Genomic DNA, 144179 nt, shown 5'->3' with positions numbered 1-144179 from the left:
CTGAACCTGTACACCTCCATAACCTCCCTGTCTCACTGGAACGTACCAATGCAGAACTCCACTCAAATATGCCCTGAACCGGTACCCTCCATAACCTCCCTGTCTCACTGGAACGTACCAATGCAGAATTCCACACAAATATGCCCTGAACGTGTACCCGCCCATAACCTCCTTGTCTCACTGGAACGCACCAATGCAGAACTCCACACAAATTTGCCCTGAACCTGTACCCCTCAATAACCTCCCTGTCTCACTGGAACGTACCAATGCAGAACTCCACTCAAATATTCCCTGATCCTGTACCGTGCATAATCTCCCTGTCTCACGGGAACGTACCAATGCAGAATTCCACACAAATATGCCCTGAACGTGTACCCGCCCATAACCTCCTTGTCTCACTGGAACGCACCAATGCAGAACTCCACACAAATGTGCCCTGAACCTGTACTTCTCAATAACCTCCCTGTCTCACTGGAACGTACCATTGCAGAACACCACACAAATATGCCCTGAACGTTTACCCGCCCATAAGATCCTTGTCTCACTGGAACGTACCAACGCAAAACTCCACACAAATATGCCCTGAACCTGTAACCCTCCATAACCTCCCTGTCTCACTTGAACGTACCAATGCAGAACTCCACTCAAATATGCCCAGATCCTGTACCGTGCATAACCTCCCTGTCTCACTGGAATGTACCAATGCAGAATTCCACACAAATATGCCCTGAACGTGTACCCGCCCATAACCTCCTTGTCTCACTGGAACGCACCAATGCAGAACTCCACACAAATTTGCCCTGAACCTGTACCCCTCCATAATCTCCCTGTCTCACTGGAACGTACCAATGCAGAACTCCGCACAAATATGCCCTGAACCTGTACCCTCCATAACCTCCCTGTCTCACTGGAACGTACCAATGCAGAACTCCACACAAATATGCCCTGAACCGGTACCCTCCATAACCTCCCTGTCTCACTGGAACGTACCAATGCAGAATTCCACACAAATATGCCCTGAACGTGTACCAGCCCATAACCTCCCTGTCTCACTGGAACGCACCAATGCAGAACTCCACACAAATTTGCCCTGAACCTGTACTTCTCAATAACCTCCCTGTCTCACTGGAACGTACCATTGCAGAACACCACACAAATATGCCCTGAACGTTTACCCGCCCATCATATCCTTGTCTCACTGGAACGTACCAACGCAAAACTCCATACAAATATGCCCTGAACCTGTACCCTCCATAACCTCCCTGTCTCACTGGAACGTAGCAAAGCAGAACTACGCACAAATATGCCCTGAACCTGTACCCGACCATAACCTCCCTGTCTCACTGGAACGTACCACTGCAGAACTCCACACAAATATGCCCTGAACCTGTACCCTCCATAACCTCCCTGTCTCACTGGAACGTACCAATGCAGAACTACACACAAATATGCCCTGAACCTGTACCCCTCCATAACCTCCCTGTCTCACTGGAACGTACCAATGCAGATCTCCACACAAATATGCCCTGAACCTGTACCCCTCCATAACTTCCCTGTCTCACAGGAAAGTACCACTGCAGAACTCCACACAAATATGCCCTGAACCTGTACCCTCCATAACCCCCCAGTATCACTGGAACGTACCATTGCAGAACACCACAGAAATATGACCTGAACATTTACCCGCCCATAAGATCATTGTCTCACTGGAACGTACCAACGCAGAACTCCACACAAATATGCCCTGAACCTGTACCCTCCATAACCTCCCTGTCTCACTGGAACGTACCAATGCAGAACTCCACACAAATATGCCCTGAACCTGTACCCTCCATAACCTCCCTGTCTCACTGGAATGTACCAATGCAGAACTACACACAAATATGCCCTGAACCTGTAGCCGACCATAATCTCCCTGTCTCACTGGAATGTACAACTGCAGACCTACACTCAAATATGCCCTGAACCTGTACCGCTCCATAACCTCCCAGTCTCACTGGAACGTACCATTGCAGAACACCACACAAATATGCCCTGAACGTTTACCCGCCCATAAGATCCTTGTCTATCTGGAACGTACCAACGCAGAACTCCATACAAATATGCCCTGAACCTGTACCCTCCATAACCTCCCTGTCTCACTGGAACGTAGCAAAGCAGAACTACGCACAAATATGCCCTGAACCTGTACCCGACCATAACCTCCCTGTCTCACTGGAACGTACCACTGCAGAACTCCACACAAATATGCCCTGAACCTGTACCCTCCATAACCTCCCTGTCTCACTGGAACGTACCAATGCAGAACTACACACAAATATGCCCTGAACCTGTACCCCTCCATAATCTCCCTGTCTCACTGGAACGTACCAATGCAGAACTCCACACAAATATGCCCTGAACCTGTACCCCACCATAACTTCCCTGTCTCACAGGAAAGTACCAATGCAGAACTCCACACAAATATGCCCTGAACCTGTACCCTCCATAACCTCCCTGTCTCACTGGAACGTACCATTGCAGAACACCACAGAAATATGCCCTGAACATTTACCCGCCCATAAGATCCTTGTCTCACTGGAACGTACCAACGCAGAACTCCACACAAATATGCCCTGAACCTGTACCCTCCATAACCTCCCTGTCTCACTGGAACGTACCAATGCAGAACTCCACACAAATATGCCCTGAACCTGTACTCTCCATAACCTCCCTGTCTCACTGGAACGTACCAATGCAGAACTACACACAAATATGCCCTGAACCTGTACCCCTCCGTAACATCCCTGTCTCACTGGAACGTACCAATGCAGAACACCACACAAATATGCCCTGAACCTGTACCCCTCCATAACTTCCCTGTCTCACTGGAAAGTACCAATGCAGAACTCCACACAAATATGCCCTGAACCTGTACCCGACCATAACCTCCCTGTCTCACTGGAACGTACCACTGCAGAACTCCACACAAATGTGCCCTGAACCTGTACACCACCATAACCTCCCTGTCTCACTGGAACGTACCAATGCAGAACTCCGCACATATATGCTCTGAACCTGTACCCTCTATAACCTCCCTGTCTCACTGGAACGTACCAATGCAGAACTCCAGACAAATGTGCCCTGAACCTGTACACCTCCATAACCTCCCTGTCTCACTGGAACGTACCAATGCAGAACTCCACACAAATATGCCCTGAACCTGTAACCCTCCATAACCTCCCTGTCTCACTGGAACGTACCAATGCAGAATTCCACACAAATATGCCCTGAACGTGTACCCGCCCATAACCTCCTTGTCTCACTGGAACGCACCATTGCAGAACTCCACACAAATTTGCCCTGAACCTGTACTTCTCAATAACCTCCCTGTCTCACTGGAACGTACCATTGCAGAACACCACACAAATATGCCCTGAACGTTTACCCGCCCATAAGATCCTTGTCTCACTGGAACGTACCAACGCAAAACTCCATACAAATATGCCCTGAACCTGTACCCTCCATAACCTCCCTGTCTCACTGGAACGTAGCAAAGCAGAACTACGCACAAATATGCCCTGAACCTGTACCCGACCATAACCTCCCTGTCTCACTGGAACGTACCACTGCAGAACTCCACACAAATATGCCCTGAACCTGTACCCTCCATAACCTCCCTGTCTCACTGGAACGTACCAATGCAGAACTACACACAAATATGCCCTGAACCTGTACCCCTCCATAATCTCCCTGTCTCACTGGAACGTACAAATGCAGAACTCCACACAAATATGCCCTGAACCTGTACCCCACCATAACTTCCCTGTCTCACAGGAAAGTACCAATGCAGAACTCCACACAAATATGCCCTGAACCTGTACTCTCCATAACCTCCCAGTCTCACTGGAACGTACCATTGCAGAACACCACAGAAATATGCCCTGAACATTTACCCGCCCATAAGATCCTTGTCTCACTGGAACGTACCAACGCAGAACTCCATACAAATATGCCCTGAACCTGTACCCTCCATAACCTCCCTGTCTCACTGGAACGTAGCAAAGCAGAACTACGCACAAATATGCCCTGAACCTGTACCCGACCATAACCTCCCTGTCTCACTGGAACGTACCACTGCAGAACTCCACACAAATATGCCCTGAACCTGTACCCTCCATAACCTCCCTGTCTCACTGGAACGTACCAATGCAGAAATACACACAAATATGCCCTGAACCTGTACCCCTCCATAATCTCCCTGTCTCACTGGAACGTACCAATGCAGAACTCCACACAAATATGCCCTGAACCTGTACCCCACCATAACTTCCCTGTCTCACAGGAAAGTACCAATGCAGTACTCCACACAAATATGCCCTGAACCTGTACCCACCATAACCTCCCAGTCTCACTGGAACGTACCATTGCAGAACACCACAGAAATATGCCCTGAACATTTACCCGCCCATAAGATCCTTGTCTCACTGGAACGTACCAACGCAGAACTCCACACAAATATGCCCTGAACCTGTACCCTCCATAACCTCCCTGTCTCACTGGAACGTACCAATGCAGAACTCCACACAAATATGCCCTGAACCTGTACTCTCCATAACCTCCCTGTCTCACTGGAACGTACCAATGCAGAACTACACACAAATATGCCCTGAACCTGTACTCTCCATAACCTCCCAGTCTCACTGGAACGTACCATTGCAGAACACCACACAAATATGCCCTGAACGTTTACCCGCCCATAAGATCCTTGTCTATCTGGAACGTACCAACGCAGAACTCCATACAAATATGCCCTGAACCTGTACCCTCCATAACCTCCCTGTCTCACTGGAACGTAGCAAAGCAGAACTACGCACAAATATGCCCTGAACCTGTACCCGACCATAACCTCCCTGTCTCACTGGAACGTACCACTGCAGAACTCCACACAAATATGCCCTGAACCTGTACCCTCCATAACCTCCCTGTCTCACTGGAACGTACCAATGCAGAACTACACACAAATATGCCCTGAACCTGTACCCCTCCATAATCTCCCTGTCTCACTGGAACGTACCAATGCAGAACTCCACACAAATATGCCCTGAACCTGTACCCCACCATAACTTCCCTGTCTCACAGGAAAGTACCAATGCAGAACTCCACACAAATATGCCCTGAACCTGTACCCTCCATAACCTCCCTGTCTCACTGGAACGTACCATTGCAGAACACCACAGAAATATGCCCTGAACATTTACCCGCCCATAAGATCCTTGTCTCACTGGAACGTACCAACGCAGAACTCCACACAAATATGCCCTGAACCTGTACCCTCCATAACCTCCCTGTCTCACTGGAACGTACCAATGCAGAACTCCACACAAATATGCCCTGAACCTGTACTCTCCATAACCTCCCTGTCTCACTGGAACGTACCAATGCAGAACTACACACAAATATGCCCTGAACCTGTACCCCTCCGTAACATCCCTGTCTCACTGGAACGTACCAATGCAGAACACCACACAAATATGCCCTGAACCTGTACCCCTCCATAACTTCCCTGTCTCACTGGAAAGTACCAATGCAGAACTCCACACAAATATGCCCTGAACCTGTACCCGACCATAACCTCCCTGTCTCACTGGAACGTACCACTGCAGAACTCCACACAAATGTGCCCTGAACCTGTACACCACCATAACCTCCCTGTCTCACTGGAACGTACCAATGCAGAACTCCGCACATATATGCTCTGAACCTGTACCCTCTATAACCTCCCTGTCTCACTGGAACGTACCAATGCAGAACTCCAGACAAATGTGCCCTGAACCTGTACACCTCCATAACCTCCCTGTCTCACTGGAACGTACCAATGCAGAACTCCACACAAATATGCCCTGAACCTGTAACCCTCCATAACCTCCCTGTCTCACTGGAACGTACCAATGCAGAATTCCACACAAATATGCCCTGAACGTGTACCCGCCCATAACCTCCTTGTCTCACTGGAACGCACCATTGCAGAACTCCACACAAATTTGCCCTGAACCTGTACTTCTCAATAACCTCCCTGTCTCACTGGAACGTACCATTGCAGAACACCACACAAATATGCCCTGAACGTTTACCCGCCCATAAGATCCTTGTCTCACTGGAACGTACCAACGCAAAACTCCATACAAATATGCCCTGAACCTGTACCCTCCATAACCTCCCTGTCTCACTGGAACGTAGCAAAGCAGAACTACGCACAAATATGCCCTGAACCTGTACCCGACCATAACCTCCCTGTCTCACTGGAACGTACCACTGCAGAACTCCACACAAATATGCCCTGAACCTGTACCCTCCATAACCTCCCTGTCTCACTGGAACGTACCAATGCAGAACTACACACAAATATGCCCTGAACCTGTACCCCTCCATAATCTCCCTGTCTCACTGGAACGTACAAATGCAGAACTCCACACAAATATGCCCTGAACCTGTACCCCACCATAACTTCCCTGTCTCACAGGAAAGTACCAATGCAGAACTCCACACAAATATGCCCTGAACCTGTACTCTCCATAACCTCCCAGTCTCACTGGAACGTACCATTGCAGAACACCACAGAAATATGCCCTGAACATTTACCCGCCCATAAGATCCTTGTCTCACTGGAACGTACCAACGCAGAACTCCATACAAATATGCCCTGAACCTGTACCCTCCATAACCTCCCTGTCTCACTGGAACGTAGCAAAGCAGAACTACGCACAAATATGCCCTGAACCTGTACCCGACCATAACCTCCCTGTCTCACTGGAACGTACCACTGCAGAACTCCACACAAATATGCCCTGAACCTGTACCCTCCATAACCTCCCTGTCTCACTGGAACGTACCAATGCAGAAATACACACAAATATGCCCTGAACCTGTACCCCTCCATAATCTCCCTGTCTCACTGGAACGTACCAATGCAGAACTCCACACAAATATGCCCTGAACCTGTACCCCACCATAACTTCCCTGTCTCACAGGAAAGTACCAATGCAGTACTCCACACAAATATGCCCTGAACCTGTACCCACCATAACCTCCCAGTCTCACTGGAACGTACCATTGCAGAACACCACAGAAATATGCCCTGAACATTTACCCGCCCATAAGATCCTTGTCTCACTGGAACGTACCAACGCAGAACTCCACACAAATATGCCCTGAACCTGTACCCTCCATAACCTCCCTGTCTCACTGGAACGTACCAATGCAGAACTCCACACAAATATGCCCTGAACCTGTACTCTCCATAACCTCCCTGTCTCACTGGAACGTACCAATGCAGAACTACACACAAATATGCCCTGAACCTGTACCCCTCCGTAACATCCCTGTCTCACTGGAACGTACCAATGCAGAACACCACACAAATATGCCCTGAACCTGTACCCCTCCATAACTTCCCTGTCTCACTGGAAAGTACCAATGCAGAACTCCACACAAATATGCCCTGAACCTGTACCCGACCATAACCTCCCTGTCTCACTGGAACGTACCACTGCAGAACTCCACACAAATGTGCCCTGAACCTGTACACCACCATAACCTCCCTGTCTCACTGGAACGTACCAATGCAGAACTCCGCACATATATGCTCTGAACCTGTACCCTCTATAACCTCCCTGTCTCACTGGAACGTACCAATGCAGAACTCCAGACAAATGTGCCCTGAACCTGTACACCTCCATAACCTCCCTGTCTCACTGGAACGTACCAATGCAGAACTCCACACAAATATGCCCTGAACCTGTAACCCTCCATATCCACCCTGTCTCACTGGAACGTACCAATGCAGAATTCCACACAAATATGCCCTGAACCTGTACCCTCCATAACCTCCCTGTCTCACTGGAACGTACCAATGCAGAAATACACACAAATATGCCCTGAACCTGTACCCCTCCATAATCTCCCTGTCTCACTGGAACGTACCAATGCAGAACTCCACACAAATATGCCCTGAACCTGTACCCCACCATAACTTCCCTGTCTCACAGGAAAGTACCAATGCAGAACTCCACACAAATATGCCCTGAACCTGTACCCACCATAACCTCCCAGTCTCACTGGAACGTACCATTGCAGAACACCACAGAAATATGCCCTGAACATTTACCCGCCCATAAGATCCTTGTCTCACTGGAACGTACCAACGCAGAACTCCACACAAATATGCCCTGAACCTGTACCCTCCATAACCTCCCTGTCTCACTGGAACGTACCAATGCAGAACTCCACACAAATATGCCCTGAACCTGTACTCTCCATAACCTCCCTGTCTCACTGGAACGTACCAATGCAGAACTACACACAAATATGCCCTGAACCTGTACCCCTCCGTAACATCCCTGTCTCACTGGAACGTACCAATGCAGAACACCACACAAATATGCCCTGAACCTGTACCCCTCCATAACTTCCCTGTCTCACTGGAAAGTACCAATGCAGAACTCCACACAAATATGCCCTGAACCTGTACCCGACCATAACCTCCCTGTCTCACTGGAACGTACCACTGCAGAACTCCACACAAATGTGCCCTGAACCTGTACACCACCATAACCTCCCTGTCTCACTGGAACGTACCAATGCAGAACTCCGCACATATATGCTCTGAACCTGTACCCTCTATAACCTCCCTGTCTCACTGGAACGTACCAATGCAGAACTCCAGACAAATGTGCCCTGAACCTGTACACCTCCATAACCTCCCTGTCTCACTGGAACGTACCAATGCAGAACTCCACACAAATATGCCCTGAACCTGTAACCCTCCATATCCACCCTGTCTCACTGGAACGTACCAATGCAGAATTCCACACAAATATGCCCTGAACGTGTACCCGCCCATAACCTCCTTGTCTCACTGGAACGCACCATTGCAGAACTCCACACAAATTTGCCCTGAACCTGTACCCCTCAATAACCTCCCTGTCTCACTGGAACGTACCAATGCAGAACTCCACTCAAATATTCCCTGATCCTGTACCGTGCATAACCTCCCTGTCTCACTGGAACGTACCAATGCAGAATTCCACACAAATATGCCCTGAACGTGTACCCGCCCATAACATCCTTGTCTCACTGGAACGTACCAACGCAGAACTCCACACAAATATGCCCTGAACCTGTACCCTCCATAAACTCCCTGTCTCACTGGAACGTACCAATGCAGAACTCCACACAAATATGCCCTGAACCTGTACTCTCCATAACCTCCCTGTCTCACTGGAACGTACCAATGCAGAACTACACACAAATATGCCCTGAACCTGTACCCCTCCATAAGCTCCCTGTCTCACTGGAACGTACCAATGCAGAACACCACACAAATATGTCCTGAACCTGTACCCCTCCATAACTTCCCTGTCTCACTGGAAAGTACCAATGCAGAACTCCACACAAATATGCCCTGAACCTGTACCCGACCAGAACATCCCTGTCTCACTGGAACGTACCACTGCAGAACTCCACACAAATGTGCCCTGAACCTGTACACCACCATAACCTCCCTGTCTCACTGGAACGTACCAATGCAGAACTCCGCACAAATATGCTCTGAACCTGTACCCTCCATAACCTCCCTGTCTCACTGGAACGTACCAATGCAGAACTCCAGACAAATGTGCCCTGAACCTGTACACCTCCATAACCTCCCTGTCTCACTGGAACGTACCAATGCAGAACTCCACACAAATATGCCCTGAACCTGTACCCCTCCATAACCTCCCTGTCTCACTGGAACGTACCAATGCAGAATTCCACACAAATATGCCCTGAACGTGTACCCGCCCATAACCTCCTTGTCTCACTGGAACGCACCAATGCAGAACTCCACACAAATTTGCCCTGAACCTGTACCCGACCATAACCTCCCTGTCTCACTGGAACGTACCAATGCAGAACTCCACTCAAATATTCCCTGATCCTGTACCGTGCATAATCTCCCTGTCTCACTGGAACGTACCAATGCAGAATTCCACACAAAGATGCCCTGAACGTGTACCCGCCCATAACCTCCTTGTCTCACTGGAACGCACCAATGCAGAACGCCACACAAATTTGCCCCGAACCTGTACCCCTCCATAACCTCCCTGTCTCACTGGAACGTACCAATGCAGAACTCCACACAAGTATGCCCTGAACCTGTACCTCTCCATAACCTCCCTGTCTCACTGGAACGTACCAATGCAGAACTCCACACAAATATGCCCTGAACCTGTACCCCTCCATAACTTCCCTGTCTCACTGGAACGCACCAATGTCGAACTCCAATCAAATATGCCCTGAACCTGTACCCCTCCATAACCTTCTGTCTCACTGGAACGTACCATTGCAGAACTCCACACAAATTTGCCCTGAACCTGTACCCCTCCATAACCTCCCTGTCTCACTGGAACGTACCAATGCAGAACTATGCACAAATATGCCCTGAACCTGTAGCCGACCATAATCTCCCTGTCTCACTGGAATGTACCACTGCAGAACTCCACACAATTATGCCATGAACCTGTACCCTCCATAACCTCCCTGTCTCACTGGAATGTACCAATGCAGAACTACACACAAATATGCCCTGAACCTGTACCCCTCCATAACTTCCCTGTCTCACTGGAAAGTACCAATGCAGAACTCCACACAAATATGCCCTGAACCTGTACCCGACCATAACCTCCCTGTCTCACTGGAACGTACCACTGCAGAACTGCACACAAATATGCCCTGAACCTGTACCCTCCATAACCTCCCTATCTCACTGGAACGTACCAATGCAGAACTCCAGACAAATGTGCCCTGAACCTGTACACTCCATAACCTCCCTGACTCACTGGAACGTACAAATGCAGAACTACACTCAAATATGCCCTGAACCTGTACCCCTCCATAACCTCCCAGTCTCACTGGAACGTACCATTGCAGAACACCACACAAATATGCCCTGAACGTGTACCCACCCATAAGCTCCTTGTCTCACTGGAACGTACCAATGCAGAATTCCACACAAATATGCCCTGAACGTGTACCCGCCCATAACCTCCTTGTCTCACTGGAACGCACCAATGCAGAACTCCACACAAATTTGCCCTGAACCTGTACCCCTCCATAACCTCCCTGTCTCACTGGAACGCACCAATGCCGAACTCCACTCAAATATGCCCTGATCCTGTACCGTGCATAATCTCCCTGTCTCACTGAAACGTACCATTGCAGAACACCACACAAATATGCCCTGAACCTGTACCCCTCCATAACCTCCCTCTCTCACTGGAACGTACCAAAGCAGAACTCCACACAAATATGCCCTGAAACTGTACCGGTCCATAACCTCCCTGTCTCATTGGATCGTCCCACTGCAGAACTCCACACAAATATGCCATGAACCGGTACCCTCCATAACCTCCCTGTCTCACTGGAAAGTACCAATGCAAAACTCCACACAAATATGCCCTGAACCTGTACCCGACCATAACCTCCCTGTCTCACTGGAACGTACCACTGCAGAACTCCTCACAAATATGCCCTGAACCTGTAACACCCCCCCCCCCCCATAACCTCCCTGTCCAACTGGAACGCACCAATGCCGAACTCCACTCAAATATGCGCTGATCCTGTACCCGACCATAACCTCCGTGTCTCACTGGAACGTACCAATGCAGAATTCCACAGAAATATGCCCTGAACGTGTAACCGCCCATAACCTCCTTGTCTCACTGGAACGCACCAATGCAGAACTCCACACAAATTTGCCCTGAACCTGTACCCCTCAATAACCTCCCTGTCTCACTGGAACGTACCAATGCAGAACTCCACTCAAATATGCCCTGATCCTGTACCGTGCATAACCTCCCTGTCTCACTGGAACGTACCAATGCAGAATTCCACACAAATATGCCCTGAACGTGTACCCGCCCATAACTTCCTTGTCTCACTGGAACGCACCAATGCAGAACTCCACACAAATTTGCCCTGAACCTGTACCCCTCCATAACCTCTCTGTCTCACTGGAACGTACCAATGCAGAACTCCACACTAGTCTGCCCTGAACCTGTACCCCTCCATAACCTCCCTGTCTCACTGGAATGCACCAATGCCGAACTCCACTCAAAAATGCCCTGATCCTGTACCCGACCATAACCTCCCTGACTCACTGGAACGTACCACTGCAGAACTCCACACAAATATGCCCTGAACCTGTACCATCCATAACCTCCCTGTCTCACTGGAACGTACCAATGCAGAACTCCACACAAATATGCCCTGAACCTGTACCCCTCCATAACTTCCCTGTCTCACTGGAACGCACCAATGCCGAACTCCACTCAAATATGCCCTGAACCTGTACCCCTCCATAACCTTCTGTCTCACTGGAACGTACCATTGCAGAACACCACACAAATATGCCCTGAAAGTGTACCCGCCCATAACCTCCTTGCCTCATTGGAACGCACCAATGCCGAACTCCACACAAATTTGCCCTGAACCTGTACCCCTCCATAACCTCCCTGTCTCAGTGGAACGTACCAATGCGGAACTCCACACAAATATGGCCTGAACATGTATCCTCCATAACCTCCCTGTCTCACTGGAACGTACCAATGCAGAACTCCACACAAATATGCCCTGAACCGGTACCCTCCATAACCACCCTGTCTCACTGGAAGGTACCAATGCAGAATTCCACACAAATATGCCCTGAACGTGCACCCGCCCGTAACCTCCTTGTCTCACTGGAACGCACCAATGCAGAAATCCACACAAATTTGCCCTGAACCTGTACCCCTCAATAACCTCCCTGTCTCACTGGAACGTACCAATGCAGAACTCCACTCAAATATGCCCTGATCCTGTACCGTGCATAACTTCCTTGTCTCACTGGAACGCACCAATGCAGAACTCCACACAAATTTGCCCTGAACCTGTACCCCACCATAACCTCACTGTCTCACTGGAACGTACCAATGCAGAACTCCACACTAGTATGCCCTGAACCTGTACCCCTCCATAACCTCCCTGTCTCACTGGAACGCACCAATGCCGAACTCCACTCAAATATGCCCTGATCCTGTACCCGACCATAACCTCCCTGACTCACTGGAACGTACCACTGCAGAACTCCACACAAATATGCCCTGAACCTGTACCATCCATAACCTCCCTGTCTCACTGGAACGTACCAATGCAGAACTACACACAAATATGCCCTGAACCTGTACCCCTCCATAACCTCCCTGTCTCACTGGAACATACCAATGCAGAACTCCACACAAATATGCCCTGAACCTGTACCCCTCCATAACTTCCCTGTCTCACTGGAACGCACCAATGCCGAACTCCACTCAAATATGCCCTGAACCTGTACCCCTCCATAACCTTCTGTCTCACTGGAACGTACCATTGCAGTACACCACACAAATATGCCCTGAAATTGTACCCGCCCATAACCTCCTTGTCTCACTGGTACGCACCAATGCCGAACTCCACACAAATTTGCCCTGAACCTGTACCCTCCATAACCTCCCTGTCTCACTGGAACGTGCCAATGCAGAACTCCACACAAATATGCCCTGAACCGGTACCCTCCATAACCTCCCTGTCTCACTGGAACGTACCAATGCAGAATTCCACACAAATATGCCCTGAACGTGTACCAGCCCATAACCTCCTTGTCTCACTGGAACGCACCAATGCAGACCTCCACACAAATTTGCCCTGAACCTGTACTTCTCAATAACCTCCCTGTCTCACTGGAACGTACCATTGCAGAACACCACACAAATATGCCCTGAACGTTTACCCGCCCATAAGATCCTTGTCTCACTGGAACGTACCAACGCAAAACTCCACACAAATATGCCCTGAACCTGTAACCCTCCATAACCTCCCTGTCTCACTTGAACGTACCAATGCAGAACTCCACACAAATATGCCCTGAACGTGTACCCGCCCATAACCTCCTTGTCTCACTGGAACGCACCAATGCAGAACTCCACACAAATTTGCCCTGAACCTGTACCCCTCCATAATCTCCCTGTCTCACTGGAACGTCCAACTGCAGAACTCCACACAAGTATGCCCTGAACCTGTACCCCTCCATAACCTCCCTGTCTCACTGGAACGCACCAATGCCGAACTCCACTCAAATATGCCCTGATCCTGTACCGTGCATAATCTCCCTGTCACACTGGAACGTACCATTGCAGAACACCACACAAATATGCCCTGAAACTGTACCCCTCCATAACCTCCCAGTCTCACTGGAACGTTCCAATGCAGAACTCCGCACAAATATGCCCTGAACCTGTACCCTCCATAACCTCCCTGTCTCACTGGAACGTACCAATGCAGAACTCCACACAAATATGCCCTGAACCGGTACCCTCCATAACCTCCCTGTCTCACTGGAACGTACCAATGCAGAATTCCACACAAATGTGCCCTGAACGTGTACCAGCCCATAACCTCCCTGTCTCACTGGAACGCACCAATGCAGAACTCCACACAAATTTGCCCTGAACCTGTACTTCTCAATAACCTCCCTGTCTCACTGGAACGTACCATTGCAGAACACCACACAAATATGCCCTGAACGTTTACCCGCCCATAAGATCCTTGTCTCACTGGAACGTACCAACGCAAAACTCCATACAAATATGCCCTGAACCTGTACCCTCCATAACCTCCCTGTCTCAGTGGAACGTAGCAAAGCAGAACTACGCACAAATATGCCCTTAACCTGTACCCGACCATAACCTCCCTGTCTCACTGGACCGTACCACTGCAGAACTCCACACAAATATGCCCTGAACATTTACCCGCCCATAAGATCCTTGTCTCACTCGAACGTACCAACGCAGAACTCCACACAAATATGCCCGGAACCTGTACCCTCCATAACCTCCCTGTCTCACTGGAACGTACCAATGCAGAACTCCACACAAATATGCCCTGAACCTATACCCTCCATAACCTCCCTGTCTCACTGGAATGTACCAATGCAGAACTACACACAAATATGCCCTGAACCTGTACCCTTCCATAACCTCCCTGTCTCACTGGAACGTACCAATGCAGAACACCACACAAAGATTCCCTGAACCTGTACCCCTCCATTACTTCCCTGTCTCACTGGAAAGTACCAATGCAGAACTCCACACAAATATGCCCTGAACCTGTAGCCTACCATATTCTCCCTGTCTCACTGGAATGTACAACTGCAGAACTACACTCAAATATGCCCTGAACCTGTACCCCTCCATAACCTCCCAGTCTCACTGGAACGTACCATTTCAGAACACCACACAAATATGCCCTGAACGTTTATCCGCCCATAAGATCCTTGTCTCACTGGAACGTACCAACGCAGAACTCCATACAAATATGCCCTGAACCTGTACCCTCCATAACCTCCCTGTCTCACTGGAACGTAGCAAAGCAGAACTACGCACAAATATGCCCTGAACCTGTACCCGACCATAACCTCCCTGTCTCACTGGAACGTACCACTGCAGAACTCCACACAAATATGCCCTGAACCTGCACCCTCCATAACCTCCCTGTCTCACTGGAACGTACCAATGCAGAACTACACACAAATATGCCCTGAACCTGTACCCCTCCATAATCTCCCTGTCTCACTGGAACGTACCAATGCAGAACTCCACACAAATATGCCCTGAACCTGTACCCCACCATAACTTCCCTGTCTCACAGGAAAGTACCAATGCAGAACTCCACACAAATATGCCCTGAACCTGTACCCTCCATAACCTCCCAGTCTCACTGGAACGTACCATTGTAGAACACCACAGAAATATGCCCTGAACATTTACCCGCACATAAGATCCTTGTCTCACTGGAACGTACCAACGCAGAACTCCACACAAATATGCCCTGAACCTGTACCCTCCATAACCTCCCTGTCTCACTGGAACGTACCAATGCAGAACTCCACACAAATATGCCCTGAACCTGTACTCTCCATAACCTCCCTGTCTCACTGGAACGTACCAATGCAGAACTGCACACAAATATGCCCTGAACCTGTACTCCTCCGTAACCTCCCTGTCTCACTGGAACGTACCAATGCAGAACACCACACAAATATGCCCTGAACCTGTACCCCTCCATAACTTCCCTGTCTCACTGGAAAGTACCAATGCAGAACTCCACACAAATATGCCCTGAACCTGTACCCGACCATAACCTCCCTGTCTCACTGGAACGTACCACTGCAGAACTCCACACAAATGTGCCCTGAACCTGTACACCACCATAACCTCCCTGTCTCACTGGAACGTACCAATGCAGAACTCCGCACATATATGCTCTGAACCTGTACCCTCTATAACCTCCCTGTCTCACTGGAACGTACCAATGCAGAACTCCAGACAAATGTGCCCTGAACCTGTACACCTCCATAACCTCCCTGTCTCACTGGAACGTACCAATGCAGAACTCCACACAAATATGCCCTGAACCTGTAACCCTCCATAACCTCCCTGTCTCACTGGAACGTACCAATGCAGAATTCCACACAAATATGCCCTGAACGTGTACCCGCCCATAACCTCCTTGTCTCACTGGAACGCACCATTGCAGAACTCCACACAAATTTGCCCTGAACCTGTACCCCTCAATAACCTCCCTGTCTCACTGGAACGTACCAATGCAGAACTCCACTCAAATATTCCCTGATCCTGTACCGTGCATAACCTCCCTGTCTCACTGGAACGTACCAATGCAGAATTCCACACAAATATGCCCTGAACGTGTACCCGCCCATAACCTCCTTGTCTCACAGGAAAGTACCAATGCAGAACTCCACACAAATATGCCCTGAACCTGTACCCTCCATAACCTCCCAGTCTCACTGGAACGTACCATTGCAGAACACCACAGAAATATGTCCTGAACTTTTACCCGCCGATAAGATCCTTGTCTCACTGGAACGTACCAACGCAGAACTCCACACAAATATGCCCTGAACCTGTACCCTCCATAAACTCCCTGTCTCACTGGAACGTACCAATGCAGAACTCCACACAAATATGCCCTGAACCTGTACTCTCCATAACCTCCCTGTCTCACTGGAACGTACCAATGCAGAACTACACACAAATATGCCCTGAACCTGTACCCCTCCATAAGCTCCCTGTCTCACTGGAACGTACCAATGCAGAACACCACACAAATATGCCCTGAACCTGTACCCCTCCATAACTTCCCTGTCTCACTGGAAAGTACCAATGCAGAACTCCACACAAATATGCCCTGAACCTGTACCCGACCAGAACCTCCCTGTCTCACTGGAACGTACCACTGCAGAACTCCACACAAATGTGCCCTGAACCTGTACACCACCATAACCTCCCTGTCTCACTGGAACGTACCAATGCAGAACTCCGCACAAATATGCTCTGAACCTGTACCCTCTAAAACCTCCCTGTCTCACTGGAACGTACCAATGCAGAACTCCAGACAAATGTGCCCTGAACCTGTACACCTCCATAACCTCCCTGTCTCACTGGAACGTACCAATGCAGAACTCCACACAAATATGCCCTGAACCTGTAACCCTCCATAACCTCCCTGTCTCACTGGAACGTACCAATGCAGAACTCCACACAAATATGCCCTGAACCGGTACCCTCCATAACCTCCCTGTCTCACTGGAACGTACCAATGCAGAATTCCACAGAAATATGCCCTGAACGTGTACCCGCCCATAACCTCCTTGTCTCACTGGAACGCACCAATGCAGAACTCCACACAAATTTGCCCTGAACCTGTACCCCTCAATAACCTCCCTGTCTCACTGGAACGTACCAATGCAGAACTCCACTCAAATATTCCCTGATCCTGTACCGTGCATAACCTCCCTGTCTCACTGGAACGTACCAATGCAGAATTCCACACACATATGCCCTGAACGTGTACCCGCCCATAACCTCCTTGTCTCACTGGAACGCACCAATGCAGAACGCCACACAAATTTGCCCCGAACCTGTACCCCACCATAACCTCCCTGTCTCACTGGAACGTACCAATGCAGAACTCCACACAAGTATGCCCTGAACCTGTACCTCTCCATAACCTCCCTGTCTCACTGGAACGTACCAATGCAGAACTCCACACAAATATGCCCTGAACCTGTACCCCTCCATAACTTCCCTGTCTCACTGGAACGCACCAATGTCGAACTCCAATCAAATATGCCCTGAACCTGTACCCCTCCATAACCTTCTGTCTCACTGGAACGTACCATTGCAGAACACCACACAAATATGCCCTGAAAGTGTACCCGCCCATAACCTCCTTGTCTCACTGGAACGCACCAATGCAGAACTCCACACAAATTTGCCCTGAACCTGTACCCCTCCATAACCTCCCTGTCTCACTGGAACGTACCAATGCAGAACTATGCACAAATATGCCCTGAACCTGTAGCCGACCATAATCTCCCTGTCTCACTGGAATGTACCTCTGCAGAACTCCACACAAATATGCCCTGAACCTGTACCCTCCATAACCTCCCTGTCTCACTGGAATGTACCAATGCAGAACTACACACAAATATGCCCTGAACCTGTACCCCTCCATAACTTCCCTGTCTCACTGGAAAGTACCAATGCAGAACTCCACACAAATATGCCCTGAACCTGTACCCGACCATAACCTCCCTGTCTCACTGGAACGTACCACTGCAGAACTGCACACAAATATGCCCTGAACCTGTACCCTCCATAACCTCCCTATCTCACTGGAACGTACCAATGCAGAACTCCAGACAAATGTGCCCTGAACCTGTACACTCCATAACCTCCCTGACTCACTGGAACGTACAAATGCAGAACTACACTCAAATATGCCCTGAACCTGTACCCCTCCATAACCTCCCAGTCTCACTGGAACGTACCATTGCAGAACACCACACAAATATGCCCTGAACGTGTACCCGCCCATAAGCTCCTTGTCTCACTGGAACGTACCAATGCAGAATTCCACACAAATATGCCCTGAACGTGTACCCGCCCATAAACTCCTTGTCTCACTGGAACGCACCAATGCAGAACTCCACACAAATTTGCCCTGAACCTGTACCCCTCCATAACCTCCCTGTCTCACTGGAACGCACCAATGCCGAACTCCACTCAAATATGCCCTGATCCTGTACCGTGCATAACCTCCCTGTCTCACTGAAACGTACCATTGCAGAACACCACACAAATATGCCCTGAACCTGTACCCCTCCATAACCTCCCTGTCTCACTGGAACGTACCAAAGCAGAACTCCACACAAATATGCCCTGAAACTGTACCGGTCCATAACCTCCCTGTCTCATTGGATCGTCCCACTGCAGAGCTCCACACAAATATGCCATGAACCGGTACCCCCCATAACCTCCCTGTCCAACTGGAACGCACCAATGCCGAACTCCACTCAAATATGCCCTGAACCTGTACCGTGCATAACCTCCCTGTCTCACTGGAACGTACCAATGCAGAATTCCACACAAATATGCCCTGAACGTGTACCCGCCCATAACTTCCTTGTCTCACTGGAACGCACCAATGCAGAACTCCACACAAATTTGCCCTGAACCTGTACCCCTCTATAACCTCACTGTCTCACTGGAACGTACCAATGCAGAACTCCACACTAGTCTGCCCTGAACCTGTACCCCTCCATAACCTCCCTGTCTCACTGGAATGCACCAATGCCGAACTCCACTCAAATATCCCCTGATCCTGAACCCGACCATAACCTCCCTGACTCACTGGAACGTACCACTGCAGAACTCCACACAAATATGCCCTGAACCTGTACCATCCATAACCTCCCTGTCTCACTGGAACGTACCAATGCAGAACTACACACAAATATGCCCTGAACCTGTACCCCTCCATAACCTCCCTGTCTCACTGGAACGTACCAATGCAGAACTCCACACAAATATGCCCTGAACCTGTACCCCTCCATAACTTCCCTGTCTCACTGGAACGCACCAATGCCGAACTCCACTCAAATATGCCCTGAACCTGTACCCCTCCATAACCTTCTGTCTCACTGGAACGTACCAATGCAGAACTCCACACAAGTATGCCCTGATCCTGTACCCTCCATAACCTCCCTGTCTCCCTGGAACGTACCAATGCAGAACTACACACAAATATGCCCTGAACCTGTACCCCTCCATAACCTCCCTGTCTCACTGGAACGTACCAATGCAGAACTCCACACAAATATGCCCTGAACCTGTACCCTTCATAACCTCCCTGTCTCACTGGAACGTACCAATGCAGAACTCCACACAAATATGCCCTGCACCTGTACCACTCCATAACCTCCCTGTCTCACTGGAACGTCCCACTGCAGAACTCCACACAAATAGGCCCTGAACCTGTACCCCTCCATAACCTCCCTGTCTCACTGGAAGGTACCAATGCAGAACTCCACACAAATATGCCCTGAAAATTTGCACATTTCTTCCCTACTTTTCACTGAGAAAATCTGTTTCAAGTTTAAGCTTCCAATTTCCTGCCCGATAGCCTCATAATCCCCTTACTCCAATTAAACGCTGTTCTAACTTAACTGTTCCTATCTCTCTCCAATGATATTGTAAAGGAGATAGAATTTTGATCACTATCTCCAAAATGCTCTCCCACTGAGAGTTCTGACACTTGACCTGGTTGATTTCCTAATGCCAGTCGAGTACAGCCTCTCCTCTTGTAGTTTTATCTACATATTGTGTCAGGAAACCTTCCTGAACACACCTAACAAACTCCATCGCGTCCAAACCCTTTGTGAGATACCAATCGATATTTGGGATATTAGAAACTCCAATCACGACAATTCTGTTATTATTACACCTTTACAGGATCTGTTTCCCTGTCTGCTCCTCGATATCGCTGTTACTATTAGGCAGTGTATAAAAACACCCAGTAATGCTATTACCCAGTAACACCCCTTCCTGATCCTGCCGACCACCCACAGAAACTTCACAGACAATCCCTTAATGGCGTCCACCCTTTCTGCAGCAGTAACTCTATCTCCGATCAACAGTGCCACACCACCACCACTTTAACCTTCCTCCCGGACCTTTCTGAAACATCTAAAATCTGAAGTAAACATTCCTGTGCCCTGGCACATCCAAGTCTCTGTAACAGCCAGCACATCATATCTCCAAGTAGTGATCCACGCTGTAAGCTCATCCGCTTTATTCATAACACTCCTTGCGTTAAAATAGACACATCTCAAACCTTCGGTCTGAGAGCGTCCCTTCTCTGTCACCTATTATCCTCACTCTTGCACTATCTGCAAGCTCTCTCTATTTGTGAACCAACCTCCTCTTCTGCAGTCTCTTCAGTTCGGTTCCCAACCCCCAACAATTCTATTTTAATCTCTCCCCAATAGCCTTAGCAAACATTCCTGCCAGGATATTGGTCCCCCTGGGATTCAGAGCAGCCCCTTTTTTTGTGCACGTCATACCTGCCCTTAAAGAGGTCGCAATGATCCAGAAATCAGAATCCCTGCCTATCCCTGGCTATCGGCAGCGAGGGCGGAGGGTGTCGTTGGAGGGCTGATTCACAGCTGGTTCACAGCTCAGTAAATGACAATACTCGGACGGTGCAAGCATGGCCGCCGCAAACAGCAGCCACGGGGTTAGAGCGAAGCTATTACAGGTCAGGGGTGTTCCAGAGTTCAAAGTTCAATTGCGGTGTTGTTCTGCCGGGAAGTCCTCGGCGTGGAATGTTTGGGCTTTCCGGTTTCCTACCACAGTCCAAAAAACTGCCGGGAGGGTTAACTGGAGACCTGGGATGGGAGAAGGGTATTTCCAGCCCGCTCTCACGTTCTGGCAGGATCGGCGATACCGTGGAGCAGGCCCGACAGCAAAGTGGGACCGGGGAAGGACTGAATGGAGATCAAACAGAGAAGCGAATGTTATGGCCTCATGGAACCTGACTTAGACAGAGGGGCATTTCCGTTTTTACTTCTGTCGTCTATATTGTCGTATCTTTTCGGTGTCAAGGCAACCTCTCAGTCTTTTCCCTGTTTAGCACTCCCAGGTTCCGAGCTGACAAGCTGATCCTCCCCGTTTGCCTGGGAGGCGCTGAGCTCCCTGCGTGAATGAGCGGTGCCGTTAGGTGCAGGGCGAGTCTCAGGGCAAACAGTCGCCAGTAGCCCAGGGGAAAAGGAGCTGTCTCTCCTGTGAAAACAAGTCAGTGCGGCTTCATAGTTGCATATGAATATATAAGACCATATGATATGGGAGCAGAAGTAGGCCATTTGGCCCATCGAGTCTGCTCCGTCAATTCATCATGGCGGATCCAATTTTCCCTCTCAGCCCCAATCTCTTGACTTGTTTGGTCGAGTGAACGTTTGCCTTTTCTCCTTCGAGGATGAAAGGTGACCTGAAAAAGGCGTATAAGGTGATCAGGGGCATTAAACGTGTGCATAGACAGAGGCTTTCCCCCGCCCTCCCCAGTGTTGAAATAGCTAACAGAAGGGGAAGGCGATGGTGGGAGGTGTTCCATAGTTATAACGTGCTTGCAGGTAGGTACGGAAGGGATGTCTTTCACACAGAAACTGGTGAGTGAGTGGACTGAACTGCTAGCGACGGTGGAAAAGTCGGATAAAATAGGGTCTTCTAAGAGAGCCTTAGACAGGAACATGGAGCTTAGAAAAAGATAGAAGGCTATTTCGTAGGGAAATTCTAGTCATTTTCCAGAGGCGGTTACCTGGTCGGCTCAGCATTGTGGGCCGAAGGACCTGTAATATGCTGCAGATTTCCATGTTCTCTGTTCTCCGGTATCACTTCATGTCCTAGCCCATCAAGAATTTATCAACATCTGCCTTAAATATAATTAAAGCCTTGGTCTCCACAGCCACCAGTGGCAAAGAATTCCACAGATTCACCACTCTCTGGCGAAAGAAATTCCTTCTCATCTCCATTCAGCACAGCTGCCTTAACCAAAGAGTTCCATTGCCCCCGCTAATGACCACTGGATTTAAATACATGTGAAATGGGGCATGGTCTATCCGCTGGGAATTCGAACGGAAATTTACCTGAGCTACATCAGTCAGCATCCCCGATCTTGCAGGACGTTTCCCGCCAGGAACGATTCTGCAAGCGGGATCTCTGGAAAGGGAGCGTTATTCAAAAAAAAATCCTACCATGAAAGCATTTTGAATAAGCCTTGAGGAGCCTGGCAGTGGATGGGCTACAGCAGCAGAAGACCACGAGCACATACACTCAGTGGCCACTTTATTAGTTGCAGGAGATACCCAATATTGAATACCCATGGAGGCCGGCGAATATTTCAGAGACTCATGCCGCTGAGCAGTTAGAGAGCCAACATCAGGCTCCCGAAACCCGACTGGAAGTGATCCGGCAAGAGGAGCAAATACCGCGAGCCATAAAAGCAACCTTCCCGATTCGTTGTATTGGACAGATCCTCTTTCGTATGACTTATCTTACACGGGGGTGACTTAAGGGGCGGGGGTTCCGCGACCACTTTTACAGCAAAAAAATTCATGCAAAATAACATGAATTTTATTGCCAGACTTCTGTAATTAAACACAACAAGACACAAGGAAATTGATTTACAGATTCGTTTTTGCTGAATTCCCTGCAAATGGAATTGTTTAGCAAAGGGCTTGACATATCTAGTTCACAGTTGAAGTGGGAGGGAGCTGGGGAAGGGCTTTGATTTGATTCCGAATGAGCAGGTGACACTGTGCTGGGACGTTTAAGGTGAAACTCGTCTTGCCCCGGGCAGGACGGGACCTGCTGGGCGGAGCTTCGTATCTCGCAGAGCGTGGGCGGCTCGAATTCACAGCCTGGGACTTGCAGACTTTAACGAGAGGACGTCCGTCCTACGTTCGGGGTCTAGCAAGCTTTCCCGACCGATTAGATGCGATGGACCCTTACCATTATCCGTGGGCGCCAGGTCGGGGACAGCTGGGATTGAATAATAAGGAGAGAACTTGTGAGATCGGCCCAGAAATCAACTGATAAATGTGGACGTGAGGTAAGGTTAACGCAGCTTTTTATATTTCTGCATGTGTTTCACCTTGTTCCCCTCAGGGATTCCCCTGTTCGCTGTACTCCTCCTCCTCAGCCCACGGTCCGACCCGGTCCGGTCGTAGATAAGAAGTAAGAACACAGGTAATAGGAGCAGAAGTCGGCCATCTGCCCCGTCGAGCCGGCTCTGCCATTCAGTAAGTTCATGGCTGATCTGACCATGAACTCATCTCCACCTGCCTGCCTTTTCCCCATCACCCTGAATTCCCCTAGTATGCAAAAATCTATCAAAACCTTGTCTTAAATATACTTACTGAGGTATGCTCAACTGCTTTATCGGGCGGAGAATTCTCCACTCTCTGGGAAAGAAGATCTCCATCCTAAATCTACTCCCCGAATCTTGAGATTATGCATCCTCGTTCTAGTCTTTCCTAACTCTGGGGGAAAAAAAAAACTTTCCTGCCTCTATTTTTCCATCCCTTTCATATTTTTATATGTACCTATCAGATCTCATCTCAATCTTCTGAATTCCAGCGAGTACAGTCCCAGGTGAATCAATAGTTCCCCGTAGTCTAACCACCACCTCCCCCCATCTCAGGAATCAACCCGGTGAACCTCCTCTGCACCGCCACCAAAGCCAGACCCGACAGCTGTGTCAGGTGGGTGGAACCATGGCTGCGGTGTCCACCTCTTCCCCAGGCCCAGGATGTCGGTAGCAGGCTGCCCCGCTCCACGCGCATAATGAACAGCAAGGATCGGCAGAGATCCATACAGTTTGGCACCGGCAGCGTCGCAGGAGTTGCCAGTTAGCGTTGAAATCAATTTAAGAACTGCAGCTCCGGAGTTTTCCCTCTGTGTTTGCGATCGAATCCTCTCTCATGAGTAGATTCAGCCATAAGGTAGCGGAGGTTTGAGAGCAGAGAATTCCTTCCAGACGAACTGTCAACCGCGGCTGACGAGCCATATCTGCCCGAAACGGCAATTATTATGACTCTTGCCCCGACTCCTGTCAGTAGAAACTGTTCCGTCGGGGTCAGTAGCTAAGCGACACGTGCAGGCCAGGAGCCGGACTTGGTTGTCAGAGACTATTTGAGGTGAACGCCATTGGGAACATTTAATAGGCAGAGGGAGCTTGTCCCCATTACCACCCTTGGCTGTAACAACCTGAAGGAATCAGGGCAGTGCAGCGAACACGAAAATAAAGAGAAAATGAAAAGATGATAAACCTTCAGCATTTCGGGCACCAACTCTAACGGGTACGACTTCACTCTGGGATTCAAAATCACATAAATATTATTTTTGTTCGATTTTGCTGCCATACCGTGGAGAAGGAATGGTTAAATAATATATTAAACCAAGTTCCTTCAGTATTGATTGACAGCAAGCTCCCGAGCCGGCTGCTCCGATTTCAGCAGAGAGGCCGCTCCCTCTCCTGAGGAATGTGTGTGTTGGAATTCGCCCTGCGGGCAGGCAGCTGCTTGCACAGAGATTCTGAGGTCTGAGCCCCACAGGATAACAGCCTGCACCGCCCAAGTCAGCCAAAGGCCCCTCAGCTGTTTGGCTGCATGAATCGATTAGGAAAATATATCGAACAAGTGATAGAAATTTTAAGCGGGATCTCGGCGAGAAGAATGCCGCTTCTTATGTTTATTTCACAGTATTCATCCAAGCAACATTTTTGTTAAGGTGTCTTTGTTTTGGAGTCAGGGATCCAGGAGTCACCGGCTCTCTTATGCCGACGATAAGATGTGTTCGGCTGCTGTTTTTTTGTTTGAAATCATTGCCACGGGTAATATTTCCCGTTGGTTTATTCAAGATCAAAGATGCATTGCGGTGTGTAAGGGAGGTTTTAAAATGATCCCGCTGAGAGAGTAGAAGCACAAGTTGTTTGTTGTCTTTGAATGACCGCGTGCAAACCATGAAAAACTTTAAAAACAGTTAAACTTGCAAACAAGAGAAAATCTGTTCCTCCCCCTTTTTCCCGTGGCCTTCTGTCTCTTTCAACAATCAACCTCCCAGCATCTGTACTTCATCCCTCCCCCTTCAGGATCCACCTATCATATGGATCATCCCTCCTTCCCTCACTCCCCCTCCAACTTATAAATCTACTCCTCAGTTCTGTTTTCTCCGAAGAGTCTCTTTCGACTGCATTTTTCCCACAGTTGCTGGCTGGCCTGCTGAGTTCGTCCAGCATTTTGTATGTGAAACAATATACCCATCAATTTAGTGCTTTGGTGAACCCCTTTGGTCGCATCCACTAAAGGAAAGATTCATTTCTTATCAGAAACGCGAGAAAATCTGCAGATGCTGGAAATCTGCATACAGCACGCACAAATTGCAGTCGGAACTCAGGAGGTCAGGCATCACCTATAGAAATTCGTAAACAGCGATTCAACCAGAAAACTTTCATCAGACGCAATTTCTTATGTCTGTTCGCATTCGTAACTTTTTGCTCAAATTTAAAACATGTATTCCTTTGGAAAACAGGTGGATAGATATTAGCCGATTGATAATCCATACCATGAATGACACAACAGGTGTCATAAGGAAATAAATTCCAAAAGCATTAGAAAACTAAATAAGCGAGAAAGAAACGATAACATTTACAACTGTGAGATCAAAACTACAGAACTCCTGAGAGCTGATAAACCCCAGGGACCTAATGGTCATCAGTCCACCTATGTCGTGGACATATATTTTATTCGAAAACTCACTCACTCACTAGGTCTCGGCTGCTTTCCTGGACTGCGTAATCAGGAAAGACACACTCTGGTCCCGCCAAACCCGCGAGACTGATGCGGCGCACCCACCCCAACCCAGGTTTGTGTGAATGCTGTGTAATATGCTACCCTGTTACAGCTCAATGCCCAGAAATAACAGACAGCGCACTGAATACTATTAAAGAAATTATATTTGTGAATCTTAACTGAAAGATTAGTAAAGATAAGAAAGATTTAAAAAAAACTAAGGGCCACTTATAATTAAACAGTCAATGTGCACAAGTTGGAGCTCAGTTCATCGATCCTCCATCGATCTCGGTGCCTGTCTCCATCTAATTACAATTTCCCCAATGCGTCCAGTCCTACCACCGCTTCTCTCCAGCGTCTTCCCTCTTCACCTCTTCAGCTCCCTCAAAACAATGGAGCCAGCTCTCATTCCAAAGCATCTGTTATTTTTCCCCATAACTCAAACACTGCTTCTACAAAGAGAACATTACATTAGTGGTGAAACTTTTCCCGGGGTGTTACACTGTGGAGAGAGAATCTGGACCATAGCCCTTCACAGTCTCAGATCCACACACCTATCGATAAGCCCACAAGACACAGCAGCAGAATTTGGCCATCTGGCCCCATCAACTCTGCTCCGGAATTCAATCCTGGCTGATCTTTCCCTCCTCTGCCTCACCCCCGTAACCTGTGAACAAGGAGAAGGAGATAAGTCCGTGGCCCAAGGTAGAAGGAGATCAGTTATACGGCTCTCGTTACATGCACATGCAGAACAACTCTTTAAATGGTTATGCAGAAATGTTGAAGTTAATAACTCACTTATTTCTACTGTCACGTACCCCGTGACCGGGTTAAAGAACCAGCAGAAATGCAAAACACACTGGAATCTGGTATTGCTATAAATTAGTAATGCTTTTTAGTAAACTACGCAATACGGTAATATAAATGCAAATATATCAACCAGGTTAGCAGTGATACAGATATAGATATCTGTGGGACAAAACTAGGCTCTTGCAAACCCAGGGGTTATTGGATACAAGCTTACGATGATGAAGACAGTTTAGTTCAGTTCGTGGTATTTTGTTGAGTAACATTGGAGAGAGAGGGAGAGAGAGAGAGAGAGAGAGAGAGAGAGAGAGAGAGTGGGGGTCTGAGAGGTGATCCCGTCGATCTTCCCGTTGTCTTCCGATATCCTGTTGTGGTCACCGACTACGACCATGATACTTACGAACTTTCTTCATTGGTCGCAACTCTTCACATTGTCAGCCACTGATCGATTTCCCTGAATCGATCCTCCAAAACCCGACCTTCACATGGGTGCACAAAGTTCGTTCAATGTCCCACACAGTGTGTGTCTCGTGGTGTGTCTGTGTGTGTAACAGTGGATCTGCTTTTTATCTCCACATGCTGGACATCAGCTGTCCATCAAACTGATCCTCCCATCACTTTCTGCAGAAACCGTACAAGCAGGCAAGTAACCTTGTGAAAGGTGAACAATCAGCAGAGGAACCATAACATCAATCTTTCGAGCAGTATCAGTCTCTCTCTCTCCCTCTCTCTCTCTCTCTCTCTCTCTCTCTCTCTCTCTCTCTCTCATTGCTCTGGACGACCCCCCTCCCTCTCTCTTTAAAGCACCACCGTTCATAGAGTCTTTTCTGGACCCCTTTCCATACTAGGATGACACACAACACCCCCTCATTTTAATAAATTCTTACGGAGGGAAATAATTCAGGTTATATGTGCAAAACAATACATGAGTAATCATCAGATAACAGAGTAAAACGAGTACAGTTTCAAACTTAACATCTAGATAAACAATCGGCTATAATGTTGTCAGTACCTTTGACATGTCTAATTTCTATGTCATATTCTAGCAATATGAGACTACAATTCAACAACCTTCTGTTCTTATTTTTTATATTAGCCAGAAATGCAAAAGAATTATGATCTGTGTCAACTATTAGTGGATTCTGGGCAGCATAAATATAAACTTCGAAATGTTGCAAAGACAGAATAAGTGGCAGTAACTCTTTTTCCATAGTGGAATAGTTTTTTCTGGTGTACATTATATTTCTTGGAGAAATAAGCCACTAATTCTTCAATGGCGTCCACACCTTTTTGCAATAATACTGCCCCAGAAGCCAGGTCACTAGTATCTGTTGCTGTAGAGAATGGTTTAGAAAAGTCAGGTGCTCTGAATATGGGATTATAACACAATATAGTTTACAGTTGCTCAAACAATATTCCCACAGCCAGAGAGTGCTCTTTCCATGTGTCACGCCAGACCACTAAAACATAGATATATGTATGCCCCTGTGTTTTCTAAACCTCTAATTAGTGAGTTAATCATCCTTTGAGATGTTCCTAGAACATATTTCGATAGATAGATAGATAGATACTTTATTCATCCCCATGGGGAAATTCAACTTTTTTCCAATGTCCCATACACTTGTTGTAGCAAAACTAATTACATACAATACTTAACTCAGTAAAAAAATATGATATGCATCTAAATCACCATCTCAAAAAGCATTAATAATAGCTTTTAAAAAGTTCTTAAGTCCTGGCGGTAGAATTGTAAAGCCTAATGGCATTGGGGAGTATTGACCTCTTCATCCTGTCTGAGGAGCATTGCTCGGTAGTAACCTGTCACTGAAACTGCTTCTCTGTCTCTGGATGGTGCTATGTAGAGGATGTTCAGAGTTATCCATAATTGACCGTAGCCTACTCAGCGCCCTTCGCTCAGCTACCGATGTTAAACTCTCCAGTACTTTGCCCACGACAGAGCCCGCCTTCCTTACCAGCTTATTAAGACGTGAGGTGTCCCTCTTCTTAATGCTTCCTCCCCAACACGCCACCACAAAGAAGAGGGCGCTCTCCACAACAGACCTATAGAACATCTTCAGCATCTCACTACAGACATTGAATGATGCCAACCTTCTTAGGAAGTACATTTGACTCTGTGCCTTCCTGCACAAGGCATCTGTGTTGGCAGTCCAGTCAAGCTTCTCGTCTAACTGTACTCCCAGATACTTGTAGGTCTTAACCTGCTCCACACGTTCTCCATTAATGATCACTGGCTCCATATGGGGCCTAGATCTCCTAAAGTCCACCACCATCTCCTTGGTCTTGGTGATATTGAGACGCAGGTAGTTTGAGTTGCACCATATCACAAAGTCCTGTATCAGTTTCCTATACTCCTCCTCCTGTCCATTCCTGACACACCCCACTATGGCCGTGTCATCAGCGAATTTCTGCACATGGCAGGACTCTGAGTTATATTGGAAGTCTGATGTGTACAGGGTGAACAGGACCAGAGAGAGTACGGTTCCCTGCGGCGCCCCTGTGCTGCTGACCACCGTGTCAGACCTACAGTCTCCCAACCGCACATACTGAGGTCTATCTGTCAAGTAGTCCACTATCCAATCCACCATGTGAGAGTCTACTCCCAAAACCAGAATTTCATTCTGAAAGGTAAAACATTATATTCATACAGTCCTAAAGGTGAGACAAAGGCTGAGAATTCTCTAGACATTTCAGTAAAAGGAACATAACAATATCCTTTCAGCAAGTAAATTTTCTGTAAGGTACGTATTCGTACCCACTTAATCAATGTAATCATCTACTCGGGATAGGATCAGCATCTGTCTTTGTGTTGGCATTGACTTTCCTGTAGTCAGTACAGAATGTCATGCTACCATCCGATTTCGGTACAAGTATACAAGGCGTTGCCAACTCTGAGGTAGATCACCGAATAATACCAGCTGCTGGCATGTACTCAATTTATTTTTTCACCAGCTTGCTTTTCTCTAAGTTCATTCTGTAGGGATGCTTTTTAAAGCGCTGGGCTTATTTACAGTGATGTCATGCGCGCGTCGTGCATGGCCTTAGAATATCACGGAATAAACCTTTAGGTCAGTTAATTAAAATATTCAGCTTTTTTTTTGCAGCTTTGACTGCAAATGCTGAATTTTCCCATCAATAATTTTCAAAACATCATACTCTCTGAGTCTTCTGAAAACTACAGGGAGTTCAATAAAATGATTTGGTCTGCTGTCTCACTCCCTCTCCCTCCCTCACCCTACCTATCCCTCTCCCACCCATCCCCCTCCCCGGGCTACTCCCCTCTCTCTCCTAATAGCAGCACAATTCATAGGGTCCACTCTGCCCTCCTTTACAAACTAGGGTAACCCCTAACAACTCCTCCTTTTAAGAAATTCTTACGGAGGAGAATTTCAGGTTATATGTGTATTACAGAGTTTAAAAGAATACATGTGTAATTATCAAATAACCAAGTAAAAACGGTAGAGTTTCAAACTTAACTTCTAGATAAACAATCAGCTATAATGTTGTCCATACCATTGACATGTCTAATTTCTAGATCATATTCTTGCAATATCAGACTCCAATTTCAATAACCTTCTGTTCTTATTTTTCATATTAGCCAGAAATACTAACGGATTATGATCTGTGTAAACTAACCGTGGTTTCTGGGCAGGACAAAACTTAACTTCGAAATTTTGCAAAGACAGAATAAGTGACAGTAACTCTTTTTCCACAGTGGAATATATTTTCTGGTGTACATTAAATTTCTTGGTGAAATAAGACACTGTGTGTTCAATGTCATCCGCACCTTCTTGCAATAATACTGCTCCAGCACCCTCGTCACTAGCATCTGTTACTATGGACTATGGTTTGGAAAAGTCAGATGCTCTGCGTATGGGATTATAACACAATATAGTTTACAGTTGCTCTAACAATTTTCCCACAGCCTCCGGGTGGTCATCCCACGTGTCAATCCAGACACGAAATAAGACCCTGTGTTGTCTAACCCTCTTATTAGCGAGTTAATCATCCTTTGAAATGTTCCTGGAGCGTTTTTAATTCCGAAAAGAAAAACATTATTTTCATAAAGCCCTGGAGGTGTGACAAGTGCTGAGATTTCTCTAGCCCTTTCAGTCAAAGGAACACACCAATATCCTTTCAGCAAGTCAATTTTCTGTAAGGTACATAGCCGTCCCCACTTTATCAATGTAAAGTTACTGCCCTGGTCAGATTGGATTTCTTTAGGTAGACCTTCCAGTGTGGAGAATTTGTTAGGTGCTTTTACCTTGATGTTCCAGAGGGGCAGCATTCCATGGAACCGAGACACAGCACATATGATGGTTAACGGATACTCGTAGCCAGTTGCAGTCTTTGGCAATGGGACCACACAGTCCACTATGAACCTGGAAAATAGTTCACCAAAAACAGGTATCAACCTAAATGGTGCTTTTATGATCATCTGATTAGGTTTTCCTGCACGCTGACAGGTATGGCAAGTCCTGCCCTTTCACAACATCTGTAACGTTCTCGCTCGGGTGTGAAGTAACGCCGAGGTAAACGTCGAGATAAACCAGAATCAATGCAAACGAGACCGCAGTAAGATTAACCATTTACTGTTCACTCTTCACATTAACGCATGGTGAAAACTGTTGAAAAACAATACAAGATTGGTACAGTGTTTGTTCCCTTCTAAATATCACATTTACATTGTGAATACTTGCAAAGGTAAAACTACAATAACTACATTACATTAAAGTGCAGCATACAGTCAGAATCTAGCTGCTCCATTGGCTGCTTTAGATACACTTCAATACAAACTATCCCGACTCTTTAACTGACGAAAGGGTAAACCTTACCGACCGTCGTTACTTTTAACAGAATCGGCGTTAACATTTTAACTCAAAATACCGATTATCTAATGACTTACAGCGTTGCTTTCACTGTGTCTTTGGTGCATAGAGAGACCCTAGTCAGCGTTATGGTCGCACATGTGAGTGACCCCCACCCTTGCGCGAATCTCAAACCTGTAATTCCCCACAAGACGCGGCGAACCCGGATGTGACGTCATCGCAGCCGCGATGTATTACAGACAAATCAATTGATTTAAACAATCCTAACTTTAACTGAAAAATGCTAACAAATTACTATGCGAAAATATTATAAACTAAATAACTGCCATAAAGGCAGCACACTCCCCGCTTGACCTTCGTAAGGTCACAATGAACATAATACAAACTTCAGTCTCTAAATTAGTCATTAGGTAGAAGTAGAATGACTTCTGTAACGGGCCTTTGGTAAATTGTCACATTGCCTTGGTCGGTAGTTTTCAATTCAACCTTCCTGACGTGTCCATCCCTACTAGGGAATGTGGCAGTGATCCTGGCCATTGGCCAGCAGTTGCGGGCGATTTGCTTGTCCCGGAGCAGGACTAAATCTCCAACTTGAAGGTTCCTGCGGGTTTCTGACCACTTTTGTCTGTGTTGCAACAAAGGTAGATATTCCTGTCTCCAACGAGACCAGAATCGATTTGCCAGGGCCTGGATCTGTCTCCATTGCTTTGTGTACAGATCCTTCTCGGAGAAGTCCCCCGGTGGAGGGGCAGCTCCTGCCTTCTGCGTAAGGAGCATTGATGGCGAGAGTATGAAGGGGTTTTCCGGGTCAGAAGACACGGGTAGGAGTGGTCGTGCATTCATAATGGCTGTGACCTCTGCCATTAGTGTGCACAGTACCTCGTGGGTCAGTCGGGTGCTTTGCTGCAGAAACATTGAATCAAGAATTCTTCTGGCGATACCAATCATCCGCTCCCATGCGCCTCCCATGTGAGAGGCGTGTGGTGTGTTGAACTCCCAGTTGCATCCCTGCTGACTGAGGTATTGTTGCACCGTTTTATCCATCCCCAGCTCCTTTGATGCTCCAACAAAGTTCGTGCCGCGGTCAGACCTTAACTGTTTTGCAGGGCCTCTTAGTGCGAAGAAGCGCCTGAGAGCGTTAATGCAGCTGGAGGCATCCAAAGATTCGATGACCTCAATGTGTACCGCTCTCGAACTCATGCAGCTAAACATAATGGCCCACCGCTTGCTCTCTGCCTGTCCCCCTCTGGTACGCCTCGTTATGATAGTCCAGGGACCAAACACGTCGAGCCCCGCATATGTAAAAGGAGGACAGACCTCGAGGCGTTCTGGTGGGAGGTCCGCCATACGTTGAACTCTATTATGAACGTACGCGTAGAAGCGTTTTGACTCGTTATAAATATACCCGAGCACTACTTTGCTATCTGTGTAGAACTTGATCTCGTCGAACTCTAGGTCTAGCTCGTCCTGGATAAGATCTGCCATTTCCACGGCCAGGACAGCTGCGCACAGTTCAAGTCTTGGGATTGTCGGCTCGGGCTGGGGAGTGAGCTTCGCCTTACCGGTTACAAATCCTATTTCGACTTGACCACCCTGCTTGACCACCTTCAAGTAAGTCACAGCACCGATGGCCTTGGTAGACGCGTCCGAGAAAACACACAATTCTGTGTACACTGCCGCGGTAGGTGAGGTCACGGTGTACCTACGTTGGATATGAAGCTGTTTTAGGTCTTGAAGTGAATCTCTCCAAGCCTCCCATTTACTGAGCTTGTCTTCTGGTAGGGGAGTATCCCAGTCAGAGAGCCCAGAGGTAAGTTCTCTGAGAAGGACTCTTCCTTGGATTGTAACTGGTGCCAGTAGACCCAAGGGATCGAAAACACTGTTAACAGTGGAGAGAACTCCACGGCGGGTAAATGGCTTGATTGCGGTCGGCACGGAGAAGGTGAAGGAGTCAGTCATAATCTCCCAGAGGAGACCCAAGCTCCTTTGCGTGGGTATGGTTTCTCCGTCTAAATCTAGGTCTTTGATTGCTGGAGCACAGTCGTCGTGTGGAAAGGCCTCCATTACTGCCTGACAGTTTGATGCAAACTTATGCAAGCGGAAGTTTGACTCGGCAAGAGAGGCTTGTGTACGTCGGAGCAGATCGATTGCTTCGTCTTCTTTCTGTAGTGATATCAAGCCGTCGTCGACATAGAAGTGTCTTTCTACAAACCGAACGGTGTCGTCGCCGTGCTCCCGTGCGCCCTCTCTGATGGCTCTTCGCAGCCCGTAGATGGCCACAGCGGGCGATGGACTATTGCCGAAAACGTGGACTTTCATCCGGTACTCGACGACTTCCTTGTTAATGTCGTTGTCCTTGTACCATAAGAAACGGAGGAAATCGCGGTAGTCCTCCTTTACTAAGAAACAATGGAACATCTGCTGGATGTCCGCTAAGATTGCGACCTTCTCCTTCCGGAAGCGTAGCAGGACCCCGAAAAGGGTATTGTTTAAGTCGGGGCCTGTAAGGAGGACGTCGTTAAGGGAGATGCCAGCGCACTGAGCACTGGAGTCGAAGACCACCCTGATCTGATTGGGCTTTTGTGGGTGGTAAACCCCAAACATTGGGAGGTACCAGCGCTCCCCGCCTTCCCTCAGTGGCGGTGCCACTTCGGCATGTCCATTAGCGAAGATCTTCTCCATAAATGCTACGTATTGTTGCTGCATCTCGGGTTTCCTTTTCAGGGTTTTTTGCAAGGATGTGAACCGCTTGACCGCCTGCTCTTTGTTGTTTGGCAAGCGTCGGCGTGGTTCTCTGAAGGGTAGTGGGGCAACCCAATTATTTGCTTCATCCTGGAAGACCTCAGTGTCCATTATTTTTAAGAAAATGGTGTCTTGAGCTGATGGAGTGAGTTTATTATCATGCTCAGTTTGAGCGAAGACTGACTGACCCAGCGTCTTGTCGGTTACTTTACATTTGTTAAAGCCTTGTCGTGCTTCCTTTATACACATGAAACTTGTGCAGGGTTGAAAAATTGAATGGCGGCCACTCTCTAGCACATTGGTCTTGAGTGTATTAACTGTTGGTTTGTGTACGTCGCCGAGGCACACCTCTCCTATCACCACCCAGCCCAGATCCAGGCGTTGCGCAAAGGGGGCGTCGTGTGGTCCATTGACCTGCTGCCTAACCTTGTGCACCTGGAGAACATCTCTTCCTAATAGCAGGAGTATTTCTGCTTCTGGATCCAGCTCTGGGATGTGTTTGGCGATGTGGTGGAGATGGGGCTGGTGTAGCACCGCACTTGGCGTCGGGATCTCGGTGCGGTTGTTCAAGATTTCATTGCACTCTAAGAGCGGAGGGAGACGGATGACGACTTTACCATCCAGGGACTCGATCTGGAAGCCTTCGGCCTTCCTTCCGTAAGTTTCCATGTTGCCTGAGCAAGTTCTAAGGTAGTATGGGAACTGCTCGCTCTCGATGTTGAACAAGTCAAAGAACTCTGGACGGGCTAGCGAGCGATTGCTCTGATCATCCAGAATTACGTAGGCTTTGGTGGCCTTGTCTTTGGCTCCCTTAGGGTACACTTTAGTGAGACAGATCTTTGAACAAGAACGGCTTGCCTGAGCTTGACCGCAAACTTCCATACAGCTCGAGCTGACAACAGGTGTCCTGGAGTGAGCTTCTCCCTCCCCGCCGTCCTGTTGTGGGGGTGAAGGAACTTCGTCGGTTTGCGGTAACGGGCCAGGATGCATGGCCCAGTCGTGATTAGTGCTATCACATTCCAGGCACTTCATGGCGATCGTGCACTCTCTCGCACAGTGAGAGGTCGAGGAACAGCATCTAAAACATATTCCTTTCTCCTTGAGAAGGGCCTTCCTCTCTTCGAGGGGTTTTTCCCTAAACGTTCTGCATCTTTTGAGAGGGTGGGGTTTGTTATGCAATGGACAATTCTTGCTAGGGTCGTTGTTAGTTGTAAGGACTTGGGTCTTAAGCGCTGAGACTGGTTTAGTAATGTTGGAATTATTCGAAGTGGATTTATCTGGCTTGGTGTAAATTGTACTGCTTCCTGGACCTATGAGGCTAGGATCGTTTCGCTTCTTCGCCTCCTTGCACACGAACCTGGTGAAATACTCGAAGGGAGGGAATTGACCTTCGTGTTCTTCCTTGTAATCTGAGGCAACGGACAACCACCTGTCCTGCAGCCCAAATGGAAGTTTGTCCACGAGTTGTCTAATCCCGGTTGGAGTGTCTAGGTATACTAGACCAGCTGAGTGGCCGTCTTCTTTGGCGCCTTGAATCTCCATGAGTAAATCTCCAAATTCTCTTAGCTTGGTGTGGTCCTTGGCTGACACCTTAGGAAAATTTCCCAAACGTTGGCATAGCGCCGCCTCAATAATCTCGGGGGCTCCGTAGCCCTCCTGAAGTCTCTCCCATGCTTTCTTCAATGCTAGCTCGGGTTTGTTGATGTACACTGAACGCATGCGTCTCACCTGTTCACATGATTCTTTTCCCAGCCATTTTGCCATAAGATCCAACTCCTGGGTTGCTCTGAGCTGGACTCCGTCGATAGCGTTGGTGAAAGTGGAGTACCATGCACGGTAATTTTCAGGTTTATCGTCGAACTGGTATAGTCCTGAAGTGACGAGATCCCGTCGTGCGAAATACCGTGCTGCGGATTCGTCTGCAGGTGGCGTGCGGGCTGAGGGAACATGTCCACAGGTACATGACATCTGTTATGGGATTTGCTGGTCTGGACTCAGTCTTTGCCTCTCTTCTCCCCAAATCCGGTAAGTTCGGTGTCGAGAAGTACTTGTCGTGAGCCCTTGCATTCCTAGGTTCATCGCGGAGTTGCGAGGGTAAATTATCTTCCTCGGATGGACGTGATGCCGTCGGGCCTCTCCAAGACTCCTCGTGAAGTGGGACGTTATCGAATAAGTAAGGAGAGGAAGAAAGAGTCTTCCATTCCATTTGAGATTGGACATAGTCCCTTGTACGTTCCAATCCGATCTTTTCTGAGGTAGATTTTCCGTCCTTCGGATCATGCATTTCTTCGGCGTCTTCTATTAACTCTGCTTCCACCTCGGCAGCTGCTGCTTCTCGTTCTAGCTTCAGCGCTTCTAACTGTGCCTCTACCCTTTTCCTTTCCAATTCGTTTTCGGCTTCTCTGGCAGCCGCTTCCTTCTGGTTTTCGGCTTCTCTGGCAGCCGCTTCGGCTTCTCTGGCAGCCTTTTCCTTCTGGTTTTCGGCATCTCTGGCAGCCTTTTCCTTCTGGTTTTCGGCTTCTCTGGCAGCCTTTTCCTTCTGGTTTTCAGCTTCTCTGGCAGCCGCTTTCATCTTTACTTCTAATTCTTCTTTGGCAAAGCGCGCTCGCACCTTGGCGGCTTCTGCTTTCGCTCTTGCTTGGGTGGCCTTACTTGATGCCCTACTGCCCCTATCGCAGGATGACGATGACTTTGACAACGACTTGATGCTGGATCGGGTTGACATGGCTGCACTTTAAACACCTGATAATGCCGCTTTTTCACTGTAACGTTCTCGCTCGGGTGTGAAGTAACGCCGAGGTAAACGTCGAGATAAACCAGAATCAATGCAAACGAGACCGCAGTAAGATTAACCATTTACTGTTCACTCTTCACATTAACGCATGGTGAAAACTGTTGAAAAACAATACAAGATTGGTACAGTGTTTGTTCCCTTCTAAATATCACATTTACATTGTGAATACTTGCAAAGGTAAAACTACAATAACTACATTACATTAAAGTGCAGCATACAGTCAGAATCTAGCTGCTCCATTGGCTGCTTTAGATACACTTCAATACAAACTATCCCGACTCTTTAACTGACGAAAGGGAAAACCTTACCGACCGTCGTTACTTTTAACAGAATCGGCGTTAACATTTTAACTCAAAATACCGATTATCTAATGACTTACAGCGTTGCTTTCACTGTGTCTTTGGTGCATAGAGAGACCCTAGTCAGCGTTATGGTCGCACATGTGAGTGACCCCCACCCTTGCGTGAATCTCAAACCGGTAATTCCCCACAAGACGCGGCGAACCCGGATGTGACGTCATCGCAGCCGCGATGTATTACAGACAAATCAATTGATTTAAACAATCCTAACTTTAACTGAAAAATGCTAACAAATTACTATGCGAAAATATTATAAACTAAATAACTGCCATAAAGGCAGCACAACATCCTTGCTTAAATTAGGTCGGGAGAATTCCTTCACAATTCCATTTACTGCCTTTTCCAATTCAAAGTGTTCACCTGAAGACATACTATGAGCCACGTTTAAAATTTCAGCCCTGTAAACTTCCGGGACCACCACTTGATGTTCAATAGGCCAATAAGAAAGCCCAGATACACACAAGGCGAGAGAGAACCAGTAAATTAAACCAAAGATGGGACGACAGACAAGTCAGTGCTGAGCTCAGGTGCAGTTCTGCTGAATGCCCAGTAAACACTGTCAATTTAACCCATGCAATCCCTGGCATACAGAAACACTCCCAATTTAACCCATGCAATCCCAGGCATACTGATGCCAGGTAATGATGTTTTAAAAATATCATTACCCTCAGAATTACATGCCTCTCATTATCTTGGTCCCTGGGAAAAACACAAGCAGTGTCTAAGTCAGAGACTGTTGGGCCACTTCGGGGAAGTTATATAGTGTTTGAAGGCCGGAAACACCTGACGATCCAAGGATGCATTACTGACGATGTGTCCCAGTGCATCCAGGTTCGTTGAACTAAGTGGTGTCGGACCACGATAATGAAAGGTATGGGCCAGATTAACCTTGCTTCACCATACTAGCCCATCCGCCATAGCACCTCAAACATCACCACTCAAAACTCTGCAGCCTATCATCTCCCAGCCAAACGTATACATCCACCAGCCCAAAACACAAACCTAATCCTAAAGTCCAGAAGGGGTACACACCCCCACAAACCCTAGGCGCACCCCGATTAACCCTGGCTTCAGCCCCACAAACCTAAAGCACACCCTGATTAACCCTTGCTAAACCCCCACAAACCCGATGTCCTATGTCATGAGGGGCAAAATTCAACAAAGGCAAGTGTTGGACCTGGTTAATGAAGGCATGGGCCAGTTCAAAGCGGCAGGGTCGCGTGAAACTGAATCTCAAGTGACGAGATCAAAAAGCACAAGAGGGCTGATTCGCCCGCAGCCCGCATAATCTCAACCTAACCCTATCCCTAACCCTAATTCGAGTGTTCAATTTAATCTTTAGCTTACGAGCAATTCCCATCAGTACATTCCGCTTAGCCTCATCCAAAGCGTCAGGTGTTGGATCCACCATAAACATAATATCTTCAAACGCCATTTCTGCTGTTTTTCCACACAACCAAATCAAAATAAGTGAATGTACGCCAATCAATTCAAGGAATCCCCAAGCAATTTTGTTCAAAGCCCCGAACTTAGGGCCCAATTTTGGACGCATCCACAGGGACGGAGTTAAAGATCCAGCAGAAATGGTAAACACTCTGGAGTGTGCTATCTATCTATCTATCTATCTATCTATCTATCTATCTATCTATCTATCTATCTTTCTATCTATCTATCTATCTATCTATCTAACTATCTATCTCTCTCTCTCTCTCTGCACAGGACGCCTCCCCCTCCCTCTCCTAATAGCAGCACAGTTCATAGGGTCTTTTCTGTACCCCTTTCCAAACTAGCGTGACCCCAAACCCCTCCTCCTTTTAAGAAATGCTTACGGAGGAGAATTTCAGGTTATATGTGTATTACAGAGTTTAAAAGAATACATGAGTAATTATCAAATAATCGAGTAAAATGGGTAGAGTTTCAAACTTAACTTCTAGAGAACCAATCAGCTATAATTTGTTTCCGTACCTTTGACATATCTAACTTCTAGATCATATTCCTGCAATATCAGACTCCAGTTCAACAACCTTCTGTTCTTATTTTTCATATTAACCAGAAATATTAACGATAATCATCTGTGTAAACTATCAGTTGTTTCTGGGCACGACAAATCTTAACTTCGAAATTTTGCAGAGACAGAATAAGTGACAGTAAGTGACAGTAAGTGGAATATATTTTTTGGAGTACATTAAATTACTTGGAGAAATAAGCCACTGGGTGTTCAATGTTATCCGCACCTTTTTGCAATAATACTGCTCCAGCACCCTCGTCACTAGCATCTGTTGCTAGAGAATGTTTTGGAAAAGTCAGATGCTCTGAGTATGGGATTATAACACAATATAGCTTAGAGTTGCTCAAACAATTTTCCCACAGCCTCCGGGTGCTCGTCCCACGTGTCACTCCAGACCAAGAAATCATCGGAATAAGACCCTGTGTTTTCTAACCCTCTTATTAGCGAGTTAATCATCCTTTGAAATGTTCCTGAAGCATTTTTCATTTCGAAAGGTAAATTATTATTTTCATACAGCCCTGGAGGCGTGACAAGTGCTGAGATTTCTCTAGCCCTTTCATTCAAAGGAACACACCAATATCCTTTCAGCAAGTCAATTTTCTGTATGGCACGTAGCCATCCCCACTTTATCAATGCAATTATCTACTCTCGGGATAGGGTCAGCATCGGTCTTTTTCATGGCATTGACTTTCCTGTATTCAGTACAGAATCTCATGCTACCGTCCAATTTCAGTACAAGTATACAAGGCGCTGCCCACTCTGAGGTAGATCGCCGAATAATACCAGCTGCTAGCATGTACTCAATTTCTTTTTCCACCAGCTTGCTTTTCTCTAAGTTCATTCTGTAGGGATGCTTTTTAATGGGCTGGGCTGACTTTACAGTGATGTCATGCAACGCATCTGCACGGTCTTAGAATATCAAGGAATAAACCTTTATGTCGTTTAATTAAAATGTTCAGTTGATTTTGCTGCTTTGACTGCAAATGTTGAATTATACTATCAATATTTTTCAAAACATCAGACTTTCTGAGTCTTCTGGAAACTACAGGGAGTTCAGTAAAATGATTTGGTATTCCTGTACTAGACACGTCAATCTCCTCCGTTGTCATGACAGTGCTCACTGGTGCCAGATCGGAGTCATGATAACACTGATCACATTTACATTCTGACCTGAGATTGCTCTCTGAGTAAGGTCAAAGGTGACACAATACACTTAACTCTGAACTCCTTAATTATCCCCTGGATTGTCCTCGATGTAACGTTTCTACACTGGTCAGATTGGATTTCCTCAGGTAGAAGTAACTGTGTGGAGAATTTGATAAGGGCTATTACCTTGATGTTCCAGAGGGGCACCATCCCATGGAACCTGGACACAGCACATATGATGGTTAAAAGATACTCGTAGCCAGCTGCAGTCTTTGGCAACGGGCCCTCACAATCCACCACAAAACCTGGAAAATAGTTCACCAAAAACAGGTATCAGCCTAAATGATTCTTTTGGGATCACCTGATTAGGTTTTCCTGAATGCTGACAGGTATGGCAAGTCCTGCACAAGTTCACAACATCCTTCCTTAAATTAGTTCGGTAGAATTCCTTCACAATTCCATTTACTGGCTTTTCCACTTCAAAGTGTTCACCTAAAGACATAGTATGAGCCACATTTAAAAGTTCAGCCCTGTAAATTTCCGGGATCACCACTTGATGTTCAATAGCCCGATCCTCATCTGCAAGCACAGTAGTTGGTCTCCATTCCTCATCAACACCCCACCTCTAAGATAATATCCTACTGACTCTCACTGAACCTCCTCTTCTGTTCTGTGAGAGTTGTCTCCTTTAAAGTCACAATTTCCGTATTTTTTATATTGCTCCTCTCTCTGCCTTTCTGCTTCCTCAGCCACCAGTGTTTTTTTTGTTTTGATTTTTCTTTACTCAGAACTCATGTTCATACTGCATTTCACCTGCCTGAAGCCGAGCATCAGTCTCAGTAAGTGCTTTACCCTCAACAGACATCTCCACCCCTCCTCTTTGAATTTCCCCGCGGTTGCATAATGCTGTGTTATTAACATCTGTACCTGAGCCCTCCACGTGCGAGTGGTCAATTTAATCTTTTGCTTACTAGCATTTCCCTTCAGTACATCCCTCTTAGCCTCATCCAAAGCGTCAGGTTTTGGACCCAGCATAAACATAGAAACCCCAATATCCATTTCTGCTCTTTTTCCACAGAACCAAATCAAAATAAGGGAATGTACGCCAATCAATTCAAAGAATCCCCCACACAATTTTGTTCAAAGCCCCGGCCGTAAGACCCAATTTTGGACGTGTCCAAAGGGACGGGGTTAAATAACCTGCTGAAATGGAAACACTCTAGAGTCTGGTATTGCTATAAATTAATAATGTTTATTAATAAACTACGCAGTATAGTAATATAAAAACAAATATATCAAATGGGTTGGCAATGATACAGATATATATATATATATATGTGTGTGTGTGTGTGTGTGTGTGTGTGTGTGTGTGTGTGTGTGTGTGTGTGTGTGTGTGTGTGTGTGTGTGTGTGTGTGTGTGTGTGTGTGTGTGTGTGTGTGTGTGTGTGTGTGTGTGGAATAAAAGCAGGCTCTTTCAAACACAGGGGTAATTGGATATAATCTTACGATGATGAACAGAGTTCAATTCAGTCCGTGGTATTGAGAGAGAGAGAGAGAGAGAGAGAGAGAAAGAGAGACGTCGATTATCCCATTGTCTTGTGAAGTCCTGTTGTGGTCACCGACTATGACCATCATACGTACGACCGTTCTTCAGTGGTTGAATTATCACACAGGCAAGGGTGGACACACAAATAATTCCCCACCACTCGCACTTTTCGCACTGTGAGCCACTGATCGACTTCCCCGAATCGATCCTCCAAAACCCCACCTTCACCTGGGTGCACAAAGCTCGTTCAGTGTCCAACACAGTGTGTGTCTCGTGGTGTGTCTGTCTGTGGCCCAGTGGATCTGCTTCTTATCTCCACATGCTGGACATCACCTGTCCATCAACCTGATCCTCCCCTCACTTTCTGCAGAAACCATACAAGCAGGCAAGTAACCTTGTGAAAGGTGAACAATCAGCAGAGGAACCATAACATCAAACTTTCGAGCACTCTCTCTCTCTCTCTCTCTCTCTCTCTCTCTCTCTCTCTCTCTCTCTCTCTCTCTCTCTCTCTCTCTCTCTCTCTCTCTCTCTCTCTCTCTCTCTCTCTCTCTCTCTCTCTCTGATTGCACTGGACGCCTCCCCCTCTCTCTCCTAATAGCAGCACAGATCATAGGGTCTCTTCTGCATCCCTTTCCAAACTGGGGTGACCCCTAACACCTCCTCCTTTTAAGAAATTTTTACGGAGGAGGATTTCAGGTTATATGTGTATTACGCAGATTAAAACAATACATGATAATTATCAAATAACCGCGTAATACGGGTAGAGTTCCAAACTTAACATCTCGATAAACAATAGCTATAATGTTGTCCGTATCTTTGACATGTCTAATTTCTGGATCATATTCTTGCAATATCAGACTCCAATTTCAATAACCTTCTGTTCTTATTTTTCATATTAGCCAGAAATACTAACGGATTATGATCTGTGTAAACTGTCCATGGTTTCTGGGCAGGACAAATCATAACCTCGAAACTTTGCAGAGACGGAGTAAGTGACAGTAACTCTTTTTCCACAGTGGAATATATTTTCTGGAGTACATTAAATTTCCTGGTGAAATAAGCCACTGGGTGTTCAATGTCATCCGCACCTTTTTGCAATAATACTGCTCCAGCACCCTCGTCACTAGCATCTGTTGCTATGGACTATGGTTTGGAAAAGTCAGGTGCTCTGAGTATGGGATTATAGCACAATATAGTTTACAGTTGTTCTAACATTTTTCCCACAGGTGCTCGTCCCACGTGTCACTCCAGACCGGTAAATCATAGGAATAAGACCCTGTGTTTTCTAACCCTCTAATTAGCGAGTTAATCATCCTTTGAAATGTTCCTGGAGCATTTTTCATTCTGAAAAGTAAAACATTATTTTCATACAGCCCTGGAGGTGTGACAAGTGCTGAGATTTCTCTAGCCCTTTCATTCAAAGGAACACACCAATATCCTTTCAGCAAGTCAATTTTCTGTAAGGTACGTATCCGTCCCGACTTTATCAATGTAATCATCTACTCTCGGGATAGGATCAGCATCTGTCTTTTTCAATGAATTGAATTTCCTGTAGTGAGTACAGAATCTCATGGTACCATCCGATTTCGGTACAAGTATACAAGGCGCTGCCCACTCTGAGGTAGATCGCCGAATAATACCAGCTGCTGGCATGTACTCAATTTCTTTTTCCACCAGCTTGCTTTTCTCAAATTTCATTCTGTAGGGATGCTTTTTAATGGGCTGGGCTGACTTTCCAGTGATGTCATGCACGCGTCGTGCACGGCCTTAGAATATCACGGAATAAACCTTTAGGTCAGTTAATTAAAATATTCAGCTTTTTTTGCTGCTTTGACTGCAAATGCTGAATTTTCACATCACTATTTATCAAAACATTATGTTTCTGAGTCTTCTGAAAACTACAGGGAGCTCATTAAAATGATTTGGTGTTCTAGTACTAGACACGACAATCTCCTCCGTTGTCATGACAGTGCTCACTGGTGCAGGGTCGGTGTCTTGATAACACTTGATCACATTTACTTTCTGACCTGTCCATTGCTCTCTGAGTAAGGTCAAAGGTGACATAATACGCTTAACTCTCAACTCCTTAACTATCCCCTGGAATGTTCTCGATATAAAGTTACTACCCTGGTCAGATTGCATTTCTTATTGTAGACCTACCAGTGTGGAGAATTTGATAAGTGCTTTTACCTTGACGTTCCAGAGGGGCACCATTCCATGGAACCTAGACACTGCACATATGATGGTTAATGGATACTCGTATCCAGCTGCAGTCTTTGGCAATGGGCCCAGACTATCCACTATAACCCTGGAAAATAGTTCACCAAAAACAGGTATCAGCCTAAATTGTGCTTTTGGGATCACCTGGTTAAGTTTTCCCGAATGCTGACAGGTATGGTAAGTCCTGCACAAGTTCACAAATTCCTTCCTCAAATTAGGTCGGGAGAATTCCTTCACAACTCCATTTAATGGCTTTTCCAATTCAATGTGTTCACCTAAAGACATACTATGAGCCACGTTTAAAATTTCAGCCCTGTAAACTTCCGGGACCACCACTTGATGTTCAATAGCCCGATCCTCATCTACAAGCACAGTAGGTGGTCTGCATTCCTCATCAACAACACACCTCTGAGATAATATCCCACTGACTCTCTCTGAATCTCCTCTTCTGTGAGAGCTATCTCCTTTAAAGTCACAATTTCAAGATTTTTATTTTGTCCTCTCTCTTCCTTTTTGCTTCCACAGCCGCCAGTTTTTTTTCTTTACTCAGAACTCCTGTTCCTACTGCATTTTATCTGCCTGAAGCTGAACCTCAGCCACTGTAAGTGCTTTACCCTCAACAAACATCTCCACGCCACCTCTTTGAATTTCCCCTCGGCTGCATAATGCTGTGTTATTAGCAGCTGTACCTGAGCCCTCCTCGTGCGAGTGGTCAATTTAATCGTTTGCTTACGAGCAATTTCCATCAATATATCCCTCTTAGCCTCATCCAAAGCGTCAGGGGTTGGATCCACCATAAACATGGTAACCTCAAACAACATTTCTGCTGTTTTTCCACACAACCAAATCAAAATAAGGGATTGTACGCCAATCACTTCATAGAATACCCCACACAACTTATTTCAAAGCCCCGGACGTAGTCCCCAATTTTGGACGAGTCCACAGGGACGGGGTTAAAGAACCAGCAGAAATGGAAAACACTGGAGAGTGGTATTGCTATAAACTAATAATTTTACTTAGTAAATTAAACATTATAGAAATAAAAAAACAACTATATCAAACGGGTTGGCAATAATACAGATATAGATATATATGTATGAGTGGAACAACACCAGGCTCTTTCAAACCCTGGGGTAATTGGATATAATCTTAAGATGATGATGAGAGTTCAATTCAGTCCGTCGTATTTAGTTGAGTAAAGTTGCTGAGATAGATAGATAGATAGATAGATAGATAGATAGAAAGAGAGGGAGAGACAGATAGAGAGAGAGATAGAGATAGATAGATAGATAGATAGATAGAGAGAGAGGGATAGAGAGAGAGGTGAGAGGTGTTGCCGTCGATTATCCGGTTGTCTTCTGAAGTCCTGTTGTGGTCAACGACAATGACCATCATACGTACGACCGTTCTTCAGTGGTGGAATTATCACCCAGGCAAGGGTGGACACGCAAATAATTCCCCACCAGTCGCACTTTTCACACTGGGAGTCACTGAGCGATTTCCTCGAATCGATCCTCCAAAACCCCACCTTCACGTGGGTGCACAAAGCTCGTACAGTGTCCGACACAGTGTGTGTCTTGTGGTGTGTCTGTCTGTGGCCCAGCGGATCTGCTTCTTATCTCCACATGCTGGACATCAGCTGTCCATCAACCTGCTCCTCACATCACTTTTTGCAGAAACCATACAAGCAGGCAAGTAAACTTGTGAAAGGTGAACAATCAGCAGAGGAACCATAACATCAATCTTTCGAGCAGTTACAGTCTCTCTCTCTCTCTCTCTCTCGAACTCTCGCGCTCTCCTTCTCCCTCTCTTCCTCTCTACCTCTCTGTCTCCCTCTCCCTCTCCCTCACCCTCTTTCTCCTCGCCTCCCCCCCGCTGGACGACTCCCCCTCTCTCTCCTCATTGCAGCAAAATTCATAGGGTCTCTTCTGGACCCCTTTCCAAACTAGAGTGACCCCTAACACCTCCTCCTTTTAAGAAATTCTTACAGAGGAGAATTTCAGGTTATATGTGTATTACAGAGTTTAAAAGAATACATGAGTAATTATCAAAATACCGAGTAAAACGGGTAGAGTTTCAGACTTAACATCCAGATAAACAATCAGTTATAATGTTGTCCGTACCTTTGACATGTCTAATTTCTAGATCATATTCTTGCAATATCAGACTCCAATTCAGCATACTACTGTTCTTATTTTTCATATTAGCCAGAAATACTAACGGATTATGATATGTGTAAACTATCCATGGTTTCTGGGTAGGACAAATCTTAACTGCGAAATTTTGCAGAGACAGAATAAGTGACAGTAACTCTTTTTCCACAGTGGAATATATTTTCTGGTGTACATTAAATTACTTGGAGAAATAAGCCACTGGGTGTTCAATGTCATCCGCACCTTCTTGCAATAATACTGCTCCAGCGCCCTCGTCACTGGCATCTGTTGCTATGGACTATGGTTTGGAAAAGTCAGATGCTCTTAGCATTGCTCGTCCCACGTGTCAATCCAGACCAGTAAATCATCAGAATAAGACCCTGTGTTTTCTAACCCTCTAATTAGCGAGTTAATCATCCTTTGAAATGTTCCTGAAGCATTTTTCATTTCGAAAGGTAAATTATTATTTTCATACAGCCCTGGAGGTGTGACAAGTGCTGAGATTTCTCTAGCCCTTTCAGTCAAAGGAACACACCAATATCCTTACAGCAAGTCAATTTTTGTAAGGTACCTAGCCGTCCCGTCTTTTTCAATGCAATCATTTACTCTCGGGATAGGATCAGCATCTGTCTTTTTGAAGGCTTTGACTTTCCTGTAGTCAGTACAGAATCTCATGGTACCGTCTGATTTCAGTACAAGTATACAAGGCGCTGCCCACTCTGAGGTAGATCGCCGAATAATACCAGCTGCTAGCATGTACTCAATTTCTTTTTCCACCAGCTTGCTTTTCTCCAAGTTCATTCTGTATGGATGCTTTTTAATGGGCTGGGCTGACTTTACAGTGATGTCATGCACCACCCTCGGGAAGCTCTTAGAATATCACGGAATACACCTTTATGCCGGTTAATTAACATCTTCAATTGTTTTTGCTGCTTTGACTTCAAATGTTGAATTTTCCTATCAATATTTTTCAAAACATCAGTCTTTCTGAGTCTTGTGAAAAATACAGGCAGTTCAGTAAAATGATCTGGTCTTCTTGTACTAGACACGGCAATCTCCTCCGTTGTCATGACAGTGCTCACTGGTGCAGGATCGGATTCATGATAACACTTGATCACATTTACATTCTGACCTGCGATTGCTCTCTGAGTAAGGTCAAATGTGACACAATACGCTTAACTCTGAACTCCTTAACTATCCCCTGGATTGTCCTCGATGTAACGTTTCTACCCTGGTCAGATTTGATTTCCTCAAGTAGAAGTAACTGTGTGGAGAATTTGATAAGGGCTATTACCTTGATGTTCCAGAGGGGCACCATCCCATGGAACCTGGACACAGCACATATGATGGTTAAAAGATACTCGTAGCCAGCTGCAGTCTTTGGCAACGGGCCCACACAATCCACCACAAACCCTGTAAAATAGTTCACCAAAAACAGGTATCAGCTTAAATGGTGCTTTTGGGTCAACTGACTCTATTTTCCTGCACGTTGACAGGGATGGCAAGTCCTGCACAAGTTCACAACATCCTTCCTTAAATTAGGCCAGTAGAATTCCTTCACAATTCCATTTATTGGCTTTTCCACTTCAAAGTGTTCACCTGAAGACATACTATGAGCCACATTTAAAAGTTCAGCCCTGTAAATTTCCGGGATCACCACTTGATGTTCAATAGCCCGATCCTCATCTGCAAGCACAGTAGGTAGTCTCCATTCCTCATCAACACCCCACCTCTAAGATAATATCCTACTGACTCTCTCTGAACCTCCTTCTCTGTGTGAGCTGTCCCCTTTAATGTCACAATTTCCGGATTTTTATTTTGCTCCTCACTCTTCCTTTTTGCTTCCTCAGCCGCTAGTTTCTTTTTTTACGCTGAACATAAGTTCATACTTCATTTTTGCTGTCTGAAGCTGAACCTCAGCCTCAGTAAGTACTTTGTTCTCAACAAACATCTCCATGCCTCCTCTTTGAATTTCCCCTCGGCTGCATAATGCTGTGTTATTAACAGCTGTACCTAGCCCTCCACGTGCGAGTGGTCAATTTAATCTTTAGCTTACTAGCAATTCCCATCAGTACATCCCTCTTAGCCTCATCCAACGTGTCAGGTGCTGGCTCCGCCTTACACCTAGTAACCTCAAACTCCATTGCTGCTATTTTTCCACACAAGCAAATCAAAATAAGGGAATGTATTCCAATTAATTCAAACATTCCCCCACACAATTTTGCTCAAAGCCTCGGACGTAGGCCCCAATTTTGGACGTGCCCACAGGGAAGGGGTTGAACAACCAGCAGAAATGGAAAACACACTGGAGTCTGGTATTGCTATAAACTAATAATGTTTATTAGTAAATTACCCAATACAGTAATATAAATGCAAATATATCACACAGGTTAGCAATGCTACAGATATAGATATATATGTATGTATTGAACAAAACTAGGCTCTTTCAAACATAGGGGTAATTGGATATAATCTTATGATGATGAAGAGAGTTCAATTCAGTTCGTGGTATTTAGTTGAGTAACTTTGGAGAGAGAGAGAGAGAGAGAGAGAGAGAGAGAGGTGATGCCTTTGATCTTCCTGTTGTCTTCTGAAGTCCTGTTGTGGTCACCGATACGAACCATGAAACGTATGACCATTCTTCTGTTGTCGCATCTTTTTCACACTGTGAGCCACTGAGCGATTTCCCCGAATCAATCCTCGATACCCCACTTCATGGGTTGCAAAAATCTCGTTCAGTGTCCGGCACTGTGTGTGTCTCCTGGTGTGTCTGTCTGTGTAGCAGTGGATCTGCTCTTTATCTGCACATGCTGGACACCAGCTGTCCATCAACCTGCTCCTCCCACCGCTTTCTGCAGAAACCGTACAAGCGGACTAGTTTGTAAACTAGTTTACCTTTACTAGTTTGTAAAGGTGAACAATCAGCACAGGAACCATAACATGATTCTTTCGAGCAATTTCTGTTGCTCTCTCTCTCTCTCTGAGTTGTCTGGATGCTCCCCCCCCCCCCCCACCCCCATCTCTTAAAAGCAGCACAGTTCATAGAGCCTCTTCTGGACCCCTTTCCAAACTAGGGTGAGCCCTAACACTACATTCAGTAATAAGTATACCATTTTGGATACTGTTGGTGGGGACAGCTTGCCAGGGGCTAGTTGTCGTGGTTTCGTATCTGGCACCGGGACTGGACCCTCAGCTCAGAATGGAAGGAGGGAAAGGAGGAGAGCAATAGTGATAGGGGATTCGACAGTTATGGGACAGATAAGAGGTTTTGTGGAAGAGATTGGTAATCTCGGATCGTCTGTTGCCTCCCTGGTGCCAGGGTCCACGATATCTCAGATCGAGTTCTCAGCATTGTCAAGAGCGAGTGGGTGCAGCCTGATGTCCTGGTCCATGTAGGGACCAATGACGGAAGGGGAAGAAGGAGGAAGTCCTGCAAAGAGAATTCAGGGATTTTGGTGCAACGGTGAAAGACAGGATATCCAGGGTTGCAATCTTCTGTGCCGTGTGCTAGTGAGGCTAGAAATAGGAAGTTAATGCAGATAAATACGTGGCTAAGGAGTTGCTGCAGGAGGGAGGGCTGCATGTTTCTGAGCAATTGGGTCTTGTTCCAGGGAAGGTGGGACCTGTTCCGACGGGATGGGTTGCACCTGATCTGGAGGGGGACTGCCATTTTTGCAGGAAGGTTTGCTCGTGCTACTCAGGGGGGTTTAAACAAGATATGTAGGGGGAGGGGAACCAGAGTGTTAGAGCAGATTGTGAGGTGGAAGAAGATAAAGGTCATGCGAGAGCTGCAAGTATAGTGCATGGAGTAAAGCCAGATCTAACATATAAAGGTACTTTGAGGAAAGAGAAGCAGAATAAAGGGTGTAAAGGTAGTAAGGTAGAAGGGCAAAAGTGCGTGTACTTCAAAGCAAGAAGCAGCAGGAAAAAAGATGATGAACTGAGAGCTTGGATACATCCATGGAATTATGATGTAGTGGCCATTAGAGAGACTTGGCTGGCACCAGAGCAGGAATGGATTCTCATTATTTCTGCATTTCAGTGCTTTAAATGGAGAGGGGGAGGAAAGGATGAGGGGTGGCATTACTGGTCAGGGATACTATTACAGCTGCTGAAAGGGTGGGAAATGTAGCAAGATCCTCCATTGAGTCAGTATGGGTAGAAGTCAGGAACAGCAAGGGAGCATTTACTCTATTGGGATTATTCTATAGACCCTGGCAGCAGCAGAGATACCGAGGAGCAGATTGGGAGGCAGATTTTTGAAAGGTGCGAAAATAACAGGGTTGTTATTATGGGTGACTATAACTTCGCGAATATTGATTGGCACCTGATTAATTCCAATGGTTTATAGAAGATAGAACAACATAGCACAGTACAGGACATTCGGCCCACAATGCTGTGCCAACCCTTAACCCTGCCTCCATATAACCCTCACCTTAAGTTCCTTTATATACCTGCCTAGTGGTCTCTTAAATTTCACTAGTGTAATGGCCTCCACCACTGACTCAGTCAGTCCATTCCACGCACCATCAACTCTCTGAGTAAAAATCTTTCCTCTAATATCCCCCTTGAACTTTCCACCCCTTTCCTTAAATCCATGTCCTCTTGTATTGACCAGGGGTCCCCTGGGGAAGAGGCACTGGTTGTCCTCTCTATCTATTCATCTTAATATCTTGTATACCTCTATCATGTCTTCTCTAATCCTTCGTAGAGTAAAGCCCTAGCTCCCTTAATCTCTGATCATAATGCATACACTCTAAACCAGGCAGCATCCTGGTAAAACACCTCTGTACCCTTTCCAATGCTTCCACATCCTCCCTATAGTCAGGTTGACCAGAGCTGGACACAGTACTCCAAGTGCGCCCAAACTAGAGTTATTTTTTTAGAGCTGCATCATTACCCCGTTATTCTTAAGCTCTATCCCTCGACGTTTGAAGGCTAACACTCCATAAGCTTTCTTAGCTATCTTATCTACCTGTGAGGCAACTTTCAGGGATCTGTGGACATGTACCCCTAGATCCTTCTGCTCCTCCACACTCCCCAGTATCCTGCCATTTACTTTGCCTTGGAGTTTGTCCTTCCAAAGTGTACAGCCTCAGACTTCTCCGGGTTGAACTCCATCTGCCGCTTCTCAGCCCACTTCTGCATCCTATCAATGTCTCTCTGCAACCTTCGACAATCCTCAGCACTATCCACAACACCACCAAGCTTTGAGTCGTCTGCAAACTTTTGTGTCGTCCATCCTTCTACCCCCACATCCAGGACGTTAATTAGAATCTCGAAAAGTAGACGTCCCAGAATCGATCCGTGTGCGACACCATTAGTCACAACCCTTCAATGCGAATCTACTCCCTCCACCACAACTCTCTGCTTTCTGCAGGCAAGCCAATTCTGAATCCACCTGGCCAACCCTCCCTGGATCCCATGCCTTCTGACATTCAGAATAAACCTACCATGAGGGACCTTGTCCAATGCCTTACTAAAACAATATAGATCACATCCATTGCACTACCCTCATCTATGTGCCTGGTCACCTCCTCAAAGAACTCCGTCTGGCTTGTTAGACACGAACTGCCCTTCGCAATGCGATGCTGACTGTTTCTGATCAGAGCATAATTCTCTAAATGCCCATAGTTTGTATCACTAAGAATCTTTTACAGACGTAAGACTCACTGGTCTATAATTACCTTGACTATCCCTACTAACATTTTTGAGCAAAGGGTCAACATTCGCCTCCCTCCAATCCTCCGGTACCATTCCTGTGGACAACGAGGATATAAAGGTCCTAGCCAGAGGCTCAGCATTCTTTTCCCTCGCCTCGTGGAGCTGCCTGGGGAATATTCCGTCAGGCCCCGGAGACTTATCCATCCTAATGTATTTTAGCAACTCCAGCACCTCTTCTCCCTTGATATCAACATGCTCCAGAACATCAACCTCACTCATATCGACCTCACCGTCATCAAGATCCCCCTCATTGGTGAATAACGAAGAGAAGTATTCATTGAGGACCTCGCTCACTTCCACAGCCTCCAGGCACAACTTACCACCTTTACCTCTAATCGGTCCTGTGATCACATAATTGAAGAATGCACTGGGGTTTAGAAGGGGCAGAGTTTGTTAAGTGTGTCCAGAAAGGTTTCCTGTCACAGTATGTTGACAGGCCGACTAGGGGGAATGCCATACCAGATCTAGTATTAGGAAACGGACTGGGTCAGGTCACAGATCTCTCAGTGGAAGACCATCTGGTGGACATTGACCACTGCTCCCTGGACTTTAACATTATCATTTAAAAGGATAGAATCAGACAGGACAGAAACATTTTTAATTGGGGAAGGGCAAATTATGTGGCTATAAGGATAGATCTTGCGGGTGTGAATTGGGATGATGTTTTTGCAGGGAAATGTACTGTGGAAATGTGGTCGAGGGTTAGGGAGCTCTTGCAGGATGTTAGGGATAAATTTGTCCCGGAGAGGAAGTTAAAGAATTGTAGAGTGAAGGAACCATGGGTGACAAGATAGGTGGAAAATCTAGTCAGATGGAAAAAGGCAGCATACACGAGGTTTAGGAAGCAAGGATCAGATGAGTCTATTGAGGAATATAGGGTAGCAAGAAAGGAGCTTAAGAAGGGGCTGAGGAGAGCAAGCAAGGTGTATGAGAAGGCCTTTGGCAAGTAGGGTAAAGGAAAACCCCACGGCATTCTTCAATTATCCGAAGAACAAATGGTTTACAGGAGTGAAGATATGACCGATTAGAGATAAAGTTGGGAAGATGTTCCTGGAGGCTGTGGAAGTGATCGCAGTCCTCAACGAATACTTCTCTTCGGTATTCACCAATGAGAAGAAACTTGATGATGGTGAGGACAATATTACTGAGGTTAATGTTCGGGAGCATGTTTATATTAAGGGGGAAGAACTGTTGGATTTGTTAAAATACATTAGTACCGATAAGTCCCCGAGGCCTGAAGGAATATTTCCCAGGCTGCTCCACGAGGCGAGGGAAGAGATTGCCTAGCCTCTGGCTAGGATCATTATGTCCTCGTTGTCCATGGGAATGGTACCGGAGGATTGGAGGGAGGCTAATGTTGTCCGCTTGTTCAAAAAAGGTAGCAGGGATAGTCCTGATAATTATAGACCAGTGAGCCTTACGTCTGTGGTGGGAAAGCTGTTGGAAAAGATTCTTAGAGATAGGATCTATGGGCATTTACAGAATCATGGTCTGATCAGAGACAGTCAGCATGGCTTTGTGAAGGGCAGATCGTGTCTAACAAGCCTGATAGGGTTCTTTGAGGAGGTGACCAGGCATATAGATGGGGGTAGTGCAGTGGATGTGATCTACATGGATTTTAGTAAGGCATCTGACAAGGTATCACAAGGTAGCCTTATTCAGAAAGTCAGAAGGCATGGGATCCACGGAAGTTTGACCAGGAGGGTTCAGAATTGGCTTGCCTGCAGAAAGCAGAGTGTCGTGGTGGAGGGACTACATTCAGATTGGAGGGTTGTGACTAGTGGTCCCACAACAGATCCCACAAGGATCTGTTCTGGGACCCCTGCATTTCGTGATTTTTATTAACGACCTGGATGTGGGGGTAGAAGTGTTGTTTAGCAAGTTTGCAGACGACACAAAGGTTGGTGGTGTTGCGGATAGTGTAGTGGATTGTTGAATATTGCAGAGAGACATTGACAGGATGCAGAAGTGGGCTGAGAAGTGGCAGATGGAGTTCAAACCGGAGAAGTGTGAGGTGGTACACTTTGGAAGGACAAATTCCAAGTCCAAACTAAATGGCAGGATACTTGGTAGTGTGGAGGAGCAGAGAGATCTGGGGGTGCACGTCCACAAATCCCTGGAAGCTGCCTCACAGGTAAATAGGGTAATTAAGAAAACTTATGCACTGTTACCTTTCATAAGTCGAGGGATAGAGTTTAAGAGTTGCGGGATAATGATGCCACTGTATAAAACTCTAGTTAGGCCACACTTGGAGTACTGTGTCCACTTTTGGTCGACTCACTGTAGGGAGGATGTGGAAGCATTGGAAAGGGTACAGAGGTGATTTACCAAGATGCTGCCTGGTTTAGAGAGCCTGGATTATGATCAGAATTTAAAGGAGCTAGGGCTTTACTCTCTGGAGAGAAGGAGGATGAGAGGAGACATGATAGAGGTATACAAGACATTAAGAGGAATAGATAGAGAGGACAAACAGCGCCTCTTCCCCAGGACACCACTGCTTAATTCAAGAGGACATGGGTTTAAGGAAAAGGGTGGAAAGTTCAAGGGGGATATTAGATGAAGGATTTCTACACAAAGAGTGGTTGGTGCGTGGAATGCCATACATGAGTCAGTGGTGGAGGCAGATACACTGGTGAAATTTCAGAGACTACTAGACAGGTATATGGAGGAATTTAATGTGTGGAGGGGGGTATATGGGAGGCAGGGTTTAAGGGTCGGCACAACATTGTGGCTCGAAGGGCCTGTACTCTGCTATATTGTTCTATGTTTCTTAGGTCACAAACCTATCTATCACACCTGCAGATGACCAAGATCCGTATGCTCCACTGCCGCCGGACAAACTGTGTAAATGCAGGATGGGGCTATGTTGAAAATTAAATGTGCTCGGTTTTCTAAAATTGACTCTTTCTACCTCAGGCCACGAAGTTAGCAATCAACTCCCACCCCCCGCCCCCACCGTACAGCACATCGCCGGATACTGCTGCAGTTTAACTCAATCTGACAATTTACACAGGTACAATTAAGTGGCAATTATCATTCATCAAAATCTTGATCTAAGAAATAACGTCATGTAAGTGTAACACCCTGATTAACATTCTGTCTGCTATACTGTAGGCATTTCATTTTATCAATTTTATGAGAGAAGTCGGTTTTATTATAAGCTTGTAGGGTTTGATCTGAGATAAAGGGATGTAATATACAACTTAGAAATGTAGTGTCAGCCAATCAGGATAGTAGAATTGATAAGGGTTCTACAGAATGCTGTGAGGGCAGCTCTTTGTTGGTGGGAGCTGGGAGAATGCAGGAGGGAAGATGGATGAAGATGCTGCCTCTTCCTCAAGGTGCTTTATGCAAATAAATGTCTTCAGGAGGAAGAACCAATACTCTGGAAGTAGACAACACAAGTGAACCTGCAGATGCTGGAAATAAATAAAAACAAAAAATGCTGGCAGAATTCAGCAGGCCAGAGAGCATCTATGGAAGGAGGTAGTGACGACGTTTCTGGGCGAAATCCTTCATCAAGAGAGTCCTTTTGTTCGACGTGGATTTCAAGCGGAAACAAATGTTTCTCGATGATTTGATCTCCACTGTGCACTGGTGACTGCTTAAGTATAATAGGTCATTTTTTCCCATCCTTGCTTTGGTAACTAGGTGCTCAAGTTAACATTCGTAAATATACTTCTTTATAATTTGTATTCAGTGTAAGAAATGTTATGTCTTGCCAAAGGGCGATTGCCGAGGGTAGAAAATCACACAGCATTCACACAAACCGGCGTGTGGGTGGGCAAACGAGCCATCCCAACCTAATGGATTTTGCGGGTCCACAGTTGTATCACGCTAGATGTATGAAGCCTGACAAAGGTGGGTTTCTCCTCACAGTGTCCAGTGCTTGTTAGCGAGGAACTAACGAGCCGCATTTCCATAGGCTTCCAGTGTAAATTTGTTTTATAAGCCACCATACCTTGCAGAAATACACGCCTGATCCAGTTTACAGTGCGAGTCCTAAAAACTATAATGACAAATCCATTACTAGAGATTGGGGAATCTTAATGACAGACGCAAACTTCCTAAGGCATCGCTCCTTGAAAAGATGCCTTGGATACTACGGAGGCTGGTACCCATGATAGAGTCGACGAATGGTACAAGATTCTGCAACTTACTTCGATCTTGTGCCTTGCCCCGCCCCAATACCAGATCGTGATGCAGCCAGTGACAATTCTCTCCACGATGCATTTTTAGAAATTTTCGAGTATTTTAGTTGACAACCCAAATCTCCTCAAACTAGGAATGTAATAAAGTCGCTGAATTGCATTCTTTACACCTGCACAATATTTTGTGTCCATGTTAGGGTGTCAGAGATATTGACACCCAGGAATTGCTCGCACTTTCCACTCTTGACCTCTCTATGCCGTTTGATTTTGCTCCCTTGTCTTAGCCCTTCCTGAACTCCACAATCAGCTCTTTGGTCTTGCTGAAGTTGAGTGCAAAGTTGTTGTTGCGGGACCACTCAACTAACTGGTATATCTTGCTCCTGTACGCCCTTTCCTCACAGACCTAAATTCTGCCAACAATGATTACATTCACAGCAGTTTACAGTTGATATTTGAGATGCCCCTAGACACATAGTCATGGGCATAGAGAAGGTAGAGCAGTGTTAAGCACACAAAACTGTGCTGTGCCGGCCATTACCCTATATTTTCCATAGGCATAGGGCAATTCACAGGTTGTTGATCAAGCTCCCCTTCGGGCCACCATGCCCATTCTAGTACCCAACACCATGCTATTTACAAACACTTCGTCCGCAGGCGGCAATGCCAATGTTTCTGTATGTTCACCTGGATAATGGGGATGGACAGTCAGAATCACTGCATACATCCACTATCTACGCCCCATGACAGCGTATTCCTAGTTCCAGCACTCCTCACCACCATACCACCACCTCTGGGTGACATTGCTCACAGTCCCTCTGAACCTCTTGCACGGCCACGTCAATCTGTCCTCTGTACTATTGAGAACTGTGCTACGAGGGAGACCGTTCACACTGTGTAACCCATCCATACTCCTCCCCTGCTATCGGTCAGAACACCCCAGTTAGTCTATTCCGGTCCATGAGGGTCAATCCAGCCTGCGCAGTCTGCCTTAAAGAGAAGGGAAATGGACGATCTTGAAAGAGGTTCTGGAGAGGAAGAGGAAGAGTGTGTAATGGGGAGAAGCTGATCGGGAGTAAAGGAGGTGGAGAGGAAAGAGCTGGTGGGAGAGACCATGCAGGAAGGGGACCGTGTTTTGTATGGTGTTCAAAACAAACTTTTCACTCATCCTCCGTACCATGGGAACTGGACATGCGCCCCCTACAGTTCAATGTCTGTCATCGCTGGGAACTGAGCACCACTGCCGTGATTTCCCACTACTCCCAGCCTGTTACCTTTCCAGAAATTAAATTAATCCCAGTGTCTGTTGTGTAATCATTAACCAAGTGCCCGCTTTTAACTTCACCAACATCATCAGCACAGTGTTCTGTCAAATACTGAGTTCCTGTGGGTGACATGAAGGCAATGTAGGAGAGCAAAGAATGCAACAGATATCCATATTAACAGACTAATGCCGAAGGATGTGTCCGCATTCCCTCTGTGTCACCATGCTGTACAAGGTGTGTGCTTGTCCGGTGCCTGTACGTACGAGAGATAACATGGGATATTGATATAAATGAGAAGAAAAACAACTCATGATTTTAGTGTCTCCAGCCGCAGGTTTTGCATCATCCAATGGAGCTACCTAGTGCAAACAGAAGCTCATTAATTCACCGGGAGACACTGCATCAGGAGCACCTATACTAGTGGATCCAGAGAACAGCTGAAGCCACCACCTACTTTGCCTATTGGGAAGACTGTTTCTGAAGCACCTGGCCATTCTGCCCAAAGCTTCCAACTCAGCATGAATCACATATGCAAAGCTGGCAAGGCATCTGCTAACTCGGTGATTCAATCACCCGCCCATTTATGAGATGATGGAGAGCTGCACCTGGCTTTCTGGCAACGAAATGGCAGTCACTGTGTGGTACATTAAGACAGTCCATTCAGCCCATCAAAGCTGCTTCGTCAATCAATTATGTTTAATCCCGCATCACCTTTGATGCCCTGACGAATCAGGAAATTATCTTTTTTTTTGCTTTCAATATTTCCACGGACTTGGCTTGCACACCTGTCCGTGGCCAAGCATTCCGCAGATTCACCACTCTCTGGAAAAACAATATCCTACTTAACTTTGTTCTAAAGTGGTCCCTCTCAAATTTGAGGTTGTGCCTGCAATTTCTGGAGACTTTGTATATGAAACATTGTCTCCACATTCACCTAAACAAGTCTTTTCAACATTTGGTAGGTTTCAATACAATCTACCCACATTCTTCTAAATTCCAGTGCGTACAGGGCCAAAGCTCTTACATCTTAACCCTTCTTTCCAGGAATCATCCTCGTAATCTGGACTCCCCCCCGCCCCCCGATGTGAACGCATGCTTTCTGAGATACGGGGCATAAAACAGTTGACAGTATGCCAAGTGCGGACTGTTGCTTATAAGTACTCAGCTAATCTCGCTGTTTTTATATTATATTCCACTTTGAAATGAATACCAACATCTGCCTTCTTTATGACCAGCTCATTTCTGAACATTGTATTCAACCTGCCAATTTTTTCCCATTCTTCCAATTTTTATATCCTTAGACCAGTGGTGTCAAACTCATTTTAGGTCACGGGCCGGATTGAGCAAAATGCAGCTTCATGCGGGCCGGATCAGTCGGACGCGTGCGAACGCAGCTTTCGTTGCCTCCATTTGTTCAGCCTACTCTCATGTGTCTCAGTCTCTGCTATAACTACAAAGTGTTTCACTTTACAAATTCCGTTTCTTATGAAGAAGACTGCTGAGCAAGACTGCCGAATAAACACTAGAAACCCTGAAAACCTGGTACCTGAATAAACTCAGTATTAGCCATATCATACGCCATAGGCGCTTCGATTACTGGGGCCAGCTTTAATAGTAATTAGATATTATCTCGTGGGCCAAAGATAATTACACCGCGGGCCGGATTTGGCCCGCGGGCCTTGAGTTTGACATATATGCCTTAGACCATAAAACCATTAGACAAAGGAATAGAATTAAGCCATTCAAACCAGTAAGTCCGTCTACAATTTCATAATGGCTGATCCCGGATCGATTCAACCCCATACACCTGCCCTCTCATCATTTCCCTTGATGCCCCACTTTCTTTCTGTAATCCCATTGCTTCTTCAGAGCTACATACCCCTCCAACTATCTTCATAACTTCTGACAACGTTGCTGCAAAGCTATCAATTTCTTTATCTAAATCATTGACAAAAGTATAAAAAGTAGGTTTCTAATACTGGCCTCTGGAGAACACTACTAGTCACTGGCAGACAACCAGGAAATGCCCCCCTTTATTCCAGTCGCTGGTCCCTGTCTGTCAGCCATCCCTCTAACCATGTCAGCAACTTCCCTGTATTCCCATGTGATTTTATCATGTTAAGCGGCCTCATGCGTGGCACCTTGTGAAATGCCTTCTGGAAATACAAGTAAAGGATTGGAGGGTTGTGAATGTTGTTCCTTTATTAAAGAAAGGGAGTAGAGATAGACGAGGAAATTATAGATGTGAGTCTCCATTCAGTGGTTGGCAAGTTGATAGAAAACATCCTTGCAGACAGGATTCATGAATATGTGGAGACGTATAATATGATTAGGAATATTCAGCATGACTTTGTCAAAGGCAGGTCGTGTCTTATGAACCTGACTGAAATTTTTGACCATGTGACATTGATGAAAGCAAGGCAGGACATGTAGTGTATATGGATTTCAGCAAGATACCCCATGCAAGGCTTATTGAGAGAATAAGAATGCATGGGTTCCAAGGGGACATTGCTTTGAGCATCCAGAGTTGGCTTGACCAAGGAAGGTAATGAGTGGTTGCAGGTGGGTCACATTCTACAAGGAGGCCGGTGACCAGTGGTGGGTCTCAGGGATCTGTTGTGGGACCACTACTCTTCATGATATTTGTAGATGATCTGGATGAGGAAGTGGAGGGTTGGATTAGTAAATTTGCTGATAACACAAAGTTTGGTGGTGTTGTGGACAGTTTGGAGGGCCATCAAAGATTACAGTGGGAGATTGATAGTATGCAAAACTGAGCTGCAAAATGACAGATGGAGTTCATCCCAGATAAGTGTGAGGTGGTTCATTTTGGTAGGTCAAGTAGGATGGCAGTATATAGTATTAATCGTAATATTCTTGGCAGTGTGGAGGATCAGAGAGATCTTGGGGTCCGAGTCCATAGGGCACGCAAAGCTGCTGCGCAGGTTTACTCTGTGGTTAAGCAGGCAGACTGTGCATTGGCCTTCACCAATCGTGGGTTTAAGTTTAGGAGCCAAGAGGTAATGCTGCAGCTATATAGGAACCTGTTCAAACTCTACTTGGAGTATTGTGCTCAGCTCTGATAGACTGACTGCAGGAAGGATGTGGAAACCATAGAAAGGGTGCAGAGGAGCTTTACAAGGATGTCACCTGGATTGGAGAGCATGCCTTATGAGAATTGTTTGAGTGAACTTGGCCTTTTCTCCTTGGAGGGACGGAGGATGAGAGGTGATCTGACAGAGGTGTATAAGATGATGAAGGGCATTTATTGTGTGGATAGCCAAGGCTTTATCCCAGGGCTGAAATGCCAGCACGAGAGGGCACAGTTGTAATGTGTTTGGAGGTAGGTACGGAGGAGATGCCAGGTGTACGTTTATTTACACAGTGAAGGTGAGTTCGCGGAATGGGCAATCGACGACGGTCGTGGAGGCGAAAGCGATAGTGTCGTTTAAGAGACTTCTGGATAGGTACATGGAGATTAGAAAATTAGAGGGCTATGGGTAACCCCAGGTAGATTCTAAGGTAAGGACATGTTCAGTGCAGCGTTTTAGGCTGAAGGGCCTGTATTGTGCCATAGGCTTTCTATCTTTCTATGTAATGGCTTCTTTGAAATGTTTCACTGCTAAGGCAAAAGTAATGGCTTCTCAGTAATGTTCCCTGCTGAGATAATTGTTTCTCTGTAGCAGCAATGTTTGGGTTATGCCTGTTAGCCCATCGGAGACTGTTGCTTTGTCTTGTGTATCAGGAAGGACGTTGTCTTCGCGGTTTTTGTCAAGGAGAGATGAAGAGGGAGGACGCGTGTGGAGAGAGCGGGTAGACCACTAGGCGGAGTGGACTGGGATGTGGAAGTTCGAAGTTCGGTGACGCTCGGAGGAGACCGATGGTGGAAGAATGACTACTGAGTGAGCTCAAACGTGACTTTGACTTGACTTGGGCACTTTTTTATTTTCAGTACTATATTCAGATTAAGATTCATAATGTTCTATCATTTAATTGCATATTGTGTACTGTCTGGTATTTTGCGTTGTGGGTTTGTAGCTGGGGGTACATTGCACAACATCCACACAATGTGATTACCCAGTTTGGTGGGGCTGAAGGCCGACTCCCCTAGACGAACAGGAGCCGGGCGAGCCTGAGGGTTACATTTGTACCAAAGACATCCACCTCCCTTCATTTTTTTCATGCTAATTGTTAGTCCTCGAGGAACCCTGTCAGATTTGTCAGGCAGGGTAACCAAACAGGCCTGTAATTTCCTTCTTTATTTGCCTTCCTCCCTTTTTAAAGAGTGCAGAGACATTTGCAATTTGACATTCCTCCGGAACCATAACAGAATCCAGTGATTCTTGGAAAATGATAAACACTGCATCTGCTGTCTCTTCGGCAACCTCTTTCAGAACTGTGGGATGTCAGCCATATGGTCCACTTGTCCTATTTCAGACTTTTGCGTTTCTTTGGCGCTTTTTCCTTTGTAATAGAAAAGGCACTCACTCATGCTCCCTGGCACTCACGGTCTTCAGGAACACTGTTAAAGTCTTTCACAGGGAGAGCTGATGTAAAGTACTCATGAGCTTCATATGCCATTTCATTATCCCCCATTACTACATCACCAGCCTTATTTCCGGTAGTCCAGTTTCAACTCTCACTGCCCTTTTACTCTTTATATAACTGTAAAACAAACTTTTAGCATTCCACTTTATATTATTGGCCAGTTTGCCCTCATGTTTATTCTTTTGAATTTGTATGGCTTTCTTAGTGGCCTTATGTTGGATTAAAAAAAAAATTCTCAAACATGCAAAGACCCTTTCTACAGGCCGAGAGCCAAGTTCCTCGCCCAGAACGTTGACTGTACACTATTTCTAATTTCTGATGTAAAATCATCTAGAAAAATGATGCAAATGTAACCCCTGGGTCGCCTCAGGCATCGCTCAAACTCGTTCTAGTCTAGGGGGAGCAGCCTTCGGCCCCGCCAAACTGGGTAATCAGCTGGTGTGGATGCTGTGTGATGTCCCCGCCTCGCTCAAAAAACAGACAGTACACCTTATGCGATTAAATGAGTACAATTTATAAAGATTACTATAACTAAGCGATTACTAACGATACAGTATATATGAATAAGAGAAAAAAAAAGAAAAGGCGCCAAACTTATCAAAGTCCAAACCACTTCGTGCACAACCGTTGGAGCTCAATTACTGAAGTCTTCTGGTATTCGATCCCCTCCGAATTTCTCGACCCGCCTCCTGGGACCCCCACGGTGGTCGACCAGTCGCTCCACACTCCTCTGTCTCCGTCTCCTCTCATCACCGAAAACCTTGGGCCGGGGACCCCCGCTCGGTGTCCGTACCGTCGCCCAGCTTCCAGCACCCCGTCCTCTCCATCTCACTCCGTCTCACTCCATCGCGCCGACTCCCCAAAACCCCCACCAACAATCAGTTTATAGTCCCAAACAAGCTTCCAGCACTTATCATAACAAAGACGCTAGCATTCCTACTATTAACACAGGCGCCAGCATTCCTACTTTTAACAAAACAAAGACGCCATTTTGATTACATACACAGTAACAAAGAAAAAGAAAAAAACCCCCGTTACACTCTCCCCCCACCAAATAAAAGTCATGTCCTCATGACTATTAGATAACTCGTCACCTTTCCTGCCAACACACCATAACCCAAGCACAAGCAGTGACATCTCCTCCCCACACAGTAAACCTCACGCCCTGTTCCTTAGGCGCTATATAGGCCAACTATCTGGGCGTTCCCAAACCCTTCTGAGACCTCTGTACCCCCCTCACCTAAACCCTTAGGCTAGGACACAGCTGAGGATACCTTGGGTCCACTACCAACTCCTCTTTCAACCTCTCACTCATGCCCCACACTGCACACAGCTAACCCTCCCCACTACACCTGACTCAGTGGAAGAAGGGCCAAAGGTCTCTTCCTCAATCGAGGGAAAGTCAGCAAAAGGCAGCATGTACCACACATCCAGCACATCAGCCTTTGAATCCGTATTCTTCCTCATTTCTTCGATCGGTAGCTGCTGTTTGATCTTCTCCAAACGGAAACACGTGGCCTGCACTGCTCCTGCAGTCTCTTCAGCCTCCTGCAATTGAGATTATCATCTTCTCTGGCCCCTGGCTCAGCAGTTCTGACTCCTGCATCCCGACCATCTCAATCTGGAATGCAGTTACTCCAACAGCTTCTTCCACCCCGACCTGAAAAGCAGCAGTTAAAGATTGGTCACCCTCCAGTTCAGTATTCACTGCACTTCTCTCCAGCTTTTTTTCTCCTCATGACTTCTTCCAGATCAACCTTCAGGTTTTGCACTTCATTTGAACTGTCGATGGTCATCTTCAGGTTCCCTTCAAGCTACCGCTTCCCCCTTCCGAGATTTGTCCGCAATTTCTTCACCTCCGCAAACTCCCTTCTCCAGGCTCTCAGTTTGCTGTGGCCCTTAGTCAAACAACTTTCTTCGTTCTCTCCAACTTGTAAGTCTTTCAAATGGTCCCAGATCACTCTCTCCGGTCTCTCAGTCTTCATTTCAAACTTGATTCCGTAGAGACAGACACTCACGAGCTGCGACCTTCGCCAGCCCTGGCACGTGTCCAGAAAACACTTTAACTCTGTAGTTCTCAGCCGCTCCTGCAACGCCCTCACTTCATATTCTCCTGAGGCAAATCCAAATACCAGGAGATCATCCACATACGTCAAAATTCCAAACGCCTCCACACCCCCATGGTCTTCCACATGCCCTGCAGGAAGGTTGCAAGGGCTCCGGAGATACCCTGTGGTATCTTTTCGGACCGGAAAGACGACTAGGAAACTTTTAACCGCCGTCTTCTCCTTGGCGGCCTCACTCATCGGGATCTGGCAACATCCACTCCTCAGATCCAGCACCTTAAACCTCTTCGCACCACTCAGATAGGCCATCGCCTCTACGGCCCAATATAATCCACACACACGCTGCCTACGTCTGCCACGCTGTAGGGGCCAGTCGCCGCAACCTCTGCCTCACCGAGGTGTCTTCAGCAGTCAACTCCCCTCCCTGGTGGTATTTCGCAGCGTCCACTAAGAGGGTCTCACCCTCAGATACTCCTCCAGGCCATACCACCACCGGCTCTGGTTTGAATTCGGTATCGGCCCAATGCTGCTACACACGTCCGCACAAGCAGCTCGAAACTCTGGGTGCATCGATAATGCCTCCAAACAGCTCTCACCCGCCTCCTCCGGGCAGGCCCCCAAGCGCACCAACAGGATATTGGTTCTCTCCAGAACCGAAACGCTGCCCGTCTCAACAGTGTCCGGACACATCAGCATTAACGATTCACGAACCTCAGTCACCTCCACATTTGCCTCTAAGAACTCCATTTTCACTGACCAACAACCGTCGTCTTTATAATCACCGGCACTGGTACCCCAAATCTCCAGTGCCGTCAATGTCATCAAGGGTAAAGGCTTCCAAAAACGGTTATAAAACAAACTGTACAGCAACTTAACCGGTGCCCCAGTGCCGAGGATGGCTTTAACTTGACTTCCATCCATCCGTAACAACACCTGAGTGCGTGGTCCCTCTAAGCCTTCAGGAATAGAGTCTGTTCCTTGCGGGAGTTCCTTGGTACATTGCTGGGAACGTGCTCCCCCAGAGACCCCAAGCCGTTCCCCCACTGGGCCTCCTCTAAGTTTCCCGACATCTCTCGGATCAACGGAACAACTGATCCCCTTGACAGATCCCCCTGTCTCCGCAAGCAATTTATCTGCCCTCCTAACCAAAAGGGATACCCTAAAAACTTCCCACCAATCTCCTGCCACGGATATGATAAGCCCCCCAGTTGCGGCATTTGACTTCCAGTCGAACCACACGCATTTTCCCACACTTTCCCAGAACTGGCAGCTGTCACTTCGAGGTAATTGCGCCCGACAGTTCTAACAACGCTACCAGCCCGCCTACTCAAACTTTCAACCAATCCCTGTCGCTTTCCCTCAGCCAAGCACTGCCACTCACCCAACAACTGAGAGGTCTGCTCCGCCCCTTTAGGGCTGGACATTATTCCAACAACCGGGCGGAGCCCACCGTAGCTGAAACATCCCAACCTGCCACTCCTCACTCTCCAAACAGTACGGACAACCCATGGTACCACCACCATTTCGTCAGCGCTAGTCAGAACTCGAACAACGACCTCCGGGCTACCAACAGCAGCCACCCCACCCAACACACATACAGAGACAACCGGCAATCGCACACCCACAAAGGCACACCAGCTCTTCGCCGCAGACACAATTCAAAGAGGGTGATCACACAGCTTCCACAGAAATCAAACCCGGACGAACACCCCCACAATGTAACCCCTGGGTCGCCTCAGGCATCGCTCAAACTCGTTCTAGTCTAGGGGGAGCAGCCTTCGGCCCCGCCAAACTGGGTAATCAGCTGGTGTGGATGCTGTGTGATGTCCCCGCCTCGCTCAAAAAACAGACAGTACACCTTATGCGATTAAATGAGTACAATTTATAAAGATTACTATAACTAAGCGATTACTAACGATACAGTATATATGAATAAGAGAAAAAAAAAGAAAAGGCGCCAAACTTATCAAAGTCCAAACCACTTCGTGCACAACCGTTGGAGCTCAATTACTGAAGTCTTCTGGTATTCGATCCCCTCCGAATTTCTCGACCCGCCTCCTGGGACCCCCACGGTGGTCGACCAGTCGCTCCACACTCCTCTGTCTCCGTCTCCTCTCATCACCGAAAACCTTGGGCCGGGGACCCCCGCTCGGGGTCCGTACCATCGCCCAGCTTCCAGCACCCCGTCCTCTCTCTCTCACTCCATCGCGCCGACTCCCCAAAACCCCCACCAACAATCAGTTTATAGTCCCAAACAAGCTTCCAGCACTTATCATAACAAAGACGCTAGCATTCCTACTATTAACACAGGCGCCAGCATTCCTACTTTTAACAAAACAAAGACGCCATTTTGATTACATACACAGTAACAAAGAAAAAGAAAAAAACCCCCGTTACACTAACTACTTGGTTTTATGTATTTATTTGATTGTACAATTTGAGCCTAAGAAGGAAGAGTCATTTTTATCAGACAAAATCCAAATTGTCTAAAGCAGTGTTAACAGTAAAATAAAAATACAATGCGTTTCCATTCCCACTTGACGCACTGATGTCCCCTTCTCCCTTCCGCAAACCTCCTCCTTCGACATATCGATCTGGTTTGCTGCCCTCCTCTGGATGTTTTAATCTGGAATTCCTCCTCAAACCTTACCGACTCTGAACTCCACTTTCTCTGTGCGTACCCCAAATTTACAATCAAACCCCCAGACAAAGGATGTGCTGTTGGACTGTTTCCGAGTGAACTTGTGAAATCCAGCATCTCCTTATCCGTACCACATGAGGAGGACCCCACTCCAGAACTACATAAAACTGTCTCTGACGCCATTAGTGACCTCATCAGTTCTGGAGATCTCCCATCCAATCACAGATCCTTCGCCCACAACAGCTTACCTTGACCCAATACCCAAGATCCACAATCCCGACTGTGCTGGGTAGGCATATTATCTCTGCCTGCTCCTGACCCACTGCACTCTTATGCTCATAGTTCGACTTAATTCTGTCCGCCTTGGTCAGTCCCTTCCAATCTGCATCGGTGAAACTTCTCATGCTCGCGATCTTCTTTCTAGCGTTTAACTCCCTGGCCACGATTACCTCATTTACACCATGAATGATCATTCCGAATACACTTCTACCCCCGATCCACTACCACTTTCCTCTGTCTGTTAGAATTGGTCCTCACCCTCAACAATGTTTCCTTTCGCTCCGTCCGCATTATCCAAGCTCGTGTGTTGGCCATTGGCTACGTCCCTATTCCAAGCCTTTGCCAGAGATGTTCCCTATCTTGTTCCTCCAGCACATTGATGTGTTATGCTCCGGTCCCGAGCCGGCGTTCCGGTTCTTGTTCCGGGCTGCAGACTCCGGGTCTTGTAGCCGTCCGCCTTTCACCCTTGAGCCTAATTAGTCACACCTGTGGATCATCTTGGCTTGTTGGGGCTCAAGGTATGTACACCTGATGCCCATCGGCTGGCGGTGTATAGAGGGGCCTCTGGGACTGAGTGGAGTTGGGGGATTGTCTTGCCTATCCTGCTCACCCCTGGTTGTCCTGCTTATCCTGCTCACCCCTGGTTGTCCTGCTTATCCTGCTCACCCCTGGTTGTCCTGCCTATCCTGCTCACCCCTGGTTGTCCTGCCTATCCTGCTCACCCCTGGTTGTCCTGGCTTGGAGTACCATCGTTAAAGACGAGTTTTTCGAGTAGGTCTGGCAATCACCCTGGACGAAGTTTCCTTTCTATCCCTTGCCTCCGTTGGGCAAGCCTGGCTGGACTGCCGTTGCCCGACGGGGGACTCTGCCTCTTCCTACCCCTTGCTGCCGTGGAGTTGTGCTCCGCAACCTACCCAGGTGCCCTGCAACATGCGTAGGCCCCTGCGTTCCTTCCTCGGAGGTCCGGGCCCTGCCCAGGAGTTATGTGCCTCCCCCAGAGAACTCCAAGATCCTGCCGGAACTCCTAGATCCTGCCGGACCTCCAAGAACCTCCTCAGAACTCCGGGATCCTTCCTTGCCTGAATTCTAAGCCTCTCTTGGAACCCCAGAATCACCATGTCCCTCATGTCCACCACGGTCCCCACATCTTGTCTATCGTTTAGCTGTTCCCATCCTGTCCCTAGTACTTCAGTGTCTGCGTCCTGCACTTGTGTCCAGCCGCCTGTCCCCTTACGACATTGATGACTGCATCGATGCTGTTTCAGGCACCTGCTCTGAGGCTGGAATTTCATCACATTGGCCACCAACTTCCACACTGACCTTAAGTACACTTGGTCTGTTTTAACAACTGCCTTACCTTGCTCGATCTCTTTCTCTCAATCAAAGGAAACAAATTGCCGACCCTTTTCATTAGAAACATACTGGCTCCAACAGTTATTTGGTCCTTACCTCTTCCCTCCCAGTTTCCTGTAAAAATGCTATTCCCTTTTCCCCTTTCCTTTATCTCATCAGCATCTGCTCCAAGAATGTGGCCACCATTCCAGGCGATCAGAGCTGCCTTCTCTCCGCGGCCCTAAACATCGATTGCACTCTTTTCCACAGTTGCTGCTTGATCTTCTGAGTTCTTCCTGCATTTCAATGTATCAAAAATGATTAAAATATGTTCCCTTATTCGTCAATTGATATTGCACTAATCTTCTTCGATGTTAACACATCCCCTCTTAGTGGGACCAAATGGCTCACAGTGCTCCAAAATTGGCCTGCCCAGCGCTTTAAAAAGTTTCATTCAGCCTTGCTTCTTGCTTTTATATTCTATTCCTCTTGAAATGAATGCTAACATTGCATTGACATTTCACAGCACTGACTCAACCTGCCAATAAACGTTTAGGTGAATCTGCAGAGATCGCAAAAGTCACCTTGCACCTCAGATTTTTTTAAATTTTGTTTTCACTCCATTAAGAAAATATGCTGTGCCGTTATTTAATCTAACAAAATGCATCGCCATACAGGGGAAGACACTGCATTCAATTAGCTGCCTCTTTGCCATTCTCCATATCCGTTCAATTCATTATGGAGTCTGTCTACTTTCTAAAAACTATCTACCCATCTATGTATCTTCGCATCATCTGAAGACATTGTCACAAAGCCATCTATTCCAAATTCACAGATAGTTCTTACGTATAACGTAAGCGGACCCAACACAGACCACTGTGGAACACCACTAGTCACCGACAACCTCACAGAAAAGGCTCTCTTTATACTCACTCTTTCCTTCCTGCTAAACAGTCATTGCTTTCTCTATGCTAGCATCGGTCATCCAATACCGTGGATCTTTACTTTTTAAGCAGTCTCATGTCTGATGCCCTATCGGAGGTCTTCTAAAAATCCAAGTGCACACCAGCTACCGATTCTACATTGACTATTCTGCTTGATAATCTCTTAAGGAATTCCAGTAGTTTTGTCAAGCAAAACCGATCCCTGAGAAAAAAAACATGCTGACATTTGTCAGAAATCATGTTGACTCTAATAATCGAGTTAAACATCTTCTTAGACACTGAGCTCAGCCTAATTGTCCTGTCCTTTCTTCTGGCTCTCTTGCTTCATGAAGCTTTGAGTGACGTTTGCAATTTTCCATTTCTCCGGAAGCATGCCGGAATCAAATGACACATGAAAGATGACTAGTGTTGCTTCCACAATCACGTGCTCCACATATTAGGACCCTGGAGGGCATAATATCTTGTCCAGGAGACTTTTCAAAATTCAGACTTCGATATCCAAAGAACATTCTCCCTTCCAATAGCAACTTCACACACATTGTCCTTGACACTCTCGAGTTTCTGAGATATTTCTCGGTTGTTTATACTGTATATTTGATATTTCTGTATTCACCAGGTGGCCCTGTAATGCTACAGGTGACCCCTCTGTTTCTGGGATGAGGTCCCCCGATCTGCGCCAGGCTTTCGAAGATTCCTTGTAGACATCTAGTCTGCTCAGATGACAGGGTATTGTTCCAGAAACGTTCATGTTCCCACATTTGTTAAATTCTTCTCCTGTAGTGATTATTTCTTAAGCTTACTGGGCTGTTCTTTCCTTTAGGTATAACGGCGTGTGCTTCTTGTCAGAATGCATATGCTCACATGGGCTATGAATTCCGCTTTCTTTGATGAAATTATATTATTAGAAGGGTTACCTAACCTCTCAGTATGTAACACCCTGGGAAAGGTTCCACTGCTAGGGTAATGTAGCAGCTTCCTGTAGCAACCTCCTGTAGCAGCTAGGTTTGAATTATGGTTAGCGATAACGGGAGTTTTCTAATGTGAACTGGATCTTTTGTCAGGAGTAACCGTGATTAGATGGAGCAAGGGTTCGTAGGTGATAGAGAATAGGTCAATATGCCTTTTATCTTATGCCGCGTGCGATTATTCCTTGGCACTGACTTTGTAAAGGGTGGCAAAGTGCATAGCATCCACACAAAACGGGGTTTGCGTTGGCAGAGCCCTTTCTATATCATGGGTTAGGCCAGACCAAAGTGTATATTAACCTAGACTTACTCAGCCAGGGAAATCAGCGGGGTTTCATGTTATTGTTTAATGTCTGTTATTCTTCTTCCCCCTTTGGTCCTCGGTAATGTTAATCTAACTGTGCTGGAGTGTATACATTTTTAGGAAGTTTGTCCTGTCACGACTTTTTTTTTTGTAAATTTTCCAGACTGATATCGAGCCAAAATATCTTGTCAAATGAAGACGTTAATTCGGATATAACCATAGAATCATATAGTAATTAGAGCATGGAAACAGGTAATCTCGGCCCTCCTAGTCCATGTCGAAAGCCTACTCTCACCTAGTCCCACCGACTTGCACTCAGCGCACAACCCTCCATTCCTTTCCTGTCCATATACCTATCCATTTTTTTAAGTGACATAATCGAACCTGCCTCTAACACTTCTACAAGAAGCTCGTTCCACACAGCTACCACTCTCTGAGTAAAGAAGTCCCCCCTCGTGTTACCCCTTAACGTTTGCACCCTAACTCTCAAATCATGCCCTCTTGCTTGAATCTCCCCTTCTCTCAATGAAAAAAAGCCTATCCACGTGAACTCTATCTATGTTTACCCCACATAATTTTAAATACCTCTATCAAGTACCCCCTCAACCTTCTACGCTCCAAAGAATAAATAACTAACTTGTTCTTCTCTGTAACTTAGGTGCTGAAACCCAGGTAACATTCTACTAAATCTCCTCTGTACTCTCTCTATTTTGTTGACATTTTTCCTATAGTTCGGTGACCAGAACTGTACACAATACTCCAAATTTGTCCTCACCAATGCCTTGTACAATTTTAACATTACATCCCAAATCCTATACTCAATGCTCTGATTTATAAAGTCCAGCATACCAAACGCTTTCTTCACCACCCTATCCACATGAGATTCCACAGTCAGGGAACTATGCACCATTATTCCTGGATCACTCTACTGCATTCATCAATGCCTTACCATTTGCCATGTATGTCCTATTTTGATTAGACCTACCAAAATGTAACACCTCACACTGATCAACATTAAACTACATGGGCCATCTGTCAGCCCACTCTTCTAACTGGCCTAAATCTCTCTGCAAGCTTTGAAAACCTACTTCACTATCCACAACGCCACATATCTTAGTGTGCATACTTACTAATCCAGTTTTCCACCCCATCATTCAGATCATCAATGTATGTGAAAAACAACATTGGACCCAGTACAGATCCCTGAGGCACAACACTTGTCACTGGCCTCCAACCTAACAAACAGTTATCCACCACTGCTCTCTGAAATCTCCCATCTAGCCACTGTTGAATCCATTTTTACAAATTCAATGTTAATAACTAACGATTGAACCTTCCTAACTATCCTTCCTTGTGGAACCTTGTCAAAGGCCTTACTGAAGTCAATATAGACAACATCCACTGCTTTACCGTCGTCAACTTTCCTAGTAGCCACTTAAAAAATTTCAATAGGATTTGTTAAACATGCCCTTCCTCGCACAAATCCATGTTGACTGTTCTTAATCAGACCCTGTCTATCCAGAGAATTATATATTCCGTTTCCTAGGATACTTTCCATTAATTTACCCAGCACTGCCATCAAACGTACAGGCCGATTATTGCTAGGTTTACGCATAGAACCCTTTTTAAACAATAGGACCACATGAGCAATTCGCCAATAATCCGGCACCATCCCCGTTTCTAATGACATTTGAAATATTTCTGTCCGAGCCCCTGCTGTTTCTACACTAACTTCCTTCAAGATCCTAGGGAATACCCTGTCAGGACCCAGAGATCTATCCACTTTTATATTCTTTAGAAGCACCAGTACTTCCTCTTCTTTAATCATCATAGTTTCCATAACTACCATACTTGTTTCCCTTATCGTACACAATTAAATATCCTTCTCCTTAATGAATACCGAAGAAAAGAAATTGTTCAAAATCATCCCCATCTCTTTTGGCTCCACACATAGCAGTCCACTCTGATTCTCTAAGGGACCACTTTTATCCCTCACTATCCTTTTGCTATTAATATAACTGTAGAAACCCTTTGGATTTATTTTCACCTTACTTGCCAAAGCAACCTCATATCTTTTTTTAGCTTTTCTAATATCTTTCTTAATATTCTTTTTACTTTCTTTATATTCCTCGAGCACCTCATTACTCCATGTTCCCTATATTTATTGTAGATCTTTCTCATTTTCCGAACCAGGTTTCCAATATCCCTTGATAACCATGGCTCTCTCAAAGTCTTAACCTTTCCTTTCAACCTAACAGGAACATAAAGAATCTGTACCCTCAAAATTTTACCTTTAAATGACCTCCATTTCTCTATTACATCCTTCCCATAAAACAAATTGTCCCAATCCACTCCTTCTAAATCCTCAAAGTTAGCCTTTCTCCAATCTAAAATCTCAACCCTGGGTCCAGACCTATCCTTCTCCATAGCTATATTGAAACTAATGGCATTGTGATACACTGGTTATATCGGAAGTCTTCATTGCACGTTTTTTATGTTTACTAAAGAGCATTATTTGGCAGATTTTCTTAGGCATGAATTAAATTATTTGGAATGTTTGCCTTTGTAGAGTCTGATTTGTCTTTGCTTTGACACCTGAAAACCTGTATAGGTCATAGTCATCCATCTGTTGAATCGTATCATGCTATTCGGTTTTAAACTCGACGAACACTATAACATCTTTCTCTCTGCTTAATGCTCTGTACTTATTCGTCTAGATTATATGTTCCTAATTTTCGAAAAGATTACAACTATTGTTATAATTGCTTTAGCTTTATTGGTGAAGTAGCGTTAAATTTCAAATTGGCCAGGAAGGTTTGTTAAGCAATAAATTGTTTGGTTGTTTCTAATCTGAAACCCAATATTTCTCTGATTCAGTCAATTACAGACCGTGTTCAAAGAAAGTCCAAACCCGAGCAAGCATTGAGTGCCGTCGGGAAAAATGCCTTGGTTTAATTTCAAATGCACGGGGAACCGGCACCATCGTCTCTTGTGGGGTCGAACGTGCTCGGGTCATTCTTTACCGTGAGTCTACATGAACACACAGTTTTGAAGTAGTCATTTCTCTAAGGAGGGTTGTAACCTGAGGTCGTTTCCTCACCTCATATCACTGGATCCGACGTGTGGATGGACAGTTCTACCCTGGACTCTACTCCAATAACACTCACTGAGCGTCTTTACCGGAACAACAGAACAGGTGCAGCTCCGTGTAACCGCGGAAAAGCAATGACGACCAACCTAGGACTCTAACGATGCAGATGCCTTCTCTTATTTGCTTAAGTGATTCTAGTTAATTTGGATGCTTTGTGGAGAACGGTGAGGTGTCTCACATCCTGTCCTCACAGTAGGCAAAGTAGGTGGCGGGTTCAGCTGCTGTCTGGATCCACTCATGTTTGTGATATTGATGTTGTATCCTAGTTAAATAATGAGCTTTGGTTTGCACGGGTCGCAACATTCGATGATGCGACACTTGCGGCAGATGTATTTAGAATCATGAGTTGTCTTTGTCCTCCTGCACTGGGGGTTCTGCATAGACATAGCCTCTGTCATTTCTCCGTATATAGAGACTGTGGATAAACGCAGACCCAGTACAGCAAGTCAACACTTAGGTAAACCGTCACACTTAGCGTCTCTGCAGTGGAAGTGTAGTCACAGAATGTCAGAAAGACGTGATTCCTTATTCCTTGCCCTGGTCTGCCCCACCTCACAACTGGCCCTGTCTCCATCACCTCACTTCTCCTGTCCCGTCTTTTTGGACCAGTCTCCTTACCCAAACATGCTTTGTTGCACAAAGTCCCCCTCTCCGATCCACACTTATTATTTCCGTTTTCTCCCTGATAAATATGCCGGGGCAAAATCGCCAAGGGAACAGTCCAATTAAATATTTATACTGATCCACGTTTGTAGAGGGTCATCGGGCTGGTATGCAGTCCCGATGGGTAGCGATGCAGAACTCAATGATGTACGCAAGGCCTGTAAGAAACACGGGACATTGTACATAGAGCAATCGGGAGGAGAGGGTCCTGGAGAGAGAAACGCGGAAGGTGGGCTAGGAGATAAGATTGGTGAGTAGGAATGGAAGGCGTGCTGGATGGTCTCGAGAGTAGGTATGAAAGGGGAGGTGCGCTGGCTGTAGAAAGTTGCTAAGATGGGCTGAGTATCAGCACAGAAATGAGTACGAAGCCAGAAGGAAATGGGCTGGTAAGTGGTGAGACTGGAGAGAGTACTGCATCATATCGATAGTGATGATGTGGTGAGTGCGCATGCGGGTGAAACCAATGCTTTCACGTGTAGGAGTTACACATGTTTTGACTTGGTTTCGAGTGTGAATGTATTTTGTGAAAGCAGCTCGTTTCCGAGCTCTTATATTGGTTGTTGCCGAGTGTCTACCGTTACTGATGTGGCTGAATACATTTGTGTAAACTGACTATTCCGTTGTCGTCCTGGCCCCGGTCTACGTAGCAGGGAGAATCAGGGTTTAAGCGCTGTGTATTGGAGATGCGAGTTGGTGCAGGGAAGCATGGTTGAGGAGGCAGGCTGGTGCAGGAAGACGGAATGGAAGGAGGGAGGCGAGGCAGGCAGGGTCATGTCGGAGGTGGTACAGGGCAGGGAGGCCGGGCTAGGCAGGGATCGGGACTGAGCGGCAGATGTGGGACTGCGGAAGGATGCGATTTCGCACACAGCTTACCTTTCGCTCAAGCCAGCTTCGAAGACCAGTGAGGCCGTAAGCAGAAACACGGGCAGCATAGTCACCCTGTGAAAACAGAAGCAGTCGCTACCCAGTATTTGCCATCAGCATAGGGTCATTGATAGGGTCATACAGCAGGCAGCCCTTCGGCCCGTTGTGTCAATTCTGGTACCCAACAGCTTCGTATTGATTTCGTATAGTGGCAAAAAAGCCACAATTCTATTTTTTCATCTCGATACTAGGGATTGCAGGCAAGAGTATATCCATCCTGCCCCACCCGGGCACCGCAATAAGGCTCCAGAAACCCCAGCACCACCACAACTAGCCCTACGGCTACAGAACCTGTGAACCTCTCACCCCGCCTCTTAAATCTGTATGGTGTACCTTAGAAACACATCTGCAACATGGGATAACGTTCCCAATGTGTGAACCTTCCATGCCCTCCAACGGTTAGAACAACAGCCAATCTCCTCCATTCCAGAAAAAGACAGAAAACCTGCACGGAACTCTCTTAGAGAGCAGGGGAAGGAGGGTTCCTCGAGATTAGGTGGGAGAGGAAGAGTGACTGGGTGAAATCTGCCGAGGAGGATTTGCAAGGTTTAAGGGCGAATAGAGGGGTGGGGTGGTCAGATAGAAGGTGCGGAGTGTTTGGTACAGTGCTTAAAACGATCTACCTCGTACATCAGATAAAACAAATTATCTACCACATGGAGTGCTCAAATCTCACCCGAGCAGGTATATTTATTTGGTTACTACAGCGCCTTCCCAACTTCTCTGCCCAGACCAACTTACTTTTCTCTCTCTCCTCAGTTCTAATGAAATGTACTTAATCGCAAATAGTTTCCCTTTCTCTGGTAAGTGAGGGGGGTGAAAAGGGGTGAGAAATTGTGAAAGGCAGAGGGTGCGTGGCATATTACAGGAAGATTCATACATCGATTTTCGTGGTGTCAGGTTGCATCTAATCAAACGGAATATAAGGTGCTGTTTTCCAAACTCAGCGTGGCCTCCTCACAACAGTTGAAGTGGTCATGGATGGGCATATCAGAATGGGAATGAGAAATGGAAGCAAACTCGGTTGCCAGTTTCCGACCCCGCTTGTTCTGGCGGACGGAACGTAGATGCTTGGCAAATCCGTCTCCCAATCTATTTCGAGTCTCGTTGATATACAATAGGTCACACCGGGACCACAGAATGTCAGTGAGGGGGGGGATGTGTAGGGGCAGGTCTAGCAACTGCTCTGTGTGCCAGGAGGAAGATCGGTGGGCAGTGACGAATATACGATCCGTATGGAAAGTGGCGGAGGGCGAGAGTAACTATAACTTGTTCAACCCTGCTGCATGTTAAAACGCCATCCCCTGCTCTCAAGTCCTCGGTCACCGCCGCATATGCTCTCAGGGTGAGGCTTTTCATTCTAGTGGTCTTCCACTTCCATTCCCATTGAGGTATGTCCATCCCTGATCTCCACTCTGTCGTGATGAAGCCACACTTAGGATGGAGAAAGAGCGCCTGATGTTCTGATTGGCTCGCCTCCAACCCGATGACATGAACAGTGATCTTTGAAACTTCCAGTAATGCTCTCCAACACACGCAAACCTTTATATTTCCCATCTAGGTAGCATCTATGGAAACAAATACACTGGAGTTTTCCGAATGAAACACTTCGGCAGGACTGGAAAACAGAAACCTGAGGAGTAGAATATAAAGTTGGGTGGAGGGGAGATAGAAACGCCGTGTGATAGGTGAATCCTGGAGGGGGAGTGATGAAGTAAATAGATGGGAAGTTGATTGGTGAAAGAGGATGGAGGCCATGGTAGAAAGAAGAATAAAAGGTGGGGGGAACACCAGAGGGAGGCGACGGGCGGACAAGCAAATGAAGTGAGAGAGGGGAAAGGCGATGGGAATTGGAGAAAAAGGGGAAAGGGCCTGGGCACATTGCTGGAAGTTTTAGACAACGATGTTCTTGCCATCAGGTTGCAGGATATCCAAATGGAATATAAGGAGTTGTTATAACCAGAGTGCGGCCTCGTCACAACTTTGGAGGAGGCCATGGATGGACAAACCTGAATGGGAATGGGAATTGGAATTCAAGTCGGTGACCACTGCAAGATCCCGCTGGTTCTGGCGGATGGATAGTAGATGCATGGCGAAGCGGTCTCCCAATCTGCGTCGAGTCTCATCGATATACAGCAGGCCACACCGGGAGCAACGGGCACAATAAGTGACCCCAACAGACTCACAGGGGAAGTGTCGTCTCACATGGAAGGACTGTTTAGGTAAGGATCTGTGGCACTTCTGCTTGTAAAGGTAAGAAAGTCGCACACTGGGAGATCCGTATGGAGAGCAGAACGTGGATAAGGAGATAGGGAGAGGTGTGCTTGGTTGTGGAAGACGGAGGAACTGCGAGAAGGGGATGGCGTTCTACGTTCGTACTTGTTCTGTACCTCGTCTGACACTGCTACTTGTAAAACTCCATCCCATTTACTCAATTCCTCTACACAACGTTTTATGTCGATGCCTCAGCTTTTCCTTTTTCTCCAGTATTAGAGTAGTGTTTCGTCCCGAAACTACGACTGTACATTTTTTTTTCATAGATTCTGCCTGGCCTGCTGAGTTCCTCAAGCAATTTTTGTGATTCTGATTCTATTTGTTAATATCTACTGCAGAGGACAGACCAGTACCCCTCCCTAGGTAATCTTCACTGCCCTCTCCGAGACTAACACTGTCCACAATACACTCGGTACATCTGCAAAAACGTCGCGCACAATTCGAATGAACTTTTCCATCTTCACTGAGCAAGCTCTTTGGGGAGAAAGCCCAGCGCCATCAGTGCAGAGAGTTAGCGACTGTTCTCCCAGGCTGGTTTTCAGTCTCTGGTGTGGTGGCCCTGCTCCACAAACTGGGCATCAGCACCGACAGATCACTTTTTATTTAATAAAGACATTGTCTTCAGCACAAAGGTAGATGTCCTTACAGCCATCCACACGATATTCCATTGCCACCTTCCCACACACTTACCCGGCCGCTGCATATTCCATTTCATCATCCCAAGCCCTGCTCTGCGCTCACACCTACACATGGTGAATGTCGTCAGAAACTTTGGTCCTTGGATCTGTGGCACTCCTCAGTTCATGGGTGACGTCGCTGTGTCCTGAACACCACTGACCGTGATTTCCCGCTCTTACAGACTGCCAACATGCTGGAGGTGCATTTAGACCCAGTGTTTCTTGTGTGATCAATAACACAGACCCAGGCTTAACTTCAACAACATCTCCGGCACGGTGTTTTGTCAGATACTGAGTCTCTGCAGGTGGGTTGAAGATGATATGGCAGGGTAGAGAGCGAGGTGGATGCACATATTCCAGACGGAGACAGAGGGAATGGGACAGAACATGGCGAAATGTGGACGGGGCGGAGGGACGGATGGGGGAGAGAGATGAAATTGCTCAATAGAGACTGCAGGAGTTGCGAGAGAGAGCAGCTGGAACAGAGATGGTGATGTAAGAGTGTGTGAATTAGAGAGAGAAAGCATAGTTGAAGAGGCAGCGAGGCAAGGGGAGGGAGAGAGACATATAGAAAGAGAGAGAGCGAGAGAGAGAAGGAGAAAGAGTGAGAGAGATGGAATTGAGAGAGAGAAGTGAGAGAAAATGAGAGAGAGAGAGAGAGAGAGAGAGAGAGAGGTGGAAATTGGGGCACGATAAGTACAGAATAACCCCTTGTTTCTAACATCCACTGACTACTGTTCCAATGCTGAGGCACTAAGTACTACGGCTTAGCTCAGTGTTGTCTTGCTGTACTGGTTGTGTGTTTGTCCAGAGCCTCTATATACGGCGAGATAACACAGGCTGTTGCTGTGCAGAACAGCCAGTGCAGGAGACGGGAAAAATAAGAAACTCGTGATTTTAAGTACTTTGCCCGCAAATATTGCATCGGGATGAAGGGGTTAACCTATGAGGAGAGATTGAGTAGCCTGGGATTATATTCTCTGCAGTTCAGAAGAATGAGAGGGGATCTTATAGAAACATGCAACATTTTGAAAGGGATAGATAAGATAGAAGTAGGAAAGTTGTATCCATTGGTAGGTGAGACTCAAGCTCGGGGACATTGCCTCAAGATTCAGGGGAGAAGATTTAGCACGGACATGAGGAGAATCTGTGGAATTCTCTGCCCAGGGAAGCAGTTGAGGCATCTTCACTAACTATATTTAAGAAACAGTTAGATAGTTTTTTTTTTACATTGTAAGACAATTAAGGGTTATGGGGAAGAGGCAGGTCGATGGAGCTGAGTTTACAGACAGATCGTCCATAAACTTATTGAATAGCGAGACAGGTTGGATGGGACGGATGGCCTACTCCTGCTCCTATTTCTTATTTTTTTAATGTTCTTATGATCGTATGGAGCTACTTTGTGCAAACAGATGTTCATTGATTAACTAGGAAACCGCCGCAATGTCACAAACATGAGTGAATCCAGAGAGCAGCTGACCTACTTTGCCTACGAGGAGGACAGTATGTGAGACACCCCACCGTACTCCACAATGCTTCCAAATGAACCTCAGCCACTTATGCAAATGGATGAAGACATCTGTGTCGTTAGAATCCTAGTTTGATCGTCATCACATTTTGGACGTTACACAGAACTGCACCTATTCTGTTGTCGAGCTACTAACCGTCATTGTCTCTAATCCGAGCAGGGTGAGTCTGGAATACAACAGTAAAATCACGGGTCAAATCCAGTGGCAGCAGTTCTGGGCACCGACCTCAGGTTAAATCACTTCGTATAGCAACCCATACTGCAGAACTGTGCGCTCATGTAGAGTGACTGTACGAGATGGTCCCAGCACATTATTCCGCCCCCTAAGACGGCAGTGCAGGTTAACCATGCAATTCCCAGTGACACTCTCAGACTACTGGGGTTTTGACAGTCTTCAAACCGGCTCTCTAATTCAACCGAAACAGAGGAATATAGGGATTCAGTTCAGAAGCAACCAAACCAATTACATCTTAAAATACCTTCCTGATGATTTGAAAATAAATGCTAGTTCACCTTTAAAGCTAAAGCAATGAATGCAAATAGTAGAACTTTTTTCGAAAAAAAGTCTGGCATATAGATTGGACTAGATAACCACAGAACATTAAGCAGAGGGGAAGATGTAGTAGAGCTAGTTGAATTCAAAAATGAGTACCATGAGATGATACAACAGATGGAGGAACATGAAATATATACAATAGGTATTTAGGTGTCTACAACAAGCAAAATGGATCATATTCCGACAAATGAAAAAAGCGTTCCATATAATTTACTTCAGGCTTTCGAAAATCTGCCAAACAAAGTTCAATAGTAAACTTACAACAAATGGAAAGAACGCTTCCGTGATATTCGTGTTAACGTCTTTGTTTTAGCAACATATTTCGGCCAAAATCATTCTCGAAAATTTACAAAGAACAGTAAGAACTGAAAAGGATCACATTCCAAAACACCCGTTATCTCTAACCATATCCCATACCCAGCTTCTACAGAATGGCCATTACATTAGCAGTGGAACCTTCATTTCAGAAGGAATAGAATATAAAAGCAAGGCGTAATTTTGAATGAATCTTTATCGAGCGCTGGGGAAGCCGCTCATGCAGTACAGTGAGCCGTTTTGGTCCCACTATGAACGGATGTGCTATCATCAGACAAGGGCAGTGCAGCATCAATCGCAGAGGAAAGGAAAACATATCTTTGAAGGATTAAAATACTGCAAGAACTTAAAAGGCCAAACTTATTGGCAATATTTCCAAGAACAGAAGAGTATCTTACAAAACCTCAGCAACATCTTGTTGTTTTTATATTATATTCCACTTTGAAATGAATCACAACATTGCACTTTCCTTCTTTACGACAAGCTCAATCTGTAAGTCAACCTTCACGGAGTCTAGCAAGTCGTCTCTTCAGGCCCTCTGCTCCTCTCATGTTTGAATTGTCTTAGATAACATTCTGCACGTTTGTTCCTTTTGCCAAAATGCATTTTCATTCCTTTCTGAAAACTGTATTCCATCTGCTATTTTTTTCGAGCATTCTGCCAGTTTGTATAAGTCCTTAGACCATGAAGCCATTAGACAAAGGAGTAGAATTAATCCATTCAAACCAATGATCCCGTCTATCATTTTGTAATGGCTGATCCCGGATCGATTCAACCCCATACATCTGCCCTCTCACCATATACCCTGATGCTCAAATTTCCTTCCTCAATCGTATTGCTTCCTCGGCACTACCGACCCATCCAACTATCTTCAGAACATCTCTGAACGTTGCAAGAATGCTATCAATTCCATTACTTCAATCATTGACAGCAATATGAGAGGTAGCATTCTAAATACAGGCCCCTGAGGAAGATTGCCAGTTACTGGCAGCCAACCAGATAATGCCTCCTTTATTCCACTTGCTGACTCCTGCTATTCTACTATCCCTCCAACCACGTCAGTATCTTTCCTGTAATGCCATGTGATTTTATTTTGTTGTGAAGCATCATGAGTAGCACCATAGCAACTGCTTTTCGAAAATCCAAGTAAAGGACATCCACTGCCTTTCCTTTTCTCCATCCTACTTGTTACGTCCTTAAGGAACTGTTTCAGATTTGTCAGGAACGATGTCCGTTGACAGAGATCATGCTGTTTTTAACAGCTTTATCATTAATTTCCAATTATCAGAAACATCATTGTTATTACTGGACACCAAAATGTTCAAAGCTACTGAGGTTGGTCTATCAGTCTTAAAATGTTTTTCTTTATTTGCCTTCCTGGCTTCTTAAAATGTGCAGTGACATTTGAAATTTTACTGTCCTCCAAACCCATATCAGAATCGAGTGATTCTTGAAAGATCATAACAAATGCATCTCCTATCTCTTCGGCAACATCTTTAAGAGCTTTGTGTTGTACAATGTATGCCTTTTCGTTTCCCTGGCACTTTTTCGTTTGTAATAGCAAAGGCTCTCACGCGTTCTCCCTGGCACGCACGGTCCTTAGCCACAGTGGTAATGTCTTCCACAGTAAGGTCTAATGCGAAGTTCTAATTCGGCTCATATGCCATTTCTTTTCCCCCTATTACTACTTCACCAGCATCACTTCCAGTGGTCTATTTTCAGCTCTCACCTCCCTTTTAATCTTTACGTAACTGAAAAACAGACTTTTAGCATCCTACTTCATGTCATTGGCTAGTTTGCCCACATATTTAATTTTTTCGATTATTTTGAGTTTCCTGGCCACTTTTTTGGATTAAAAAAAACACAATAACTTATTAAACATGATGCGACCCTTCCTACAGTCAACACCTCTGTCCGAGAACCAAGTGGCTCTGCTATAAAAGTTGACTAGTTGACTAGTTCCTAAAGTAAAATCTTCCCGTAGAATGGTGCAAACAAACTTTGTTTTTTTTGTATTTATTTGATTGTGCAATTTGAGCCTGAGAATGGAGAGTCATTCTTTTTTTAACACACAACGTCCAAATTGTCTAAGTCAGTGTTAACAGTAATAAATACAAGGTGTTGCAATTTCTAGCTGACGCACAGATTTCTACTTCTCCCTTCTGCAAAACTCCTTCCACATATCGCATTGGTTCGCTGCCCTGCTTTGGATCTTTTAATCCCTAATTCCGGACGAGACATCAGTCAGCTACACTACCACGCCTCATTCCTCCTCATGTCTTACCCACTCTAAACTCTGCTCTCTCTGCGCTTATCCCAAACTTACCAACAAACCCCCAGACAAAGATTGTGCTGTTGTAAAGTTTCGGACTGAATTTGTGGAGTCCAACACCTCCTTATCCCTACCAGATAAAGAAAGCCCAGCTCCGCAGCATCGCAAAACTGACTAAGACACTGTTACTGACCTCATCAGTTCTGCAGAGCTCCCATCCACTGTCACCAAATTCACAGATCCTTCACCCAGATCTATTTATTTTGACCCAATACCCAAGATCCACAATCGCGACTGTTCCGGGTAGGCCCATTTGCTGCCTGCTCCAGACCCACTGTACTCCAATCCTCGTACCTCAACCCATTCTGTCTTCCCAGATTCAGTCTCTTCCCAGCTATATCGGCGAATCTTATCGTGCTCGTGATCTCCTCTCTAATGATCAATTTCCTGACCACGATTGCCTTATTTTCAGCGTGAATGACCACTCTCAATACGCCTCTACCCTGATCCGCCATCACTTTCCTCTGTCTGACAGAATTCATCCTCGCCCTCACTATTTTTCTTTCGGCTCCTTCTACTTTATCCAGGCACGAAGGCTGTCTATGGGCTTCGTCCCTGTGCCAAAATTTCCCCAGAAATGTTCCCCATCTTGTCCTCCAGAACACTGATGACAGCATTGATGCTTTTCATGCACCTGCTCTGAGGCCGTGAATTTCATCACATTTGCCACCAACGTCCACACTGACCTTAACTACACTTGGTCCATTTTAACAACTCCCTTCCCTTGCTCAATCTCTGTGTCTCCATCACTGGAGATAAAGTGTCGACCCTCTTCATTAGAAACATACCGGCTCCAACTGTTATCTGGTCCATATCTCTTCCCTCGCAGTTTCCTGTAAAAATACCATTCCCTTTTCTCCTTTCCTTCATCTCATCTGCATCTGCTCCAAGAATGGGGCCTCCATTCCAGATCAGAGCTACCTTCTCTCTGCGGCCCTAAATACAGATCGCACTCATTTCCACAGTTGCTGCCTAATCTTCTGAGCTCTTCCTGCATTTTAATCCTTCAAAATTAATTAATTAAATATAATTCCCCTCCTGTACAAATGATACCGCACTCACCTTCTAGCACATCCCTTCTTAGTGAGACCAAAGCGGCTCACAGTACGCCAAAAGCAGCCTGCCCAGAGTTTTCTGAAGTTTTATTCATTCTTGCTTTTATATTCTATTCCTCTTGAAATGAATGCTAACATCGCATTGGCATTTCGCAGCAGCGACTCAACCGGCCAATAAACGTTTAAGGAATTCTAAAATTTTCCGTGCTTTTATTTAATCATACAGGAGAAGACACTGCATTCAATTCCCTAACTCTTTGCCCATTCTCCCAATCCGTCTAAATCATTGTGGAGCCTGTCTGCTTTTTCAAAACTATCTTCCCCTCTACCTATCTTCGCATCATCTGAAGGTTTTGCCACAAAGCCATCTATTCCACTTCCGCAGAATGTTAGAACATAGAATATAGAACGTAGAACAACACAGCACAGTACTGGCCATTCGGCCCACAATGCTGAGCCGACACTTAAACCCTGCCTCCAATGTAACCCTCCACCTTAAATTCCTCCATACGTCTGTCTAGTAGTCTCTTAACGTTCACTAGTGTATCTGACTCCACCACTGACTCAGGCTGTGCATTCCACGCAATAACCACTCTCTGAGTGAAACATCTTCCTCTAATATCCCCCTTGAACTTTCCTCCCCTTACCTTAAAACCATGTCCTCTTGTATTTTGCAGTGGTACCCTGGAGAAGAGGCGCTGGCTGTCCACTCTATCTATTCCTCTTAATATCTTGTATACCTCTATCATGTCTCCTCTCATCCTCCTTCTCTCAAGAGAGTAAAGCCCTAGCTCCCTTAATCTCTGATCATAATGCATACTCTCTAAACCAGGCAGCATCCATCCTTCCTACAGTGAGGCGATCAGAAATGGACACAGTACAGCAAGTGTGGTGTAACCAGAATTTTATAGAGTGCATCATTCCCCAGCGACTCTTAAACTCTATCCCTCGATTTATGAAAGCTAACACTTCATAAGCTTTTGTAACTACACTATCTACCTGTGAGGCAACTTTCAGGTATCTGAGGACTTGTACTCCCATATCCCACTGCTCATCCACACTCCCAAGTGCCCTGCCATTTACTTTGTACTCTGTCTTGGAGTTTGTCCTTCCAAAGTGTACCACCTCATACTTCACTGGTCTGAAATCCATCTGCCACTTTGCAGCCCAATTCTGCATCCTATCAATGTCTCTCTGCAATCTTCGACAATTCTCAACGTGATCTACAACACCAGCAACCTTTGTCTCGTCTGCAAACTTGCCAACCCACCCTTCTACACCCACTTCCAGGTCGTTAATAAAAATCCCAGAACCGATCCTTGTGGGACACCACTAGACAGAACCCTCCAATCAGAATGTACTCCCTCCACCACGACCCTCTGCCTTCTGCAGGCAAGCCAATTCTGAATCCACCTGGTCAAACTTCCCTGGATCCCATGCCTTCAGACCTATTGAATAAGCCTATCGTGTGGTACCTTGTCAAATGCCTTACTAAAATCCACGTAGATCAGATCCACTTCCCTTATTTATATGCCTAGTCACCTCCTCAAAGAACTCCATCAGGCTTGTTAGGCACGATCTGCCCTTCACAAAGCCATTCTGACTGACCCTGATCAGTTCATGATTCTCTAAATGCCCATAAATTCTATTTCTAAGAATTTCTTTCTAACAGCATTCCCATCACAGGTGTAAGGCTCAATGGTCTATAATTACCCGGACTCTCCTTACCACCTTTTTCTGAACAAGGGTCAACATTCGCCTCCCTCCACTCCTCCGGTACCATTCCCATGGACAACGAGCACATAAAGATTCTAGCCAGAGGTTCAGCATTCTCTTCCCTCACCTCGTGGAGCAGCTTGCGGAATATTCCATCAGGCCTCGGTGACTGATCCATCCTAATGTATTTTAACAACTCCAAACCCTCTTCTGCCATAATATCAACATGCTTCAGAACATCAACTTCACTCATATTGTCCTCACCGTCATCAAGTTCCCTCTCATTGGTGAGTACCGAAGAGAAGTATTCATTGAGGACCTCGCTCACTTCCACAGCCTCCAGGCACATCTTCCCACCTTTATCCCTAACCGGGCTTATCTTCACTCCTGTCAACCTTTTCTTCTTCACATAATTGAAGTATACCTTGGGGTTTTTCTTTACGAAACTTGCTAAGTCCTTCTGATGCCCCTTTCTTGCTCTCCTCAGTCCCTTCTTAACCTCCTTTCTTGCTACCCTATTTCCTGAATAGACTCATCTGATCCTTGCTTCGTCAACCTCACGTATGCTGCCTTCTTCCATCTGACTAGATTCTCCACGTCACTTGTCACCCATGGCTCCTTCACACTACCATTCTTTATCTTCCTCACCGGGACAAATTTATCCCTAACATCCTGCATGAGATCCCTAAACATCGACCACATGTCCATAGTACATTTCCCTGCAAAAACATCATCCCAATTCACACCCGCAATTTCTAGACTTATAGCCTCATAATTTGCCCTTCCCAAATTAAAGATCTTCCTGTCCTCTCTGATTCTATCCTTTTCCATGATAATGCTAAATGCTAGGGAGCGGTGGTCACTGTCCCCCAGATGTTCACACTCAGAGATTTGTGACCTGACCCATTTCATTACCTAATACTAGATCTACTATGGCATTACCCCTAGTAGGAATGTCAACATACTGTGACAGAAATCCATCCAGGACGCACTTAACAATCTCTGCCCTGTCTAAACCACTGGAACTAATCAGTTGCCAATCAATATTAGCTAAGTTACAGTCACACATGGTAGCATCCCTGTTATTTTTGCACTTTTCCAAAATCTGGCTCCCAATCTGCTCCTCTGTATCTCTGCTGCTAGCAGGGGATCTATAGAATACCCCCAATAGAGTAACTGCTACCTTCCTGTTCTGACTTCTACCGATACTGTCAGAGAAGATGATCCAGCTACATAACCCACCCTTTCTGTAGCTGTAATAGTATCCCTGACCAGTAATGCCCACCCCTCCTTTCCATTTCCCCTTCCCTATCCCTTTTAAAGCATTGAAATCCAGGAATATTGAGAATCCATTCCTGCCCTGTTGCCAGCCAAGTCTCTGTAATGGCCACCACATCATAATTCGATGTATGTATCCAAGCTCTCAGTTCATCACCTTTGTTCCTGATGCTTCTTGCATTGAAGTACATGCACTTTAGCCCTTCTACCTTACTACCTTTACGCCCTTTATTCTGCTTCTCTTTCCTCAAAGCCTCTTCATAAGCTAGATCTGGCTTTACTCCAAGCAATATACTTGCAGTTCTCGCATGACATTTATCATCCTCCACCTCACTATCTGCTCTAACACTCTGTATCCCTTCTCCCTGCAAATCTATTTTAAATCCCACGGAGCAGCAGTAGCAAAACTTCCCGCAAGATGGTAGTCCAATTCCAGTTCAGTTCAGGGTAGTTAAGAAAGCTTATGGAGTATTAGGTTTCATAAGTCGATAGATAGAGTTTAAGAGTCGCGATGTAATGATGCAGCTATATAAAACTCTGGTTAGGCCACACTTGGAGTACTGTGTCCAGTTCTGGTCGCCTCACTATAGGAAGGATGTGGATGCATTGGAAAGGGTACAGAGGAGATTTACCAGGATGCTGCCTGGTTTAGAGAGTATGCATTATGATCAGAGATTAGGGGAGAATGGGCTTTACTCTCCGGAGAGATGGAGGATGAGAGGAGACATGATAGAGGTATACAAGATATTAAGAGGAATAGATATGGTGTACAACCGGCGCCTCTTCCCCAGGGCACCACTGTTCGGTACAAGAGAACATGGCTTTAAGGTAAAAGGAGGGAAGTTCAAAGAGGATATTAGAGGATGGCTTTTTACTCAGAGAGTGGTTGGTGCGTGGAATGCACTGCCTGAGTCAGTAGTGGAGGCAGGTACAGTAGTGAAATTTAGGAGACTACTAGACTGGTATATGGAGGAATTTATGGTAGGGGGTTATATGGGAGGCAGGGTTTAAGGGTTGGCACAACATTGTAGGCCAAATTTCCTGTACTGTGTTGTATTGTTCTATGTTTTATGAACTATTGGAACTAATCAGGTGCCAATCAATATTAGGGAAGTTAAAGTCACCCATGATAACAACCCTGTTATTTTTGCACTTTTCCAAAATCCCAATCTGCTCGTCCGTATCTTTGCTGCTCCCAGGGGGCCCATTGGATACTCCCAGTAGAGTAACTGCTCCCTTCCTGTTCCTGACTTCTACCGATACTGACAGAAAAGAGGATCCTGCTACATTACCCACCCTCTCTGTAGCTGTAATAGTATCCCTGACCTGTAATGCCACCCTTCATCCCTCCCCCCCATCCATTTTAAAGCACTGAAATCCAGGAATATTGAGAATCCCTTCCTGCCCTGGTGCCAGCCAAGTCTCTGTAATGGCCACTACATCATAATTCCATGTATGTATCCAAGCTCTCAGTTCATCACCTTTGTTCCTGATGCTTCTTTCATTGAAGTTCAGGTACTTTTTCCCCTTCTACCTTACTAAACTTATACGTTTTATTCTGCTTCACTTTCTTCAAAGCCTATTTATATGTCAGATCTGGCTTTAGTCCATGCACTATACTTGCAGATCTCGCATGACCTTTATCCTGCTCCACCTCACTATCTGCTCTAATATTCTGGTTCTCCTCCCCCTGCATATCTAGATTAAACACCCCAGGGATTCACTAGCAATCCTTCCCACAAGGATGTTAGTCCCCATCCAGTTCAGCTGCAGCCCGTCCGTCGGAACAGGTCTCACATTCCCTGGAACAAAGCCCAATTGTCCAGAAACATGAAGCCCTCCCTCCTGCACCAACTCCTTAGCCACGTATTTAGCTGCATTATCTTCCTATTTCTGGCCTTACTAGCATGTAGCTGGTCCTGTCCTTCAACTTTGCACCTGACTACCTAAATCTACTTTGTAGGAACTGCTCCTTCTTCCTATCCACGTCATTGGTCCCTACATAGACAACGACATCCGGCTGCTCACCCTCCCTCTTGACAATACTGAGAACTCGATCCGAGATATCATGGGCCCTGGCACCTGGGAGGCAACAGACCATCCGGGATTCTCGATCTCTTTCACAGAACCTCTCATCTGTCCCCCTAACTATCGAATCCCCAATCACGACTGCTCTCCTCTTTTCCCTCCTTCTCTTCTGAGCTGAGGGTCCAGTCTCGGTGTCAGAGATGCAACCACTGCAACTTGTCCCAGGTAGGTCGTCCCGACCAACAGTATCCAAAACGTTCTTACATATAACTGAAGCGATCCCAACGCAGACTGCTGTGGAATACCACTGTTCACCGACAGCCTACCAGAAAAGGCTCTCTTTATTCGCACTCTTTCCTACCTGCTAAACAGTCATTGCTTTTTCAATGCTAGCATCTATCATGTAATACCGTGGATTTTGACGTTTTTAGCAGCCTCATGTCTGATGCCTTATCAGAGGTCTTCTAAGAATCCAAGAACAGAACAGCTACCGATTCTACATTATCTATTCTGCTTGATAATCTCTGAAGGAATTCCAAAAGCTTTGTCAAACAAAACCTTCCCCTGAGGAAAACTTGCTGACACATGTCAGAAAATACGTTGACTGTAATATTCGATTTAAACATCTTCCTAGACACTGAAATCAGCCTAATTGTCCTGTCCTTTCTTCTGGCTCTCTCCCTTCCTGACAGTTCGAGTGATGTTTGCAATTTTCCATTTTTCCGGATCCATGCCAGATTCAATTGACACTTGAAAGATCACTATTGTTGCTTCAACAGGCATGTGTTCCATGTATTAGGACACTGCGGGGTATAATATCTTGTCCAGGAGACTATTAAAACTTCAGGCTTCGATATCTAAAGAACCTTCTCTCTTCCAATGGCAACTTGACACGCATAGTCCTTGACACTCTTGAATTTCTGACATATTTCTTGTTCGTTTATTCTGTATTTTTGATATTTCTGTATTCACCAGGTGGCCCTGTAATGCCACAAGGGACCCCTCTGTTTCTGGGATGAGGTCTCCCGATGTGAGCCAGGCTTTGGAAGCTTCGTTGTAGACATTTAGTCTGCTCATGACGGACTAGTGTTCCAGGGAGGGTCATGTTCCCCCATTTGTTAACTTCTTCTCCTGTAGTGATTATGTCATAAGCTTTCTGAGTTGTTCTTTCCTTTAGGTGTAATGGCGTGTACTTCTTGTCAGAATGTATATGTGCACATCAGGTATGAATTCCGTTTTTTTTAATGAAACTATATTATTAGAAGTGTTATCTGACTGTTTAGTATTTAACGCCCTGGAAGAGGTTCCACTGCTATTGTAATGGTCTTTCTGTAGCAGCTGAATTTGGATTATGGTTCGCGATAACGGGTGTTTTCGAAAGTGAACTGGATCTTTTGTTAGGGTACTCGTGATTAGATGGAGCAAGGAGTTCACAGTTGACAGAGGATTGATCAATATGTCACTTTGAAGAGTTAAGTTTAATTAACATGGAAGGTTAGTTAAGAAGGTTCAGTCGTTAGGTATTAATACTGGAGTAATAACATGGATTCAACAGTGGCTAGATGGGAGATGCCAGAGAGTAGTGGTGGATAATTTTTTATCGGGATGGAGGCCGGTGACTATCGGGGTGCCTCAGGGATCTGTTTTGGGCCCAATGTTGTTTGTAATATACATAAATGATCTGGATGATGGGGTGGTAAATTGGATTAGTAAGTATGCTGATGATACTAAGGTAGGAGGTGTTGTGGATAATGAGGTGGGCTTTCAAAGCTTGCAGGGAGATTTATGCCGGTTAGAAGAATGGGCTGAACTTTGGCAGATGGAGTTTAATGCTGAGAAGTGTGAGGTTCTACATTTTGGCAGGAATAATCCAAATAGAACATACAGGGTAAATGGTACGGCATTGAGGAATGCAGTGGAACAGAGAGATCTGGGAATAACAGTGCATTGTTCCCTGAAGGTGGAGTCTCATGTAGATAGGGTGGTGAAGAAGGCTTTTGGAATGCTGGCCTTTATAAATCAGAGCACATTGAGTACAGAAGTAGGGATGTAATGTTAAAATTGTACAAGGCATTGGTAAGGCCAAATTTGGAATATTGTGTACAGTTCTGGTCACTGAATTATAGGAAAGATATCAATAAATCAGAGAGAGTGCAGAGACGATTTACTAGGATGTTACCTGGGTTTCAGCACTTAAGTTACAGAGAAAGGTTGAACAAGTTAGGTCTCTATTCATTGGAGCGTAGAAGGTTGAGGGGGGATATGATCGAGGTATTTAAAATTTTGAGAGGGATGGATAGAGTTGACGTGAATAGGCTGTTTCCATTGAGAGTAGGGGAGATTCAAACGAGAGGACATGATTTGAGAGTTAGGGGGCAAACGTTTAAGGGAAACACGAGGGGGTATTTCTTTACTCAGAGAGTGATAGCTGTGTGGAATGAGCTTCCTGTAGAAGTAGTAGAGGCCAGTTCAGTTGTGTCATTTAAGGTAAAAATGGATAGGTATATGGACTGGAAAGGAGTGGAGGGTTATGGGCTGAGTGCGGTAGGTGGAACTAGGTGAGATTAAGAGTTCGGCACGGACTAGGAGGGCCGGAATGGCCTGTTTCCGTGTTGTGATTGTTATATGGTTATATGGTTATAATTGGCACTTTTGTTTTTTTATCCTTATTTTCTTTTCTAAACCTTTAGTTAAGATTCCTGAATATAATTCCTTTTATCTTATGCCGCGTGCTGTCTATTATTCCTTGGCACGGACTTTGTAACGGGGCAGCAAAGTACACAGCATCCACACAAAACGGTGTATCGGGTGGGACAGCCCTCGCAGTATCACGGGTTAGGCCAGACCGGAGTGTATATTAAACTAGACTTACACAGCCAGGGAAACGAGTGGGGTTTCATGTTATTGTTTAATGTCTGTTATTATTCTTCCCCTTCTGTCCTTGGTAATGTTAATCTAAGTGTGCTGGAGTGTACATTTTTCTTTCTAAAATTTCCTCCTTTGAGGTCTTACTTTTCTTTGTAATTTTTCCAGATTGATATCGAACCGAAATTTGTTGCCAAGCGAAGATGTTATTTCGAATATACCGGAAGTGTTTATTGCAATTGTTTTATGTTTACTGTTGAGCTTTGTTTGCCAGATTTTCTTCAGCCTGAAGTAAATTCTGTGGAAAGGTTTGACTCTGTAGCAGTCGGATTTTCTTTTTTTGCTTTGACACCTAGATACCTATATATTTCATTGTCATCTATCTGTTGTATGGTATCATGCTAATCGGTTTTAAATTCGACTAACTCTGTTACTTCTTTCTCGCTGTTTAATGTTCTGTACTTACCTTGTCCAGAGTAACATAGAAACATAGAAAACCTACAGCACAATACAGGACCTGCGGCCAACAAAGTTGTGCCGAATATGTCCCTACCTGAGAAATTACTAGGCTTACCTATAGCCCTCTATTTTCCTAAGATCCATGAACCTTCCTAAATATCTTAATAGACCCTACCGTATCCGTATCCACCACCATTGCCGGCAGCACATTGCACGCACTCACGCATATGTTCCTAATTTTCGAAAAGAGATCTACTATTGTATTAATTGCTTTAGCTTTATTGGTGATGTAGCATTTAATTTCAAATCGTCCAGGAAGGTGTGTTAAGGTAAAATCGCTTGGTTGTTTCTGATCTGAAACCCTATGCTTCTCCGATTCAGTCAATTGCAGAGCGTGTTCGCAGACAGTCCAAACCCTAATCGGCATTGAGTGTCACCGGGAAAAATGCTTTAGTTTAATTTGAAACGCATGGGGAACCTGCGCCACCGTCTCTTGTGGGGTTGAACATGCCAGGGTCATTCTTCACCGTGAGTCTACATGAGCGCACAGTTTCGCAGTCGGCATTGCTGCACGGAGGGTTTTTATCTGAGGTCGTTTCCTCAACTCCTGCCACTGGATCCGACCTGTGGGTGGACAATTCTACCCTGGACTCGACTCCAATAACAGACACTGAGCGTCATTACCTGGACAACAGAACAGGTGCAGCGGGAAAGCAATGACGACCAACCTGGGACTCTAACGATGTTGTTGCCTTCTCTCATTTGCTTAAGTGATTCAGGTTAATTTGGAAGCTTTGTGGAAAACTGTGAGGGGTCTCACATACTGTCCTCACAGTAGGCAAAGTAGGTGGCGGGTTCAGCTGCTGTCTGGATCCGCTCATGTTTGTGATATTGATGTGGTGTCCTAGTTAATTAATGAGCTTCGGTTTGCACAATGTCGCTCCATTCGATGATGTAATACTTGCGGTTGGAATACTTAAAATCACGAGTTGTTTTTTATTCTCCTGCATTGGCTGTTCTGGATAGCAACAGCACGTGTCATCCCTCCATATATAGAGGCTCTGGGCAAGTGCACACCCAATACAGCAAGTCGACACTGAGGTAAGCCGTAGCACTTAGCGTCTGGCAGTAGACAAGTGATTATGCTGTATGTATCGTGTTTTCTCTCTCCCTCTCTCTCTCACCTCCTCTCCCTCTCCCTCCCTCCCGCTCTCTCTCTATGTCTCTCTGTCCTCTCTTTCTCTCTCTTACTCACACCGTCTCCTACCTCTCTATCTCTGTTCCTCCTCCTTTCTCTCCTACTTCCTCCAGCATCCGTTTTACAATTTCATCTCTCTTTCTTTCTGTCTCTCTCCGTCATTCATCCCTCCGTCTCTGTCCCCATTATGCAATATCCCGCACCCAGCCCTCTGTTTCTACTGGAATATGTGTATCCACCTCGATCTTTACCCTCCAATATCGTCTTCATCCCATCCAAAGAGACTCTGTATCTGACAAATCAGCATGCTGGAGATGTTTGTGAGGTTAAACCTGGGGCTCGGTTAATAATTACACAACGAACAGTGGGTCTACATGCATCTCTATCATGTGCGCAGTCTATAAGAGAGAAATCACGGACAGTGGTGCTCAGGTCACAGCGACGTCAGCCCATGAACTGCGGGGTGTCACAGGTTCTATTACCAAGGGTTCTGACCCCACTCACCATTGTGATGGTATGAGCGAAGGGCAGGGCGTGGGATGATGAAGGGGGATACGGAGCGGCTGACTGAGTGTGTGGGAAGGTGGCAATGGAAAATCCTATGGATTATTATAAGGGTATCTACTTTCGTACAGAAGACAGTCATTATTAAATGAAAAGAGATATGTTGGTGGTGATGCCCAGTTTGAGGAACTGTTGCACCATAGGGAGAGATGAAAGATACTTAAAATCACAATTTGTTTTTCTTCTCCTGCATTGGCTGTTCTCTCAATCCCACTCCATCTAACTCACACCATCTCCTACCTCTCTATCTCTGTTAATATTCAGTTTTTTTCCCACTTCCTCCAGTATCCGTCTTACAATTTCATCTCTCTCTCTCTCTCTCTCTCACTGTCTATCTCGCCGCCATTCGTCCCTCCGTCTCTGTCCCCATTATGCAATAACCCGCCCCCAGCCGCCCGTTTCTACTAGAATATATGTATCCACCTCGATCTTTACCCTCCCATATCATCTTCATCCCATCCAAAGAGACTCTGTTTCAGACAAATCAGCGTGTCGGAGATGTTGGTGAGATTATAGACAATAGGCAATAGGTGCAGAAGTAGACCATTCGGCCCTTCGAGCCTGCACCGCCATTTTGAGATCACGGCTGATCAATTACTATCAATACCCGGTTCCTGCCTTGTCCCCATACCCCTTGATACCCCTGTCCATGAGATACCTATCTAGCTCCTTCTTCTTTTTTTTTTCTAGCTCCTTCTTGAAAGCATCCAGAAAATTGGCCTGTACTACCTTCCGAGGCAGTGCATTCCAGACCCCCACAACTCTCTGGGAGAAGAAGTTTTTCCTTAACTCTGTCCTAAATGACCTACACATTATTCTCAAACCATGCCCTCTGGTACTGGACTCTCCCAGCATCTGGAACATATTTCCTGCCTCTATCTTGTCCAATCCCTTAATAATCTTATATGTTTCAATCAGATCCCCTCTCAATCTCCTTAACTCTAGCGTGTACAAGCCCAGTCTCTCTAACCTCTCTGCATAAGACAGTCCAGACATCCCAGGAATTAACCTCGTGAATCTACGCTGCACTTCCTCTACAGCCAGGATGTCCTTCCTTAACCCAGGAGACCAAAACTGTACACAATACTCCAGATGTGGTCTCACCAGGGCTCTGTACAAATGCAAGAGGATTTCCTTGCTCTTGTACTGAATTCCCTTTGTAATAAAGGCCAACATTCCATTAGCCTTCTGCACTGCCTGCTGCACTTGCTCATTCACCTTCAGTGACTGATGAACAAGGACTCCGAGATCTCTTTGTATTACTCCCTTACTCAACTCTATACCGTTCAGATAATAATCTGCCTTCCTGTTCTTACTCCCAAAGTGGATAACCTCACACTTATTCACACTAAACGCCATCTGCCAAGTATCTGCCCACTCACCCAGCCTATCCAAGTCACCCTGAATTCTCCTAACATCCTCATCACATGTCACACTGCCACCCAGCTTAGTATCATCAGCAAATTTGCTGATGTTATTTTCTATGCCTTCATCCAAATCGTTAGCGTAAATGGTAAACAGCTGTGGTCCCAATACCGAGCCCTGTGACACCCCACTAGTCACCACCTGCCATTCCGAGAAACACCCATTCACCGCTACCCTTAGCTTTCTATCTGCCAACCAGTTTTCTATCCATGTCAATGCCTTCCCCCCGATGCCCTGAGCTTTGATTTTACCCACCAATCTTCTATGTGGGACCTTATCAAATGCCTTCTGGAAATCGAGGTACACTACATCCACTGGATCTCCCCCGTCTAACTTCCTGGTTACATCCTCGAAAAACTCCAACAGATTAGTCAAACATGATTTACCCTTGGTAAATCCATGCTGGCTCGGCCCAATCCTATCACTGCTATCTAGATATGCCACTATTTCATCCTTTATAATGGACTCTAGCATCTTTCCCACCACCGATGTCAGGCTGACAGGTCGATAGTTCTCTGTTTTCTCCCTCCCTCCTTTCTTAAAAAGTGGGATAACATTAGCCATTCTCCAATCCTCAGGAACTGATCCTTAATCTAAGGAACATTGGAAAATGATTACCAATGCATCCGCAACTTCCAGGGCCACCTCCTTTTGTACCCTAGGGTGCAGACCATCTGGACCTGGGGATTTGCCAGCCTTCAGTCCCATCAGTCTTCTCATCACCGTTTCCTTCCGAATGTCAATCTGTTTCATTTCCTCTGTTACCCTATGTCCTTGGCCCATCCATACATCTGGGAGACTGCTTGTGTCTTCCTTAGTGAAAACAGATCTAAAGTACTCATTAAATTCTTCTGCCATTTCTCTGTTTCCCATAACAATTTCACCCAATTCATTCTTCAAGGGCCCAGCATTGTTCTTAACTATCTTCTTTCTCTTCACATACCTAAAAAAGCTTTTGCTATCTTCCTTTATATTCCTGGCTAGCTTGCGTTCATACCTCATTTTTTCTCCCCGTATTGTCTTTTTAGTTAAGTTCTGTTGTTCCTTAAAAACTTTCCAATCATCTGTCCTCCCACTCACATTAGCTCTGTCATATTTCCTTTTTTTTTAATGCTAGGCAGTCTCTGACTTCCTTTGTCAACCACTGAGGCCCCTTTCCCCCCTTTGAATCCTTCCTTCTCTGGGGGATGAACTGATTTTGCACCTTGTGCATTATTCCCAAGAATACCTGCCATTGCTGTTCCACTGTCTTTTCTGCTAGGCTATCCTTCCAGTCAACTTCGGCCAGCTCCTCCCTCATGGCTCCATAGTTTCCCCTGTTCATCTGCAACACTGACACCTCCTAGCTGCCCTTATCCCTCTCCAATTGCAGATAAAAGCTTATCATATTGTGATCACTACCTCCTAATGGCTCCTTTACTGCGAGATCGCTTATCAAATCCTGTTCATTACATAACACTAGATCCAGAATAGTCTTGTCCCTGGTCGGCTCTCGTACAAGCTGTTCCAAGAATGCATCCCGTAGGCACTCTACAAACTCCCTATCCTGTGGTCCAGCACCAACCTGATTCTCCCAGTTCACCTGCATGTTGAAATCCCCCATAACTACTGCGACATTACCTTTGTCACATGCTAACGTTAACTCCCTATTCAACTTGCACCGAATATTCATGCTACTGTTTGGTGGCCTGTAGACAAGACCCATTTGGGTCCTTTTGCCCTTACTGTTCCTCAGTTCTATCCACACAGACTCTACTTCTCCTGACCCTATGTCCCCCCTTGCAAAGGACTGAATCTCATTCCTCACCAACAGGGCCACCCCACCCCCTCTGCCCACATTTCTGTCCCTACGATAGCACATATACCCTTGTATATTCATTTCCCAGGTCTGATCTCCCTGCAGCCACGTCTCCGTTATCCCAACAACATCATAGTTACCCATTCGCACCTGGGCTTCAAGCTCATCCGCCTTATTTCTGACACTTCGTGCATTCAGATATAGAATTTTTAACCCATTTCTCCTTTCTCTGTTTGAATTGCTGCCTATTGTGCTTAACCCAGCTCCTCGAACTCCCATCAGGCTATACGCCCCTAGAATTTTGTTATCCTTCCTAAATTTACTTATTCGTTCAACACATTTAACTCCATGTTCCGTCAGACCATCCCTCTGTACATGAGTCCTCCTTATCACTTGTTCCGCCCCACCTTCCTCTACTACACACTTAATATTCCGGAACCGTGTAGTCCCCACCTGTCCTTTATTCTTCCTCTCGCTATCCTGTCTCACATTCTGGATCCCCGCCCCCTGCAAATTTAGTTTAAACCCCCCCAAGAAGCACTAGCAAACTTCCCTGCAAGTATGTTAGTACCGCTCCAGTTCAGGTGTAAACCGTCCCTTCGGATCAGATCCCACCTTCCCTGGAACAAAGCCCAATTATCTACAAACCTGAAGCCCTCCCTCCTGCACCATTCTCTCAGCCACGTATTAATCTTTATAATCCTTCTGTTCCTTGCCTCACTCGCACGTGGCACAGGTAGCAATCCTGAGATTGTTACCCTGGAGGTCCTGCTCTTCAGCTTCGCACCCAACTCCCTGAACTCCCTACGCAGGACCCCCTCACTCATCCTACCCACGTCATTGGTCCCTACATGGACCACAGCATCTGGATTCTTGCCCTCCCTCTCGAGAATAACCTGCACCCGATCTGAGATGTCCCGGACCCCGGCAGCAGGGAAGCAACATACCATCCGAGACTTCCGATCTTCCCCACAAAATCTCCTATCCGCCCCCCTGACGATAGAATCCCCTATCAATACTGCTCTCTTCTCTTCCCTACTCCCCTTCCTAGTCAAGGGTCCAACATCAGTGCCAGAGACAGGACCACTGCAGCTTGTTCCTGGTAGGTCATCCCAACAAACTGTATCCAAAACGGTATACTTATTCTTGATGGGAACGGCCACAGGGGTGCTCTGCTCTCTCTGTCTGCTCCCCCTGCCTCTCTTCACTGTCACCCATTTGCCTACCTCCTGCCTTTTCGGTGTGACTGCCTCCCGATAACTCTTATCTATCTCTGCCTCTGCCTCCCGATTGCTCCGCAGTTCATCCAGCAAATGCTTCAATTCCCTAACTCGGTCTGATAGGAGCTGCAGCTGGATGCACCTATTGCAGGTGTGGACATCAGGAACAACTGTGTTGACCCTGACCTCCCACATACTGCATACGGAGCACACCACTGCTCTAACTGTCTCCCCCATTACCTGATCCTAGATTAGTCAGAATCCCAGATTATACCTGGGACTCGGTTAATATCCACGCAACGAACAGTGGGTCTACATGCATCTCTATCATGTGCGCAGTCTATGGGAAGAGGGAAATCACGGTCAGTGGTGCTCAGGTCACAGCGACGTCAGCCCATGAACTGAGGGGTGTCACAGGTCCTATTACCAAGGTTTCTGACCACACTAGCCAGAGTGACGGTATGAGCGAAGGGCAGAGCATGGGATAATGAAAGGGGATACGGAGCGTCTGAGTGAGTGTGTGGGAAGGTGGCAATGGAAAACCCTGTGGATAGCTATAAGGGCATCGTCTTTGGTGTAGAAGACATAGTCATTATTAAATGAAAAGAGATCTGTTGCTGGTGATGCCCAGTTAGTGGAGCTGTTGCACCATACCCAGAGAATAAAGATCAACATAGGGGAACAGTCGCTAACCCAGTCTATACCTTGTACTTCTCCCCGGGCACGTCAACGCGTCTAATTTCGCGCATTGTATTTTGCTGATGTACCCGTCGTATTTTTGACAGCTTTGGTGAAAATTCCCGAGGGATGGAAACTGGTTTCTCCTCTATTGATAACCAGAATGAGAATCACAAAACATGCTTGAGGATCTCAGCAGGCCAAACAGCATCAGTGAAAAAAAGAGGTGCAGTCCGAGATTCGGGACGAAAACACTTCGGCAGGACTGGAGAAAAAATAACAGCTGAGGAGTAGATTTAAAAGGCGCCGGGTGGGGAGAGCGAAACACTAGGTGTTAGGTGAAACCTGGAGGGGAGGGAGTGGTGATGAAGTAATTAGCTTGGAATGTGAAAGAGACAGGACCATTTAAGACAGAAAAAAAAATTGTAGGAGCACCAGAGGGAGGCGATGGGCGGTCAAGGAGATATGGTGAGAGAGGGAAAAGGAGATGGGACATAGAAAGTGGGGGGGAGGTGGGAGTAGGGTCGGCGGTTTGGAGGGCATTACTGGAAATTTGAAAAATCGATGTTCAGTTTATCAGGTTGGAGGCCACCCGTACAGAATATAAGGTGCTGTTCCTCCATCCTAAGTGTGCCCTCATCACGACAGAGGAGGGGGCCATGGATGGACATACAGCAATGGGAATGGGAAGCGGAATTAAAATGGATGACCACTGGAATGAAAAGCCTCAACCTGAGATCATATGCAGCGGTGACGTAGGAATTGAGAGCAGGGGATGGAGTTTTTACATGTAGCAGGGTTGAACGAGCTATAGTTCCTCTAGCTCCCCCCCTTTCCATACGGATCGCCCCGACGTGACTCACTTGTCCATTTGTCCCTCCCCACTGAATTTCCCTCCCGGCTCTTATCTTTGTAAGCGGAACAAGTACTACACCTGGCCCTACACCTCCCTCACTAACATTCAGAGCTGTAAACAGTCTTTTCATATGAGGCGACACTTCACTTGTGAGTCTGTTGGGATCATTTATTGTGTTCTGTGCTCCCGGTGTGGCCTCGTGTACATCAACGAGGCTAGACGTAGATTTGAAAAACACCTGCGCTCAGTCCGCCAGAACAAGCGGGATCTCCCAGTGGCCAGCGATTTTAATTCCAGTTCCAATTCCTGTACCGACATGTCTATCAATCACTGTCGTGATGAGGCCACGCTTAATTCCTTTTCACCATTTCCCATCCCCTTACCCCGCCCCTCAACTTATCTGCTTCCCGCCAATCGCCTCTCTCTGGTAGACCCACCCCCAACACCCCATTTTTTGTTCTTTCTTCCATGGACATCTGTCTCAGAATGAAGGCCATTGTCGCTCCCAGTGAGGCCTCCAGTATATTGACAAGACTCTACGTAGATTGGGAGACAGCGTCGCCAAGCATTTACGTTCCGTCCACCAGAACAAACGGGATCGCCTACTGGCCACTGATTTTAATTCCAATTCACTTTCCCATTCCGATATGTCCATCCATGGCCTCCTCCGCTGTCGTGATGAGGCAACGTTTAGGTTGGGGAACAACACCTTATATTCCGTTTGAGTAGGTGCAACCTGACAGCACCAAAACCGATGTCCCCACGCCCCCTCCCCTTTTCACCATTTCCCATCCCCCTTTCCCCTCTCACCGAATATCCTTGCCCGCCTGTCATTTCCCTCTAGTGCTCCTCCCCAATTTTTTTTTCTTTCTTCTATGGCCATCTGTCTCTTGCACCAAACATTTTATGCCCCCATAGATGCTGCTGCTTTGTAGAGTTCCTCCAGCATTTTGTGTGTGTTGCTCTGATTTCCGGCTTCTGCAGGTTTTGTCTTGTTTGAGAATTCGGGATCATATTTATTATCACTGACATTCACTGTGTGACGTGAAACGTGTTTTTGTAGCTGCAATACAGTGCAAAGACAGAAAATTCCCAATAAGTACATAAGTAAAGGGAGATTGATAGATCGATAGATAGATAGATAGATAGATAAACCGACCGACAGATGTGTAGATCAATAGATGGATAGATAAATGGATAGACAGATGGAAACGCTCCAATGGGCAAAGTCTCAGCAGGATGGAGTCAGCGAGGATGTTTTCCCTGTCTCAGATGTTTTGGATCAGGGACCTGCTCCATCATCAAGGGATGACATTGGCAATCAATCTCAGAATGAAGTGTATCATCGTTAATATATATGGTGCAATTTCTTCTTCTGTTCCAACAGCACAGCGTGAGAGTGAAACATTGTAAATTGCAATAAATAAATACTTATGGCAGACAGGAGCTGTCAGGAGAGGAAGGGGAGAGACATTAGATGAAGTACACTTCATTAGAACTGAGGAGGGAGAGAAACATAAGTTGGTCTGGGCAGCAGAGAAGGTGGGAAGGCGCTTTAGAAATGAAACATCTCTGCTCAGCTGAGGTTTGACTGAATTGGTTTATCTCATGTACGAGGTACAGTGTAAAGCTTATTTTTACACTCCACACCAAACCCCATCCTTCTGTCTGACCAGCCCTACCCTCAACCCACTCTTACATCTTCCTTACCGTGTTCGTCCAATTCTACTCAATCACTCTTCCTCTCCCGCCTATTCTCTCGCACTCCCTCCTTCCCCATCTCTCTGACAGAAACTCTGTCTTTTCCTGGAGTGGAGGAGGCTACCTGAGGTGTTCTAACCGATGAAGGGCATGCATAGTTCACACGGCGGGAACGTTATCCCATGTAGCGGAGGCTTCAGTAGCACACAATATAGATCTAAGAGGCGGAGTGAGAGGCTCACGGGGATAGTTTAGTGACCGGAATCAACTAGGGCTGGCTCTCCTGGTGTCGAGGATGCTAACCAGAATCCGCTGCAGTGCAGTGGGAAGGATAGTGCTTGGGTAGAGATACACTGACACTCCATCCCCTGTATCGAGATGAGCCAGTTAAAATTGTGCGATCATAGCCAATGTACGAAATCTTTCGCAATACAATGATGTTGAGTACTAGAACTGGCTCGGCGGGCCGATGGGCTGTTTGCTGTATAACCCTGTGAATGGCCTTATGCCCATGGCAAATACTGGATAGTGACTGTTTCTGTTTCTCATAGGGTAACAATGCTGCCCGTGTTTCTGCTTGTCGCCTCGCTGACCAGCGTGGAAGGCTTGAGCAAAGAGTAAGACTAGAATCAAATTCCTTTCCTGCCGCAGTCCCACCATCTGCCGCTCTATCCCAATTCCTTGTATCCCTGCCAGTGCTGCCTCCGTGTGCTGCACACCCTCCGACCAGGCACTCCCTGCCTCGCCTCCCTCCTTCAATCAGTTTTCCGGGACCAGCCGCCCTCCCCAACCCGGTTTCCATTCACAAACTCCGCCTCTTCAATCCATATCGCTTAAATCCTGATTCTCCCTGCGACGGAAACCGAGGCAAGAACGACGACTGAGTACTCGGATTAAACATTTGTACCGAGCCACATCAGTAACGGTAGACACTCGGCAACATACAATATGAGAGCTAAGAACCGAGCTCCTTTCAAAAAATTCATTCGCGGTCCCCTATCCAGCACTGCGTCTTTCTGCAAACCAGCCTCCCACCAGATAACATCCCCCATGTATAGCACACGGTTCTCTTAATGTCATACTTTATTACACTGTTGTGTTTGATCTGAGAGCCCTTCTCTTCTGATGGCACACATCAAAGAATCCACTGTTTTGTGGAATGTGTGGGATGCTTGTTTGCATTGTCTATTGAGTTTCTGATTCTCTCATTGTGTTTTTGCTTCCAGTCGTTGCTTGGGATATGATGTCCTCTGCACCACTGCGGATTATGAGGTAATGTGATCGCTGACTATTACTTTTCGCTTCCTCCTTCCCCCGGACGTCCCGTCTCTCCTTCAGCCACATCCGTTCTCCCGAGAACCTCCCTGTCACAGATCATTGTTCACTGTTGGCACCTGAGCCTCTAATTACCCGACACCGCCATGTACAGATTCCCGTCCACGTCATTCTTCCTCTGGCCGTAGGGACGAATTGTCTCCGCTCCTCCGTCATTGGTTCTGAACCCTGGAGCTGCTTATCCCTCAGCACCCGGGGAGTCAGACGTAGCTGGAGAACTGCAGCCAGCTGACTACTCACACTGGCCCCACTTCACCCAAGGAGGGAAGGGTGAAGGGTAAATTAAGGACTATAAGTAAGTTGTGTCTTTAGGAGAGGGTACGAAGGAGCTTTACTAGGATGTTTACTGAATTAGTGGGTCCGTGCTCTGGTAGGAATTTGCGCACACTCGGAATGCTTTCTTGAAGCGGCGGTAGCTGAGGTGAGGTCATTAATGGTTTAAATGTTTGAGAAGTAACGCTGACATGTGTTTTACGTGAGAGGCGGTAATAACAAAGAAGTATGCAGGAGGCCGTCAATTGTGAGTTTTTTTTTCTCTGTCGGTGGAAGGGCTTCAGAAACAACATGTTGAGACTACAAAACTTCTATGCGCATGTCAGAATAATAGAGAAGAGTAACAAGTGTAGAGAAACTTGGTTTTCAAAAGTTATTGAGGCCATGATTAAGAAAAAGGAAAAAAATGTACTTCACAAGTATAGCCAGGTAGGAACCAATGAGGTGATTATGGAGTACAGGAATTGCAAGATAACACTTGAGAAAGGATTCTGGAGGGCTAAACGAAGGCATAACGAGTAGGCAAGGTGAACCCTAAGCAATTATTAGAAGTGTTAAGAGCAAAGGGATTGCCAAGGGCCAGAATTGCTCCGCTGGAAGATTAGAATCCATGTGTAGAGCCAAAACAGATGGGGGATGTTTGTTTTTCCTGAAGATTTGCGCACGGATTCTATGGAAGTGAGGCGAAGTGGCAGAAACATCATGGGTTCTGTACAGATTACAGATGAAGAGGTGTTTTCTAACCTGAGGCTTACCAGAGTGGATAAATACCCAGGACCTAACAATGCGATCCCTCGGACGCCACAGGCAGCCAACTCAGACGTTGCTTGGGCCTGAGCAGAAACATTTAAAACATGCTTTGCATTTGGAGAGATACCAGAGGATGAGAGGATAACCAATGATATTCCGCTGTTTTTAAGGCTTTAAACATAAAGCACGAAATTATAAACAGGAATTTCTGACACCAGTTGAGGAAAGGTTACTGGAAATTATTCCAAGGGACCTGATGTAGAAGTATTTGGATAGACATTGACTCATTAAGTACCGTCGGCATGGGCTCGTGCCTGGTTGTTTATTTCTAACCAATTTAAAGAGTTTATCATGAAGTTACCAGGAAAATAAATGCATGAAGGCAAGGCATTGTGGGAGAAGCTTTGTGGGAGAAACCAGATAGTGGCAATAGATGGTTGTCTCTCAGACTGGGGCCTAGGAGTATTGATGTGTTATAGACTGTGCTGTGTTCTTTGTTGCTTTATTTCATATATATCAACGCGACTGATGATAATGTGGTTAACTGTGTCAGAAAACTGTCGATGACACCAAGTCTGGGGGTGTAGTGGACAGCGAGGAAGACTATCTTGGCTCCAGTGGGATATGCACCAGCTGGGAAAATGGTCTAAAATATGGCAGGTAGAACTTAATGCAGTGAAGTGCGAGGCTTTACTCTTTGGCAGGACAGAACACAATAAGTCTTACACAGTCAACGCCAGGACATTGAAGCGTGTGGTAGAACAAAGTGATCTGGAATACGGTCCATAATTCGTTGAAAGTGTTGCCATGTATAGATAGGGTCGTCGTGAAACCGTCCAGCACATTGACCTTCATTAATTGATGTATTGAGTACATGAGATGAGATGTTGTGTTGAAGGTGTTTCAGACGTTGGTAAAGCCCAGTTTAGAGTATTGACTGCATTTGTGGTTACCTTCATGCAGGAAAGATGTAATTAAGAAACAGTACAGTGAAAATTTACAAAGATATTGCCGTACCCAAAGCACCTGCATTACAAGGAAACATTGAAAAGGTTTGGCCAGTATTTCCTGGAAGGTAAAAGATTGAGAGTGGTTTTGAAAGATGTTTACAATGTTACGAGTGGTGTACATTGGGTAAATGCAAGCAGGCTTTTTCCACTGGGTTAGCGTGGGATTACAACCAGTCTCCTGGGTCGAGTGTGAAAGCTGAAAAGTTTAAAAGAAACATGAGGGGAAACCTCTTCACTCAGAATTTCGTGAGAGTGTAGAATGATCTACCCGCACAAGTGAGGCATGCGAACACGATTTGAACATTTAAGAGAAGTTTGGATCGTTACATGGATGATAGGGGTCTGGAAGTCTTTGGTCTCGGTGCAGGTCGACTGGAGCAGCAGTTTTAATAGTCATTGCATGGATTAGTTTGCTGAAGGGCTTGTGTTGTATTCTCTATGACTCTATGAGGTTTTACAGACAACATTTTTCACCCCGAGTGCGCTGAGTGCCTCGAGGGTGCGACCTGCGTTGTTAGACCATAGGGCCATAAAATATAGGTGTAGAACTAAGCTATTCTGCACATCTAGACTTCAGCATTCAAATATGGGCTGATACAATTGTTCCAGTCATCCACACTCATCTGCTTTTACCCCATACACTTTGATGCACTGGCTAATCAAGAACCTGTCTATCTCTGCCTTAAATACACCCAGTGACTTTGCCTCCAAAACCGCTCGTGGCAACAAATTCTACAGATTTACCGCCCTCTGAATAAAGTAATTTCTCCGCATTTCAGTTTTAAAAGGACGTCTTTCAATTCTGAAGTCGTACCAAATTGTCCTAGAATCCTCCACTTGCCATATCTACTCTGTTCAGGCCTTCTAACATTCTAACTGTTTCTACTAGATCCCCCCTCATTCTCCTGAACTCCAGGGATTACAGCCCAAGAACTGCTAGACCTCCCTCATCCCTTTCATCCTTCTCATTTTGGTGGAAAGAGATAAAATAGAGATTTTTCCGAGGCGTTTAGACAGGCACACGAAGGGAAACGTTAGGGTCAGGACAATGTGAAGAGAGAGGAACTTAGTTCAGGTAACCAGTTGATTACGAATTTAATTAACCCGACTCAGTACTCTAGGCCGAAGGGCCTGTTCTACTTCTTTATGTTCCCTGTTCTTTGGTCGATTTGTCACAGCTACATTGTTACATACAGTAAATCCGCCGTTATCATTTGCGCCCAACACATTCTGAGGATGTGCTGCGGTAGTTCACCAGGATTGGCACGCTTCGAGTGCCAACATATGTTCCCACCAATGACTCTCAATGACCAATACGTCCTTGTAATATGGGAGGATACCAGAGCACCCGGAGGAAACCCATGCGATCACGGGGAGAAAGGAGAATTCTTTACAGCCGAGAATGATGATGTGGACGGCGGGGAATTGAACCCATTTGCGAGTGCTATAAAACTCTACGTTGGTTGTTACAATACGCTGCCGCCTTGCCAGGGTACCTTCGGACCGCGAAGGGACTATTGATACATGTGCGCATTACTGAGTGTATCTGTTCGGAGGAACTTCTGCTACTTTAAGCCCTTACACTGGTCAGTGTCATGACATTCTGTCCGTTGCTATGCTCATATTGTTCTGCCTCGCCGTAAGCTAGCCTTCCTCCACAATTCCGAAACGCACATCACCGAACCCCTCTTACAAATCCGTACAGTAAGAACTCCATCCTCTGCCAACAGTTCCGCCGTTACAATGAATCGGTCTGGGTCGGAATGCACGTCAGCAGGGTCATCTTTCGCAGATCTGTCATGGCACCGCTGAACCACTATTTCAAACAGCAAAACTCGGAAGGTAGGAGAACGCCCAATTTTGATGGTATCAGAAAGAATCTGTCGTCTGCCAACTGGGACAGGCTGTTTCAGACACTTATGTATTTGTTAAGTTGGAGGCTTTGAAAATTGTCGTTATGAGAGTACAATGCTTGTATGTAAAAGGTAAAAATTACAAGTGTAGAAAACCGTGGTTATCTAGAGATGTGGAGGCGCAGGCTGAGAAGAACTGGAGATGTATATCATGTATAAGCAGGTAGGAACAACATATGTATTTATGGAGTAACCCTAATGAAATGGAACACATAAAAAGGAATCAGGAGCGCCAAAGGAAGGCATGAGTTTTCCCCAAAAGACAAGTAAAGGGGAATGATCGGGGATACTACATATATGTTAAGAACAAAAGCATTGCAAAGGACAAAATTTATTCCTCTGGAGAAACTGAATGGTATTCCATCTGTGGAGTCAAAAGAAGTGGGGAGGTCATAAATGATTTTTCTTTTTCATCTGTATTTAGTCAGTAGACCGCTACAGCATCTATAGCACAGAGGCAAAGCGGCAACATCTTCACAGAGGAGGACGTGTTTGTTGCCCTGTCGCAACTTAGGGATGCAAGTGGAAACATCACCGGCGTGTTAAAAGTGATAGTCAGCAGTATGTGATGTATCAGAGGACTGGAGTATAGATAATGTTGTTGCTGTAATCATGAAGCAGGAAACTATCGGGTGGTCAGCCGGGTACTAATAGTGTCAAAATTAGTTGAAGGGATACTAATCAAATGGATACATAAGTATCTGTTTTAACATGGATGAAGATTAATCAGCTTAGCTTCCCGCCTATACATTGTTGAGGCCGTTGCCACTAAAGTTGATGAAAGCAAGGCTATGGACATTGTATGCATGGATTTCAATATTTCAGTTGAGAAGGGCCCGCGTGGGCGTTTGGTCAAGGAGTTTTGATGCATTCAAGATTAGGTAGTAATTTGAATTAGACACTGGCTTTGTGGAGCAGCGAAGTACATTGTTGCCTCTCTGGCTGGAGACCTGTGACTAGTAGAGAGCCGTAGGGATTGATGCCGTGACCGTTGTTGTTTGCCATCTATCTAAGGGATCTGAATGATAATGTGGTTAACTCGATTAGTAAAATTCAGGGACCACACTAAGATCGGGAATGTAGTACACAGTGAGGAATACTGTCATGGCCTGCAGTGGGATTTGGGCGAGCTGGAAATTGTGCTTAAAACGGCAGATGGAACTTAATTCAGTCAAGTGCGAGATTTGCAACTTCGGTCGTCCAGCCACGGTAGATCTTAAACAGTGAAAGACAGGGCACTGAGGAGTGCGGCAGAGCAAAGGGATCTGGGAATACAGGTCCATAATTGACTGAAAATAGCGTCACAGGTTGATCGGGTCGTAATAAAAGATGTTTGTAGATTGGTCTTAATAAATAAAAGTATTGAGTAAAGGAGATGGGAAGTTATGTCTAAGTTGTCAAAACTGAGAAATAAACAAGATTGCAAGAAGACAGAAGAAATTTTATAGGCAATTCCTTGGTCTTAAGGACCATAGCTATAAGGGGATATTGAATTGGTTAGGACTTTAATTTCTGCATACAGATTATTAGAGGAAATTTCACAGAGGTTTAATAATTATGATGGGTATAGATTGTTTGAACCATTCAGGCGTTTTCCACTGAGGCTGGATGGGAGTACAAGCAGAGGTTAAGGGTGAAAGGTGAAAAGTTTGAGGGGATCCGTCTTCACTCAAAGGTTCTGGCAATGTTTAAAAACCTGGCAGCAAATATTGGTGCATGCGAGCTCGTCTTCAAAGTTTAAGGTAACTTTGAATACTGACATAGATGGGGGGAGTATGAAGGGTTAGGATCCCGGTGGTGATCGAAGGAATCAGGCAGTTTAACTCGTTCAGCAAGGAGCAGATAGGCCGAATGGCCTGTTTCTGTGCTGTTCTCTTCTATAACTCGATGACTCCATGACTCAGAATGAACTGGATGATGCAGTGTAAATTGGAATATTAAGCTTGCAGATGACAAGAAGCTTTGCTGACTTGGAGATGATGTGGAGGATTGCTGTAGGCTGCAGCAGGACAGAGACAGGATGTGGCGGTAGGCTAATAAAGAGTAGGTGTTGTTCAACCAGGACAAGTGTGAAGTTAGATTGTAGAAGGAAATTTGGGATCCGCACCATAGATCCATTAAACCTGCAGCAGAAATTGACATGGTTATTGAGAACGCTTGTGGTATGTTGCCCCGGGTGGTGTCAGAGGCAGGCACAATAGATCACTTAGGAAACTCCTTGATAAGTATATGGAGGTCTGTGTGGGAGTGAAGATTCAGATTGATCTTAAAATGGCTTGTAATGTAGTCACAACACCGCGGAACGTAGGGTTTGTATTGAAACTAACGCTTTAGTATATTAGTGTTTCCAAAGACATGTATTAAGGATTATAATATTCTACAACACTTTTAGGGATGGAGATCCAATGGACTGGACAAGTTCTCGTTTCAATCACCGAGCATGGAACGCCTACAATCTACTTCATGCTTCCCGAAGAGCTCTGGGACAATCCTCCAAAAACAATCGAACCACAAGTGAGTACCAGCTGAAAGCGGACAATACGTTGTATTGTGTCTGACCCCCATCCCCCTCAATCTCTAGAGAGGCAGGTGTTCAGGAAGGAGTCCTGCAGAATCGTCTGAATGTAACTTCTTTCTCAGCATCTGAAATCAGACACAAGTACTTGACCAGGAGGAAAAAACTGGAGTTGGTTCAGGTATTTGAGATTAAGTCCCAGGGATCTGTCAGCACCGAATAATGTCAATGTTTTCCAGGAGGGTGTGGAATTCGGCACCTCAAGACGCTTTTGCTGTCCAATATGAAGGAAGAGTTTGGGGTTACTTAAATGCACACTGTGCAAAAGGACGAACATAGCATGATTATCTTAATGGGAAATCATGCCTGACAAATATGCAGGTATTCTTTGAGGAAACGACAGGTCGGTCTGAAAAAAGGCGAGGAAGTGTGATAAATCAGTGTGTCTGAATCTGAACCTGAGGTAGATGCAGTGAGTCATGGTGGGTGCGTTTGTAACCGATTGTCTCTGTTCCGGGATACTGAAGAGAGAGGAGGTGTAGGGGGAAGTATCGCGGGTCCGGAATCTGGGCGGTGAGTGGAACTGCAAAGTGATCTCAGATATGACTTGACAACCGATTGAATTGAAGAACAGGGTGGGAAGCGGGGGGCTGGTGAATCGGAATTTCCCTGTTGCCATATTACGCTGTTTGCATCTCTCAGGTGTGCGTCACTCGTTTACCAATGATGGATGTGTTCGCCAGGAAAATCCATCTGTTTCGCTTTTCCGACATAGATGATTTCAACCGCACGCTCACTGAGCAGAATGTCCCTTTCAACAATTCCAACTTCTTCGTGTATTCCAGCATGGGGTAGGTCACACAGCGGGGCGTTTAGTTGGGTCTTTTGTGCGATCAGTGGCCAACGGGCTGAGGGTTTTCTGTCACAAGTGTTTTCTAGAAGAAAGATTACCAAGCAGCCTAATTAACACTTTCCTAGAATGTGCTGTAACCATGTTTCCGGAGCCAACATATCATGTGCACATCTTCCTCATCCAAACCCACAGTTTCCCAATATCCAATGACAGCAGCATGCCTCCACACAGGACAACCCCACTCCCGTGGTGTGAGGAACACTTACTCCGAGGGTGAATCCATCACTCTCACCACGTCACCAATAGCACATATCTTAACCCCATGCAGATACAGCACTGGAAAGTGAAACACGAGATTTCACCCAGGTTAACCAACAGCCACTCTTCCGTCTCCCAATCCCTCACCCGGGCAAAGGATCTGAATTTCATTGCTGGTGTTCCGAGACAACGGAGAGCATAAAGCAGAGCCACCATGTAGTGTCCCGTTTTGGATGCCCAGACACAGTTAGTCAGCATCTTTGCCCCACCTTCCTGCAAAGTCACTTCATGCACTGTCAGAATCAGACCATTATCACTGTCCCATCTAAAGACAACACCTCGCATGAAGGCACCATGAATCCCCGTGTTGTGCGAGGCGGCATTGTGTACGTCCTGCTGAGCGAGCAGTGAACCACGTCTCCGGGTTCACCTCGCTGCACACGACTGAGGCTTCTTCAGATTCTGGCGCCAAAAAACAATTAGCGGCCAAAGGCTCGGAATTGGCGAGTAAATGCATGAGGAAGATTGTCTCTGTGAGCGAGGCGATAAATAAATCAGAGGCAATGTATCATTAGGGTGCTCACGCTGACAGAGGGGTGGAAACTCTGCCGTGGTGAACCCCATCTCTTCACACTGCTCTTTCAAAGGGAAGGAACCGTTTGAACGACTGTCCTCGACTCTAAAAGTGAATGGCTGAATGCTGTTCGATCACAGAGCCCTGCAATAAATTCTTAAGCTTTTGAAATTTTCCGGACAGATTTTTCAATCAAGATCTCCCCTCTACAAAACACTGCTGGCCTGAGACTGTTTTATCACAAGATACTCCAAAGTTTCACCCTCAATAATGACTCAAAAATCTCATCAGCAGGTAGCGGTACACTGACGATTTATAATTAGTTTTCGATAAGATCATGAGTTGTGGGAGAAGTATTGAACCATTCGGCCCATCGAGACACTCCACCATGTTATCTTGCCTCATTTGTTACCCCGCTCGCCTCATTTCTCCTGTTTTAATCTCTGTACTTTGTTACCTTTACGAAACAAAAGCCGATCAAACTCCACCTTAAATAAAATCACAAACATGGCCTCCACATCCATGGCAATGAATTCTTCAAATTCAGCATCTTCTGATCCTCATGTGCTGTGCTGTACTACAGCATGTTCTATTAAGGTGGTGGGTTATATGGGAGGCAGGGTTTAAGAGTCGACAACAACATTGCGGCCGATGGGCCTGCACTGTTCTGTACTATTCTATCTTCTATGTTCTAGCGAAAGGAATTCTTCATCCTCTCTTAGGCTACGCACTCTGCTCCAATCACCAATCCCCCATAGGAAACGTCCTCTCTCCAGCTACTCTAACCAAGCCGTTCAATGGTCCATGATTTTCCAGCTCATTCTTCAAAATTACATCTATCGTTGAGCTGAGAGTCTCTCTCTAACTTTATACCTTCATCTTATCCTTGAAACAGTCTGTAGCTTTAGGTAAAAGAGTGTAATTGGATGTGGAATGTTCTGTGTGCGAGCGGGGCGGTAAATGAACCAGAGCCGCTGCAGTATCGGCTGGGTGTCCGTCCCTACGGAATGGTGGGAAGGCTCTGGCGCTGTCAGATAGAAGGCTCGCTTATCACACTGCTCCTCCGAGGGGTGAAACGGTGTAAAAGGCTACACTGTGTGTCCCGAGAGAGAAGCTCGGTCAGTGTTCCAGAGAAATCTCCGGTTCAGGCATCAATAGAGGGAAGGAATTTGGTGGGATTGTTGAACTTGGTGTTGACTTCTAAGGGGTCAGTGTGCCCAGAGGGATGGTGGGCTGGCATCCCGGCACTGCCGCTGAGCATCTTTGGAAGGGTTCAGGCGTCGGGTGGCAGTGATAAGGGAAGAGTTGGTCACAGTTAACTGGTTGATGTGCGGTCTCTAATTCTTTATTTGTTTTTTCCACAACCACGATTAGGGAGCCAGTGGCTTTCCATCGTTTGTTTGAAGGGTAAGTGCAGGGGAATGTTGTGACTGTGATCGGGTCAGTTAATGAATCAGAGACGCTGCGGTATCAGGTGGGTGCTCATGCTGACGGTCGGTCAGGAACAGAAAATATAGGACACTAGACCTCTATGTTCGCCCTTTATCCTTGATTGTTGCTGACTCAAGACCTTCATTCCTACAGAGCCGTCTTTTTTTTTCTATTATCCATGTGTCTAAGAGTTTCTTAAATGTACCTGATAGATACGTCTCTTACCGGACTCCTGACACAACGTTCCACACACCCACCATTATGTGTAAATACATACGCCAGGCAGCCCCTATACCTCCGTCTAATACTTTAAAATTATATCTCCTGATAGTTATTTCCACACTGGGAAAAATGTCTTTGGCCATCCACATGACCTATGCCGTTTATCTTGTACAACCCTATGCAGTCGCCTTTCACCCACTTTGCTCTAAAAGGAAAAAGCCAATGCTCGCTAAACCTATCCTCATATGAATATCCCTCTAGTCTGGGCAGCATACTGGTAAATCTCAGTTTTTCAGCTTCGAAAGCTGTTACATACTTTCTGTAATGAGGCGACCAGAAGTGAGCACAATATCCCAAGTTTAAATGAGCGGCAACATTACTCGCGGCTTTGAACTCAACCCCTCGACGACTGAGGCCAACATCTCATACAGTTTCATAACAACCTGTTCAACTTGCGTGACAACTTTGATGAGTCTATGAGCATGAAACTAAAGATGACTCTGTTCTTGCACACTGATAATGAACCTGTCATGAACCCTGCATCTTGCAATCAAATTCGACTTTGCAAAGTGTATCACTTCAAACTTTTCCACATTGAGCTCAAAGTTTGCCAATTCTCAGCCCAACTTTGCATTCCTCATTGCCCTGTTGTAACCTACATCACAATCCACACTATCCCGAAATGTCATCTGGAAATGGAACAGCCTGATCACCCGCTTCCCGAACAGATTCTTGCGGAACACCACTGGTCGCCGACCTCCAAGTGAAATACCCTTCACCTGTTACCACACTCTGTTTTCTGTGGGTAAGCTAGTTCTATCTACAGTAGCCACGTTTGTCTGCGCCCATAGCTGAGAAAGTTTTCCTAAAATCTTCATCAGTGTGCTTTGTCTAACAATTAAGAATTTGATTCCGTTCCTGAGACATGTCCTGCCCCTCTCACAGCCGTGATCAGACTATGGTTCTTCAACTGTCCAGAGATACTGTCGAAATATATCCTCCAACAGTTTGGAGCCTACTGGTCTGTAATTCCCAGCGTTTTCCCTGTTTCTTTCCTTGGTCAAACGAATAACAGCTGGCAACGTCCAATCCTCTGATACTATTGCAATAGCCAGATGACACAGAAAGGTAATCACCGAAGGCGCAGCAGTATCTTCCGTCCCTTCCTGTAGAAAACTGGGATACATCCCCTCCGGCAATAGGAATTTATGTACCCTAAATTTCTCGAAAATTTCAGCTCATCCTTTTTCAAAACATCGATATGTTCAAGCATATCAGCCTCTTCTGCATCATGCTCACATTTGAAAAATTCCCTCTCAATTGTGAACACTGAAAGAAAATATACATTAAGGACCTTCACTATCTGGGCCGACCTTAGGCGCATATTTCCTCTGTTATTCCTGATCGGTCCTACGCAGTCATCCGTCTGATCTTCACATAGGTGTAAATGGCCTTTGGGTTTCTAAGCTCCTGCCTGGCTAACTTGTAGTTCATTTGAAACCTCTCTGATCCCTGCTTCCTAAATCTTAAGTCTGCTTCTTCCTCTCTCTGGACTAGCTCTTATCAACCATGACTCCTTTACTCTACCATCGCCGACCCTGTCTCAATGGGACAAACCTATCCAGAAGAACATGCTAGCTCTTCCTTAAAAACAATTCCACAGTTCAGTTGTGCATTACCCTGTGTATATCTCTTCCCAATTTACGTTTCCAACTTCCTGACTAATAGCATCGTAATTCGCTCTCCCACCAATCAACTGATTGATAATACCGTCTCTTCCTATCCTCATTCAATGCCAGGGTAAAGAATAGGAGTTGTGGTCACTGTCTGTGATAGGAGGTCTGGCAGTATCGCATCGGGAAATATGGCAGGTGACCTGGTTCATTGGTCTAATATGGCGTTTCCTTCAGATGTACTGCCACTAATGAGTCGAAACCACTTATGTGTTCCTCGAACAGATTCTGCCAATCTAAACCTTTTTCTCTAAGCAGGTTCCAGTCAATATAAGGGAACTTAATGTCACAATAATAAACGTCTTTATGCTTACATATTTCCAAAATCAATCTCCTGAATTGTTCCTCGGTCGTTATTTGGCTATTTAATTGATCCGAATACTTCATACTTCCAATAGCATATCTACTCTTCCGGATTCTGCCTCCATTCACATTGACTCACTGAATGATCCGACCACGACTCCTCCATTTCTGCTGCTGTGAGATTATCCGAGGATTATCCGAATTGCTGGAGGAATATAAAGAATGTCAAAGGAATCTTAAGAAAGAGATTAGAAAAGCTAAAAGAAGATACGAGTTTGGTTTGGCAAATAAGGTGGAAGTAAATCCGAAAGGTTTCTACAGTTATATTAAAAGCAAGAGGATAGTGAGGGATAAAATTGGTCCCTTAGAGAATCAGGGTGGTCAGCTATGTGTGGAGCCGAGGGAGATGGGAGAGATTTTGAACGATTTCTTCTCTTCGGTATTCACTAAGGAGAAGGATATTGAATTGGGTAAGGTGTGGGAAACAAGTAAGGAAGTTATGGAACCTATGACAATTAAAGAGGTGGAAGTACTGGCGCTTTTAAGAAATTTAAAAGTGGATAAATCTCCCGCTCCTGACAGGATATTCCCCAGGACCTTGAGGGAAGTTTGTGTAGAGATAGCAGGAGTTCTGACGGAGATCTTTCAGATGTCATTAGAAACGGGGATTGTGCCGGAGGATTGGCGTATTGCTCATGTGGTTCCATTGTTTAAAAAGGGTTCTAGAAGTAAGCCTGGCAATTATAGACCTGTCAGTTTGACATCAGTGGTGGGTAAATTAATGGAAAGTATTCTTAGAGATAGTATTTATAATTACCTGGATAGACAGGATCTGATTAGGAGTAGCCAGCATGGATTTGTGCGTGGAAGGTCATGTTTGACAAACCTTATGGAATTTTTTGAAGAAGTTACGAGGAATGTTGACGAGGGTAAGGCAGTGGATGTAGTCTATATGGACTTCAGCAAGGCCTTTGACAAAGTTCCACATGGAAGGTTAGTTAAGAAGGTTCAGTCGTTAGGTATTAATGCTGGAGTAATAAAATGGATTCAACAGTGGCTAGATGGGAGATGCCAGAGAGTAGTGGTGAATAATTGTTTATCGGGATGGAGGCCGGTGACTAGCGGGGTGCCTCAGGGATCTGTTTTGGGCCCAATGTTGTTTGTAATATAATAAATGATCTGGATGATGGGGTGGTAAATTGGATTAGTAAGTATGCCGATGATACTAAGGTAGGAGGTGTTGTGGATAATGAGGTGGGTTTTCAAAGCTTGCAGGGAGATTTATGCCGGTTAGAAGAATGGGCTGAACGTTGGCAGATGGAGTTTAATGCTGAGAAGTGTGAGGTTCGACATTTTGGCAGGAATAATCTAAATAGAACATACAGGGTAAATGGTAGGGCATTGAGGAATGCAGTGGAACTGAGAGATCTAGGAATAACAGTGCATAGTTCCCTGAAGGTGGAGTCTCATGTAGATAAGGTGGTGAAGAAGGCTTTTGGAACGCTGGCCTTTATAAATCAGAGCATTGAGAACAGAAGTTGGGATGTAATGTTAAAATTGTACAAGGCATTGGTGAGGCCAAATTTGGAATATTGTGTACAGTTCTGGTCACCGAATTATAGGAAAGATATCAATAAATTAGAGAGAGTGCAGAGACGAGTTAGGTCTCTATTCATTGGAGCGTAGAAGGTTGAGGGGGGATTTGATCGAGGTATTTAAAATTTTGAGAGGGATAGATAGAGTTGACGTGAATAGGCTGTTTCCATTGAGAGTAGGGGAGATTCAAACGAGAGGACATGATTTGAGAGTTAGGGGGCAAAAGTTTAAGGGAAACACGAGGGGGTATATCTTTACTCAGAGAGTGATAGCTGTGTGGAATGAGCTTCCTGTAGAAGTAGCAGAGGCCAGTTCAGTTGTGTCATTTAAGGTAAAATTGGATAGGTATATGGACAGGAAAGGAGTGGAGGGTTATGGGCTGAGTGCGGGTAGGTGGAACTAGGTGAGATTAAGAGTTCGGCACGGACTAGGAGGGCCGGAATGGCCTGTTTTCGTGCTGTGATTGTTATATGGTTATATCCGACTCTTGCACGTTTCCCCCAGTCCCGTTTGAAACATAGAATCACTGAAACATCCAGAAGCGATTCCTGCCCTTGTAACAACAAAGCCTCAACTATGGCCATAACTCCGTAGTTCCATGCACTGAGCTGCTCTCGAAATACAGCTCCCTTGTTCCCACACTTCTCGCATTAAAATAATCTGACATATCCCATTCCCCTCCCGAATTATATTTCCGTTCCCCGCCACCTCTATTAAACCTGTCTGCAAGATTTCCCTCCAGTTCATGAGGCGAAGTATTTACCGAAGCTGGTTTTGGGATAGAGGATCCACCTCTATTTGGAAAGGTTGGAGTGATTAGGCATAGCCAGGGTGTCTTTGTAGAAGGAAAATCACGTTCCATAAATTTGATCAGGTGTTTTGAACAGGTAAACAAGAGGTCTGACACGGTCCCAAATTGTAAGATAGCTGAAAGGTGACATACAATGGATTCCTCTGGATAAATGTAGGTGGATCGGTGGGATTGGAAACACAGACAGAGAGATGGTGAAGATGTCTGACCCGTTGCCCTGAAGCTGTAAAATCATTGGCACCCAGAGTTGGGAGGTCACCTGACAACTGTTCATCATGTTGTTTAGACTTCACCTGCAGGATTGTGTACACCTGTGGTCACTACAATATTGAAGGGATGTGATTTTGCTTGGGAGGGCGGAAACAAAGAATCCCATGGGCGTAGGAAGTCAGACTACAGATACGGGAGTTTCTAGCTTAGAACATTCTAGCAATAAGTCACCCGTTGCTTCTGTGACGCGGCTGTTTTTTTTTCTTTGGAGGGGGACCGGTTTAATGATGAATTGAACAATACTTTCAGTAAAGGGACTGCTCTTCCACACTCAGGAACATTTCCCTCAACTCCCTGTTATATCTTTCAGTGATGAGATATGGTTCGTTTCCACCGGCGGATTCGACTGCCCGGCCCCGTGAGGCCAACGAGGACGCTTTGGATCCTCCGCTTGCTTCCTGTTAAACGCCGCTTTCTACATGCTCTCCACTGTTAATTCACTCCCAACACCGGCACTCAGTAATCTCAGCACTGGCCTGTTCACCCGTGGGGTAATGCCAGACATCGAATACCCGTGACCAACCCGTGTGGGATCATCATCTACTCTCACAGGAGCCGCAGAGTGGCTGTATTCGGAGCCCAGTTCTGGGACGTTGGCAACTGTAGTCCTTCGGCTGACACAGGACTATCTGACCTTTGTAATGCGATGTGGCCCAGAAATGATATTACCTTGTCGGCCTGGTTCGATTTGTCACGATTACCAGACAGATTGGACGTTTCCTAGCATCTCTTTCATTCCCGGCGTAACAGTACGATAGAGAACACGTCCAAAACCGCGAGGAATCCCAGACTGACGTTTGAGCTTCGAGTGGAAGTCTGTGTCTCTTATGCGAGTGCACAGCGGAAAGTCAAGAGACACGGGCCACTTCTGTCGGACCGCACGGGTTTTCGGCACCAGAGCTGTGTAAAGACTGGGCAGAACAGCCAGCGGATGTTTGATATGATCCACTTCCTGTGTTGATGTAACTGTAAACACTCTCGTGTACTCTGATGGTAGCAGGGGTTCCAATATTTCTTTTTCAACGGCATGTGGCAGCTCCTTCTCGGAGCTCATTACTGACCACACTGCCTTTCTGACATCTGTCCCGCGGTGGTATAACCATTTCCCAAATTAACTGCATGAATCAATAAAGCCAACGCTGTTTGCATTAACTTGGTCTGCATCTCTTGTCAAACACTCGCTGCTGTCAAATCCGACTGTTCATTGGGAAGGTACATTCAGCCCCATCGGGAATAACCAGCTCCTTGGGCAGTGAAAACAGCATGCTGACACACCCACACTAACAGCTCACCCCTCTTCCCTTCCAACACTGAGCCACTCTGTGGAAAACTGTCAGCTGATAGCGACGCCGCCTGGGGTGCGGGGAGGGTCGTGTGGAACCGGAGCGGTACACCGTCAGGGAAAATGCGAGCAGTCACATTACTAACGTGGGCCTACAGCCCAAATGGTCTCTCCCACCATATTGGTATCACATACCGTGAGGTTAGATAGGTCTGAGTTGATGGCTCAGATAGTCAGAGCGCAGGAGGATAACCTGTCCGTGGGGTAATGCCAGACTTACCAGCTATCACTGGACAGACGCCATACCCACAACATTCCCCCTCTTAACCACCTCCATCCTTTCGCACGGCTGTCAATCTACTCGGGGCGAAGCACCAAACCCATAACGGTATCTTGCAGAGAGACAGTGACATCTGGAATGGGAGGTGTGAGAATCAGAGAACAGTGATATTAAGAATCAGCGCGTGGAGAGGGGACATTCGATGAGGGGCCAGGGAGGGGCGTGGTGTGGATACCGTTGGAGGTGATATTGCTTTCGGAGGGGGTGATAATTGTTTAGAGAGAAAGGACTGGGGTGGACGAGGGGCTCGGAGACGTAATCAGTAACAGATCTGAGAAGGGAGCTGTGGCTGGGCGTGACTGTGGAAGTGATGGGGGGGGGGGGGGCGGGGGGTGTGGATGAGTTCGGAGAGTCTTATGACCGAGGGTCCCGGGAGGGAGCGCCGTGTGTTTGACGGTGGGGATGTCAGAATCAGGTTTAATATCACTGGCGCATATCTAGACATTTGCTGTCTTATGGCACTGACAGAAAACACAAAGTTATAAAAGAATAAATTACATTGAGAAATATATATTAATATTAATTACGTATTTTTCAATGTATACGTTCATAAAGGGAGGGAAATTATGTGGGCGTACATATGGACTCATTTTCTATTCAGAAATTTGATGGCGGAGGGTAAGAAACTGTTTCTGAAATGTGGAATGTGGGTGTTCAGGCACCGTTAACTCCCCCTTGACGGTAGCAATGAGAAGAGTGCGTGTCCTGGGTGATGGGCATACTTAGTGATCGATGCCCTATCTCTGATCATCCTCTGTCGACGATGCATTTGGAGCTGGAGAGGACAATGCCCGACATCAATTTCGCTGAGACTGCAACTTTCTGTAGCCTTTCCGATCCTGCGCAGTGGCCCCCTGAGGAATGGGTGGAGCGTCGGAGGGTTGATCACTGAGAGTTCAGGGAGGAGTAGCAGTTCTGGGAGATTGACTGTCCACCCATCTCGTTAACACAGTGAGGGACGCGGAGCACACAGGCTGCCTGCGAACTGCAATGGAACGACCCTGTGGTTGTTCCGATACTCGCAACAGAGCAAAGCACAGGAGGCCAAACGGCCCCTAAAATTAGCGCTGGCAATCTGCATGACCATGGTTAATCCTCCCATGTCTCAGCTCCTCTCCTATGCCGGACCCCATCGTCCACAGCTCCTCCATCATTTAAGTATGCACCCGTCTCCATTTTAACTAGTGGATTCAGCTACATGAGAGAACAAATGACCCCGTGCCGCGCTCAAGCCTGAAACTTGTTCCGCTCTAAACCAATGTGAAGTGCCACCCTCGCTATCCATGCCCCTTGTCCAATTTCTGCTGCGTTCTGCAATCATCACTCAACTCCCTCCCCGGCAAATACCTTTCGCCGAATCCCTCCGGTTTCCATCCTGTGCTGACACTCTGCGATCAGACGCGTCCTGTCGGGTTGTCTCCCAACTGACCCTTCCGGTCTAGCTCTGTTTTAGACAATAAGACCGGAACATACACGAAAAAACTCTTAGCCAGTTGGATCATCGAGTCTGCTCCGATCTCTCTCAGCCCAATCTTGTCTTCTCGTAACCCTTCATGCCCCGATTAATCAAGTATCTATCAATTTCTGCCTTTTATATATCAAATAACCCGGCCTCCAGAGTTGTCTCCCTAAAAATAAAGATCCCGATAATCCATCCCTCCCTCCTACACCATTTCTTCAGCCGCACATGCACCTGTCAGATCATCCCACCCTTACCTTCACTGGCGAGTGCACAGGCAGTGGTCTAGATATAACTACCTTGAATGTCCTGTTTGTCTGCTTTCTGTCTAGCTCCATAAAATCTCCCTTCAGAGTCTGCTTATTTCCCCGTGTATGTTATCGGTGGTCAGATATATCTCGGCTTCTGGTTGCTCACACTCCCCCGTGAGAATGCCGTGGAGCGATCAGAGACTTCCCTGACCCTGACGCCTCGGAGAAACTTACCGTCCAGGTGTCACTGTCGAGTCGACAGAATCTAGCCTCTGTTCCTCTGACTATTTCATCTTCCATCACCACCGCAGTCCTCTTCATCTCTCTGTTCTTCTATGCTACCAGAGTGCCAGTCACCAGATCACTGCGACCACCTGCTTCCCACCCTGGAGCAGATGTGTATGTCAGGAACGCTGGAGATATACAGGAATTCCCACATCTAACGCACAGAACAACTCCGGAGAGATGTTGCTGACATTAAGTTGCTGCACAAACACTTTTATTTACGCGGTAACGAAGACCAAGTTCAAGCAACAGTTCATCAGTGTAAAGAAATGTCCGTTTCTGTCAATTATTCCATTAATTGATAATCATAATATCTAAGTTCTTCCCGGAGGCAGTCGCAGTGTTTTCCATCTTGACACTATAGAATTGGCGCTCATTAGAGAACATGGCAGCAGGTAGAATAAAACTAGTTTAGAATCAAGGAGTGACAGAGCACGGCAACAGAACCTTCGGCGAACGCAGCTCCCGACCTTCACTTCCTACCGATTACTAAACTCTTCCTCCCTTTTATTTTTCTTTTTTCACTATATCTCCGGTATCGTCAGAACCACAACACGTTCGATAATGAATCCCATACCCCAGTGTAAATTTCCATCGGTCAAGTGACCGACAAAGCCGTAGCTTCCTGTGACATGGAGGAAAAGGAGAAGCTAGCGGAAATACTGCCGTCTCGAGGCGAACTGGCGGAATTCGCGCTGAGCACTCGTGAGATCAGATCGGGCCCGGTTCCTGCTCGGATTGAGTGGGCAGCACGGCAAAGAGATTTAGCTGATTGCACTCTATGATTCAACACGCTATGAGCAGACAACATCCATGTGCACAGAGGTCCTAACTTCAACGTTCGGGTTTGGTATCAACTTTCTAATGTGTTTACCTGGACAGGTAATGACTCAACTAGGTCCTATTACCATCTATTACCACCTGCCCTCACCAACGCAGAGGTCAGACCGCCAATCTACAACAGCAACCATTTTGACAGTGGGATCGATTGTAACTTTGACACTGATGTTGGCAGATTGGAGGGAAAGTGCATTCACACTGGGTAAGGTTCGATTTGAAGTGAGTATTCCTGATGTTGAGGCGGAGATAACCCGCCGGCAATTAGTGATAAAGATATCCAGAGCAGGCAGAGAAACAGCGCGCTGAGTCCAATAATAGGTGGAGGGTTGGAGACAGGAGAATGTACCGTCGGTACTGGGTGGGGAATTCTCGCCGAAAAGGTGTGCTCGGAGACAGAGCTGAATGTGAAATAAACTTACCGTCCCAACAACAGCTCCACCAGAACATCTGAGAAGCTCCAGTGAATTGTTTATGAAAGTGTTTGCAGAAATACCTCACAGACTAGACGTATAATATTATGTGATGCGTATAACAATGAGGTGGCATTACATTTTCCACTGAGGTGGGATACTTCGATTAATCCCCACGCGGAACTGAGACAACCATGTTGCAGAGAGTGAGAGACAGAATGGAATCAAAATCACCAATCTGGCAAAACGACCGTGACAGGACTCGAACCTACAATCTTCTGATGACTTCGATTCAAGTACCGAAGTCAGACGCCTTATCCATTAGGCCACACGGCCGCATTCTGTGGGAAATTCCAATGGAAAAAATGGGGAACATGCTGACTGCTGCAAGGAGTTTCCACGTGTAGAATGGTTTCCTGACCGAACTAAAAGTACTGGTATGCAGTGTTGTTATCCCAGGTGAACATTCGATCATTGTTCTTAATATCACTCCATTCATTCCTGCTTTAGACTGTACATTTAAATTCAATATTCTCTTTCTGTCACACAGAAAGGAATTGTAAAATGCCCACACCACTGACTTTTAGGGCCGCGTTATATTCTGTGATGGAATAATTGAATATGGTCCACCACATTTAATATATTATTGATAGAGTGAACTCGCTTTCTTTTTAGATAATTCAGCCGTTGGTTTGGTAATCCAGAACCGAACACTGTTTATGTCGTGTAAGCATTGAGGTGTTCGGATCTGCGGCTGCGCACAGCCGGGGGTGCCCTTCAGCGTGTCTGTAATACAGTATCTATCGGGTTATTGCATTTGCCCAATACACGGAAAGTCGTCATTCTAGAGCCAGGTGGCAAATTCCTATAATATCTGTTTACTTGAAAACGAGCAATATAACAACAAAGCTACTGAAATTTGATTTAATTCAACATAAATTTATCTCATTGTACAACAGAAAACAGTCACGGGTTCTCCGAGTGGCGGAGCACGGAATGGAGCCTTTTGCCACAGCATGTCCATAGCGCCAAAGGTACCTGCATTAGGTATTTCCAAGTTTCCTGTGGTTGGCACAAATCTCTCTACACTTTCCTTATCCATGTCCATGAATTCTGATCATCACAGAGAGCAAAGGAAATCGACATAGAATCTGAAAACAAATGTGTGAATCAGAAGCAGAGTCTGTAATTGCTCTGAAGAGATTCAGAAGCTCCAATCACAAGAGCAAGAAGTGGCCGAGCGGTTAAGGCAATTGACTGCTAATCCATTGTGCACTGCACGCGTGGGTTCGACTCCGATCTTCGTCGCGCCATGTTTATCTGGGAGACCATCTTTGAAGCAATCACTTCCGAACCTCCGCCTTTTGTCCCAGAGACGCCAGACAGGTTGGTATGTGAGTCATTAAAAGCAATATTCACCATTAGTTCGTCACCGAACTTGGCCACAATGCCACAAGACATAGAAACAGATTATACTATTCGGCTCATCGATGTTTCTCCGCCATTCCATCATGACAGATACATTATCCCTCTCAATGCAATTCTCCGAGCGTTTTCTCGTCACCTTTGACAACCTTACTAATCAAGAACCTGTCACCCTCCGCTTTAAATAAACCCAATAAGATGGGCTCCACAACGAGCCATGACAATGAATTCCACAGATGCTTTATTTCCGCTGCAGAATGTCCTCCTCATCCCTGTTCTAAAGGGACGTTCTTATCTGTGTCTGTGCCCTTAGCACTGAAACTGAACGGATTGTCACATGAAGAGAGTCTGTTGGCACTGGGTATCTATTCACCGGACCTCAGCAGAATTAGGGGTGACCTCGTTGAAATCAATCTAAGGCAAGGGATTGGGAGGCCTGGAAGAGTACGATCAGCCCATGATTTAATTTATTTCTCCCGTTCTTCTGTCTTCGACGCCTCCTCAACTTCCGTTTGCCTATTTCGTCCAGGAGCTTCGCTTGGCTCCCTTGTTTTAAATTCTGCAACTGCGCTTGGCCGCTGTTCCTTCACACTTTGTTAAGGTAACCGATCAGAAATTTTTAAATTTCGCTTTTTAAGATTTTGCCTGACCCGCCGAATGTTTCGGGTATTCTGGACTTTAGTGCTCAAAACATCCGTTTTCCAAGGGAGAATAATATAGGTCCTTCAAAACATTTGTTGTTGTTGGGTTTTTTTTCCCCCTGGGATTACTGTAAGCCACTGCATCATTATTCTAAATACATTGATGCTCATTGTTCCAGAGCGGAGTATGGCATGAAGCTTATCTGGTCTGATCCCCATCGTGCGTCTCTGTGTTTTCTCAACCCCCTCTTCAATCAGGGAATGGAAGCAAACCCTGGTTCACGAAACTGCACACAGCCCATTATATCAATTTTCAAAACTCCCGATGGTTCGGATACTAACTCACAAGTGCTGTCTGCCGCTCTCGTCTGAATCTCACCGGCGATCCGCTTCCAGCATCGCCTGTAAACCTGCAGCAATTTCGTGAATTTAAAATATGTTGCACTGTAGAAATGGAATAACACCAAGGACCCCGAAAAGGCTCCGAGCCCGCTGCAGTATCCGAGTTTACTCTGAGAACGCCTTTGCATTGAAAAGTCAAAACTGCCTGCCATGATTTCACAACATGAATCCATCTCCCCCATCTTCACTGTACATCCGTTTTAATTGCGAGCTCAGTTTCAGCCTGGGCAACTGATTAAACTGCAAGGGCACTTCTGACCGAGCGGACAGTTTTCTCAGCAGTCTGCACCGCACTGACTGATACACCGGCATCACAACGCTGTCGGTAACTGAACGAGTCCAAAGACCACTCACACAGAACTGCAAATGTTAGTTCACCTGTGTTCTTACCAGGAACACCAGTAACGGCAATGAGCATGTAATATATCTTTCTCACACGGTAAAATGTTTCACGTATTCTGTGTGAGATTCAGTCTGTCTTCCAGCTGCCCACGATCTCTCTGAAGAAACACTGAGCTGATGAATCTCCACGGTCATTCATTTATACCCGATCCAGCACGCTGAATATTAAATACTACACAAGACTGAAGTGTCTTCCGACAGCTGGGATAACAATAAACATGATGTAATTCAAGTAAAATCCCAGTTGTGATCAGGTATGGATAGCTTGACACGAAATTGCAAAATCTCAAAGGCGAAGAAATGACGATGCGAGAATTCAGTGAATGTTGTTGCGAAACACTCTCAGTCTCACCTCTCGGTTTCATGTTTACTATCTTTGATCTTGTCCATTCCTAAGCTCCACAGAATTTTTCATCATCGATCAATGATCTCCTGCTATTGGGAAGCTCAGTTTCACGCTGGAAATTATCTCAGCTATAGATCCTGCAATAGAAATATTTTAAAAATAATATGATGTTTGTAAGTTAATATAGTGAAGAGTTTTAAACTAATATAGCATCCAGACTCACAAAGGCACTGAACGTATTGAACCCGTTAATTAAATTAATTGCAGCCTACACAAAATGCTGGAAGGCCTCAACAGGTCAGCAACTGGGCATGAATAAGCAGTCGATATTTCTGGTCGCGTCTCTTCTTCAGAAGAATTGAGGGTTCGTCGATCACCTGAGCTCCAGCCACAAAATAAAGCACAATTTCCCAGTGACTAAATTCTTCAATTCCTGTCTCTATTCCCGGTCCGATATGTCGGCCCATGACCGCCTTTTCTGCAGTGGAAGCTCTCTGGCAAGACGAGTAACGATAAGACCACAAAATGTAGGGGCAGAATTAGGCTACTTGGCCCATCAATCCTGCTCCGCCATTCCATCATGACTGATCCTTTTTACCCCTCCGCAACCCCATTCCCTGGCCGTCTCCCGGTAATCTTTGAAGCCGGTTTCGATCACTAAATTATCAATCTTGATGTAGTTGTGCATTAAATTGTCTGAACTGGATTGCACGTGAGAAAAAACGTTCACTGTGTCTAGAGAGACTTGTTACCACGTTCGGATATCGCCCAAGTGCGGAGTGAGAGACACTGAAGCAGGTCGAGATTCCACAGACTTTAATATGAACAGCGTTAAAGGGAAAGTATTTTCATTTTTAGAATCTTTTTATTCATACATAATCTTCCACACCTATAGAGTAATACAAAATATCAACAAATCAATATGTATACAATTAATAGAGCTGAAGAAAAAAAACTAATCATAATTAATAAAAATGATATATATATATATATAAAGAATGGAAAAAAGAACCTCATCTAACTGAGAGAAAAAAACTACAAAAAAAAACATTAGGAATCATTATGCAACCTACGGAAGCAGTACGTTTAACCACCATCTAAAAATATTTTTAAAAATGTGAATTGGCGTTTAAAGGGAAAATAAACAATAAACGCTGGGCCAAAGAGGGCCGTTAACTGAAGCTCTCAAAAGGAGTTGATTTGTAAGTCCAATATCTCAGGGAAGGCCAATGCAAAACGGCAGCGAAACGTTGCTATGCCTTGTCAAAGTCTGGACAGGTACTACGATGGTAAGTATGATGTTAAATACAATGACGAATAAGTAATATTTAGCTGACACGTGAAAATTCGCAATCGCAATTGTCCTAACTGCACTGCCGAATCCATGGTTTTGACAGGACTATGTAGTAGCAAGTAATTCCGTCGTCAGTTCTAGAAAGAAATTGATCAGTTTGCCAGACGACCATTGAAGGGAAGACGAGGGTCAGTTTTGAGGTATGTGTCGATTACCTTCCATGATTGAGTAGGGCCGGGATATTCATAATGAGTGATCAGGCTCTCTAGAGGGCTGATGTAGACAAAAACAAGGAAATTGAAGTTCAAACATCATTGGAGGCAGTCAGGCAGATTGATAACGTAGTGTTCAATACATTCCGAATACCTACCTTCGCTGACTGCAAAAATCATGATGGAATGGTATATAATATTGGTCTGACTAGAGTACCATAGCGAAATGTGTTGAATTTCTCCGGTTAAATCTGATAGAAGAGACTGACACAGCAGTTTAGTTGCATACCTGCCGACCTCGGCTACTGCACTTTCAGTGTTCACAATGATGTCTCCAGTGCATTGGAGAACAAACATAGCCACAGGGTTCAGGTACTCGGACTGTGGAATACTTGCGCTCGGCTAACGTTATTTCACCACACATGAATGTTTAATCCACTGATATTCCAACTACTTTTCTATGTTTCTGGCCTTCTCTAACGACATCGTGAGGAGGAAAATAAACTAGGAGACGGCGTCATTTCGTCGAGCACCATCGCTCCAGCAGGTCTATGGATTATTCTTATGCCATCGGTGAGGATAAACTCAAGACGTAGGAGCAACAATCTGATGTCATGAATGTCGGTTAAAAACATCCCTCCTCCTCCTCTCTACTTCTATTCACCGCTCTGGCCTCATGTTTATTCTCACCCGCCTATCACTTCACACGTCGTCCCCGTCCTGCTCCGTTTCCCCTGTGCTCCACTGTCCTCTCTTACCAGAGTGCTTCCGCTCCAGTGATTTATCTTTTATACGCATTTCGCTTCTTCTTTTCCCTCCCCACGCCATATAGTCTGGCGTCTCCCCGCTTACTTGCCAGACGCGAAGAAAGGTCTTGCGTAGATGATGGAATAATCGTCAACTGTTTATTCATGTCCACAGATGCCGCCTGACCTACTGAGTTGCTCCAGCGTTTAGTGTGTTGCTTTGGATTACATCATGTGCGGAATTTCGCATGTTGAAAATATTAAAATATATGTATTTTGAAACGGTGAAATGGATGGAGACGCACGAATCAGAGAATCATTCACAAATGCTTCACACTGCATGTGATTTCCGAGATTGACTTGTCGGGGGAAATGTGAAAGGAAGAAAATGTGGCAGGAATACACTTCAGCACAAAAATAACCAAAATACCGTGGCATGCAAAAATTGGGGCACCCCTAGTCAAAATGTGTGTCATTGTGAACAGCTAAGCGAGTAAAAGATGACCTGATATCCAAAAGTCAAAAAATTAAAGATGACACGATTCTTTAATATTTTAAGCAAGATTACTTTTTATTTCTTTTATTTCCATCTTTTAGAGCTTCAAAATGACAAATTGTAGCGGTGTGCTACACACAGCGCTGGATTAACGACACGCAGTCGGTGAGTTGCAGTTGCAAAATAAATTTATTCAAACTTCTCGGCCTTGCTTTAAAGCCTGCATGTTCTCGCCCTGCCCGTGCGGGAATGCTGTAGGGGACGCATATTCACAGTCCCGTCCCGCGCGCGGGCTTTTCCCCTTGCTGGTGAAGAAGGCCTAGCGCCCATTTTGGGTCCGGCCTCAATGCCGGCGCGCCACTTTGTGAGCCGGTTCGAGTGCGCTGGTAAGTGGGTCGCCACATAATCCCCCACCCCCTCAGAACTGGCGATACACCCCCCCAATGTCTTCAGTCTGGGAGGTCTGCCCCTGCGCTGTGGTGCCTGAATCTCGACCGGCTGCGCCAAGTGCACTTGAGCCGGTTTGAGTCGGTCCACTGTGAAAACCGCCTCTCTCCCCCGAATGTCCAGCACGAACGTAGACCCGTTGTTTCTGATCACCGTAACCGGCCCCTCATAGGGCCGTTGTAGCGGCGTCCGGTGTCCGCCCCGTCGTACAAAAACAAACTTACAGTTCTGCATGTCTTTGGGTACGCAGGTCGGGTTCTGCCCATGCTGTGAAGTGGGTATGGGGGCCAGGTTACCGAGCCTCTCACGTAGCCTGTCCAGGACTGCTGCGGGTTCTTCCTCTTGCCCCCTTGGGGCTGGTATGAACTCTCCTGCGACGACCAGGGGTGCGCCATACACCAAGTCGGCCAACGAGGTGTGCAGATCCTCTTTGGGCGCTGTGCGGATTCCGAGCAGGACCCAGTAAAGCTCGTCCACCCAGTTCGGCCCTTTGAGGCGGGGCATGAGAGCCGACTTCAGGTGTCGGTGGAAACGCTTCACCAGTCCGTTCGACTGTGAGTGGTAGGCAGTTGTGTGGTGCAGCTATGTGCCCAAACGGCTGGCCATAGCTGACCACAGGCTGGAGGTGAACTAGGCGCCTCTGTCGGAGGTAATGTGGGCCGGTACACCAAAGCGGGACACCCAGGTTGCAATCGGTGCTCGGGCACAGGATAAGTGTTGTCCACAAAAGGGAGAGGTTTACAGCGATAAGGAGGGGTGTAGGGGGCTGGAAGCCAACAGCAACTGAATGAAGTGCCAGACCTGCCCCAAACCACTCTCCTCACTAGTCAGGGTCGCGAACAGTCCTTCCATATGAGGCAACTTTTCAACATCGCGCCTGTTGGGGTCATCTGCTGTTTCCAGTTTTCCAGGTGTGGCCTCCTCGACATCAGTGACACCCGATGTCGCCTCTGCATTCTGCACTCTGTCCCGATGAGATTCTGCAGATGTTGGAGATGCAGAGTAACAAACACAAAATGTTGGAGGAAGTCAGAAGGTCAGGTAGCTTCTATAGAGGGGATAAAGCAAAACAGAGATTTCCTGCCGAGATCCTTCATCATGACTGGAAGTGGGGAGAAGCCGGAATAAGATGGTGCGGGGAGTGGAAAGAGTCCAAGTTGGTAGATGATCGGTGAAGCCAGATAAGAGTGAAGGTGAGTGGGTGGGGGAGGTGGGAGATGAAGTGAGACGCTGTGAGGTGGTCGGTGGGTAAAGACAAGGACTGAAAAGACGGAACAACACACACAAAATGCTGGTGGAACACAGCAGGCCATGCCGCATCATTAGGGAGAAGCGCTGTCGACGTTTCGGCCGAGACCCATCGTCAGGCCTGCTGTATTCCAGTAGCATTTTGTGTATGTTGTTGTTTGAATTTCCACACTATCTGCAGAATTTTTGTGTTTGCTCTGAAAAGAAGGAATCTGATAGGATAGGAGAGCGGACAATGGGAAAAAAAATGAAGTAAAAGAGGAACCAGAGGGAGACGATCAGCAGTGGAGAAGACAGAAGTGGGAGACAGAATGGAGGAAACGGGCGTGTGGGTTGAAGAAAAGGAAAGGTGGAGATAAGGTTAAAGATATCGATGTTCATGCCATCGGGTTGTAAACTACCCGGATGTAATATGAGGTGCTGCTCCTCCAATCTGAGAGTGAACTCACCATGTTAGTTAAACAATGTACCGGAAGGGGGAGTGGATTAATAATTTTCCCCTGGGATCCCTATTAACTCAATCCTCTCTGACCATAAACCAGTGCCGTCTGGTTGTTGTTTTCACAAAAGTGGGGAAAAGGATAGCATGCATTCCCCATTTCTCCAGGACTCAGTCCTTCCAGTAACGGCAGTAATCTCGTAAATCTCTGCACTCATTCCAGCTTGACGGCCTCACTCCGAAAGCAGAACGACCAAAACTGAATACAATAATCCAGGCGTGGATGCCCTAACAATAATCTAACCCTAATGCTACCTCACTAGCCTCTTCTTCAGACCATAGACCATGAGATATGAGACACACATCTCTGCTCACACATTCGAGTCTGCTCTGCCATTCCCTTGTATCCAATTGATTATTTCTCTCTACCCCATTCTCCTGCCTTCTCCACATAATCTTTGAACATCCATTTAAAATACACTCAATGACTTGGCCTCTACTCCGTCCGTGCAAATGTATTCCAAAGATTTCCCACTCCCTGACTGCAGAAATTGCTCCTCATCTCTGCGCTCAGTGGATGACCTGTGCATTGAGCCCTGGTCCCAGACTCACAGAGTGTAGGGTGAATCTTCTTCACAGCCACTCTGTCGAGGCCTTTCAATATTTAATCGGTTTCAATGAGATCCCTCTCTTTATTCCAGACCAGCGAGTACAGGGTCAAAGCCATCTAACGCCTCTCATACGTTAACCCTTTCATTCCTGGAATCACTCTCATGAGCCTTCTCCGGAACCGCTCCAGCACAAGCACATCTTTTTCTCCGATAAGAGGTCGGAAACTGCTCACAATACACCAAGAGTGATCTGATCAGCGCGTTATAACGCGACAGTATCACATCCTTGCTCTTATCTGCTAGCATTACAGTTGTCATCCTTAATCAACTCAATGTGCAAGCAAACCTATAGGGACTTCTACTTTAGGACACCCAAATACCTACGCACCTCTGTTTTTTTTTTAATTTTCTCCCATTTACTTTTTTTCTACACCCTTATTCCTTCTACCATTTGTATATCACCGTACACTTGAATACATTGCAATTCATCTGCTACTTCGTTGCCTGTTCTTCAAACCTATCGAAGTCCGTCTGCAGACTTCCGCTTTGCTCGAAAGTACCTTGCCCATACCTATCTTTGTATCAACTGCAAGCTCATCACCAAGGTATCAATTCCTTCATCCATATCATTCAGATTTAAAATGAAAAGATGCGGTATCAATACCTGCCGCTATGGAACACCATTAGTTACCGACAGCAAAACAGAATTGCGCACATTATTCTGACTCTTTCTCCCTTGTCAGTCAGACAATCGTCGATCCATACAAGTATCTTTCCCGTAATTCCATGAACTGTGATCTTGTTAAGCAGCCTCAGTTGCAGCACCTTAGAAACACAGAAAACCTGCAACACAATACTGGCTCTTCGGCCCACAAAGCTGTATCGAACATGTCCATACCCTAGAACTACCTAGGCTTACCCATAACCCTCGATTTTTCTAAGCTCCTCCGATCAATGCCTCTCATCATCCTGTACACCTCCATCAGGTGTCCTCTCATCTTCCGTCACTCCAAGGAGAAAAGTCCGACTTCACTCAACGTATTCTCAGAAGACATGATCCCCACTACAGGGAGCATCCTTGCTTATACTCTCTGCACACTTTCTGTGGTTTTCATATCCTTCCTCCAGAGAGGTGATCAGAATTTAGCAAACTACTCCAAGTGGGGTCTGATCAGGGTCCATAATAGCTGCAGCATTACCTCTCGGCTCCGAAACTCATTCCTACGGAAGTCCAAAGCACCGTACGCCTCCTTAACCACAGAGTCAACCTGCGTAGCAGCTTTCAGTGTCCAATGGACTCGGATCCCAAGACCCCTCTGATCATTCACACTGCCAAGAGTCTTAACATTAATCCTTCATTCTGCCATCATATTTGACCTAACAAAATGAACCACCTCACACTTATTTGGGTTGAACGCCATCTGCCAGCTCTCAGCCCAGTTTTCTTCCTATCAATATATCGCTGTAACCTCTGACAACCCTCCATATTATCGACAACACACCCCAATCTTTGTGCCATCAGCAAATTGACTAACCCATTCCTCCAGTTCCTCATTCACGTCATTTATAAATATCACGAAAAACAGGGGTCCCAGAACTGATCCCTAAGGCACACCACTGGTCATCGAACTCCATGCAGAATATGACCTGTCTATAACCACGCTTTTCCTTCTGTGGGTAAGCCAGTTCTGGATGCACAAAGCAAAGTCCCCTTGGATTCCATGCCTCCTTACTATCTCAATGAGCCTTGCATGGGATACCTTGTTAAAGGTCATCTGAAAATCGAAACAAACAACATCCTCTGCCTCTGCTTTATCTATCCCGACTGTTATTTCCTGAAGGAATTCCAAGAGATTTGTCAGACAAGATTTCCTCGAAAGGATTCCTGCTGGCTTTGGCCTACGTCATCATGTGTTCCCAATTACAGTACCCAAAACACTCACCGTTATTATACTCGAATATCTTCCTGGCCACTGAGATCAGACCAGCTGTCATAAAAGATAATTTCTTCTGCCTCCTTCACTTCTTAAAGTGTGCAGTGACATTTGCAACTTTCTAGTCGGCCAGAACCATTGCAAAATCTATTCATTCTTGATAGATCATTACTCATTACATTGAGGAAACTAAGGAGAACCTTCTTCATTCTGAGGGAGGGAGGATGCGCAACGAGCTGCCAGAGCAAGAGGCAGGGACGATTACAATGTGTAAAAGATGTTTACATAGGTCCACGGATGAGAAGAACATAGAGGGGTGTTTCTGTACCCTGGGGCGGGTTTCACCTTCTGGTCCAGGAATCTTATCTACCTTCAGGCCTTTTAGCTTCCAAAACACCCTCTTTCCTTGGTAAAAACATTTATCCTCACTTCTGCCCCAGATACTCCTGAATTTGTGGCATTTATGTAATAAATTCAATGAAATAATTATAGTGGGTGACTCAATCTGCAGGAGAATTTGGAGTGTCAGAATGTGTCAGATTGCAAGAGAGCGGATGCTTTCAATATGGTGTTTTAGAGCAGCTGATGGTTGAGCCTAATCGGGAACTGCTATCTTACATTGGGTGTTGTGTAACGACCTAGATCTTATTAGGGACCATTAAAAGGCAGTGATCATAATATAATTGAATTCCTGCTCCGCCCCACGTTTATGGACATGTAAGACAAAGTCGCGTCTTGACCACCCTTTTCCGTTTTAAACTTTGAAATTTCAACTTTATTCAGTCGGATCTGTAGAGGAACAGTTATAATTATGGATGCTCTCAGAAGCGCCAAAAGAAATCCGGATCTAGGCAATGGGAAGCACAAAAAAGCTGACAAATTCTCGGAGGAATCCCCCTGGGAAAAGAGACTAGAATCTCAAATCAGCAATATCGGCATTGAGAAAACTCAATTAACAGAGGAATTCGAAGGAAAAGTTGACTCTCTGAGCCTTGATCCTAAAGAAGTTAATCGAAATGCTGCAGACCTTTCTTCTCGTTTGGAAAAAAGTCCAACAACGGATCGTCGATTTCAAAGCACGATCACGTCGGAATAATATCGGAATTGTTGGATTAAAAGAGAAATCAGAATCGGCCAACACACTGGATAATTTCGCAAAAATGTTTCAGTCTTTATTTCCGGAGGTTTGTTTACAGCCTTCAGATATCGAAATGGCTCACAGAATCGGCACTTAGATACATCTTATGGAAATGATTGTTTGATGTACTTCAATAACAAAAAATAAATTGCAAAAAAAAAATAAATGAAATTTTTGGATCAAGATAAAAACAGACATATTGTTGTGTGTTTTCTCCGTTTCAGAGACAAAGACCGTATTATTAAGCTTGCGAGAAAAAAAAAAGACTATTTCAGTATCAGGATTCAGACATTCGCCTTTTTCAAGATTTTCCACGTGAAATAATTAAGAGGCGTACTGGATTTGCATCGGTTATGAAATTAGCGTATGAAAAAAAAAGCTCTTTCCACTGCTTCAGTGTCCAGCGAAAATAAGGTTTTTTTGTCAAAATGTCTGGCTTTCATATTTTTGATGATCCAGTCGAAGCACTGAGTTTTATTAATTCTTTATCCGACGCATCCGATGACGAGTCTGAAGCCTGAAGCTTGAATGATTTATATTGGCTTGATTGTCTCGGGTGTAAAGAGTGATGAGATTGGAAGATCTGATGGTTACAGAAGTTGTTACCCCAAAATACATTTTTATCTCTGAAACAGACTGGTTTGGATGGCTTCAATTTCAGAAGACACAGAGGGAGAACTGTTGATAGACTGTAATAAGTTTGAACGATTTAGAATTTTTTTTCTGCAGATTTAAATTAATTATTTTTTTTTGTTTCGTATGCTTTTGTAAGGAACTTTTCAGTAATTATTTGAATTCCCTTATGTTCTAAAGATAGATCGGACAATTTAAAGTTGGCGATTGTTTTTCTTTTGTGCAAATATTTAAAGAATTGTTTTAGATGTGTTTTTCATCTCTTTTCTAATGTTCTGAAGGTTACTTTCAAATTGAAGGTCGTTTGTTTCACAAGAAAAACACTTTCCTTCCAAGTTAATTTTGTTGAGATATATGTCGACTGTAATGAGTTTTATGTTCGGTAGAGGGAGACAGAGGTTTTGATTTTTTGTTTTTTTTAACTTTGGTAGGCGGTGCTTGGATTTGCATCTATGCATTTCATGGTGCTAGCGTCGATTGATATTGACTTGTTTCTGGGCTTTGTAGTTTGGGTGGGATTTTTCCCCCCGTTATGGAATACCGGAGCATACGCCAATTATTTTTATCATTGTTCGTCTCCGCCATTTTCGACTACCCTATCCTGACATGCGTCTAACTATTGTTTTTATATACAAAGTTCCATGATGATATCTAAACAGGTAAATGCCTTAAGTTGGAATGTCCGCGGTTGGAATCATCCCATTAAGCGTAAGAAAACGTTTAAAGTTATTAATCGTTTACAGCCTGACATAATCTTTGCTCAAGAGACGCATATCAGGTTATGTGATAAAAAGCGATTTTTTAAATATTGGAGGGTCCTCAGTTTCACGCAAAATCCCAGAGTAAAACTAGAGGCGTTTCTATTTTTATTGATTCCAATATTCCTTTTAATCAAGAGGATATTATAGCTGATATTAATGTTAAACTTTTGATTGTTAAAGGAATAATTTGTCATAGGAATATTATTTTGTTAATATTTATGACCAAAATGTTGATGATCCCTCATTTTTTAAAACAGTTTTTGCTCTATTACCTGATTTAAATCAATATATGTTATTTATGGGCGGTGATTTTAATACTTGTCTAAATCTTTTAATGGATAAGTCATCATCCAAATATCAACTCCGTAATTGTGCTGCGTCACTTATTCCTTTTTAATTGATTACGGTTTAATTGAGATCTGGAGGCATATGCACCCTAATGATAGAAAATACTCTTTTTCCTCACATTATTATAATAAATATTCGAGAATCGACTATTTTATAGTTGACCCTCGACTTTTATTCAATGTTCAGAAATGTGAGTATGATGTGATTGTTATTTTGATCATGCTCCTTTAAACTTAATATCTGAACTAAAAGATGTTGTTTCTACCAGACCATTTTGTCGTTTTCCATAACATGTATTACAAAGTTCGGAATTTGTTGAGTTTATCGAAGCTCAGATAGAAAAAAGCTTTTTCTCTTTAATAATATAGGAAAAGTCTCCAAGTTAGTAATTTGGGATACATTAGAAGCTTATCTACACGGTCAAATTATTTCGTATATAGCTAAACTGAAGAAACAAGCATGAATGGAATTAGATAAAATCTCTAAACAAATTAAAGAATTAGATAACATCAATGCAATCTTTCCAAATGTTGTTTCATTTAAAAAAAGAGTAGAATTACAATCACAGTATAATTTATTACTAATATATCCTATTGAAGGATATTTGCTTAAATTGTAATGTCAATTTTATATTTTTTGAGATAAAAATAATAAGCTCTGACCTTCTCAATTAAGAACAACAAGAGCTGAAAGACAAATCTTAAAGATTCATAAAAATAATAGAGATATAGCAAGTAATCATGAAGACATTAAGATTTCAAGATATTTTACTCTGATCTTTATAGATCTCAATTCCCTGCACATTCCTCCAAAATGAAGGTTTTTTTTTACATAAGATTAAATTTCGAAAAAAATTCTCCTGAGGTCAACAGATGCTTGATGCTCCAATTACTGAGCATGCAATTCAGAAAGCTATTTTCTCAATGCAATCTGGTAAAGCTCCTGGACTTGATGGTTATTCAGTGTGATTTTACAAAAAAAATTGAAAGATTACATTCTCCGTATCTTTTGGAAATATTTCATGAATCCTTTGAGAAGGGTAATTTACCTTCTTCTTTTTATGAAGCATCTATTTCCTTAATTCTTAAAAAAGAGAAAGATCCTGTTGAATGTTCATCATATAGACCTATTTCGCCATTAAATGTGGATGCAAAAATTCTCTCTAAAATAATGGCTGATCGCTTGGCAAATATTTGACTAAAATAATTTCTATGGATCAAACGGGCCTTATTAAAGGCCGTTATTCTTTCTCTAACATTCGGAGATCGATGAACATTATATATTTATCGTTATCGAAGCAACCTCAATGTGTTATCTTTCTCGATACTGAAAATGGATTTGATAGAGTTCTGTGGCCATTTTCAAAATATTAGAAAGATTTGGTTTTGGTAATAATTTCAATAGATGGATTCTAATGATTTATAAGAATCCTATTGCCACGGTCATTACTAATAAATGCAGGTCTTCTCTTTTCTCCCTTTCTCCTGGCATTAGACAGGGATGTCCATTAAATCCTTCATTATTTAATCTTGTATTGGAGCCTTTAGCTATAACATTACGAGAAGCTAAAATATTCATGGTATTTGTATGAATGGAACCATGCATAAGATTTCTATTTATCTTTCGTTTTTTTTTCATTTCAAATCTTGAGGAGTCAATTCCTAATCTTTTGGAAACACTTAAAGATTTTGGGAAATATTAAGGATATAAACTTAACTTGAATAAAAGTGAATTGTTCCGGTTAAATGTCCATGTTAGTATATATAATGATATTCCTTTTAGACTTGTTAATACATTTTGATATTTAGGTATTATAACTAGTAAAAATATAAAGATCTCAATAAAGCGAATATAGTTCCTTTAATGGACTCAATGAAACAACTATTTTCTAATGGAATCCACTTGGTATTCTTAAATAGGTCGTATTCATGCTGTTAAAATGATAATTTTACCTAGATTTTTATATATTTTCCAAAATATATCTATCTTTTTAACTGAGAAAAATCGATCAATTTGACTCTATTATTTCTTCTTTTATTTGGAACAAGAATAGACTGAGAATTAATAAGAATCATTTACCTAAAAAAAATTAAAATGATGGTGGACTTGCACTTCCTAATTTCAGACTGTATTATTGGGTTTTGACAATTAGACAATTATGGTTTTGGTTATATTGGCTTGATAAGAACCAAAAACCATTATATGTTGATTTGGAATTAAAAGCTGTTAAACAATTCCATTTAGCTTCAATTTTAGGAGCTCCATTACAGTTACAGCTCTCTAAAATTCCAAATTTAAATCTTTATCCGGTTATTAAACAATCCCTACGGATTGGGGTTCAGTTTCGTATTTTTCTTTTAACTTTTAAACAATTTACGTTGTCTAGTTTTATATCGAAACTTTTCATTTAAATCTTCAACAACTGACCCCATTTCTCTTCTATTGAAAAATAAAGGAATCCATTCTATTACACATTTATTTTGTGATGGTCGATTGAAGACATTTGAGGAGTTAATTAATAAATTTTCTCTCGCTCATACACATTTTTTTTGCAATATTTTCAGGTTAGACATTTATTGCAGCAATATTTGCATAAGTTTCCATATTTACAAGAATCTGATTTGTTGGATATCATTTTGAAATTGAATCCCTTAGTGAAAGGTTCCATTGGCAGAATTTATAATTTATTTTGGTTACAAAAAGAGAACCTATCACTAAAGGTTAAACAAGATTAGGGGTGACAACTTAATATGACCTTTGTTAATGAAGATTGGCTTCGAGTTTTGAAACACGTAGATTCTTCTTCTGTATGTGCCAACCATTGTTTAATTCATTTTAGAATTGTTCACCGTTATTATTTAACACATAACACAGGAGAGACTAAAATATGTCCTAATGTAGACAACTATTGCGACAGATGCAAAACTGAAGTAGCTACTTTGTCACATATGTTCTGATCATGTTTTTCATTAAAAATCGTTTTAGAAATCTTTATTTTCCACAATTCCTAAAGCTTTGAAATTCATTTACAACCTATTAGATTGACATTTCTATTAGGAATTGTTCTGCATCATATTCAGTGTATCTCATCCTCAGATCAACATGTAATTGCATTTATTACACTACTGGCAAGAAGGGCTATTTTATTAAAATGGAACGATATTTCTACCCCTACATTAATTGAATGGTTTTTTCAAGTAATGTTATGTCTTAGATTGGAAAATAAATTTGAAGTAGAACTTTTGATCCTCGATTTGATTTTGAGAGAAGATGGGATTCTTTTGCAATTATTATCATTTAATTTGAATTAAGTTATATGGTTTCCTTCCAATCTTTTTTATTTAAATAGGAACTGGCGGTTGATGAGTTTTTTAAAAATATTTAGATGATGGTCAAACCTATTGCTCCCGGGGGGGGGGGGGGTTGCTGATTCCTAATGGTTTTTTTTCTCTTTGTGTGTGTGTAAATATATATATATATATATTTCAATTTTTATATTTTACAGTCAGTTTTTTTCTTCAGCTTTATTAATTCTATACATATTAATCTGCTGAAGTTTTGTATCACTTTATAGCTGTTACAGATTACGCAACAATGAAAATATTCTAAAAATGAAAATGAAGACTGTCCTGATGTTCTGATTAGATGAGTATGGATTTCAGTGAATTTTGTGTAAATACTGATAATATACGATTATCGGTGGCCAAGAAATAACAGATTGTACAACAGCATAAAGTTACAAAGTAAGAATATTTAACAATCTTCAACTTTTTCAAACAGTTAACATGAAAGAAAAGAACACGAAAAAAGTGTCAATTAGAGTTAAACTACTTCTGCAGAAGAGAGAAACGCTGAGTGCGCTTATGATGTTAAGGACTGAGGTGCAGTGAGTAGGGAGGGATGTCAAAGGTATATTTTATTTACAAGAATATTTACTGGGTATAACAGTGAGAATAACCTCACACGCTTATTTGAACTTTATTGTGACTATCCCTACAATACTGAGTGCAATTATATTCCCTTTACACACGTAGGTTATTTGTGCAAGAAATAAAAATCTGGAGCACTTCAAGCAACAGACAGAATCGATGGAGGATCTCAGCACGCCAGACAGCTTCTATGGAAAAGAGGAAATCGTCGATGTTTCATGCCAAATCTCTTCATCAGAATTGATAAAAGGAGAATAAGTCAGAGCATGAAGATGTGGGTGGGGGGGGCGGGGGTGTGGAGGGGACGAACCAGTGCAAAGTGGTCAGCAGGCCGGTAGGTGGAGCCGTTTGGCAAATGTAGTCTATAGACCTCGCCTCCTTGCTCACTGCCTGCCTCAGAACATTTCCTCAGATCACAGACACACCGTGCGAGAAAAGGGAAGGTGAGTCCGGCTAGGACCAACAACAGCAACTCGCTGAGCTCCGACATGCAGTTGGAGTGGCACCAACAGAAGAGGAGAGGCTGACCATGGGGCACCTTTCCAACAACCTGTGCGCCCTGCTCTTACCGGCTGAGGCGCCTGTCGGTCAATTTAGAATTGACATGATAATTAGTTAATATGAATGTCAGTCATGGAGAAGGGCCTTGGACAAGGAATTCCGAATATTGATAATGTGCTGCCAGTCATAGTACAGACTGTGAAGCCAGTGGATGTATGTCGGAAACAGAGATCTCTAACTGAAGATGCTTTACAAACTTGTAATCTTTATAACCGATGCCGTCAATTGCACTGCCCAACCATCTAGACCCACTGTGGAAATTTACATCAAAGTGGAAGCGCAAAGGAGTATTTTGTTATAACTCGTGTTACGTTGGAAGCAATGAACGAAGCTGTGATGTGTCGAGTATCTGTATCCCAGTCTACTTGTGAAGGCACTTAATGGAATTCAAATATGGCAGTGAAATGCGAAAAGCCTGTTTTCTGATGGTCAACATTTTAAGAAGTTTATTTCAGATTTGTTCTTTTATTCCCGATATTGTATGTATTCAGGAAACCTGTTTGTCACCACGAGATGTAATGTTCATTATCGTTCTGGAACTGCTGTAGATTTAACTTTGATTTCAAATTATTTGTCGGGAGTGAGAAGGTTGTTGAGTGAGCATTACCCCATCGTTATGATTTTGGATATGCATTTGTATCGAAGAATGTAAGCCGTTTTTGCAGGCGTATTTTTGCTAAAGCAAATTGGGAGAAGATTCAGCTTTTACTTGATGAACGACTGTTAGGGCTCAAGTTTGAGATTTATGTGAGGTTATGTCACACTATTTATCAAACTGCATTTTAAGTGATTCAGGTAAATTGGGATTAATAGGGGAAGGCCTGCATCAGGCTGGACTGAGAAGTGTGCAGAGGCTATTAGGGAGATCACTAGTGCGTTTGGGAAAGTCAAGAATATCAGTTCCAGAGTGACCTTATAAGTAGTAAAGGGAACAGTCCGCGCCTAGGGACGTCGTAAACGTTGCAAATACGGATTACTGAAGATTATATTGTGATAATATTAGAACAGAAAGTCGACCTAGATATTTTTGGGGAATGATTAAGACAAAGAGGGTGGGGAATGTGTTTGCAGGGATAATAACATTCCAGTATCGATTAGTGAGGGTAACAATATTGTTACTGAAACAGGGTAGATTGACACAGTAGAAGGGTCACTTTCTGCGATTCATTTTCAAAATAACTTAAGCGAAAAAAGTTAAACTGAGTGAGGATAAGGGGTTGGAAGTCACATGTAGCAATGAATATATCACTAATGTAGATTTTGCTTAGTGTGACTTTAAGAAGGCTATCCATAGTGCAAGTCAGCCGTGCCCAGGAACGGATTACAAATAATATTTTTATTATTAGATAACACTTTTGAGATGCTATTAAATTGTATAAATCGTAATTGCAGGTTAGGCCTCCTTCCATGCTCATGGAAAATAGCAGTTCTGTTCTAAAGCTGGGATGTCCCCGTCTGATTCTTCTAGTGATATGACTGTTTGGCTAAAGTCCCATTTATATATGTTTATAGAACGTACGATAATCGAACGTTTGTATTATATTTCGGAAGGGAGAAGTGATATAGCGTTTTATCAAAATGGATTTCGGAAGGGAGAAGTGATACAGCGTTTTATCAAAATGGATTTCGGAAGGGAGAAGTGACATAGCGTTTAATCAAAATGGATTTCGGAAGGGAGAAGAGATATAGCGTTTTATCAAAATGGATTTAGGAAGGGAGAAGTGATATAGCGTTTTATCAAAATGGATTTCGGAAGGGAGAAGAGATAGAGCGTTTTATCAAAATGGATTTCGGAAGGGAGAAGTGACATAGCGTTTTATGAAAATGGATTTCGGAAGGGAGAAGTGATGTAGCGTTTTATCAAAATGGATTTCGGAAGGGAGAAGTGATGTAGCGTTTTATCAAAATGGATTTCGGAAGGGAGAAGTAATATATCGTTTTATCAAAATGGATTTCGGAAGGGAGATGTGATGTAGCGTTTTTATCAAAATGGATTTCGGAAGGGAGAAGTGACATAGCATTTTATCAAAATGGATTTCGGAAGGGAGAAATGATGTAGCTTTTTATCAAAATCGATTTCGGAAGGGCGAAGTGACATAGCGTTTTATCAAAATGGATTTCGGAAGGGAGAAGTGATGTAGCGTTTTATCAAAATGGATTTCGGAAGGGAGAAGTAATATATCGTTTTATCAAAATGGATTTCGGAAGGGAGATGTGATGTAGCGTTTTTATCAAAATGGATTTCGGAAGGGAGAAGTGACATAGCATTTTATCAAAATGGATTTCGGAAGGGAGAAATGATGTAGCTTTTTATCAAAATCGATTTCGGAAGGGCGAAGTGACATAGCGTTTTATCAAAATGGATTTCGGAAGGGAGAAGTGATATAGCGTTTTATCAAAATAGATTTCGGAAGGGAGAAGTGACATAGCGTTTTATCAAAATGGATTTCGGAAGGGAGAAGTGACATAGCGTTTTATCAAAATGGATTTCGGAAGGGAGAAGTGATATAGCGTTTTATCAAAATGGATTTCGGAATGGAGAAGTGATGT

General features: G+C 45.2%; 1 protein-coding gene and 1 non-coding gene across 4 annotated transcripts; one reads left to right on the top strand and one right to left on the bottom strand.

Annotated features, from left to right (window-relative positions):
- Positions 1-23944: 23944 nt before the first annotated feature.
- LOC140721475 (uncharacterized) lies at positions 23945-119901 on the top strand. 3 transcript variants are annotated; one of them, XM_073036298.1, is made up of 9 exons: positions 62364-62464; positions 94489-94563; positions 103454-103519; positions 104129-104174; positions 108001-108112; positions 110576-110697; positions 111401-111549; positions 113758-113790; positions 119060-119901. In XM_073036298.1, exons 1-9 carry the CDS (start codon positions 62454-62456, stop codon positions 119109-119111), a joined length of 666 nt encoding a protein of 221 aa, XP_072892399.1. In that variant the 5' UTR covers positions 62364-62453; the 3' UTR covers positions 119112-119901. The 3 variants fall into 3 exon arrangements, with proteins under 3 accessions (XP_072892401.1, XP_072892399.1, XP_072892400.1); XM_073036300.1 differs by lacking the exons at positions 62364-62464; positions 94489-94563 and adding an exon at positions 23945-24063; XM_073036299.1 differs by lacking the exons at positions 62364-62464; positions 94489-94563 and adding an exon at positions 78550-78601.
- A 3962-nt stretch (positions 119902-123863) lies between these two features.
- Positions 123864-123952, bottom strand: trnar-ucg (transfer RNA arginine (anticodon UCG)). The gene is given in 2 exon segments: positions 123864-123899; positions 123916-123952. It is a non-coding gene; the product is annotated as a tRNA-Arg (tRNA).
- Between the last annotated feature and the right edge of the window lie 20227 nt (positions 123953-144179).

This window comes from Hemitrygon akajei, unplaced genomic scaffold (assembly GCF_048418815.1).
Source record: "Hemitrygon akajei unplaced genomic scaffold, sHemAka1.3 Scf000056, whole genome shotgun sequence".
NCBI classification, from domain to species: Eukaryota; Metazoa; Chordata; class Chondrichthyes; order Myliobatiformes; family Dasyatidae; genus Hemitrygon; species Hemitrygon akajei.
Note: the sequence above shows the minus strand (reverse complement) of the source record. Positions and strands in the feature narration are given on the sequence as shown.

What these genes read in the sequence shown, in the direction of transcription:
- LOC140721475 (XM_073036298.1), top strand. An exon ending in GTGGAAGGCTTGAGCAAAGA is followed by an intron (nt 103,520 to 104,128) that starts GTAAGACTAGAA and finishes TTTTGCTTCCAG; the next exon opens with TCGTTGCTTGGGATATGATG. An exon ending in GCACCACTGCGGATTATGAG is followed by an intron (nt 104,175 to 108,000) that starts GTAATGTGATCG and finishes CTCTGCCAACAG; the next exon opens with TTCCGCCGTTACAATGAATC.